Raw genomic sequence first — 141820 nt, 5'->3', positions numbered from 1 at the left:
GCTGGGCTGAGCCAGGCAGAGAGAGCTCCACACTTCTGCTCATCCCTCTCTTAAAAGGAAAGTGGGTTAGGCCGGAAGTACACGCCAGTCATTTGGCAATTCCAGACATGTCCTGGAGGCATCCCCACTCACCTCCCTGGAGTTCTGCCAAGAACCTCAATGGGCACTTCTGTCTCCTCAGAGGGATGCCTGACACATGCTCATTAAGGACATTCATGTGTTTGGAGTCACGGGCTTCACCCAGGGGGACAGCAAGGTCCCTAAAGCAGAGCTCTGGCTACGGACTCCAGCATACAGAGGTCCCATGGGGATCAGGTCTCCAAAAGCCAGATTGGGTGGCCTGGGGTATCTTCAAGGTTGATGACAGTAGTGAGATCCATAAGCACTTCCTGGGGCCTCTGATGTGCGAAGCAGCGTGGGGGCATGCCTGCATCACTGCCTTTTCTTCCCACTTTGTAGCCAAGAAGGGTTGGAGAGGTGATGTATCTTGTCCACAGCCTCCCACCAAGAGGGATCTGGGATTCGAACCCAGATCTGGGGATTCTCAATTAGTGCCTCTGCCTGTGGCCTCAGGGACCTACTGAAGGGAATTTGGAACTCTTTCCCAGAGGCCTCATGGGTCATATCCTAACGGGGAGGTGCTGAGACTCGTTGCCCAGAGCAAGGGAAGGAGGTCTGGCCTATGGCCAGCCCCTGATCAGGCCCAGGAGCCCCAGAGCTGTTCTCTGTCAGGCCAGCAGGCCAGTGTGACAGGAAGAACCCCCATTGTCAGCCTGCTCGCTAAAAGAGGCACAGATAGGCAAGGCGTATGTAAGATGACCTAGGCGCCTGTGGGTTCTTTGTCCTTTTGAGGGGCTGAGGCTTCTCATCACAGACCCTACCCTCTGGGAACTCAGGACCCATGCAGGGTAGCCAATAATCACTTCCTGGCCATCCTCCATGTACCATGGGAGTAGAGCAGGATCCAGGTTATAGGGGCCAAAGTGGAAGGTCAGGGAGGGCTTCCTGCAGCTTCTGGGAAACTAGTGAGCTGAGGAGACACCTGACACAGTGAGGGACATGGGCCCCCGAGCAGACTGTGTTTCCTTAGGCCTTTGCAAATGTGCGGGATGTGTCCACCCTGCCCAGCAACGCCTCTGCCAAAGTCTGGGTTGAGCCAGCCCTCTGCTGCCCCCTAGCTCAGTGGCCTGACCTGGTGAAGGGGGAAACTGAGGCCCAGAAGGGCAGCACTAGCCTGAGGTCACACAGCTGACTGCTGAAAGTGTTTCTAGGGATGAGGGGTGGTGCCAGCAGCCTGGCTTGACAGGACCTCCCTGTCCCCCTCCCCGAATCAGACTCTGGACCTTCCACCCACACGCACCGAGGGCAGTTGGCTCTTTCCACCAACATGACCTCCACCGTCCACCCTTGCGACCTCCATGGTCGGCCACTGCCTCCCAAAAATAGGTCAGCGCGCACCGCAACAGCCAGAAGAACAATGGCCCTTTCTTCGTTCCTCCACGGAGCTGAGTAAGCCCCATCAGGCCAAACATCTTAATGTGATAAAAGCCACCCGGTGTGGGCTGAGGGAAGAGGGGCGGGAGGAGACTGAAGGGGGGCTTCCTGGTGGGGGACTCACATCCTCACCCACCTGTGCTGGCGCTGTGGCCCTGCGAGGACCCACTGGGTGGGTGGGAATGTGGAGACCCTGGAACCTGCATTTCCCCAGCCCACTGTCAGCAGACATCTGACCAGGCGCATGGTAGTCTCTCCCTGCCCAGCCCATGCTCCCCACTTCCTGCCCCTCCGCCTCTTTCTCCAGAGCAGGCTTCCCCAAGGTCTGGGCTCGTCCACTACTGTGTCCTGAGGCCAGCAAAGCTGATCCTGCTGGGCCTGAACACAAGGGCTGAGAAGGGAGGCCTGAACCCACCACCACTGGGAGCGCTGGGCAGGCACCCCTGCCATATCCCTCACAGCTCTGTGGTCCCTTCGCCATGCCTCGTGGAATCATTCAGATGCTGGAGGCCCCACCCCTGCCCCCAGCGTCCTCCTCCTTGCCCTCTACTGCCCACCCAAGCCCACAGCCCCTGTGGATCCTTGCAGAGCCCCACCCAGCCCATGTGGTGCCCAGAGCAGCCAGTGGACTTCAGTGGGTTTTCTGCCACCTTCCAGCACAAACCCGGGGGAAGGTGCTAGAGGTTGTCCAGGCCCACAGGGAGAAGCCCGCAAAGACCTCAGAGGCACCAACTGACACACGTGTTCCGTTGAGCCATGTGGGGAGAAGTCTTGCACTGTAGGCTGAGGCCATGTGTCCAAACAAAATGATCCCCTGGCCCATCCCCCAGGGCCAGCATTGGAGTCTCCCGCTACTGAGCACAGACTAGTGATGTGTCCCTTTTCAGACCCCAGCTTTAGAGGACAAGATGCCAGGTGTAGCTTCCCAAGGGCTATGCCCATGAGGCCCTACTGTGCTGAACTGTATAGAGCGCTGGGGTCCCCATGGGCTGGGTTGCTCGGGTCCCTGGATGTCCCCAGCCTGAATGCACCCAGCAACTTCCAAGGCCACCCAGCCCCCGCTGGCTTCCAACCTCACTGGCTTTTGGCAAATCCCACTCCACCAGGTCCTGAGAACAGAGGCCCTGCTGCTGGATAGAGCGAACTCAAAGACCCTTTAGAAAGCTGACCCAGGCCCCAGGCCCCCCGGGTAGATACGGGAGGCGGCTCCTCTCCCCCTGGAAGCTGGCTGAGGGCACAGCTTACCTCTGGGGGCTGGGGGACAGGAATTCTTTCGTCCTTATCTGGATGTATTTAGGGCTCCTGGGATGTGACTGGAAAACCAAGTGGGGCACCGTGGCCGTCCAGACTGGAAATCTGTGTCGGCCGGGGGCGGGGTGGGGGGTAGCACCGTGGACAAGGAATGCATGCAGATTGGTGGCCACAGCTGTGTCCTTGGCCAGACCCGCCTGTGGGCCTGGCAGGTGGAACAGGCAGGCTCTGCCCTGATGGGTGTGCACTGTCCCACAGGACCTGGCAGGTGGGGGTGATCCTGTTGAGGGGCTGAGCCCCAGCTCCTAGCAGGGTTGCTTTTTTATTCTTGTGGCCTGCGCATTCTGGGATTATTTCCTCTTGGGCAGGCCCTTGTGCAAATCACCAGTGATGTGACCTAATTTATTTGCACAGATGGTGAGACCCAGGTCACCCAGAACGTTGCCCTTTTTGCCCTAACTGCCAGGGAGCTCACAGCTCAGTGGGTATTCAGAGCCTTGTTCATCCTGAGAACCTGCTCTGCAGACCACACCTTGGCCCTCTGAGCATTTTGATTGAGTGTTCCCAGACACCATGAATCAACAGAGCACCCCCTGACACCTACCACACTCCGCAAGACTCAGAGTCATCCCCAAGGACAGGGCAGGCTTCTGTGACCAAGGCAGATTCCACTGGCCTCTGAGCCTCAGAGGCTGGCCACTCCCCTCCTCTTCCAGGAGAGTCGAATAGAGAAAGCTGCCCCACTTCACAGATGAGAAAATCAGTCTTTCAGGCCAAGGTATTGGTGCCACTTTGGACATCAGGCCTTTCACTCATCCATTAGTTTACTCAACAGCTGTGTATTGAGCACTTACTACATACCGGGAGTTGGAGGTGAACCCAAGCAGGTACAGCTGCAGAGAGTACACAGAACCACGCCAAAAATGCTAGGTACATCTGGATACAGCTGTAAGTGAGCAGAGGGCTTCCTAGATTCCTTGCCGAATCCTCACGATAGCCTCTTGTATAGACGGATCTTGAAAGGTGACCTGAGCGCCAGCTGGGCTTTCCCCTGGGATTAGAGCAGCGACTCCTCTTTGCAACCAGTAGGCTGTCTCAAGGGAGAGGCGGTCTGTGTCCAGACCCCAGGCTGGCCGGGTCTCTGCCAGCCTGCCCTTGCCCACCCGATTCCTTCAGCGATGGCTGCTGACCAACCCCCGGTCCTGAAAGTGCACCAGTTCTTCCCCCTCACCCCGCCGGCCCTTGCCCAGGACCTGACACATTTTAACAGTGCCGGGAAACAAGGTCTCTTCAGAGTCTTTGTCCGCAGTCTGGGCCTTAGGTCAGGGATGAGCCCAGGGAGCAGGTTTCCCTTTAAGGAAAGGGGAGAGAGAAGATAAAGTACGGGACAAGGTCTGGGGAAGGACAGGACTGTGACATGGGAGGAGGACCCCAAACCGGCATGGTCAAGGAGGGCTTCGTGGAGGTGGTGCCACTCCCCGAGCTACTCCATGAGTTTGGACTTTGGCCAATGGGAAAGTAGCAGGACAGTGTCATGGTCAAGGTCTTGCTTTAGGAGGCCAGCTCTAGCCAGCAGGTTGGAGGCTGACAAGTCTGGAGGCTTCGGCCAGGGCCAAGGGGCTGAGCCTGGGCCCTGTGGGGATGCACAGGAAGGCTGCCAGTCTGCCACCGCTCGGGTGATGGAGCTTCCTTGCCTGTGCTTCCCCACCTGGTGGGAGTAAATGGGGTGGGGGTGGGGGGTGCAGAAGAACTCAGAACAGGACTCATCCCTGAATTGCAAGGACAAGGCCAGGGCCTGGAGAAGGGGGGATAACGAGCCCAGAGTGGGGATTGCAAGGTCTGAGGTGCCCAGTGGCATCCATTTGCTTCCAGGCTCACCTTCCCCCTCCTCCTTCTCCAGGGAGCAGCCCAGGCTCCCTTCCTCACTGTAGCATCTGGAAGCCTGAGGAGAAGGCTGGGCTAAGGGGACCCCAGACCTGATGCCTCCCCATCTCTCCCGACCCCAGGGAACATCATCGGTTCGGGCATTTTCATCTCCCCCAAGGGGGTCCTGGAGCACTCGGGCTCTGTGGGTCTGGCCCTCTTCGTCTGGGTCCTGGGTGGAGGCGTCACTGCCCTGGGTTCCCTCTGTTACGCGGAGCTGGGAGTCGCCATCCCCAAGTCTGGCGGGGACTATGCCTATGTCACCGAGATCTTCGGGGGCCTGGCTGGGTGAGTCTGGGGCACCCGTGGGGTCAGTGGGGGAGGGCATGACAATCCGGAATGGATGGCCAGTGGGGCCCTGGACTTTGGTTTCCTCTTTTTCTCATATCTCAGGGAGATCATGGGGTGGATGGAGGGAAGGAGGTGGGGGTGTTGGGGAGCCTTCCAAGGCCACGGTGGGCAGGACACTCCGGCTGGCCCCCTGACCTCTCTGTGCTTCCTTTCAAATATTTCCTTAAGCCTAATCTGCACCTGGGTGAGGCTAGCAATAAGGCAAGGACAGCCTAGATTTTAGTAAACCCGTATGTGTGTGGTGGGGGACAGGGGGCATGATAACTCCTATCAATGCCCTGCAAGAGCTCTCCTTTGAAGAGCTCCCCAGCATTCCTTTATGCACCAGTAAGCATTAGCTGAGCACCTACTATGTGAGAAAAGATCCATTCCTGCCCTCAAGTTATTCACAGTGCAGAAGGGAAAGAGCCCCTCTACACTTGATGAGGACCTAGATCCTTGCTTTGAGGGTGTGCTTGGGGGGCCCAGCAGCTAAGGGAATGGGTGTCACCACCTCAGAAGGTTTCCAGGGAAAACACATTTGCACCAAGGCTTGGAGGGTGTGCTTGACTATCTGGTGTGGCCGGAGGCAGGTCAGATCCATGGTAGGTGTAGGGGCTTGGAGGCGCTGGGGGAGCCTGGGGGCGGGGTGGGGGGTCAAAGCTATTGTAGTTGTCCAGCTGAACCATACCGAGGGCCTGAATAAAGACATAGGAATATCCCAGAACCTTGTGGGAGCTTAAATGCGGAAGACGCGGTGGCCAGTGTGGCATGAAGGAGAGGTGGGTACAGCAGAGGTGACACCCGCTTTCCCACTGGTGGGCTCCATTGACAGCAGTTCCCAGGAGGGGGAGGTTGGGGGTAGGCTGCCACGCTGGTGGGGTCTGCGGCATATCCGGGGAGATGATGTAGTCAGGCCTTGCGGGGCAGTTGTCCGGATCCCAGAGGAAAAGTCTAGGCTAAAGTGTGCAAAATTTGGTCCTGAGGGATGTGGTCCAGAGCCTTTAATGGGGTAGTGGCAGACGGGGCCCTGGCAGGGCGTGCACACCCCTGTGGGTGTGCCCATGAGTTCTCTGCTCTGGGGAGAGGGTTCTTGGAGGCAACTGGGACCTGAGAAAGAAGAAGGTGGGCGGGAGAGGAGGACCCAAGACCCTGCCCCAGGGGCACCTAGCTTCTAGGGTTGCAGACGCCACAGAGTAAAGGTGAGGACCAAGACGAATCTACAGAGCATGGTGGTCCAGAGGTCAGTGGTGTCCCTGGATGAGGCAGTCCCCACCCTCAAGGTCCAGGAGCATCCCCAGAGACAGGCCCTCCCCTGAGTGCAGGCAGGACCCCCCCGGAATAGGTTGGGCCTCATAGCCTGAGCAGAGTCCCTGCTCCCATGTGGGCACCCTGCGGTGCTGAGATTCGGGCAGAAGGGACATAAATCGTTCCCAACCCCCAGCCACAGCTCCTCAGAAGGTCCGGTCCCTCAGGGGTCACAGCTCAGAGCCAGCTACCTGCAGCCATAGGCTCTGCTGAGAGCTCCAGCTGGAGCCGTAACTAAAGGTTCCAGAACAGCTCCGGCTCAGGAAAACAGCCTGTGACCAGAGGCTAGATGGCCATTAGAAAGGTGGTTGGTTCCCAAGTCCTTCTGGACACCTGCCCAAGGGCAGCCCATAGCTGTTTGACTGTGCTGAATGCTGTCTCTGTTGAAGCGGTCCATTAATAGAGTGGAGACCCCAGTGGGGCCAGCCCTGCCTTCCTGGACCGAAGCCGGCATTGAGTGCCCATGCCAGCCTTGGGTGCCACGGCCCAGGGTGCAGCCCTGCTCCCACACCTGCACCTGCTCGGCCAAGGTGGCGGGGAGGCGGGGTGGTGCGGGATGCCTGTGCCAGGCAGGCCCTCACTCATTCCAGCTTCCTGCTGCTCTGGAGTGCGGTCCTCATCATGTACCCAACCAGCCTGGCTGTCATCTCCATGACCTTCTCTAACTACGTGCTGCAGCCCGTGTTCCCCAACTGCATCCCCCCAGCTGCTGCCTCCCGCGCACTCTCTATGGCCTGCCTGAGTGAGCGCCCACCTTGGGGCCGCACTATGCCCCCTGCCCCTGTGTGGGAGGACTGCGGGGGCGTGTGGGGGGGTGTGCCTCCAGCCTCCAGCCCCCTGTGAGCTCAGCCTCAGGGGGTGGGCTTCTGGCACCCCAGCTGCTACAGGGGATGCCGCCCTCCTACAGCCTGGGCTGGACTCGGCTGAGGCCCACCCACCCACTCTCCTTTCCTCTCAGTGCTCCTGACATGGGTGAACAGCTCCAGCGTGCGCTGGGCCACACGCATCCAGGACATCTTCACCGGTGGGAAGCTGCTGGCCCTGTCCCTCATCATTGGCGTGGGCTTCGTCCAGATCTTCCAAGGTAGGGCCTGGGTGGGGCCGTGCACCAGGGTGGGGAGAGGACACTGACCCTTGACCTGTGGACCCCCCAGGACACTTTGAGGAGCTGACACCCAGCAATGCCTTTGACTTCTGGATGACACCCTCCGTGGGTCACCTGGCCCTGGCCTTCCTCCAGGGCTCCTTTGCCTTCAGTGGCTGGAACTTCCTCAACTACGTCACTGAGGAGCTGGTTGACCCTCGAAAGTGAGTAGGACACCCAGCCGGGCCCTGGGAAGGGGAGGGGTGCGGCGATGGGAGAGGCAGCCTCTCTGCACGGACCTGCTGCCACCTGTGGCTCAGTCTGGTCACCTGCCTGACCATGCTGCTGCCCCACGGGGATGGCTCTGGAAAGACAGCCGGGACACTGTTCCAGCCTGGCCCTGCTCTGCATGGCTGTGGGTGAGTCACGGCCCCTTGCCGGGCCTCAGAAACACTGAGTATCACTGTCCCACTGAAAATGGATCCAGCTATTTGCATTTGGCCAAAACTTACACATGTGCACATAACACGGTCCCTACTGATAAAGCCCATGGCTCATCCGATACTCACCCAGGGTTGCAACAGAGAGGAGTTTGCGCTGGGGCGGGGGCTGGGGCTGATAGGGAGTCCCAGGAGACCCCTGGTCTAGGGACTGGGCCCCGGGGGGATTTGGGGATCTTCAAGGCTGATTTTGCCTGTATTCACTTTTCTCTTTATGTCCTGACATTAGACCTGCCCCTCAAGGTTTGATGTGTCCCCTCCCCCATGTGCCCTTCCTCCCACCAGCCCGTGGCCCAGCTGGGGCTGGGGGGTGGCAGGGAGACAGCAGTGCTGCCCCTTATCTGTCCCAAGTCCCCCAGCAGACCCAGGAGATGGAGACTCAAAGCTCCTCCCTCGCTGGGGTCCCTGGGCCCCATCTTCCAGCCCCCACCCCAGGGCTGATGCTGACACACTTCTCCACTGCCCCCAGGAACCTACCTCGTGCCATTGTCATCTCCATCCCGCTGGTGACCTTTGTGTACACCTTCACCAATGTTGCCTACTTCACCGCCATGTCCCCCCAGGAGCTGCTGGCCTCGAACGCAGTGGCCGTGGTGAGTGGGGTCCCACTGGTACCCGGCTCCTGCCCGTCCCGCCATGCCTCACGCACCACCTCTTTTCTGTGTCCACTCAGACCTTCGGGGAGAAGCTGCTGGGCTACTTTTCTTGGGTCATGCCCGTCTCCGTGGCACTTTCTACTTTTGGAGGGATCAATGGCTACCTGTTCACCTCCTCCAGGTGACTGGACTGGGTGGGGAGGGGTCAAGGTGAGGCAAGGCAGGTTCCCCTGGTGTGTGTGATCAGTACTGGGGGCCAGAGGAAGTCAAATCCTGCCAGGTGGGTCCCACCCGAAGCTGGGACAGTGAACCCCCCAGTAACAGATGTGATCCCAACTCAGCTACAGCAAGCAAAAGGGAGGCGGGCTAGACAGGGAAGAACTGGCCAGTGGGGCTGCTGGGACCCAGAGCAGGGGTCAGAGGTGACAGCTCAAGAGGGACCTCAGGTGTGGAGCTGAGGTCTAGGATCTGGTTGGTAGGGGGCCCAAGGCTGGGCTCATGGCCCCCACCAATCTCTGTCCCAGACTGTGCTTCTCTGGGGCCCGAGAGGGGCACCTGCCCAGCCTGCTGGCCATGATCCATGTCAGACACTGCACACCCATCCCTGCCCTCCTTGTCTGTGTAAGTTGTGGGACCAAGGCTGGCGGGGAGGGGAGCCGGGGCCACCCAGCAGTGTGGTAATGGCAGGGATTCCCACTGGCCCTGGGGGGCAGCCCACGGAGGGAGTGGGGAGGGCCGGGGCTCACCAACCTCCTGGCCTGAGCCGGCAGGCCCAGGACAGCCCACAGGGCTGATGGAGGCAGGTGGGAGGCCACCCTCAGCCCGGTCCTCTCCCAGTGCGGGGCCACAGCGGTCATCATGCTTGTGGGAGACACGTACACGCTCATCAACTACGTGTCCTTCATCAACTACCTCTGCTACGGTGTCACCATCCTGGGCCTTCTCGTTTTGCGCTGGAGGCGGCCAGCGCTCCACAGGCCCATCAAGGTGAGGCCTGGGGGAGGATGGGCTGGCTGGCGCTGTCAGAGCTGCCCCTTCACTCATTGGGCATGGGGGTGTGGGGTGGGGGTCAGGGTGGGAGTGATGACAGCATTAGGTATTCCGGCTTTGGCCACATGCTGCACCCTGCTCAAGGCTTTAAGTATGCTGATGTATTCAGCCTTCATCACAGCCCCACAAGGTGGGTGCTTTGAATATTCCCAGTTTACAGACAGGAAAATGAGGCTAAGACACAGAATTCCATGAGCACACACAAAGACAGAAGAGCCTTAATCAAGCTAAATGCAAATATTCTGTTTGCATATAAATCCTGGAGCTGGAGAAGTGCTCAGTGCCTAAAAAACATGAAACACTGAGAGAGAGAGAGAGAGAGAGAGAGAGAGAGAGAGAGAGAGAGAGACCTTCAGCCAAATGCAAGCAGCCAGCAACACCAGCAACACATAGTTACTGCATGGAACTCAGAGCCACCGAAACTTTGACAAACCCTCAACCATTTGGCAAAACGGCCATCCCATGAGTTTGTTTCTAGCATGTTTGGCTGCTGCCAGAGCAGGGGACCCTCAAGCCTCAGCTCCCAGGAAAGGGCGGCACCTCGGGATCCCCCTCCCCCCACCCCTACCGGGGTGGTGGGGCAGGAGGGCCCAGGGAAGGTCCTGCGCCTCCGTTGGCAGTCCCGTCGCTCTCCCCCAGGTGAACCTCCTGGTCCCCATCGCATACTTGGTTTTCTGGGCATTCCTGCTGGTCTTCAGCTTCATCTCGGAGCCCATGGTGTGTGGAGTCGGCGTCATCATCATCCTCACGGGGGTGCCTGTTTTCTTCCTGGGAGTGTTCTGGAGAAGCAAACCAAAGTGTGTGCACAGACTCACAGGTGAGCCAGGCAGCCTCCCCAAGGTGGCGGGGCCGGGAAACGTGACCTGTTAGGGACTCGCCCTGGAGCAGGACCTCCCAGCAGTTGCGGTGACAACAGGGGGTCCAATCGCCACCCGACATCTCCCCAAGATGTGGCCCCAGGGTCCAGGATCCACCCAAAGGGAGCGGCTCCCTGAGGACCCCTGCCCCACAGGCTCGGATCCCAAGGTCTATCTGTTTGTTTGTCTCTCTGTCCTCAGAATCCATGACACGCTGGGGCCAGGAGCTGTGCTTTGTGGTCTACCCCCAGGGAGCCCCTGAGGAAGAGGAAAATGGCCCGTGCCAGCCCTCCCCACTGCCCACCAGGGACAAGCCCTTGAAAACGCAATGAGACATTTGCGGAGCCTGAAGCAGCTGTTTCTGTTTACATGTTGTTTATTGAGGAGGTGTTTTTGCAAAATAAGTTGGGTTTTTTTTGTTTTTTTGTTTTGTCCTGAAAAAAAAGAGAGAGAGAGAGAAAGAGATCTGACTCCTTTGAGTCCTGTGCTGAGAGAGCCCTGGAGGTATTGGCTGGGCTCTCTGTCAGTGCTGCCCTGCTCACTTTCCTGGAAATGTCTATGAATAAAACAGGGTTGGTGGGCGGTGTGCTTGTCTTAGGCGAGTCCCTGGTGGGCATGACCCGGTGGGGCTTGTGTGGTGCTGGCTGAGGAAGGTGCCCCAGCAGGCTCTGGAGGGGGCCTATGGCTCTGCCACTTGAACCAGGCACTTCCTTTCTCCCTTGTGGGGTCCAGAGCCAGCCTTGACCCAAAGGGACACCGGGGTTGGGAAACACCTTGTGCGCCCCTCCCCGGGACCCGCAACGCCAGCTCTAGGCTCAACCACCGAGGTCGGTCCGGGTGTTTCTGCTGGAACTGCCTTTCCCTCAGCCCCATAAATCTCTGTGGAGTGACTGCCAGGACTTCAGAGCCCATGGCCTCACCCTGATTTACAGGGGAAACTGAGAGCCTGCGGCAGGATGGGATGGATTTAGCCACTGTCAGTTGGTGCTCGGCCACTGTCACCTGAGAAAGCATCCAGCAGCACCTCCCAGGGGCCTCAAGGCCTGCAAGAGACCATGGATTTCCTCTACCCTGTGCCCACATTCCCAGCCCTGCCCTCATGCCCAGGAGATTAACCCCTCAGCCAGAGGGCAAAGGGCATCTGCCTGGCCGGGCCTGTACTGACACCACAGGCATGAGGCTGGGGCCAGCAGCCTCCTAGCCTGCTCCTCTAGGGATGGCTGGGAGGATGGGGAGGGCTGAGCACTGACAGAGGGCCCCGCCATGGACTAGGTCTGTGGCACCCATAACCCTGCTCAGTCCAGCACAGCTCTGGCACCCTAGAGGGTGAATGAAGCAAGAAGCCACAGAGAACACTCCAGAGAGCCCTGCCCTAACTCTCCTGCTTCTTCAGAAATGGATTCCCAGAATGGAGAAAGAGGTAGAGTGAGACCCCAGGGTGCCTGCAGAGGGGCTCCTCACTCCACCCCGCTCCTCACTCAAACCCCCACAGCCCTGGCCCGCTGTGTCCACCAGGGCTGGGGGTGCCGATGCAGCAGGCTAGCTGGGCCTCTGGGTGGCTTCTCTGCAACAAAGAAGGACGCGGAGGCAGGGTAGAAACGACTGTGTATTCCCTGGTTACAAAGCGGGGCTGTGGCGGTCACCAGCATGTCCAGCAGGTCAGCAGACCAGCAGGGCCTCATCGTCACTGGCCTCCAACGTTGGGGAGCAGGGTGGTGGGGGACTCCTGCAGACACCCAATGGCTCTGGTGGGTGGGGGCCCAGGGTGCTACTGGCAGTGGGAGCCAGGGGGTGAGGGTCCTGGGCTGAGCAGGGCTCCCGAGGCGCTTCGGCAGGGGCCAGACTGTCCACCAAAGAGTCCCTGCAGGCCTTTCTGTCCTTGTCCCCCAGCCTGCACTCTGGGTCCCGCAGGCCGGAGGGGGGAGGCACAGCAGATCCCGCCTCTGATGCATGGCCTGGGACACTGGGGGGCCCATCCCCAGCCCCTACAGGGCTGCCTGTGTCCGTGAGGGGTGCTGGGGGATCTGGGGTGGTCCCCGGTGCAGGCTGGAGGAGCCCGTCCCCCAGCACCGTCTGTGAGGTGCGCGCAGCGGTCAGCAGTGGGATCTGTCCCCGCGGTGCCCGCGGCCGGTGAAAGAGCCGGTTCCAGAGGCGGCCGAGGCGGCGGCGGGAGGGCCCTCGGCGGGAGGCGTGCCTGCGCATCTGTCTCCGCATGGCTGTGCGAAGGTTCTGTAGCACCGAGGCCTGGAGGGTGGGGCGGTGGCTGAGAGGGCAGAGGTCAGCACGACCCCAAGAGACCAACTCGTTCTCCCCAACGTGGCCGTGGTGGCCCCCCACATCACCCTGCCCCAGCCTCACCTTCCGCCTCCCTCGACCCCTGGGCCATGCACTGTCCGACCTGGCCCCTAAGTCTCCCGGTCTGGGCGTTCTCTGAGGTCCAAGCAGGAGCCCCGCCCGGGGCGGGATCTCACCCTCTGGCGCTCACCTGGGACGCACTGTAGACGGGAAAGTCCTCCACGGGCGGAATGAGGCCCTGCGCGATGAGCTGCCCATAGGACGGGGGTGCCTCCCGCCGCACAAACTCAGCCTCCAGGCGCGTCATCTGGGTCTCGAAGGCCCTGAAAATCGCGGGCAGGAGGGCAGCATGGCGGGGCTGGCCAGGACCACACTCTCCCTCCGACATACACCGGGCCCCCAGCCCTCCACTCTGACCTCCCAGGACGCACAGGAGAAGTCCACCAGCCGGAGGCCTGAGACTGGGGACGCAGCCCTCGCGGCGGAGCGCGGCGCAGGGAGCCCCGCCCCTTCCCACTGCGGCGGCGCGGCCCCGCCCACCTGTACTCCTGCGTGCGCAGCGAGTAGAGCTTGAAGGCGCAGCCCAGGGCGATGACCAGCAGCAGGCCGCACACCAGGCTGCCGATGAGGGCGGCGGTGATGACCTTCCGCGGCACCGCCGCCAGACAGCCGTGCTCGTCGCTGCCGTCCTGGCAGTCCTCCTGGCCGTCACAGCGCCACGTCTCGAAGATGCACAGGTTGGTGCCGCAGTGGAAGGTGCCGGGCTGGCAGGAGAAGCAGTTCTTCTCGTCGGCGCCGTCGGGGCAGCTCTTCTGGTTGTTGCAGCGGTCGGCGGGCGCGTAGCACAGGCCGCTGCCGCCCTCGCAGGGGTACTGGTCGGGCGGGCAGGCGGGGCAGCCCTGCTCGTCGCGGCCGCTGGCACAGTGCCACCAGCCGTCGCAGCGCTGCGGCTCCGAGAAGCAGCCCTGCTCGCCCGCGTCCCCCGCGGCCCCCTCGCTGCTGCTCCCACATGGCTGCTCCCACGGGAGGCAGTAGCCCTTCACCTGATAGGTGGCGTTGAAGCCGTGGCCGGCGCTGCGGGCGCGGGCGTGGTAGGCCACTGTGAGGCGGCCCTGGGCGGCCTCCAGGCTCACGGGCCGGTGGTTGCTGCGGTAGGACAGCGTCTGCAGCAGGCGGTCCCCGCGCTCGCCCAGGCCCTCGTACACCTGCACGTAGTCGTCGTAGCCCAGCCGCAGCTCCAGCTGCAGCAGCACGCGCCGCGGGTCCTGCGTGTCCACCAGCCACGTGCAGTGAAGGTCCGAGGGCCCACGGGCTGCGCCAAACAGGTCCGGGGAGGCGAAGGAGCCGTAGAAGCTGCCCAGCCGCCGGCCACACGCCAGGTCGGGGCAGCCGGCCTCGTCGGAGCCGTCCCCGCAGTCCTGGGTGCCATCGCAGCGCCTCTCGGCGGGCAGGCAGCGCGTGGAGCGCGCCCCGCTGCAGGGGAAGGTGCCCCCCGGGCACAGGCTGCCGGGTGGCTCAGAGGCAGGCGCCGAGCAGTTGCCCTCGTCAGAGCCGTCGCCACACTCGTCCACAGTGTTGCATTGCCACGGCCCGGGCAGGCACTTGCCGTTATCACAGCGGAACTCGTCTGCCTGGCAGGACGCCTGGCCCAGCTTCCCTGTGGGGTGAAGAGCATGGGGGAAGGGGGCAGTCAGGGGAGAGCAGAGCCTCCCTCCAGCGTGGGACCGGGCGCCAGGAGCAGGTAGGGTGGTTCCCCTGTCCCGGGGTGGCAGGGCCTCTCCATGGCCACCCGAGGTGCAGAGACCCCTCAAATGCCAGAGTGGGCTCATCCCTGACTTGACCGAAGGGTGAAGGGTGAGCCACTCACTCTAACCAAGTCTATGAAGTGGGGTCAGGGAGCTCGAGGGGCTGACCAGTCCCAGTCCCCCGACTGACTGGGCTGCTGGGGAAGACCCTGCAGGGAGCGGGCCAAGAGAGGGTACTGCCTGGGCCCTTGGAGCCCTTGGGCTCTGTGGTGCCCTGCCCCACCGTGCCGCCAGCATCACCTCGGATGTACGAGAGACGGAAGCCCTGGGCTTGGCCGGAGCTGGAGGCGTCAGAGTGGAAGAAGATCCAGACGTGGTCCCGGGCAGAGATGAAGGCAGGCGGGATGGCAGAGCCACAGAGCCGGAAGGCCTCCTGGCGGGGCGGGGCTGCTGGGCCCAGCATGAGCCAGTCCAGGGAGCACTGGTGGGACTCCTCCACGTCAAAGTTGCGGAAGCTGCCGGGGCAGAGAGGAAGGAGGACCATGGGTGTGGGCGGGCAGGCAGGGAGCCCACACACGTGAGCTTACGGCAAGGGTGGCCAGCCACACTGGTCCCTCTACTCCTTCATGCTGGGCCTCTTAGTGGGACCCCAGCCACCATCCAGGGGCCTGAGGGCAGCTGCATGAAGAATCAGAACAACCGTGGACATCCCCATTGAGGCTCTGGGAGGGCCTCACCTTTCTGCCCTCCATCAGCACACACAGTGCCCACCCCAAAGCCAAAGTGGAGGGGGAGTCAGTTCCTTCCCCTGACACTGTCTCTTCAAGGGCAAGACCCAAGAGTCCAGATCCCTCCCACACTGGGTCTGCTGGGACAGACCTAGCACAAACTCACAGGCTTATCCAGTGAGGGGGCACACGCACACAGGGCTGGCCTAGCCTACATCTGGGTGACAGCTTGTCTCCTGGGGAGAAACGCTGGAGCTGGCCTCCCACCCAGGCTATAGGGCAAGCAGGCCACAGGGCCAGGGAGTACCCTAGAAGTGGCCAGTAAGGGTGGAGTCTTTGAAGAAAGAGTGCCTGAGAGCCACGGCCCTGCGGCCACAGGGAAACTGGCAGGACCACCAGGAGAGACCCCCATCGTGCGCATCACATCCCTGTGCTTTGGAGCTAGGGAGTACCCGGGCCTGCTGGGCTTTGGCATGCAGGAGAGTGACACCCCAGCCAGACACCCCATGGCCACCCCAGGCCAGGGGTTTCAGCCTCGGTTCCACTGTCTAGCCACCTCATCCCAGCACCCTCTGCACATCCCTGCAGCTACAGCACCGGGCTCCTGCCTGGCTCCCTCTCCTGCCGAGACTGCCCCCAGACCCCGGGGGAAAAACCCTGCTCTAGGCTCCATGCCAGCCTGGCCTCAAGCCACCTGCAGGACACTTCTGCCACCTCAGGGACAGCTGGACCACGCCAACCAGTCCCCAGGGCTTCTCTCCCTGGCCGGGCGGAGGTGATTGACAGCCCCCACTCCTCATGAGAGAGGCTCTCGCAGAAGTCCAGCAGGAGAGGCAGCCAGCTGCAGGGACCCACAGAGCCCGGGGCACGCTCACATGCTCACACGTGCCCACACACATGAACTTACACACATATCTGCTCACAGCTGCCCTCTGTACCTGTTCATACATGTGCTCACTCACATGCACGCACTCACACATGCTCTCATACATGCCCTCTACACCTGTTCATACATGCACTCACATGCATGTACCGTCACACACCCACACACTCTTTCACATACTCACTCAGCCTATGTAAGGCCCACGGAGTCTCCCTCTGATGCCCTAGGTCCCCTTACCTGATGGTGATCATATCCCCACGGTCACCCTGGATGTACCAGCTGCAGTTGGTGCCCGGCGGGTAGTTGAGGGGCCAGGCTGGGCTGTAGATGACACCGCGCCGTTCCGTGTGCTGTTCCAGCTTTCCGCTGCAGGCAGCTGTCGGGAGAAGAGGCTGAGAAGTGCTGGCCTCCCGTTTGGGTGGGAGGTGAGGTGGGAGGCCCACTTGATCCCCCCCATGGCTTGAGCACAGGCCTGCCCCAGGGTGGGATCAAGTCAGATGAGGGTAGCCATGGCCAGGGCAAGGCCAACCTCAAGACTTCATTGGAATTCCGTGTGGAGGGCCAAGGACGCACAAGGACTCGGGGCAGCCTCAGCTCCCAACCCTGCCCCGTGCACCAGAGTGTAGGTCTCATTCCCCACTCCCAGCAGGGCCGCGAATGAACCCACCGGCAGTCCCCTTGGCACCTCCAGGGTGCAGCCTGCGTGGACAGTCCTGCTGTGGTTCCCTGCCTGCCCTCCCTGGTGTAGGTATAAATACAGGCCTCAGCCCTGGGAAGGGAGGGGCTTTGCTCACCCAGCACATATTTACTGAGTAGCTACTAAGTGCCCGGCACAAGTACTAGGTGTGCTGAGTAAGACAGTCAAAAGCCCTGCCCCATGGAGGCTGCCGGGAGAGCAGACATGCTGATCTCTGGGTGGAGTAAAGATCATAACACAGGCCTGCAGGGAGGCCAGTGTCCAGATGTGGCTGGAAACACAGGCTGAGTCCGCTCACACCTTGTGTGGCACTGGGGTTTCATCCTAAGCATAAGTGGGAAGCCACTGGAGGTAGATGTCATAACCAGACAAGGAGACAGGCTCAGAGAGGATAAGTGACCTTCCCGTGGCCACACAGCAGTAGGTGGCAGAGTCAGACTCGACCCTGGTCCTCTGGTAGGATCGGCCTCTCACTGCCATCCGCGAACCCACGCACCAGGGACAAGTGCGGGTTATCATTCCAGCCAGAATGGTGAAGCAGTGTCACCACGCCCAGCCCTGCCAGCCTCACTTCACCCTCTTCATTATCCATGCCTCTGCTTCCAGCTGAGCCCGCCTAGCCTGAAGACTGCAGAGCTGACCCCGGTGTCAGGCAAGGTCCCTGCACTTGGCCACACCCACCCCTCCCAGCCCCTGCAGCCCTCCACCACACCACCTCATCTGATCCTCACAAAAACCTGTGGCAAAGGCAGGGCCCATTATACAGATGGAGAAACTGAGGTCAGTAACACCACCTCCTCACTCTCCCACTGCCTGGCGCCTTCCACTGTCGCCCTAGAAACCAGGGTCTCTCTGCTGGCTCTTAACAAGACTCTTTGGGACCCCAAACTGCACGGCTGCAGAAAGGAGAGTGGAAGTCTCCAGCCGCCTCCCGTGCTCATAGGACTGTGACCTGGAGGTCCAGGTCATCTGATACTCTGACTAACAGGGAAGTGGAAACCCCCACAGACAGCTCACAAAAGCCTCAAAGGACTAGAAGAGAAACACCACACTTAACCCTAAAACACAGCTGGGCACCCTTGGGCTGCCGTCAGAGCCCCAATAGTCCCTGGTCACCAAGGCACCAGCCAGGCCTCTCTGCTTGGCACTCACCTGTGGCCCGGAAGGCCAGCCTTCCTGACCCTCAGATTTCTTACCTATTAAGCAGGAGCATTATTGCACCTGCTTAATAGGTAGATTAATAGGTAGAGCACCCAGGAGGGGAAGGACAAGGGCCCCTTCCCTCTGACAGATGAGCTCCCCCCCCCCCCGAGACCCTGGGTGCTGACCAGGGGGCCTGGGAGGTGTGAGGCTATGAAACCAGAAGAAGCTTCTCCTCCTGGATGGTGCTGGACAAGAGATTCACAGGCAGGGAGAGCCTAGTATGGCTGGCTCAAATCTCTAAAGCCATGATTAACGAGAAGTCAGGAGACTCCGTCAGCCAGGGTGGGAACCACCCTTTGTTGCCTTGACCCTCAGCCCCTGGGACAGGGCCTGGAGCAAAGCAGGGCCTAGTCTGTACCTACCCTGGCCAGGAGGCCTTCCTCAGCGACAAAACACTCAGGCCAGGGTCCTCACCCACAGTGGTTGCAGAAAGCCAGGCCCGTGCATCTTCTACAGGCATCACCTGCCTCAGCCAGAATCTTCCTCTAGACCTACGTCTATCCTCCTTTCCAGAGGCAGGCAGCCTGTCTCTGGAACCACCAGGCAAGTCAGGAGCAGATGACTAGACAGCAGCCAGCCCAGCCGTACCTCTCAACAAAGCCCCTGACAGCATGTCCCCCACACAGCCTTACCCCTGAGCACTCCCCAAGGCTGCCCAGAAATTCCCACCTAGGCGGCAGCGAAAGCACTCAGTTTGCTCTTCTCCAAAGTGGGGGCACAGAGCTCATGTCCTCTGCAGCCATCAGCCTGGCCCACTCACAGTGACCGTGGAGCAAGAGAGAGGGAGCTGCGAGCTCTGGTCAGGGCCTCCTGACTGGACGCTGCTTGGCCATGAGCCTGGAGGCTGCCACCAGCTCAGACAACCAACTCCAGGCCTCTGCATGACGGCAGCCTCACTCCCACCCCAACAAGCCACCCTGGGACCCGGGCACAGGTGGGGGAAAGGCCTCACAAATCCAGTTCCAGGGCCCACATTGCCAGGCACTCCATTCCACCCTAGGCCTCACCTTGTCCATCAGTAAAATGGAGCCCATGGGTGCTGCTTGTCTCAGAGGTAGTCGGGAAATTCTAGGAAAGTGGCAGCCTCTAGGCAGATATTCATGTGATGGGGTGAGTGGGGGTACGCCCTGCGTGGGTGAGGATCCCACAGAGTGTGTGATGATGGGTAGGTAGTGACAGGTGCTAGGAGGACCGTACGTTTGCAGGATAGAGGGTGTGCGGTGTCGGGGCAGAGAAGCCTGTCTGAGCTTTAAATGGAGGTGACCCGTGTTCACTCCGGCAGAAGACCGCTCAGCCCTCAGGACTGGGTGGCCCTGCTCAGGGGGGCAAGGGATGAATGAGCACTTCCAGACCAGCGAGCGTCCTTCTTTCCCGGTCCAAAGAGTCGTGAAATGCTCTTGAGGAAGCATGAGCAAGGCCCGATAGAGCACAATTTGCGGATCTGGTTTCCAGAGGCAATCAATACTCCAGACAACCTGCCTGCTCTAACTGCACAGCAGAGAGCTGGGGGCCCCACCCCGGTGCTCGGGGAAGCTGCCAGGGGAGTGGAAGGCAGCCCGGACACGCTGTCCAGGTCAGGAAGCTGGCGCCACGGCAGCCACACGGCCTAGCCCAGAGTCCGGGGTGCGGGAGGTGACGACCTGCGGCAGGACAGGGTCTGAGAGGCCAACACCCGTGAGGTTTCCAGGCAGTCCAGCTGGGCCCTCAGGGGTGTCTGGGTGGTCACCTCAGGCAGCCAGAAGCTGCTCTCCAATGCTCTTAGCAATGCTAGCGGGACAGAGCTAGACTCCAGGAGAGCTAGGGCCCCAGACTGCCACCTGTGGCCACCTAGGCCACCACGCAGTCAGGCTCCCAGGGCGCCACGCATAGGCGCCCTGATGCGAACCGCAGCCCCTGAAACTGGGGAATGAGGGCCTGCTGAGAACAATGTGGACCCTGGCTAAAAACAACCAAATGTGCAGACCTGGATGGCTGTCTTTGTCTCCCTGGCACTACGAGGGAACCTTGTCCCTATAGCAACACTGTTCTAAACCTGGGGCACGGGCATGTGGCAGATGTGTTTGAGGTCACATGCCCACCCACCATAGTAGCAGAAGGCCTCACCTGGGGCTCACAATCTGTAAGACCCGGCCCCCCTCCCCCCCTCCCTCCCACTCTCTACCGTGGTCATAGACCCCTGACCCCAGCAGGGCCAGTCAGCCTCCTCTGGAAAATTGGGATGGGGAGACTGGGCAGTTAGCGGTGAGGGCCAGGACACCAGGCAGCACTGGGGCTGGCTCGGTGCTGAGTAAGGCAGGGCCCCGGGCCAGCTGTGTCAGCAGAGGAGGCCAGACAGCAGGGAGCAGGAGATGATGTGCAGGGGGAACCAGGAGGGAGCCTGAGGAGCCACATCTGAGAGTTGGGCCTCTGAAAGCAGCCTCTGTGGGCCCTGGGCCTCCCCATCCCAGTGACCCTGGCCAGCAGAGATCCCTCTCCCTGAGCCAGCCTCAGTGGCTTTCTGCTACGAGGCACTGAGCAGAACAAGAAGTCCCAGGTGCCTCCAAACCACTATGCAGCCCTGCAGACAGCAAATGAGTCACCGACCCCCCACGTTGGAGACCATACATTCTCCCCTGCTCCCTAAGGCCCTCCTCAGATGCCCCCTGGTGGCCCCAGGGCCCTGAGGGCCTGGGCTTCCCCGCAGCAGCCCCCTCAGCAAAGAGCAAACACCCTGATGGCCTCAGTCTCCCCTCCTGCTCCTGACAGTCTTTGCTGGCCCTGGCATTGGGCCAGAGCACAAAGATGGCCTGTGGATGGCTGGACCCACTCGGACAGGAGGAGGCAGGGAGGAGCAGTTCTGACCGTGTGTCTTAGGTTCGGTAGGTCTACTTGGCAACCACCGATCCCAGGGCCAAAACATCAGCCAAAGTGTTCATCTCTCTCCTGCACACCAGCTGGCCTGAAGCTGGTCTTGCCCAGACAGACCAGCTGAACCCAGGCTGAGCCACCTACTTTTCTAACTCACAACCAAGTCAGTATTTTCCCTGCTCTGGGTGATCCTGGCACCAGGCACCCGGCAACTGGACCCCACCCCTGTAGCCTCAAGCCTGCCAGAGTCATTCAAACTAGCCCATTCTGAGCTGTTTCCCCTTCCCTGCCTTGACTTCCCCCCTCTCAAGACACATAGGTAACAAATTTGTCAATGGCATTGGCCTCTCTGTGCCATCACCCATTCATACCTTTATAAATTCAATCCCAGGTATAATTTTAAAACAGGCAAGCATCTCATGGTGCCTTGTGGCCTCAGGGAACCCCACAGTCTACAGGAAGCACAATCTGTCGATTCTACTGGACCTGTGACAGTTTGCTAGTGGCATTAAGCCACCATGTGTCATTGCCATGCTGAGCACCTTGCCTCATTTGCCCATTGACCCTAATAAGCAGGCTCTGAGGTAGATCCTGTTATCGCATCCATTTTAAAAAGAGAAACTGAGACTCAAGGAGGTGTAAGCTTGCCCAGGGCCAAACGGCTCCTTTGTGATGCAGAAAAAATGCCCAAGGACTGAAGCTGAAAGAGGCCAGCTGACCTCAGGGGTGGACAGGCCCTGAAGGCCTGTCCTCAGAGGTCACTAAACCAGAAGGACAGGGAGGAAGGGAAGAAAGAGGGAAGCATCTTACTCACCTAAGGCAGGGACTGCGCTGCTGAGCCGCCCAGTGAGGACGATGTTCACTGTGGGAAATACAGGGAGGAGTCAGTAGGGGGCAGTGGCTCTTGGGGACCCAGACACCTGCACTGAGCCAACAGCAGCCCTTGATGGGCACAGGACAACATGGCCAAACCCCCGGCTGGTTCTCTTCATCTCACAGGGCAAGGCCCAGAGTGCTGCTGCCACAGAGACTTCCACTCCCACCCGGTCCTGCCAGATGGGCAGAGGGGAGGACCACAGAGGGTCTCAGGACCCACCCCCCACTCCCACAGCCAAAGAGAGTGGGGTGCAAGGTTGGCTGCACTCTGGCTGCTCCCCAGGCCTGGGAATTCTAACTCCTGTAGGATGGGGTGTATATCTGTCTCCCCTGTCCAGCTTGGGAATTCATGCCTGGACCACCCTGGTTCAGCCTGGATAAGGGCTCTGCCTGCAAGGGGGCCCCTACCACTTGGAAGGGCTTCCTCACTCTGAGGAGCCTTGCCAGCCACGGGGTCTACCAGCAGTCAGGGCAGGAAGAAGCAGTTCTGATTACCACATTTTATAGGGATGCACAGTTAGCAGGATTCACGGTCCACTCCCTGTGCCATGCTGACCTTGAGAAGAGAGGCAAAGAAATCTGCCACCTACCCCCTCAAGTATCCACCTGCATGGTCTTTGTCCTTTGCTTTCACCTACTGCTTTCCTGCAAGGGGGTTATAGGACCAAGAGGGGAATATGGGCAAACTCAGCTTCCCGGGGTTCAGGATGCCCCCTTCCCCCAACATCAAGGATGCCAAGGGAGGCAGAGAGCATCTCTGCCCAGGTCAGTCCCCAACTGGTGAGGAAGCAGGGGCAGATAGATGCCCCCTCTGAAAACACCCAGGCTCTGCTAGGCAGAGCCCATGCCACATCTGGGCAGGGAGGGCCCCCTGAGGGAAGCCCAGCACCCAGCAGCTCAGAGTCCAGAGAGCACATGGTACTAACAGACTGGGGAGTGGGCGCTTTGGAGGGGTGGGGTCCCAGCCCTTAGCCATTCACACAGCTGAGGCAAGGGGCCTTCCAGAAGACTCAGAGCTCCCTGATTACTGAAGGGCAGAGGAGGGTGCAGCTGAACGCTGACAGGTTTCTTTTTTACTATGTCATTTCAGTAGCTTCAGCAAACCTACAGGGCTTACAGAATCTTCACTAGTGACACCATAGGGTGTCCCCTGATGACCCCAAGCTCAGATAATGGCCTCCCTCCTCCTCATGGTAAATAAAGGAGCCATGTGGGTTGAGGATTTAACTCCTTTCTTTCCCTCTCCCCCACACAGGGCGGTGGAAAGGTGGACAGAAAAACTCCCGGACAGGGCAGGAGTCCCTCCCTGCCCCCCTCAGGTGCCAGGCCTGGACAGGTCCCCGGGTCCTCCCCAGACACACCACTCGGGGCTGAACAGGCCTGCCCCGCTGGGTCTAAGAGACACAAAGGGAAGACAGGAGTCACTCTCCCAGCTGCCTCCCGCCGGCATCCTCAACGCGGCTCCCGCTAGCACCCGCCCCCGCCCCAAGTCCCGGCAGGAAACAGTTCCTTCTTCTGGGGAGTACCGGCCGCAGACCCGCCCGCCTCGCCTTTGTCCGCAGCTCCGGAGGCCCCAGCCCCGGCAGGCCGGGCGGAAAGCCGCTGCCTGCCAACCCCGGCCGCCCGCACCACCCGGGCGCCCCGCGCCCCGGGATCCGCGCTCTGTTCCAAGCCGGGCGGGAGCCGGGGTTCGGCTGCCAGAGTCGCCCCCCACCCAGGCCTGACACCCCAGCAGGCCGGGGATCCAGGGGGCCGTCTGCTCGCGCAGGGCGCGTCCGGGAAGCCCCGGCCAGAGCCCGGGGGAGCGGCGCGGGCCGGGGTCGCCCAGGGCGCGGCGCGGAGCTGCAAGGCGGGGGCGCGGACCCACCCGGCCTGCGCGGCCCACTCACCCAGGCAGACGACGGCGAGCTGTGCCCGGGCGCCCGGCGCCCCCTCCGGCCCCGCGGTCGCCCGCTTCTCCATGCCGGGGCCGGCCGCCCGCGGGCGCCGCCTCCTGCCCCCCCGGCTGCGGCTGCGGCTCCGGCTCCGGCTCGGGCTCGGGCTCCCGCGGCGGCTGCCGGCCGGGTGCGGGCGGCGGCTCCGGCTCCGGCAGCGTCTTTGTGAGGCGGCGGTGCAGGCCCGCAGCGCGCGCGGGGCCACATCGGCCGCGGCGTCACGGGCCCCGCGGGGGCTCAGCGGCGGCCGCCAGGGAGGACCCCCGCCCGCCGCTGCCCCCGCGCCCCCGGCGCCGCGCCGCCGCCGGCCTGTGCCCGGGGGCCCCCGGCGCGCCCATGCCCCGCGGCGCGCAGCCCACCCGGCCCCGGCGCCCCCGGCCCACGCGGCCGGGTGCCGTCGCTGGTGCGTCCGTGGGTCTGTGGGTCCTCGCGGCCGGCCCCTCGCCCGCTCCGAGCCCGGAGGCCGCGCCGCGCCAGCCACGTGACGCGCCCGCCGAGCCGCAGTGGCGCTGGCCGGGCGGGGGAGGCGGCGGGGCGGGCCGGGGGCGCGCGCCCCGCCTCGGTGCTGGACAGCTCCGCGCGGCCGCCCCGGCCAGTCGGCGCCCCCCGCCCTCGAGCCAGGGCCCCGTCGGCTCTGGCCTGGCCCGCTCTTGGGGCCCACGAACTGGTCCCTCCCGGAGCCCGCGGGGCCGCTTGCAGGGGAGGGGAGGGCACCTGAGGGCAGGACCGCGCGAGGTGGCGCAGGGCTAAGGCCCGTCTGCCCGGTGAGGTATCCCTGTTCCTGCCCCTCTGACCTGCCACCTCGTTTGCTATAGCCCACCTGGCCCTGGCATGTCCCTACAATGAATCCTTCCGTGCAGAGCAAGGCGTGGGAAGAGATACTGGGGAACATCTAGCAAGCAGGCCTCTGGAAAACCACCCCTTCCTTCCGGGGACCCCGAGACCACCTAATCAGCCGGTCAAGGCCCTGGGGAATGGAAAGGAGGCTTGCTTCTCAGGCTTGGGGCTGGGAGTGGTGTCAACCAACGGGCTGGTCCCGAAGAGGCAGAACCCCGGGAGAGAAAGGGAGAAGAGTGGAGGAGGCCATTTACGGTCAGGCAGGGTCAGCCACCCTTTCTTGAGACTAATGTGAAATCGGAGGTCCTGACATGGAGGTTTGGTATGGGGCTCCATGCCTGCCCTGAGCTGAGGTTCAGGACCCCTCTTCAATTACCACCACTCCTCCTGATATTCTCCTTTTTTTGGAGAGAAGGTAAAGAGAAACTGATACCGTATTAGTGAAAGTTGGAGACCCACTTTCACTGTGCAGGCCAACTGTGTGTGTGTGTGTGTGTGTGTGTGTGTGTGTGTGTGTGTGTGTGTGTGTGTGTGTTTCTAATTCCTTTGGTGATTTTTCCAAAGCAGACTTCTTGAGAGACAGAGTAAACGATTTAAGAATCAAATAACAAGATAAATGACTCATTTATGGTAAAGAGCACTAGCCTACCATAATTTGGTTTCACGATTTCCCCAGACTGCTGACTTCTCATGTAATGGGCATTTATGCATGGCAAAAATATTCAACAGAATTGGAGAACTGACAAGAAGGGTCCAAAGTTTTGTTTCCACTTGAGGATTGCTTTCTAGATGCATGTTTTCCAAGCCGTGAAAAGAATCCAGGGTTGAGACCAAGGCCATGGGGAGTCCCATTGGAGCCTGAGGCAAAAGGAAAAATGTGAGTCCTTGTATACATTTATCAAAATCTATACATGTATCAAAATATGCTCCCATATTTTAAACTGAGTGGAAAGGTTACTAAAAGCTCTACAATCACAAAACATGACTATATAGCAAGTCCCAAGTTGCCCAAATCTGTCCACACCCCATTATCAACCCTCATAAAGCCACATAGCAGGGGACAGCACAGCTACCTGGGAACTTTGGGCTGGTTGGAAACGGCTTCCATTGCACAAGAGTGCAGGATCACAAAAAACCACCACCTCTCTGCATTTAAACTGTTGATGTTTTGTTCATCATAGATTTTTTTGCATTAAAAAAAATTTTTTTTATTTTAAAGAGAGAGTGGGGGGGGGGGGGAGAAAGGGGCAGAGGGAGAGAGAGAATCCCAAGTAGGCTCCACCCTCAGCACAGAGCCCAACCCGGCGTTTGATCCCATGACCCTGGGGTCATGACCTGAGCCCGAATCAAGAGTCAGTTGTTCAGCCGACTGAGCCACCCAGGCGCCCCTGCGTTTATTTTTTTTTTTGAAAAAAAAAAAACTTTTAAAGACATGGTTTATCTTGATTAATGAATTTTTTGGCACAAAGCTACTCCTTACCCATGTTGAGATCTTAGCCACCTGACACCCCATTTCCAGTTTAGTGCCCTCCAGAGGCTGCACCCGGGGCAGAGGCCTCGCTAGGGTTCCCCAATGTAGCCCTGGCCCAGTCCTCTCCGGGAACCCATCTAAGCACTTCTGAAATGGCTCCTGGCAATCCAGTCTCTGTTGCAGGACTCAACACCCTGGCTCAAAGATCCTGTAACTTGTTGACAGATATCCTGCATCAGCCCCAGCATCAGTTAGTTGTTACCAGGGGCTTTCTGTCTATCACAACCCCAAATCTTCCAACTAATCGAGAATTTAGTGTTGGAAAGATGGTGATGGCAGCAATAGACCCCCCCCCGAGAACTTGCACCCCGGCTGGGGCACATGAGGGAGGCCCCGGATGGAGGGGCGCAGGGGGGGGCTCAGGGTCCTCCTGGTGGGAAGCTGGCCTTCCTAGTCAGGAGGAAGCAAGGCTGCTGTCACTCACGTGTGTTTCATGAGATGTGGACTGTGGGCCACTGAGGCCTTCAGCCATCTGCTCCCGGAGTGAGGAGGGGGAAGCGGCACGGAGTTGTCTCAGATAAACCCCTGCCCAGAACAAAGGGGTCACCGCCGATGCTCATTCACCAGCCACATGCCCCAGGGCCTCTGCGGGACGAGGAGGCAGCCACCGCTGCCGGAGAGTCCCATGTCGTCCTCCATCACTTACCAGCAGATGCAAATTCAAGCCCGCTCTTATCCAACTGGTTGCCAAGTCGGATGGTCATTGTCTTTCTTGACTTCAGACAGTTAGAATTTACTTGGGGATCAAAGGCCAAATGTGACTTTGGCGAGTAAAACTAAAACAGTCTTATGACCACCTAGTCCAGTCTTCCTGCAGGTGCCTTCCAGAAGGGAAAACGCTTCTTTGTCCAAACTGCACTCTCAACCAGACACTTCTCACTCTACAGTCAGCACCTTCCCCTTGGGCCCTGCTCAGCTCATGGTCACATCATTTATGGAGTCAATGATCCCTACCCCAGTCCCTCCACACAAATCCATCAATGGGTCTGGATAGCTAGTCCCTACCTCGTGTCTCACGTCTGCCACTTCTCTCCATCACCACGGCTCCTTCCTGGTCCCAGCCACCATCTCCTCTCTCTAAGATCTCTGCAGAAGCCTCCTACGTGGTCCCCTGACTCCCAATCAACAGCTCGCGTTTTTATCATGCAAAGTGGATCATGCCCCCTGCAGAAAACGCTCCAGCACAGGCCTCAGACTTTTTAACCTGAGCTTCGTGATCCTGTGAATCAGCCTCTCCAAGCACCCCTACCTCCACCCGACTTGTCCTGGCCTGGGAGTATGTCCACTTTGCCCCAGAGCTAGTTCCTACTCTTCCTTCAACCTGCCAGGAGGACAGCCAAGACGCAGCGCCAGAGAGCATTTGGAGAGAGGTTCTCGCCCTGTGCGCAGCCCCTCCACCATGTGGACCTGCCGACTGGCCGCCAGGCTTCCGGTCTCCCCTGGAGAAAAGCACTCAAGCTCCCCAGGCCAGCTCCTCACTCAGGTGATAAGATGGTTGTGTCTACATTTGAGTCAGTCTCTTCTTGAACAGAAACTGTCCTTGGGCAATTTCTAAGACCCCTTCTGGGACCCCAGAGGAGCCTCACAGGACAGTGTCTCCTAAATGGCTATTTTGCTCCCATACACATTAAAATTCAAGTTGCTCAAATGACATTTGATTTTATTTTTTTAAGTTTATTTTGAGAGAGAGAGAATGGGGGAGGAGCAGAGAGAGAGAGAGAGTATCCCAAAGAGGCTGCACGCTCAGAGCAGAGCCCAACACGGGATTCGATCCCACGACCGTGAGACCATGACCTGAGCCTAAATCAAGAGTCAGACGCTCAGGGGTGCCTGGGTGGCGCAGTCAGTTAAGCGTCCGACTTCAGCCAGGTCACGATCTCGCGGTCCGTGGGTTCGAGCCCCGCGTCAGGCTCTGGGCTGATGGCTCAGAGCCTGGAGCCTGTTTCCGATTCTGTGTCTCCCTCTCTCTCTGCCCCTCCCCCGTTCATGCTCTGTCTCTCTCTGTCCCAAAAATAAATAAACGTTGAAAAAAAAATAAAAAAAAAAAGAGACGCTCAACCAAATGAGCCACCCGAGCACCTCTCAAATGACATTTTAAGATAGCCATTTACAATCTACAGTGTCATGTAGAAAGTAGCATGAAACCTGTGTCTGAGGGACTTCCGAATAGCAGCTAACGTACAACTTTTGGAATAGGGTGACGGGAGGACAAGAAAGGAGGTAAGAGGGAAAAAATAGCTTTAGAGAAAGAGAGTTATGGTTTATCTGATTTTGAAATACTAAAAATATCAAAAACCACAATGAGATACCACTTTGCATCCATTAGGATGGCTATTATGAGGAAGAAAGAAAGAAGGAAAGAGAGAGAGAAAGCCAGGAAGGAAGGGAGAGAGAGAGAGAAAAGGAATGAAGGGAGGAACGAAGGAAGGAAGGAGGGAGGGAAGGAAGGAAGGAAGGAAGGAAGGAAGGAAGGAAGGAAGGAAGATAACTAGACATTAGAACCCATGCGCGCTGCTCATGGGAATGTAAGGACCCAGCAATTCCGCGCTTGAGTCTACACCCGGAAGAACTGAAAGCAGGAGTTCCAGGAGATACTCGCGCGCTCATGTTTACAGCAGCGTTATGCGCAGTGACCCAAGGGTGGAGGCAACGCAAGCGTCGGTTGACAGAGGACCGGAGACGCAAAACCTGGTGTATCCTCACAATGGAATATCAGTCAGCCTTAAAAAGGAAGGACAGGGGCGCCTGGGTGGCTCAGTCGGTTAAGCGTCCGACTTCAGCTCAGGTCACGATCTCGCGGTCCGTGAGTTCGAGCCCCGCGTCGGGCTCTGTGCTGACGGCTCAGAGCCTGGATCCCGTTTCGGATTCTGTGTCTCCCTCTCTCTCTGCCCCTCCCCCGTTCATGCTCTGTCTCTCTCTGTCTCAAAAATAAATAAACGTTTAAAAAAAAATTAAAAAAAAAAAAAAAAAAAAAAAAAAAAAGGAAGGACATTCGCACACGTGCCACAGCAGGGATGAACCGTGAGGACATTGTGTTAAGCGAAGTAACCAGTCGTAAAAGGACAGACACAGCATGATCCCACTTACAGGAGGTGCCTAGAATAGTCAGATTCATAGAGACAGGAGGTCGAATGGTGGCTGCCAGGGACTGGGTGGGGGGGAGTGGGGGGGAATATGGGGGGGTTACTGTTTAACGGGTACGAGAATTTCCTTTTCAGGCGATGGGTAGTCATGAAGGCTGCACAACAGTGCGACTGTCCTGAATGCCACTGAAACCACACGCTGCAAGTGGTTCCAATGGTGAGTTTTGTGGGGCGCCTGGGTGGCTCGGTTGGTTAAGCGTCCAACTGTGGCTCAGGTTATGATCTCACGGTTCGTGAGTTCGAGCACCTTATCGGGCTGTCAGCGCAGAGCCCGCTTCAGATCCTCTGTCCCCTTCCTCCCCCACTCATGCTCTTGCAAAAATAAAGGAACATTAAAAAAAAACTGTGTTTAATGGTAAATGTTGTGTTATGCATATTCTACCAGAGTGAAAAAAAAATACTAAAGATAAACTGGCAAAATTCAGGGTTGTGACATTTCCACCTAAACTCGGGGGAGGGGCAGGGGTGAGGCAGCCAGTCTGGGTTGCTGCTTTGGACCTGGAGTGGCTTCCTGGTGACGCTGCCCCTCCTGGAGCCATGGTCAGCCAGGGGCTGCTGGGGCAGGAGCTGAGTGCCTGCTCCTGAGATGCCTGGGCACCCCCAGCCCTCGCCCGCTGACCCGGCCCCACCACATCTACAGGCACACCCGTGGTGACGGGCTTGGTGCGGCCACGCACATCCAGCCACAGACACTCTCCGAGTCCTTGCTGATTCTTACAACTTTAATAGACCAGCGGCAGTAAAATCATTTCGCCTTCAGTACTGAGCAGTAATTTTTAAATTAAAGGTCTGGAACAGTGATGGTAAGTATGTCGTAAAAGCACCACTCCAAAAAAAAAAAAAAAAAAAAAGACTTTTATTGCAATAAAAATGTTAGCACCAGGTCACCCCTTGGTTTACATGACCCTCTCCACAGTAATTTTGAATGATGAGCGCTGCTCCAATTTTCAATCAAAAAGCTCCCCTCGGCCTTGCTGAAGCACTCAGAATTGCCCTGAAACAATAATCATTTGTGTATTGATTTGGAGGAGAATCAATCCAATTCAGTCCACCTCACTAAATTATTAATGGCGCAAAGCACCGCAGAGCCCCGAGGTGGGTTAACAGATAAGGTTTGTTCTTTAACCTTGTTGCTGCCCCAGGGATAAGAGTGACAGGCTGGAAGAGTGTGAGACCAGAAGCACACGCGCAGACCCCGGGAAAGCCAAGGCTGGACGGATGAGGAAAGCCATTGGGACAAGCCCTCCCACCCGCAGGAGTGGGTCAAAGTGGGTTAGAGGGGAAGGGAGTCCAAGCTCGCTTCCAACATACGTGGACAGCAGCCCACTGAGGGGCTCCAGGTGGCTCCTAGTGAGGTCACTTGTCTCTGTTAGAGCTCCTAGGACCCCCCACACACAGGGGACACTAGGACAGGGGACACTAGGACACCCCCCCCCAGGGGACACAGGACGACCAGTGCAGTTCTATGAGCAGCAAACCTTTATTATGGACTTAATGGCCACATTTAAATCAGCTCATTTTATTCTATTTCAATATTTCTACTTCAAAAAGAAATTTTGTAAATCCAGATTCTAGCTGTAAATGGATCATCATAAATACAAGCAACATTGTATATTTTGTTGCCTCTCTCTCTCTCTTTTCTTTTTTTTTTAAGTTTTATTTACTTATTTTGAGAGAGAGAGAGAGAGAGAGAGAGAGACTCAAGGAGGGGAGGGGCAGAGAGAGAGGGGGAGAATCCCAAGCAGGCTCCTCGCTCACTGAGCCCAACACGAGGCTCGATCCCACGACCGGTGAGATCATGACCTGAACTGAGATCAAGAGACAGATGCTTAACGGACTGCACCACCCAGGCACCCCTCTGTTTTTTCTGTCTGTCTTTCTGTCGGTCCATTTGTCTGCGTGTGTGTGCTAATCTCTACCAGGGAGATTTAGGAAGTAGTCCAGAGGATTCAAGGCACACTAGCATCAGAACTGAGACTTTCAGATGCCTGGGTGGCTCAGGTGGTTAATCATCCGACCTCGGCTCAGGTCACAATCTCATGCTTCGTGGGTTTGAGCCCCGCGTCAGGCTCCGTACTGACAACTCAGAGGCTGGAGCCTGCTTTCGATTCTACTGTCTCCCTCTCTCTCTGTCCCTCCCCGGCTCACGGTCTGTCTCTCTCTGAAAAACAATAAATACATGTTTTTAAAAAACTTGAGAATTTCTTTTTTGGGGATTCTCTCTCTCTCTCTCTCTCTCTCTGCCCCTCCCCCGCTCTCTCTGTCTCTCTCAAAATAAATAAGTAAACTTAAAAAAAAAGAAAAAAACCCTGAGGCTTTCTCTTCAATCAAATGAGAAAAACTGGAGGAGAATAATGAGAAAGAGAAAATAGTGCCCTTGTATTGTGGTTTAGTGGCGTTTACTGCAAAATGTAATAGTCCTGACCCAGATCATTCTGGTCCCAGCGAAAGTCACCCAAACCATCCCACAAGCAGGAAAAGTGGCATGGTTAGGCACAGAGACTCTGGAACTGACCCGTAGAGGATTCAATCTGGCTTCCCAACTCACTCCCCGTGTAAGAAGCTTCTTCATTTTTATGAGCCTTGGCTTCCTTACCTATAAATAGGGGCACGACAGTACCTACGTCACGAGGTCACAGTAAGAACCAAAAATGTTAAAACCTGCAAGTCACTTACAACAGTGCCTGACACAAAGAGAAACACTAGCCATTATCTGAATGCCCCCGCTCTGGGAAAACTCCTATTCAATCCTCAGAACCCAAGCCAGCCTTAACTCTGCCCTCCCAGAGGGAGACAAGAGCCCCCCACCACCACCACCTAACAGCTTCTTCTGTACTTTTTTTTTTAAGTTTATTTATTTATTTTGAGAGAGAGAGAGAGAGAGAGAGAGAGAGAGTGCCAGCAGGGGAGGAACAGAGAGAGAGAGGGAGAGAGAGAGACTCCCAAACAGGCTCTGCACTGTCAGGGTGGAGCCTCATGCAGGGCTCAAACTCACGAACTGTGAGACCATGACCTCAGCATGAGTCAGATGCTTAACCGACTGAGCCACTGAGGCGCCTCTCCTTCTGTACTTTGAACAGGCTTCTGGGGCTGCACACGTCATCCTCTTGTAATTTACAGGCTAATTTTCATGGCTGTCCATGACCTTGAGCTGTCAGCTCCTTCCTAGAGGTGCCCTCTACGTGCCCGCCATCCGAGGCAGCTCTGCTCACACCTAGTGGGAGATGGTCAGCAGGTGTTGACCTACTTGAGTTGAAGCAAACAAGAGCATGGCATCCGGAAATCTTGTTCTTTCATCCCGTCTCCCGTGGGAAAGGAGTCTCCCCAACATCCCCTAGGATCAGGTATCACCACCAGGGAACCCCGCCCCATCCCATTCTCCCTCCCTGACCCAGCCTGAGTTCTGCGCACATTCTTCCTCTTCTTCCTTTTTATGCTTTTGTGACGTACTATGTGCCCATGACCAATGCATCATATCGCTTTGTGTGTTTGAAACTTTTACATAAGTGGCGACATACAGCTTGTATCCTCTGACAACTGGCTTTTTTTTTTTCCCCCGCCCAGCACTATGTCGTCAAGATTTATCCACACTGATATGTGCAGATCTAGTCTATTCATCCAGGGGCTACGAAAATGCGTGGCTCGCAATCTCACTTCCCACACGCTGTTCCCAGCATGCAGCTGAGCACAGCAGGGGTACTAAAGCCAGTCCACTGCTGTGAGATGTGGGACCCCTCCCCTGGCAGGGGGTCATGTCCACATCAGGCCTGAAGGCTCTCCCACCTTTCCTGGGCTCCCTCCTCTTTATTGTTCAGGAAATCTCTTATAGATCTAACCCCATTTTAGTGTCTGCTTCTCAACGAACCCAAATACCCAATTCCTTTTAACTTTTTCATTATTATTCTACTCTACACAGGTTGCCACCACTTTTGTATGCTTTATTACATCCTGAGGACATTCACACTGTTTTAGTGTTTTGCTATTGCCAGTAATTCTGGCTCATGGGATGGCTTCTGAGTCATGGGGACACATGACTGGGCTTTTCCCCTTAGCGTGACATCAGGGGATTTGTGGTCTACAGTGGCCCCACTGATCCCAGACTCCCGGAAATCGTGCTCTTGTGGACCCTCCTCGCCTTGAGCATGTGCTGTGCCTAGAGATTCTCTTCTATGAATAGCAAAAGTGATAGATGTCACTTTCAAGATTAGGTTATGAAAAATCATGGCCGCCATCTTGGGTTGCCCTCTCCTGTCATCTCTCACCCAGGCACTTGCTCACTCTGAGGGAAGCCATGCTGTGAGCTGTTCTGTGGACAGGTCCACATGGCAAGGACGAGGGAGGTCTCCAGCCAAAGTCATCAAGAACTGAATCCCACCGGCAGCCAGTGCATGAGCTGAGAAGAAAATCCTCCCCCCGTGGAGCCTTCAGATGAAACTGCAGCCCCTTGACTGCAACCTTGTGAGAGATTTTGAGTCAGAGACACCTGGCCCAGCAGATTCTTGACCCACAGAAGCTATGAAACTTAAAAATATATCGGCTTTTAAGCCACTAAGCTTTGTAGTAATTTGTCTTGCAGCAGTATTGTAACTAATACCATATCTGAATGTATCCATAAACATCTGTCCAATCTCCCCACCCCAACTCCAGAGCTAGCAATCGGTCCTGAGCTCTTGCCGATGATGAGGCATGGACACCATCTTTTATAATTACAAGCTCATTTCATCCTCACTCAGCCTCAGAGATTTCTGGGGACAGCACCATCACCAGGCTGGACACACCCGTCAGACCTTGACTCCACGGTGCCCCTCCCTCCCCCACTTCCTCCCTCCCTTCCTCCTTTCCTCCCTCCCTCAATTCCTTACTTCCTTCCTCTTTCCTTCTTTCCTCCCTTCCTTCTTCCCTTCTTTCCTTCCTTCCTTCTCTTTCTTTCTTGCTCTTATTCTCCTAATATATTTGAATCCTCATCATGCACCAGACAATATTTTAGGCAAGTCCTCTCTTCCACAGTAATGGAGGAAGAAGACCAGAACCCTGCTTGAGGACTGCTATGGGATGAATTGCATCCTCCCAAAATTTGTACATTGAAGCCCTAACTCCCAGTACCTCAGGATGTGACTATATTTGGAGATGGGGTCTTCAAAGAGGTAATTAGATTAGACTGAGACCATTGGGATGGGCTCTAATCCAATCTGACTTGCGTCCTTATACAAAGAGGAAATTTGGACAAAGAAGTGTGAGCACATAGAGAAAGTGAAGACACGTGAAGACACAGTGAGAAGATGGCCATCCACAGGAGAGGCCTCAGGAGAAGCCAAGCCTGCTGACATCTTGACCTTGGACTTGCAGCCTCCAGACCTGTAAGAGAATACATTTCCATGTTTCCAAACACGCAGGTAAGTGAGCACAACACCCTCAGGTGAAGGTAAGTGTACCAAAGAAAATAAAACTGAGGATCAGGATGGGGGGGATCTCAAGTGGCCTGGCAGAGAGATGCACCATGGGGACCACAGCCTGCAGAGGTGGCCTTCAAGCTGAGAGGTGAATAACAAGGAGCTAGTTGGGCAAAGGTTTGGAGACAGAGTGCTGCAGGCAGAGGGAAGAGCTTGTGGAGAAGTCCTGGGCTCTGGAACGTAATTGCTGAGTGGACAGGTTCACTGGCTAGGTGGTTCTCCCTTCCTGGTCCCATGCCTCAGTTTCCTTTTGAGGATGCTCTGCCCCTTGCCATTTTGAGAAGTCCAGAGGCCTACTGATCGACACAGTCTCTCCTGCCCCCTGAAAGCATTGACATACATGCAACCAAGGTCAGCTAGGAGCTGTCTGTCTCTCAGGCACCGGTTCTGGAGCAGAGAGAGCAGAGGTGTGAGGTGGGGACAGAAAGTGGGGGCGGGGGAGAATGACAAAGAGTTTGGCGCTGGTCCTTGGGACCGCCCCTTGGATCTGCCAGTGCCCAGCTGGCACCAGCTGCTGTGACTTATGTGAACTGACCCCCAAATGTCCTCCTCTCCCTCCCCAACAAATTCCCTTGGTGGCTACAACAGGTGCTGGTGCCCATGTGGGTAAAAGCAGGCTGTAGGGGCTGAGACCGAAGTTCCACTGGACCATGTGTCTGGACCTATGGCCAAGTCTGTCCCCTCAGCCCCTCTTGTGTGCAAGTTTAGGGAGGGGGTGGAGGTGGTAAGGCGGGGGGGGGGGGGGCAAGAATGAGTTATTTGCTTTTTAGGGAAATTGTGGCAAACAGAAAGAGGGAAGGTGTGGGAGCAGGTTCCAAGTCCACATGACCACATTTACAAAAAATATAAACAAAAATAGAGGTATTTTTTTATCCAGAGCTCGCTGGTCGTCCAGGATGGGCTCACAGAATATCTGCTTATTGTAAAGAAAACAAAAACTAATCACACAGAAAATAACAATGGTATTCTGGCAGATATCCTTTCAGCTACTTAAAAAATCTGGGGGGGGGGGGGCGGCACCTGGGTGGGTCCATCGGTTAAGACTCTTGATTTCGCCTTGGGTCATGATCTCACGGTTCATGAGATCCAGCCCTGCATTGGGCTCAAGCCTGATTAGGCTTCTCTCTCTCCCTCTGTCTCTACCCTTCCCCCCCCACTTGAATGCTCGAGCACACGCACGCTCTCGCACGCTCTCTCTCTCTCAGATAAATAAATAAACATTTTTTTTAAATGTTTTGTTGTGGGAAAATGTATGTAATGTAAAATTTACCCCTTTAACCATTTTCACGTGTACCGTTCAGTGGCAGGAAGTCCATTCACGCTGCAGTACAGCCATCCCCACTATGCCTCTCCGGTGCTTTTTTCATCTTCCCAAACTGAAACCCTGTACCCGTCAAACAAAAACGCTCATTCCCTCCACCCCCAGCCCCCGGCAGCCACCATTCTACCTTCTGTCTCTATGAATTTGGCTATAGCGATGCTAAGTGGAATTATGCAGTATTTGTCCTTCTGTGCCTGGCCAGACTACTTTCTGGTTTTGTTTTTTTTAATGTTTATTTATTTTTGAGAGAGAGAACACAAATGGGAGAGAGGCAGAGAGAGAGAGAGAGAGAGAGAGACACACAGAATCCAAAGCAGGCTCCAGGCTCTGAGCGGTCAGCACAGAGCCCGACGCGGGGCTCGAACCCGCGAACTGTGAGATCATGACCCGAGCCGAAGTCGGGCACTCAACCGACTGAGCCACCCAGGCGCCCCTACTTTTCCACGCAGATTTCATTACGCAAGTGGAATCACAAGTGAGCACAGTTTTGTAATGGTTTCTGCTTGGCAATACATCAGTGACATGTGTCCACATTCGCACACAGAGCTCAGCACCTTCGTTGGTGCCTGCTGTTCACTCTGCAGAGAGCTGTGCATGTCATTTGCCTAACGCGTCCCCGCTGGTGGACATTAGGTTGTTTCTAGTCTCTTTCCTAAGCCATCTTCAGTAAATGACTTCAGTCTTCATCCCCACAAAGCGGGGGGTGGGTCTTTAAAACGAACGCCCACAGGTACAGTCTCCAAGCCAAAGGGAGCGGTTTACAAAATGATGCACATTGTCAGATTGTACCTAGAAGGTAGGATATAAAAATGCTCATCTTCTCAGCAACTCTGGGAGTTATCATCAGCCTTTATGTAATATTTTCTAATGTGGCTGGAGGACAAAAAAAATCTCACTGCTTCAATTTGCTTCTATTCGATTGAACATCTTTTCATATGTTTTCTGGCCATTTGCCTTTCTTCCTTGGTGAATTGCCTGTTTCTACTTTTTACAACTTTTTCAAGGAAAAAAAAATATTCGGAAATAAAGAGGTATGTGTGCTACCCTCAGGAACAAGACCAAATAAAATTGTGCCTCCTTAAGCCTCTCAGAAGGGCACCTTTGTCAACAGAATGAATGTGTTTTGAAATTCCTCCTTTAGCAGGTTTCCAGGGTATTTTATTTGTTCAATATGTGAATCATTAGCATCACAGCGGCTGAAATAATCAGCGCCAAGAAGCTTAAAGGTTTCCTTCCAGCTCCTAAATCTCAGATAACAAAGAAAAAAAGCAAGTTATCTGGCCCCGGAAATACAAATTTACATTTCCTCAGGTAGCTGAGGCCAAGTGCAACTTAACATCAAGCCTGGCACCTGGTGAGCTGTGTGCAGAGAGGAAGTCACTGAAATCCTTGAGGTGTGCTTTCTTCCACTGGAGTCCCTGTACCGTCAACAAAAGAAGTCGCACAAAAAACAGGGGAGTCCTTTTCTTCCGCCACAGAATGAGCATCAGAAATGTCCCTCCCAAAAGTTCATGCCAATATCCATTTAGATAACATTCTGTCGCTTAGAAAACCAAGAGGTGATTTTCTTTACATTTTTCTTTGTTGTTTTTTTTTTAATTTTTATAAATAGGAGAAAAATAAGCCCAGTTTTCCTAGTTTTGTGAGCAAGAGCCAAAGTCTCATGGGATTCGATCGAAAGTGTGGCCACAGGGAGCCAAGTGGGAAGGAGTCAGGTTTTGAAGGCAGGGAGGACACGGGCACACCCAGAACCACGGTGAACTCAGAGTGCTCCCTCCAGTCTGGTTGCGACAACAGTGACAATGACAGCCAGCAATAATAATAACTGCTCAAGAGAACTGTAACACCTTCACGGCAACACGTGCATTTCCTGCTCCTGGGTCGACAAAAGTCCCAAATCATTATCCCCATTGTCACTGTCACTCTTTGATATATCTCAGCCCCAAATTCAGATGAACTCAAGGCACGTCTTCGTGTCCTTCCTGACAACATCCTTTTCCTGGACATCATTTGAGCACCCTCTCCAAGCAAGACCCCTATGTAGTCGGCCAGAAAGGATTTTCTTCACTTTATGGAGAGGAAAAGTAAGGAGCGACGTGGTGTTGCTTGGCCACAGTGCTCTACCACTTAGATCAAAGGGGGAAAGTGACAGGTGACATGTGACAGGTGAAAGTGACAGGAGAGAGAAAAACTCTCTCTCCAGAAGAAAACACGAAGGGTCTAAGGAAAGATATTTGAGCATTAGAATACTTTTAATTGCAAGTAACAGAAACCCAACTCAACTTGTCCTACGGGACTCTGGCCTGGGGTGCGCCTCAAAGCTCAACACAGCAAGGCCAGAGCCATGTGGGAGCAAACTGTGTGGTTTCGGTCTCTCATCCCAGCCCCTCTCCCCCAGCGTCTTCCCCAGCATCTTCGGTTCCCTGAAACCACGTGGCAGAAAACGTGGTACCCCAGGGCCACCAACACCATCACCCACAGCACCTGGGTCTGCGCATTACAGGACAGCCACTCGAGTTCTTAATTCTATGGGAGGGCTCTGACTGGCCCAGCCTGACCTGGCTAGCTGCTTTCCTATGTAGGCCAATCTGGATCGGGTGTTCATCTGTGGTCAAAGGCTAGGGTTGTCTGACCTTGAAGCCCTGGGAACTCGCAACAAGCAGAAGCCATTCCTAGATATTCCAGTAGTGGGTCTTACAACTTGCCATGCACTTTTTTTTTTTTTTTTTTGAGAGGGAAAGAGAGCACATGACAGAGAGAGGGGCAGAGGGAGAAAGAGAGAGAATCTTAAGCAGGTTCCACACTCCGCACAGACCCCGAGGCGGGGCTCAATCCCACAACCCAGGATCATGACCTGAGCCCAAATCAAGAATTGGATGCTTAACCAACTGAGCCACCCAGGCAATCTTTGCCATGAACTTCTGAATTGAAAGTTTCTTTATTTTCTCTCCCTCTGCCCTCTCCTCCTCTCATGCTCTCTCTAAATGATAATAATAATAATAAGCAAAAAAAGGGAGAGGGTGACTGGGTGGCTCAGTTGGTTGAGTGTCTGACTCTTGATTTTGGTTCAGGTCATGATCCCAGGGTCGTTGAATTGAACCCTGAGTCAGGCTTCTCACTGAGTGTAGAGCCTGCTTAAGATTCTCCCTCTGTCTCTCTCTCTCTCTCTCTCTCTCTGTCTCTCTCCTTTTGCCTCCTCTCCCCCACTCATGTGCACTCTCTCTCAAAAAAAAAAAAGAAAAGAAAACTAAAATTAAAAAAAAAAGAACAAGAAAGTTCCTGGCATGCACACCAGATTTCAATTCACCTAGGTAAATACCAAAGAGTGGGATTGCTGGATTGCATGGTAAATATATGTCTAACCTTATAAGGAGCTACCAAAGCTCACTGAAAGAAATAGATAAAGCTATTTCAGTGCTATATATATTAAAGAAACTGAATTTTTAATGAAAACTTTCCAACAAAGAAAGCTTTACACCCAGATGGTTTTGGTGGTGAACTCCACTAAACAATTAAAGAAGAAATCATATCAATCCTACACAACCCTTTCAGGAAAATAAAACAGGAGGCAAACTCCCCAGCTCACTATATGAGACCAGATTTACCCTGATACCGAAACCAGAGAAAGACTTTACAAGGCTACAGACCAATACGCCATACACAGATGCAAAATCCTCAACCAAACAGTAGCAAATTTAATCCAGCAATATATGAAAAGGATAGTATATCACAACTAAATGGAGTTTATCTCAGGAATGCAAGGCAGTTTCAACACAGGAAAATCAGTGTCATTTGTCAAAAAACCATAGATCCAGGGACGCCTGGGTGGCTCAATTGGTTAAGTATCCGACTCGAACTCAGTTCATGATCTCGCAGTTCGTGGGTTGGAGCCCCACATCGGGCTCTGTGCCGACAGCTCAGAGCCTGGAGCCTGCTTCAGATTCTGTGTCTCCCTCTCTCTGCCCCTCCCTGGCTCATGCTCTTTCTCTGTCTCTCAGAAATAAATAAACATTTTTTAAAAATCCATAGATCTGTATACCACAAAGAGTCAATTTTACTGTGAAAATTTTTAGAAGTCATGCAGAACATCAGAGGCATCCAATATGGAATGCACACAGTGACAAATGAATCTGTCTACAGACGGATGGCTTAAGCACACTCAACCTGGTGAGGAAGGAAGGAGCTAAGACACTGTTTTGATAGATTCTGTAAGAATAAAGAAAAAAAGAACTACATAGAAACTGTGTTCTGGTTGGTAAATTTGTTTCTCCATCAGATACCGGTTACGAATTCCAAAGGTATGTTACACATACAGTAGAGTTGAGCAAATAAGTAGATATTTGGAGACAATATTGGAGATTATGAAAGTCGTTTTATTTACTCAGAAAGAGGTTACAAAAGAAGCAAGGGGGGGCGGTGCCAGAAGGGAACACCATGGTGCTGGATTGGAGTCAGAAATATCAGCATGGGGGCGCCTGGGTGGCTCAGTCGATTAAGCGATCAAATCTTGATTTTGGCTCAGGTCGTAATTTCACAGTCATGAGAACGAGCCCCGCATTGGGCTCCGCACTTGGCATGGAACCTATTTGCGATTACATCTCTCTCCTCTCCCTCTGCCCCTCCCATGATTGCTCTCCTGCTCTCTCTCTTTCTCTCTAAAATAAAATTAAAAAAAAAAATCAGTATGAACTCATTTGTTAAAGTAGAGATATGTGTATATGCATGTGTAGAAAACATACACAGAAATCCTTACCTCTGTCTGCTGAGACAGCCTAGAAGCAGCAACACTCCAATATCAATAAGGACACCCAGCAGCCAGATCTTGATTTCTTTTTTTTTCCATTTATTTATTTATTTATTAAAATGTTTTTTAACATACATCCAAATTAGTTAGCATATAGTGCAGCAGTGATTTCAGGAGTAGATTCCTTAGTGCCCCTCACCCATTTAGCCCATCCCCCCTCCCCCAACCCCTCCAGCAACCCTCAGTTTGTTGTCCATATTTATGAGTCTCTTCTGTTTTGTCCCCCTCCCTGTTTTTATATTATTTTTGTTTCCCTTTCCTTCTGTTCATCTGTTTTGTCTCTTAGAGTCCTCATATGAGTGAAGTCATATGATGTTTGTCTTTCTCTGACTGACTAATTTCACTTAGCATAATACCCTCCATTTCCATCCACGTAGTTGCAAATGGCAAGATTTCCTTCTTTTTGATTGCTGACTAATACTCCATTGTATATATATACCACATCTTCTTTATCCATTCATCCATCGATGGACATTTGGGCTCTTTCCATACTTGAGCTATTGTCGATAGTGCTGCTATAAACATGGGGGTGCACGTGTCCCTTCGAAACAGCACACCTGTATCCCATGGATAAATGCCTAGTAGTGCAATTGCTGGGTCGTAGGGTAGTTTTATTTTTAGTTTTTTAAGGAGCCTCCATACCGTTTTGCAGAGTGGCTGCACGAGCTTGCATTCCCACCAACAATGCAAATGAGATCCTCTTTCTCTGCATCCTCGCCAACATCTGTTGTTGCCTGAGTTGTTAATGTTAGCCATTCTGACAGGTGTAAGGTGGTAGCCAGATCTTGATTTCTAAATGCTGTTCTTTCATATAAGGAACCAGGAATTTTGGAAGGAGAGGTTGATTCTAGGGGGACAGAGAATACACAAATGAGCTGGCAAACCCAGAAAATAATAGTGTTTTAAAAAAACCCAAATAAATACAGAGAACAAACTGAGGGTTGATGGGGGGGTGGCTGGGGTGATGGGGACTGAAGAGATGAGCACTGGGTGTTGTATGTAAGCAATGAATCATGGGAATCTACTCCCAAAACCAAGAGCACACTGTATACACTGTATGTTAGCCAACTTGACAATAAATTATATTGAAAAATAAATAAATAAATAAATAAATAAACCTGTGTGACATGCTTCCCCCAATCATAATATCAGCCTAATTATGAGAAAACATCAGACAAGTATAAACTGAGGGACATTCCACAAAATACCTGACCAGTACTCTTGAAAAGTGTGAAAATCCTGAAACACAAAGTCATGAAGACTGGGGAACAAGGAGACGCAAAGACTACATGCAATATGGGGTCCTGGATTGGATGCCAGAACCAAAAGTGCACATTAGTGAAAAACTAGGGAAATCCAAATAAAGTCTGTAGGTTAGTTACTAGTATTGCACCAATATTAATGTCATTTTGATAAACATACTGTGAATTAGGTACTATGTTAGTAGCAGGGGCACTGAGTAAAGAGAACACGGGAGCTCTCTGCACTATTTTTGCAACTCTTCTGTAAGTCTATTTCAAGATAAAAAGTTTCTTTGAAACCACAGATAGAAACTAGTACACAGTTATTAGAATGGCTAAAATAAAAACATTGGCAATACCAAATGCCGGTAAAGTTGCAGGGCTGCTCGAATTCTCAAAATTGCTGATGTGGTGTTATGGAAAACAGTGTGCAGTTTCTCATAAAGGTAAACCTACACTTACCCTGTGATTCAGCCACCCCACTTGTAGGTATTTACCCTGGAGACATGAAAACTCATGTACACGCATACCTGTATTGGAATTTTTATAGCATTTCACTCATAATGGCTGACAAATAACCCAAATCTCCTTCAACAAGATAAACTGTGGGGGCGCCTGGGTGGCTCAGTCGGTTAAGCATCCGACTTCGGCTCAGGTCATGATCTCGTGGATTGTGGGTTCGAGCCTCGCATCAGGCTCTGTGCTGACAGCTCAGAGCCGGGAGCCTGCTTCAGATTCTGTGTCTCCCTCTCTCTCTCAGTCCCTCCCCCACTCATGCTCTGTTTCACTCTCTCTCAAAAACAAATAAACATTTAAAATGAAATTTAAAATAAAAAATTTTAAATGAATAAATGTTTAAAAAAATCAAGATAAAAAAAAAGATAAACTGTGGTATACCCCAAAAATGGAATACTACCCAGCAGAAAACAAGAAACAAACTACTGATACATGAGACAACATGGATGAATCTGAACATGGGTGAAAGAAACCAGACTCAAAAGGGTACATACCACATGAGTCCGTTTATATGACACTCTCTGACAGACAAAACCCCTGGAATGGAGAGTGGGCCAATGGTTTCCAGAGTCTGGGATTCGTGGAGGGGTTAACCACTAAGGGGTTAACTGCAAGGTATTTTGGGGGGTGATGAAACTGTTCTTTGTCATGATTGTGGAGGTGGCTGCCTGACTTCATGCATTTGTCAAAACTCATAACTATACACCCCCAAAAGTAAATGTTACTATATGTAAACTATTTCTAATTAAATTTTAAAATGTGTCCAGTAAATACAAAGCCAAAGCCCTCTTGACACCTCATCCCAGGCTCCTCCCTACCTTTCCAGAAGTAACTACTGAAATGAATTTAGTATCTACGCCTCTGACTCTAAAAAAAAAAAACATTTTTTTACATACTTATACGTGTGCCCATAGAAAATAACACCATTTGTGGGTTTTTAAGCATAATAAACATTCACATATCACACTGCATGTATCTTTCTTCCTCTAGCAGTCAAGGGGATTTCCAAGGCTCCCTTGGGATTTTCAAAGGTCCTTTTCAAAGGTCTCTCAAGTCATTCAGGAGTAGATGCTGATGTGTCACCAGGACTATGAGAGGACAATGAGGGCTCTGCCTGCCCTCTCCCCCTCCTAGAAAGGCATCGCTAGTTATCTCTGGGCGCTCACTGCCCTGGGCTCAGCTCGGTGGGTAAAAATGAGCTGACCAGCTCCTCCCTGCCACATCTCAGCGAACTGCCCGTGACCCAGGCCTGACCCAATTACTGCACATCATATATGCTTTCCCCTGGTCTCAGAGATCACATCCAGAAAAGACCTGAGGCCCAGCTCTGCTGACAACACTCAGTCCAAGACTTGGGAGCAGCAGGAAACTCTCCACTTTGAGCTGGTGGGGAAACAGGATGTCATTCTGGAGCCACCAGCAGCCAAGTGCCCCCTGACGTGGAGGCAACCCCAAAGGAAGCAGAGCCAAGGGCTGGAGAAGGAGCTAATAGCATTGCTGGGGACCCCAGAGCCACCCCAGCCAGAAGCCAGTGCGCGCCCTTGGACTTCCTAGCGTCAGGAGCAAGTGACAGTCTCTTTTCCTTCAGTTGAAGGAATCCCGAGGAGCGCGCATCTCCATGCACAACCGCAGAGCCTGAGACCAGGCGTTTGTCACAGGTCACCTCCCGTCCCACAGGGCTTCGGTCCTGCAAGCTGCCACAGAGGCTGTCCCCATGCCCTCCACGTGCCTGACACTCTCCCCTTCGACTGGACCCGCCTCCAGAAGGCGCTGATAGAAATGCCAGGCAACACAACTCAGCAGCACAACTCAGCCAGTAGCACACGCTTTGTTTACACCTACCTCTACGCCAAGCACTGGTTCCTGCATTTGCATTTGCGTTTGTATGTTCTGTTCCCTCATGTTGGATGTTTAGCATTTTGGTGGTGGAAGTCGTTTTTGGTTTTTTAATTTTTTTTTAACATGTATTTATTTTTGAGCGGCAGAGAGAGACAGAGCATGAGCAGGGGAGGGGCAGAGGGAGAGAGGGAGACCCAGAATCCGAAGCGGGCTCCAGGCTCCGAGCTGTCAGCACAGAGCCCGACGCCGCCGGGCTCGAACCCACAAACTGCAAGATCGTGACCTGAGCTGAAGTTGGATGCTTTTTTTTTTTTTTTATTTTTAACGTTTATTTATTTTTGAGACAGAGAGAGAGCATGAACGGGGGAGGGTCAGAGAGAGAGGGAGACACAGAATCTGAAACAGGCTCCAGGCTCTGAGCTGTCAGCACAGAGCCCGACTCGGGGCTCGAACTCACGGACCGTGAGATCATGACCTGAGCCGAAGTAGGACGCCCAACCAACTGAGCCACGCAGGCGCCCCTGAAGTTGGATGCTTAACTGGCTGAGCCACCCAAGCGCCCCATGGTGGTGGAAGGTAGTTTTAAAGAATTATAGTGTTGTTTTAAAATTGTTATAAAAATTATAGATTGAAAGATACACCAATAAAAGTAGATGTGCCATATTGTTGGGGTTGGTTGCAAATACAAAATCCAGCGTTATCTCAAAATTACTGGGAGTCATCGTACATGTTTATGTAGCTAATAGGTTACCACTGGCTAGCTACAAATTTGTTGGTTTTAGAATATAAGGGAAAAGGACTATAATAAGCATAATGGCCGGTCTCTTTGTTAGCTTCCAAGCTCATTTTGAAATGCTGTTGATCTAGAATCAACTCTTAGCTCAGTAATGAGGTTTTATAAACACGGTCTCGAAACATTTATTTGATGAAATGGGTTCCTACAACTCTATTTCTATATGTTATCCCGATTCAAACAAAATCCTTTCACTATGGTACGTTGAAAAGAGCTTTGGGATTCACTGAAAGAGGGAAATCGGGGGTATGTATGCACCCCACCAGCAATCTGGTCAAGCCTGGCCATCTCCAGGCATGATTCTCACGGGTGTGGATTCACAGCCATCCCACATGCCCACTCCCACCCTCAAGGCCACCCTAGCTGTGTGTCCTTGGGGCTGACCCACGCAAGCTCTGCCGAGACTTTCTCTCCCTGGAGCAGAAACCAGCCTCCAGAAGCCTCCTTAAAGCCAGGTTCACAAGCTCCTTTATGCAACGCCATCCGCGATACACGCTAGGTAATAGGTCACACACAGAGTAAACTGAGCTGGTGGCCAACTTTATTGGCCGCTTTATTTTTTTTAATAACTGATTACAACAGCCTTCTAAGGAGCCACCCTGCATTCAAAGGGAAGTGAGACTATCTCAGGAGCACAGACCACTGAGGAACCAAAACATGGAAGGCTGGAAACCAGTCCACGCTAATTCCCACACTTGCCCTTTGCTCCCCATGTTTACAGCCTCAGAGCACGTGGTACATCGTCCTATCCCTAATAGACACGCTCACTCCATGTTTGCTGAATTTAAATTAAATTTTGATGCGTTTTTTATATTAAGTATAATCTAATTGATTGTAAGAAATAAAACGTGGTGTGAAATGTACCGTTTGTACAAATACATTCAATGTTAGGGTTTGATCTATAAAAATAACTACATGACTGAGGTTTGATCTATAAAAATAACTACATGACTGGGGTGGGGTAAGGAAAATCAATGACTGATTTTGTCTCTGCCCGCCCCCCACCAACCCTTCTTCGCCAACACCTCCGCCCCACCCCACCTCCGCCCCACCCCACCTCCGCCAAGATCCCACTTCCCACCCCTCCCCCGACCCTGCTCTGGAGACTCTACTGTGGACCCCTCCCTGGCCTCAGGGCGGCGCTCTTCTCCAAGGCTGAGGCCACTCTCCAGACGTTGTACGTGAAGCCCTTCCCAGGAAGCTGCTAACAGGGTGTGCACATCCATGCCCTCCTTGCCCTAATGCACCTGTGTCTGGAACCCCCTAGGCTGGAATGGCACCAAACGTAGAAATAGGAGGTAATGGGGGCAGCCCTGTTGTGAAGGCACAGACAACAGGCGAGAGGAGTTGAATCCGCATGGAGCTGGGCGGTGAGGATGGGGGGCTGGGCAGGAGAGGGGGACAGACCGGGATGAAGATCCTGATTGCTATCAGTGTGACTTTGATTGTTTTAATATTTTCATTGAGATTAATTTTCATAGAGTGAACTGCATAAATCTCAAGTGTACAATTAAATGAGTTTCGATAAATACGTACCCACACCCCTACCAAGATGAAGATTGTTTCCATCACCCCAATAAAAAGGGTTAGTTTTATGTGTCAACTTGACTGGGCCACTGGGGTGCCCCAGTAGTTGATCAAATCTTACTCTGGGTGTGTCGGTGGGGGTGTTTCTGGAGGAAATTAACATTTGAATTGGCAGACCAAGGGGAGCATACTGCCCTCCCTAATGGTCAAAGACCTAAACAGAACAGTAAGCCCCCAAGTAGCACTCACTCTAAGTGATGTAAGGGTGAACATAACACACGTAGTCCTTAGGACGACCGAACTGAGACAGGGAAACCGAAGGGACCCCATGAAAGAAAAAGCTGGGTTTTTTCCTGTGCTTCTTTTCCTGCTTCTTTCAAGGACCCACATCCCCACCTTACACGTGCCTTTATGTATGTCCTCCTTGTAAAAGTCAAGGAGTTAATGATTTCTTTGGAGTCCCCCAGCACAACAGATATCAAAGGAGTGACCGGGCCAGGTCATCATGAATGTTCTCCAAGACCACTGATTTCAAACCCCTTGACGCTAAGATCCCTGGCTGTCACAGATTTTGAGTCTGGAGTTCTCTCTTGTCCAGCAAGAGAGTGGACACAGAATTGAATACGAGAGGGGCTAATGTCCGGAAGGAGACAAGAGCCCTGAGTGAGGGTCCTTTCTCCATATTTATTAGGATCAGAAGGCTTACATATGTGATGGACGTGCAGAAAGAGACAATAAAACAGTGATTTCCAAGGTATGCAGTGTTAGGGGGTTGGGTCAAGACAAATTAAAGTCCTGGCACCGAGCAGATGGCCGTTTACTGCAGGCACCAGGCACCGTGTCTGTTTATCTTAACTTTTCTAGGGGCTAAGACAGATAGAGCATGCTACCTCAGGGTTAACCAGGTATTTTTCTCGCTGATTAGCTGTGGGCGCTTTCACCCTGTATCGGCTTTTTTGCTCTATGCTTTGTTTTACTTAATGATAAATCCTGGGTGCTTTCACCCTGCTGTGGTGGCTTTCCGCCTCTACCTGTTCGCAGATGCTTTCATCCTGTGGAAGCGGCTTTCTGCTCTATGCTTTGTTCTACGCTGGGCGCTTTCACCCTGTGGTGGCTTTCCTCCCTAAGCCTTGTTAACCCATTGGTGCGAGCTCCGAGAATTCTTTAACTTATTCCCCACACCTGGCTGTAGGGCATATGTGACTCATGGAGGACACTTGAGCACTCACCCTTGTTCGACCAGTTTCTGGGTGCCTGAGAGGACACATACACCAGACCACTGTCCTCGGTAAAAACTCCTGACCCCCAAGCAAAGACGTAGCTCATGTTCCCTTTCCTTTCTGAGTCTCCCAGATGCTCAGTCTGTTTCTGCTCGCTCTATATCTTCAATAAACTCTGCTCTCACTGCTTGCTTGCCTTTGACTTTCATCCTGCACAAAGCCAAGGACCCTGTTGGCTGGTCCTGCGGGACCCCTCCTGGGCCTTAGGACCCAGCCAGCCTGCATCAAAATGAGGTATTTATGATTATTATCCCCATTTTACATGTGCAGAAACTGAGTCACAGAGGGGTTGAGAAACGTGCCCAGTGTTGATCGCTGACAACAAATAAACACAGCCAGTATGTGGCAAAGCAGCCTTGCTTCAGATTCTGTGTTCTTACCCAGTACACTGCCCTGCTTCTCATATATTTCAGTCTATATATTTCTTATTTGAATTTTCATCCTAGGGATTTACTGGTATGATTAAACTTTTCTTAAATCATAATTATGTGATCGAGTCAAGATGATGCACTCAACGTTATCAAAAGAGTCACCAATCAATGAAAGTGGAGCTGTCACCACGATTCAGAGAAACCGTCCCATTGAGGGGAATCCATGCAATCCCCACACCCCCCAATACTCTCACTTATCCTGCCTCTGTTAAAACCCTTCAAGGCCCCCAAAGCTTTTGCATTAAAACAGTGGTTCTAAATCTTTTTGATCTCGAGATCTCTTTGCACTCTTAAAAATTATTGAGGATCCCCAAGAAGCTTTTGTTTATCTGGAATATATGTGTAAACACTTGAGATATTAGAATTAAAACTGGGACACCTGGGTGGCTTCGTCAGCTAAGCGTCTGACTCTTGATATCATCTCAGTTCATGATCTCATGGTTTGTGAAATTGAGCCCCGTGTCAGGCTCTGTGCTGACAGTGTGGAGCTTGCTTGGGATTCTCTCTCCCCCCCTCTCTGCCCCTCCCCTGCTTGTGCTTGTGTTCTCTCTCTCTCTCTCAAAATAAATACATAAACTTAAAAAAAAACCCATAAGTTTAAGAAACTAAGATAATACACAAACATTTCATTTATTTAATTGATTTTAAAACAATAATAAATCTATTCCGTGTTAACATAAATAACATTTTTATGAAACCATTTACAAAAGAAAACTAAATTTAGCCAGAAGGATGGCCCTGTTTTACAGCTTTGCAAATCTCATTTATGTCGAGTTTAATAGAAGGCAGCCGGATTGTCATATCTACTCTTGCATTCAGTCTGTTGCGATGTTATTTTGATTGAAGTAGAACAAGGGAATCTGTCCTCAAACAGATAAGTAGTTGGAAAAGGGAAGAGCATTTGAGTGGACTTTTCCAAAACTTGGTGGATATTCTTCTTTCCTAATACACCAAAACTGAATAAATGGTGGTGTGGAATCTGAAACCACACTGATGAACATGTCCTAGTCTGTTGCATTAAAATATCCTGGTATACTTTGCTCTTTATAGATCATCCATTGGTCCTTTGGAAGATATCAGTTCACCAAATTATGCATATTTTCCAAAACGTTGACATGTTTTGTCACACAATGTCGAAAAAATATATTTGTTAATACAACCACCAATCTCATCAGAAAGTTTTTTTAAATATTGGAAAATTGCCAAGCTCGTGGTGGTAGATACTTTTTCCAGAATTACAGTTTTCACTCAGGAATTCACGTTTCATCCTTGGCAAGAAATACTGTCGAGTTGTTTTCCTTGAGGTGACAAGCTCATTTTGTTCGTTTTCAAGAAAATACCTGTTAGATACTCTGAATGAGCACAGTGTGCCTGTCAGTTATCTCCTCAAACAAAAAGTCTTTTGCGAAAAACACGGCCAAGTCCACTAACCCCTCAATCACAAGTACTGTTCTCCGAACGACCTCAAGACTTCCCGTTCCCCCACACAAAAGATTAAAAAGCTGCGTGCTCAAGTGTCTAGATTTAATAAAATTCGTAATGTTTACTGCTTCATAAAGACATTCTTAAGTGAAACTGGTTTTGTCTGTTTCCTGCCAAAGTGGTGGTAAGGAATAAATACAGTGACAACGAGGGGCCTTGATTCCTGCTAAGGCGCCAGCAATTTTCACTCACCACCGCTTTCGCACATCAGTGCAAATGTCAACACAGTACGAAAACAACGTAACGTCTGAGTGTCGTCGTGAAAACCCATTTGACCACCTGAAAGAGTCTTAGGGATGCTGAGGGGTCCGTGAACTACATTTTGAGAGTACTGCTGCCTTACATTATTTGAAAAGATGGACTAGTTGTCCAAAAACCTCAGATTTACATAATCCAATCAGCACGATCTGATCAATTTTAAAAAGTCACTGTCCACCAATGCCTGTGTTCCAAGCCCCATTAGGTGCTGGGGGCACAGAGGTAGGCATATGTGGCTCCCCATGCCTTGGGGCTTAATTTTATTTGAGAAGACAGACAATAGACAGATAAAACAACTTCAGACTATTTCAAGGCCCTGAAGGCTGGCCTGGGGGAGGCAAGGGTTCCTTCCTATACAGAGAATGGCTGAGGAGGGGCCTCCCAAAGAAGTGATACACTTAAGGAAGGCCAGAAAATAAGGAAGGGCCCAGAAAACAGCATTTCAAGCACAGGACAAAGAAATTGCAAAGATCCTGTGGCAGAAATAGCATGGCATTTTTAAGGAACAGGAGGGGTGGGCTTAACCTGGGCCTGTTTCTCCTTTCTGGCTTTGCTTATTGCCTAAGGGTGCTCACCCAATCTAGTGGTTTCAACGTCATCTGCTGTGTGCATGGCCGATGGCCACAAATGCTCTTCTCCCGCTGACCCTCCCTAAAACCCAGACTTACGCCCCCAACCAACATCTCCCCTTGGCCACGAATAAGCAAATGCTCAAAACTGACCCGCTATAGAGACGGGCAGTAAAGATGCGCAAGAGAAACAGCAACATCCCAGCAAAGACTCAAGTCCTGTTACCAATAAAGTCGTCGCTGATTGGATTGGTGACAAGGTGCCTATGAGACCCACAAAGCTTCAACGCACCTGTATAGGTTTTCCTTTGCAGTGCCAACTGCAAAGGTTGCGAAGGGCAAAAAAATGATCCCCCCAAAACAAGAGAAGAAACAAGACAGTAATTACCCAAATGCATGGGAGAGGTAGAGAGAGATGCTGCTTCTGGAGTAGATGAATTTGACTCTTAGGAACACAGGCTGATGCCCTACCTGCCATCTCTGCAGCTCTTTGGGACTGTCCTGTTGCGTCGGACGTCAATTTTGTTGAGTTTGACAAGAGTGTTCCTGGGTGACTGTTCCAAATCCCCATGCTTCGCGGCACCCCCAGGGACTCCGGTGCAATTGCTTTGGGTCAGGCCCTCCAGCTGCGTATTTGTGCAGCAGCCAGAGCTGCGGGCCTCAGGGGTCAGCCTCCCACCTGGCGCCCGGAAGATACAGCCTCTGACTCATCCTTCCCGCAGCCCCGGGGGCACACTGACCGGGTTCAGCGTGGACCTCGCCAGACGCTCCTGTGAGATGTGAGGCACCGATCGCAAGGCTGGAGGGGGTGACCCGTCAAAAGCCGGGGTGGGGCGCTCGGAGGAAGAATGGGCAGAGGGGGCCCAGCTCGCCCTGCCCAGCTCAGCAAGGGGAAAGCTAGCTCGCGGGAGCCACGGAGGTCCCAGGGAAGGACACCGCCGCAGCACCGAGCCCGCAAAACCGGCTTCTCAGGTTCACCTTCATACATCTAAAGCGAGGGGCGCTGGGTAGGGCAGCAGAGCAAAAATGCGCACAGGTAAAAAGAGAGCCGGGACGCTCGGTTGAGGCACCGCTGGGATTCGAACCCAGGATCTCCTGTTTACTAGACAGGCGCTTTAACCAACTAAGCCACGGCGCCGCCCGCACGAATACCGCGAGAATCTGTTCCCCATCACCATTTAAGCCCTCTGCGGTGCGCATGCGCACAAGTTTCGTCCGCAAGAGGCGCATGCGTGGTGTATAGTCCTGCCCACACCAGCGGCTGAGGCGAGGGGGTTGGACACGGAAGCCGGAAAAGTGGGAAGCGAGTGTTGCCCCAGGCCCGGGAGCGCTGGTCTTCCCGGTTGCTGTGGTGTCTGCGCCGCGGCGTGGAGCCAGATGGCCCTGTCTATGGGGGGGGGGGAGGGGGGGGTACCCGCGCAAGGTTGGGCTTTCTGCCCTCCAGACCTGGCGGAGGAAGCCCCCCGCCGCTGTCCCGCGAGGCCCAGGCCCCCGGCGTCCGGTCTGGGCGCACAGCTCGCCGTGGCCCCGCTCACCGCGCTGGAGCCCTGGGCCCGGGAGCCTGCGGCGCGCCCCGGACGCACTGGGGGTGGGCGGCCCTGCCCGCTCCGGGGGCGGCATCTGCCCGCCTGCCGCGACCAGACCTTCGGTGGGGCCGCCTCTCCCGCGGGAGGGCACCGCGGGCGCCTGAGCCGCCGGCCCTGAGGGATCCGGAGCTTCGAGGAACCCAGGCCGCTGGCCTCGGAGCACCGACACCGCATGTGCTGCCAGAGCTGGCAGGGTGCTCGCCTGCAGCTTCTTGGGTCTCCTCGCCCGGACAGCGCAGCCACCTCTTCCCAACACTTTTCAGAGGGCCTTCGAGCCAATCCATTCATTCACCCACCCGTGGGAGAGCCTCATCCGCAGAAATGTTAGACTCCGCAAGTGCATATGCTCAAGAAGATTTACTCCAGTATTATCTGTAATAGCAAAAATCGAGAAACAAAGCTATGTGCCCATCGGTGCGACACTGTTGGTACCTGCAGCCGAGCCGTCCTCCAACGCAGAAGGGGAAGCACTCCTTTGTGCGTGCCGTGTGCGGCAGGAGGGAGACCACTTAGCAAAAGGAATTCTCTTTGAAAGAGAGCGTGAAGTGGAGCTTTGACATGTTCATACATCATTCACGTGGATAAGTGGATACATACTGAATAGCCAGCCCCAGGGTGACCAGAGTCACCAGGGTTATGACTGAGGAGGGCAGCGCCCAAGCACGGAACCTGCCCAAATAGTGACGACCAGGTTACGGTGCTCATGGGCAGAATCATTGGATGCCAGTCAAATACGCTAAGTAAATCAGACCTACAATTAAGTTTTTTAAACAAAGCAAGGGCAGTGCTAACGACTGACAGGAATCGTGCGAGCCATAGCAAATGGGAAAGGGAGCCCTTCCTGTTTGTCCATCAAACCTTCTGAAGGAATTGATTTATGTAGTACGGTATGCTGTGGGAGCAGGAGGAGGGCTCTACATCTGCCTGGGCATTCTGGAAAAGTCTGGGGCAGAGAGGATGACCCACCCTGTGATGGAAATGCCCTCCGCCCACCTGCCTAACCAGACCTTCCTCTGCTCTGGGTGGATGGCCGTCTAGGAGCATTAACCAGGGACGACCCAGAGTGCCTTGCCACACAACAGTCTCCTCCCCGGAGGGGTCTCCACACATCTTCCTGTCGTTTGACAGAGCCGTCCACAGGAGCTGCAGTTGCTAGCCTGGCTGCCTTACAGGGCAACACCAGAGTCCAGAATGTGTTCCAAAAATGACACCAGGGACACCAGGTCATAAAGCTTAGAAGGAGCAAAAATGCCTCTAGAATTCACACACATGCTTGTTTTCTAAAGGAATCTAGATTTATTCGTCATGAAAACTAAAAAAGTGTATGATCTCCACTACCAAGAGTGCTGTGGAGCTGAGGCCATGCCCCTGCCCCTGTCTGATACGCCTACCCGGCCAGGAAGGGGCCATAGAGAAAGGTCCCTGCAGAACCCCAAAACCCATATGACAGGTGCTCAAGTCAGTCAACAGGCCCAATGGCCATCAGTCATCTGTGGCCGGGCTGCACTCCCTTGCCAGTGAGCTTCCCCTCCGGATGATGATGAGGCCTCTGCTGACAAGTCTTTTGCATCCATCCGGCAGAACACACATTTGGTGACGGTTTCAGAAAAGATGTCACTTTCGTAGATGGAGAAAGGCCTGTCACACACTTCACACTGGCATGGAGCATTTAAAAAGAGCAAAAGGAAGAAGTGCTGGTCAGAGGGGACCAAGGCATCCAGTTAGAATTCTCCCACCAGACCCAGCCACCTGTGGCTGGGCCAAGGCAAGAGCTCCCTCTCCTCTCTGCAGTCTCTGCAGACCCCACAAGGGTGCAAATTGCAGGCCACTGAGAGAGAATGAACACAGGCTTCTCCCTCTCTCCCCCCCCACGGAAGCTGTGCAGGCACCGACCGCCTGGCTCATCCCTGGCTAGGGGAATCCTGGGGACAGGAGCCACAAGCCGCTCGACGGTGGAGAGGACAGGGGGTGCGTGTCTAACCCCGTCCTGTGCCCTTTGCAGAGCACAACTGTGGGGCAGAGGAGCTATCCTAACGCCCTGACACCCTGGGGACCTAACTTACAAAACCATGAGAAACAAGTAGGCAAGATTTCCAAACAAAGCAGCCATTTCTCCGGGTGAAGGTACTAAGCATCCTCCTCCATGTCTGAGCCAGTTTCCGGCCAAGGCACAGAGAGCAGTGGCATGGTGGCACAGCTCACCCGCCGTATCTCCTGCCCGCAAACAAGTGAGCACCACCATGGGGCAGGTTCTCAGACCACGGGCAGGGGTCTCTCAGGGGTACCCACCACAGCACCAGCCTCCTGCAAGATGGCACCCCACCCGGGGCAGGCCCTCTGGGAAATCTGACTCCTGAGGTTTCTTATATTGATTTAGAGCAAGGTAAATGCAGAAGGCTCATCTTTGGAACAGCTTCAAGTATGTCTCTTTCTTTTCTCTGTTTTGCAAGAAAGAAATTTGATCCTTTACCTACCTTAGTCTACAGCATACTTTCCCATGGCCCCACCCCAAAAACGACAGGGCTCAGAGGAGGCAGTTCCTGGAGCCCTGTCCCTGGTGGCAGGTGAAGGACATGGAAAAGTACTGCTCTGCAGTTAGTCAGCTTCTAGGGCCTAAGGGCCAACATGGCCACACGGGCCATGATGACCAGCTGGCCACAAAGACCAGGTCCATGTTGGTCCCCTCCCCCCACCTCCTTGCCCCGTAGTGCTGTTCCCAAATTAGCCATTTCCAGAAGCGGTGGCTCCCAGCTGGGCCTTCTAAGAGGAGACACGCCTAGGTGGCTCCAGGATTCTGAGGGAAGGAGGACTCCGGGCACGCAGCATAGACTCCCCAAGCCTCTCAAAGTGGCAACCAAGTGTCTATACTGCAAGGCCCCCACAGGGACTGGCCTCCAGTCCCCAGGGATAGACTCTGTGGCCGGTCCTGGCTGCACCTGGTGAAGCAGGTGTGTCCCCCCTACCATCACGATCCTGCCCCAGAGAAAAACAGGCACCTGGGCCTCTATCACAGGAGGGCACTGGGGGGGCCTGGCCAACGGGTCTGCCGCTGACGTGTAGGAGGCCGACGCCATGTCCTGCTGTGTGCCCAGCCATTTGTCCTCTGACTCATTCCCCTCCTCAAACGCCCGGGGCTCATTCCTGCCTTGCAGTCTCCACACTGGCTCTTCCGCTGCTGGGACGTTCTTCCCCTACACATCCGCACGGCTCACTCCCTCACCACCTTCAGGTCTTTGAACAAATGTCACCTCCTCAGTGACGTGTCTCCTGACCACCCCGTGAAGCAGCCAGCACCTCTCATTCCCTTTCCTGACACTACTCCTCTCCAACTTACTTACCGCCATGAGACCTACTGCAGTATTTTTCTTGCTTCTTTATTCATTGTCTCCTCTTTTAGAACATAACTTCCCTCAGGGCAAGAATCTCCATCTGTTTGCTCATGGTTTTATCCCCAGTTGCCCAATTAATGTTTATTCGAAGAACAAATTGATTTGTGGAGGAGACTAACGAACACCTTCATTACCCAATACCAACCTGTTTCACCTTTGAGCCCAGGGCCTTTTTGTACTTTATGACCAAAGGAATTTGGTCAATTTCTTCAATATTCCATAGTCTCATGGTCCTATCCTAAAACAAGTCAAACAGCAAAGCAGCAGTCACAAGATGGGCTCCTTCAGCTGGGAGGCCCCAGGAAGGCGCATCACATCCAGGTGAAGAATCCCACCCTGCAGAGAAGCAGAAGTAGGGTGACCGACTGTCCTGGTTTCTCTGGGACCATCCCACCTCTATGACCACAAGTCCCCAATCCCAGCAAACCCATTCCAGGGGGCAAAAAGTCTCACTTTTCAGCAATGGATGTGGAAGTTTGAGGGAAAAGGACAAAACCCATACTGTGGTCCCCAAAATAGGAGCTGAAAGCAAAACTATTTTTAATGCCAAATGGATACACATCCATAGGTAATCCATCTTCCATAGTTGCTGTCAGTTTTCCATGACGTGCAGTTCACGTTAAGTTCCCAGTAATGGATCATCCATTACCGTGATTCACTCCATGCAACGTGATTTAAGTATCCAACTTAACTGCATGCATCGTAATTGTGTTAACAGTCTGGCTTTGATTTTACCTACGCAACTGTCGTGCTCTGTTTCAAGATATTGCTAGTAAAAATTTTTCACATTGTGAGTATTACGATCAGGTTTTCTAAGAGTTCAGATCATGAGAATGAGAATAATTACAAGGCCAGTGCCAACGTGACGCAGACCTCGCCAGAAGAGGAGGCTAAACGACTCTGTTTAATGATGGCTGGACAGACACATAAAACTAGATTGGGGGCAGAGGCGAGGTGGTAAATACCCAGAACAAAGCACACTGCAGGATGTGAGGGAAAGACTTTGCTATTGGGTATGGGGAAGCAAATGCAGAAGTACATGTGGACACAAAGTCTCCAAAGCCTGGGATGAGGTGGGCAGGTTCTAAATCACCAGTTTTTTCATATCCCAAAAAAGACACCAATGGGAAAGAAAATGAAATGTCAGGCAACCAGATTGGAAAAGAAGTAAAACTATCTCCATTTGAAGGTTACATAACCTTGTACATAGAAAACCTTCAAGAATCGACCAAAAAACTATTAGAACTAATAAATAAGTTCAGTAGGGCTGCCGAATACAAAATCAATATGCAAAAACCTATTGTATTTTTATATACTTGCAATGAGCACTCTGAAAATGCAACTAAATAAGCAATTCCATTTAGAATCGGATCAAAAAGAAGGAAATGTTTACTAATAATTTTAACAAAGCGAGTGCAAAACTTATAGACCAGAAACTAAAAAATACTGTTGAAAGAAACTAAAGAAGGTGTAAATAAATAGAAAAATATCTCAGGTTCAATGGGTCAGAAAAAGGTAGTGTGGCACAGGCATAAAGATAGACACAGAGGTCAATAGAATCAAGAAACTAAGTATAAAACCTCACATTTATGATCAATGGCCTTTTGGCTAGGGTGCCAAGAGCTAAAACGATGAAACTCTTAGAAGAAAACATAGGGGTAAATATTAGTGACAGAAGATAAGACAATGGTTTCTTAGATCTGATACCAAAAGCAGAGGCAACAAAATAAAAAAAAAAAAACTGGACTTGATCAAAATTAAAAATTTGTGCTTTGACAAACACACATCAAAAACGTGAAGACCTACAAATGGCCAATAGGCACATGAAAAGACGCTCAACATCATTAGCTCTCAGGGAAATGCAAGTTGAAACTACAAGATACCACTTCACAACCATTAGGATGACCACAATCTAAAAAAGATAACAAAAAAACCCTGCCCACTGGGGAGGCTGTGGACAAATTGGAACCGTCCTGCACTATTGGTGGGAAAATAAGAGGATTCAGCACTTTGGAAAGCGGTCTGGCAGTTCCTGAAGTGAAAGCGATCAAACATACAGAGTTACCATTGTGACCCAGCAGCTCCACTCTGGGGTATAGGCCCAAAAGGATCAAACACGAGTGTCCCAACAAAAACTTGATCACGGACACTCATAGCAGTATTATTTACAATAGCCAAAAGGCAAAAAGAACCATTCCCATCAACTGATGAAATAAAATGTGATATATCCATATAATGGAATATGATTCAACAGTAAAAAGAAATTAAGTACGTACTTCTATATGTTACGACATGGATAAATCTTGAAAACATCATGCTAAGTGAAACAAACCAGTCGCAAAAGGCCATGTATTGTACGATTATATTTAAATGAAAGGTCCATAATAGCAACATTAGAAACAATAATAGAATAAATAAACAGTAAAACAAAAGTAGATTAGTGGTCCGAGCTAACACAATGAGACCATAAAAGGAAATAAAAGGTATACAGATTGGGAAAGAAGAAATAAAACTGTGTTTGTTGGGGCGCCTGGGTGGCTCAGTTGGTTAGGCATCTGACTTCGGCTCAGGTCATGATCTCACGGTCCGTGGGTTCGAAACCCATGTCGGGCTCTGTGCTGACAGCTCGGAGCCTGGAGCTCGCTTCGGAGTCTGTGTTTCCCTCTCTCTCTCTGACCCTTCCCAGCTCTGTCTCTCTCAAAAAAAAAAAAAAAAAAAAACCAACTGTGTTTGTTCACAGATGACATAATGGTGTATATAGAAAACCCAAAAGCAATCAACAAAAGAATTCTTGGAATTAATAAGTGATCAAAACAGAGTTGCAGGATACAATGTTAATATACAAAAGTCAACCGCTTTCCTATATACCAGCAATGAACAGCTGGAACCTTGAATTAAAAGCACACTACCATTATTAGCCACGCCCCCCCACCAAATGAAATACTTATGTCTATTTCTAACAAAATATGTGTAAGATCTATGTGAGAAAAACTATGAAACCCTTCATGAGTATGAAAATTCAATATTGCCAAGATGTCAGCTCTTCCCAATTTGATGCATATATTCAACGCAATCCCAATAAAAATCCCAGCAAGTTATTTTGTGGATATTGACACACTGATTGCCAAAGTTTTTATGAAGAAGCAAAAGATCCTCTTGGATTGTATTGTAGCCAATACAATAACAAAGAGAGGGACAAAATGGGAGGACAGACACTACCCAACTTCAAGTCTTACTGTAAAGCCACAGTTATCAAGACACCGCGGTATTGGTGAGAGAATAGACAGACCATTGGAACCGAATGGAGACTGCAGAAATAGACCCACGTAAATGTAATCAACTGCTTAACAAAAAAGGAGAGGCAACACAATGGAAAAAATGATAGTCTTTTCAACAAATTTGCTAGAACAACTGAATATCCACGTGCAAAAAAAAAAAAAAATCTAGGCACAGACCTAACATTCTACTCAAAATGGATCACAGGCATAAATGCAAATTGCTAAAACTCCTAGAGAATAACATAGGAAAAAAATCTAGATGACCTTGGGTTTAGCGATGACTTTTAGATATAGCACCAAAGACATATCCATGAAAGAAATAATTGATAAGTTAAACTTCATTAAAATTACATTCTTCTGCTCTGCAAAAGACACTGTCAAGAGAATATAAAGAGAAGCTATAGACTGAGAGATAATATTTGCAAAAGATATATCTGATAAAGGACTATTATTAAAAATCTACAAAGAACTCTTAAAACTTAACAATAAGAAAACAAAGAACCCAATTAAAAATGGACCAGAAAGGGGAACCTGGGGTGGCTGAGTCAGTTAAGCGTCCAACTTCAGCTCAGGTCATGAACTTGCAGTTTGTGAGTTCGACCTGTACATCAGGTTCTGTGCTGACAGCTCAGAGCCCGGAGCCTGCTTCGGATTCTGTGTCTCCCTCTCTCTCGGCCCCTCCCCCACTCACACTCTATCTCTCAGAAATAAATAAACATTAAAATAAATAAATAATAAAAAAATTTTTTTAAAGACACCAGTATTCCTTGGAAAATAGTTGGTGAATTAATTTGGGGACACTGTTCAAATGAATATCCATTATCATATCACTCCTTTGATTGTTTTTATGAAACTGAGTGTGGTCAGCAGACTAATGCCCCAGATCCTAAGCCCCAGAACCTATGAATGTGTTAGGTTATATACCAAAGAGGAATTAAGGTTGCAGATGGAATTAAGTGTGCTAATCAGCTGATCTTACAATAAACAGGGAGATTGTTGTGGGTTTCTCCAGGCGGGGTGGACATAGTCACAAAGGTCCTTAAAAGTGTACAAAACAGTGAGAGGGATATGTGACTACGGAAGAAAGGAACAGAGAGATACAACCTTGTTGGCTTTCAAGATGGAAGAAGATGAACAAGCCAAGGAATGCTGGTGGCTTCTAGAAGCTGGAAAGGGTAAGGAAATGGATTGTTCCCTAGAGCCTCCAGAAAGGAAAACAGCCCTGTGAACACCTTGGTTTTCGCCCAGAGAGACCTTGTCATACGTCTGTCTCACAGAACTGTAAGGTATTAAATTTTTGTGTGTAAGGGGTAAAGTGTATAGTGATTTATTATAGCAGCAATCAAAGACCAACACACTGAGTGATGTTACATGTCCTGATTCAGCGGTCGCAACTAAATGTCCTGTAGGAGATCAAAAGGGGAAAGCGTGGTCACGTCTGTGTTGGCCCCCTGCTGTGCGGAACTGTCACATTCCAACAACATCATAGTTTCTACAGTATATCAAGCGATTTGTCAAATTCTGGAAACCTAGCTCTTAAATACTTTGATTCAAAAGTTGGAGTTTCAAATCACCTTCTTGATTTCTGTGAAGATTTTAATGAAAATCCAAAAAACAGGGGCACCTGGGTGGCTCAGTCAGTTAAGTGTCCAACTTCAGCTCAGGTCATGATCTTGCAGTTTGTGAGTTTGAGCCCCACGTTGGGCTCTGTGCTGACAGCTCAGAGCCTGGAGCCTGCTTCGGATTCTGTGTCTCCCTCTCTCTCTACCCTACCCCACTCACACTCTGTCTCTCTCTCTCAACAATAAATAAACATTAAAAAAAAATTTTTTTTAAGAAATAAACATTGAAAAAAGTTAAGTCTTACATTTATGTATTTTAAGCATACACAATATAGCCTACAAAATTGAGGGACACCGGGTGGCCCAGTTCATTAAACATCCAACTTCAGCTCAGGTCATGATCTCACCACAGTTCATGAGTTCGAGCCCTGCGTCAGGCTCTGCGCTGACAGCTCAGAGCCTGGAGCCTGCTTCAGGTTCTGTGTCTCCCTCTCGTTCTGTCCCTCCCCCGCTTGTGCTCTGTCTGTCTCCCTCTCTCAAAAATAAACAAACATTAAACAGAAATTTAAATATGCATTGAAGACTTCTTTTAAAGTCTAAACTGTTGCATGATAAGACAGAAAGAAACAGCATAAAATATTTTTATATTTTTCTTCAACAGATTTGTTTAATTAGTCCCGCTATTAATTACTACTAATTGCTGCTGTTAAGTAGTCCAATGATTATTGTTTCAATAATAGCATTTATGTAACAGAGAAGGAAAAACACAGAATGAGACATAATTTCAAATAAGCATTCACTTTTCATACTTTGATTTGCACTTTTACTTTTCTCCAGCTTTACTGAGATATAGTTGCCATAATCATTTCTCATATTTTCAGGTTAAAATAGTAACACGTAGGCACAGGTCTGGCAGTATCTGGGCTGGCTGGCTCTCTAACAAGGGAGCCTACTCACGGTTTGCAGAGTCTTGCCCACGGTCCCATAGACCTAGAAACCCCCAGACTAGAGAATGACATGGCTCTAATAAAAATCGGTGGGGGGCAAGTTGGGACGCCCACTTCTCCTGTACTCACACCTGAAGGACAGCCCTTGGGACACCCTGGGCTAGCTCTTGTGTGCCATTGGCATGGGAACTCCAGGACATAGTGATGCAGAAAGGGAAGACCCACCCGGGACCTCAGGGTGGTCTCTGGGGCTCACCAACACAACGAGCTGACACTTTCCCCTCCTAGGCCCCCTGCTGGCTCCGTCACTCACGGGTCTGGGCAGGCCCTTCCTCCAACAAAGCTCAGAGGTGAGTGGTTGCAGACACGGAAATACCTGGCGACTCCCCACAGGAGGACAAGAGGACCTGCTTTCCCTGTTCCCAGCAGCTCCCTGGATGAGGGTGGCCTGGCTAGGTGCGGCCCTCACAGAGAGCCGGCCCAGGAATTTTGCTGGGCAATAACATTTCTGTTAACACAAATTCTGACAAGTGTGAGAGAAATTTTAAGTTACTCAAAGGCTGCCCATTTTTACCTTTGAAGAAGACAGGACCCGTTTCTTGTCATTGCTAATGGCAACATCTGTCACCCAGTCACTATGGCCCTGAAGAAAAAAAAAAATAGAATTTTAACAAGGAACTGGAGGAAAAACCTTGGGAAACACAACAAAAACAGAAAACACAAAGTTGGGACCCCAGAGATGCGTACATTTAAGAGCAACTAACTGTGTTTCCCTGATGTCACCAATGACATTTAAGGTGGAACAGAAACTGTAAAGGTTGACGATGCATGCGTACATTACAGCACTGTGTGCGTTGTTCAAATAGTACTCTGGAGTTTAGCAGGATAGAAAGAAAACGACTATGTTCCCCGCTGGTCCCAGAGCACCTCTTGCAGGTTTTTGTTGGCATTCTTTGTTCCAGGAAATACCATTCCTATTGGAGGTCCTGTTGGTGAGGGGGCTTTTGCTTCAAGTGAGGTTTGCTTCAAACCTATCCACTGTGGCTCAGGCAATTAGGGGGTTATTTTCCTCAGGTAAAATGGAGCTCAGAGGAGATAAGTTCCATGGCCAGCTCAGACCCCGAATGATGTCAGGGCTCTGCATCAACATCTTTATCATTCTTTGGCCTTCCTCGTACAGAAAGAGTGGAAGGGGAGGCAATATGGTATATGATGTATATGGTATATGGCAGGAGGAAAGAAAGCAAGAGAGAAATTAAATTCCTGTGCAGAACAAAAGGACAGGAGCTTAAGGGTGGGACAAATAGAGAAGAAGAAGAGAGCAACCGGAAAGGGGACAAAGGGACTTTTGAACACAGGGATGTTCAACATTTGGTTCTAAGGTGTTTATTTGCTGTGATGTAAACTCCCTTTGCCTCCCCCAAAACCCTTGGAGAAGAGGACTGAAGACAGACCAGCTCTGGGAGCCTGAATGTTGTGATGATCCAGGGGACACATTTGAGCCACAGGGAACAGAGGGACCAAAAATCATGGATGCAAGCATTCACAGCCAAACCATGAGACCACAAGACCAGGGAGGATGTAGATATCTTGGGGTAGGAGGCACTGGGCACAGAGGCACTGCTGTAGCCAATCCTGGAACTACCTGACTCTGGATTCTTGCCATGTGGGACAATCCAGCCCCTTACTATAGAGCCACTTTGAGTTGAGTCTCCTCTAACTTATAGGCAGAAGCACTCAGCCGATGCCACCATTTTGGAGTCCATTACTCTTTGTGTATCTTCGTTATGGGACTCATCTTTCTGTAGAGTAATGTCCGTGGTCCTTAGACACTTTCCCACCTCTGAGTTTCTGCATTTGCTCTCACATTTGCCTAGAATGCCCTTCCCCAAGATCCTCATCCACCTAGTCTTTCTTTGTCATCAAGTTCTCAGCTCATATGCCACCTTCTCCAAGAAGCCCTCCCACTGTAGATTACTCCTTGGGGTCTATTTCTATCACATCACCCTGTTGTGGTTTCTCTCTTTCACTCATCACTGTCAGTGATTTGTTTGTTGGTTTCTGGTCTGTTCTCCACAGAGGTGTCACCTCCAGTTGGGACAGCTTGGTCTGTCTCACCCACGGCTGTATTCCCAGCACCCAGCACCCGGCATGATCCTCTGTCTGATGCTGACATTGGTACCTTCAAGGAGAGCTTCCGGTAGCCTTCTCCTACATCCCAGATAGCCACAGTCCTGTCGAGCCCTCCAGACACGAGAAAAGAGGCTACAACAAAAAGTGACAACGTTTCAGGGGGTGGGTGGGGTCATCTTCCCCTGCCATCTACTTCTTCCTTCAGGAGGCCAAAATGGGAGGAAGCATTTGTGAAGTGCCACCATGGTTCACTCCAAGGACGCTCAAACCCCTTATTGGTGTGGCTCAATGTCTCCCAACCAGTTAACAGTCAATTCTCATTATTCATGGCAATTATATTCTGTAGTCATCACAAACACTGAATTAGTTAACAGTGAACAATTTCTCCCAGGGAATATGCAGGGTTAGGTCCCTGTGAGCCTCTGGTCACAACATTTCATTAACTGATCAATATATAACCTTGTTTTATGTCTGTTTCTGTTTGAACACACTTTATTTGATGCATATTGTTTATTCATTAAGGTTAAGTTCACGGCCATCAGTGCTACAGCTCATGCCTGAACCAAGCTTCTCTGATACATGTGTTTTCCTTGTAAGGCACATTACTGCCTTCTTGCATTAGGAACACCAGACAGCAAGCACATCAGTATTGCGCTTGGGGGCTTTTTAAACAGCAAAGTCACACCAAAAAAAAAAAAAAAAAAAAAAAAAAACGCTACAAAATGCAAAATACCTGGGCACTAAATGGACTACTTTACAATAAGAGAGCTGAACTAAGAAGGCAGAGGGTCACCTTGTTCAACCCCAGCTGCGAATGTGTGCATAGGCTAACTCACACTTGTCACTGTTCTGTGCATGTCCATAGTCCACATGGCATCGCAGAAGTGCCACAAGTATTGATTTTAGAGTTACAAAGAAATTTTACCCAATATGCTAATTCACAAACACGGAATGTGTGAATAGCGATGATGTAAGTCTGAAACCCCGAAACAAGGACGGAAGCTGGCAGGACACCTCTTAATGGGGTCTGACTCACACAGACACTGCTTGTGAAGAGGAAGAGTTGTTCAAAGGCACTCTAGCATCTCTCAAGCCAGGCCCTGATTGCTTCTGTACTGGCAGGGTGCCCCTGAAACACAGAATGAGCGCCACTCCCAAGAACGGAGGGGTCAAACATTTGGCTCCTGTGTGTCGAGTGGTCATTTCCCTCACTGAGGCTAGTGGCCTAAGGCTGCTTCCTGTCCTCACCCCTGTTTGCATCTATGCCCCTTCATTTGGCAACAACTCCCCAAATTCCCATGGGGAACACCCCTCACATACTCTTAGTCCCTCTGGTCAGGGGGTACTGACTTGAACCTGTAGCTCAAGGGGGTGGGGGTGGGCAAGTTACTCACACCTAGTCAATCAGAGCTTCTCAGCCCCTGCTGAAATGATTGGTTCAGAGATGAGTGTGTGTCCCAAGCTGAGCCAATGAGAGACTTTCCTGGGACTTGTGCTGGTACCATCTAAAAGAAGGATCTCTCTCTGGGGCACCTGGATGGCTCAGTCAGGTAAGCCTCCAGCTCTTGGTTTCAGCTTAGGTCTCGATCTCACGGGTTTGTGGGATCATGCCCTGCATCAGGCTCTGTGCTGACAGTGTGGAGCTTGCTTGAGATTTCAGTCTCTTCTCTCTCTCTGCCCCTCCCCAAACTCGTTCTCTCTCTCTCTCTCTCTCTCTCTCTCTCTCTCTCTCTCAATAAAGAAATAAACTTTAAAGAAGAAGAGGAGGAGAGGGAGAAGGAGGAAGAAGAAGAGGAGGAAGAATAAGGAGGAGAAGGGTCTCTCTTTCTCCAGGGTTGGCTCCCTGACAGCCTTGTCTGAGTGTCTGGACCCAGCCATGCCTATTCTTGGACTCTTGGGGGTTAATAAATATCTTTGGCAGCTAAGCCACATTAAGCTGAGTCTCTGTTACTTGCAAACTTGTATCTATGAATGTGCCTCTTGGTTTTTTTGTTCCCAGTGAAGATAAAACCACTTTCACCATTGGCATCATGGGAAATTGCCTCTCTATACTAAGGAAAGTCCATGTGCACGGAACAGGAGGACATCTGCCCTAGCGCTCTGACAGGTGTGAAATCCTTCTATGTGTTAATTACTCACTGTCTCTGGCAAAGTGGCAGGAGCTCACAGAACCTTCATGGCCCTGCATCAGAGTCACACAGGCTCCGCAGTTTCGAAACTCCCCTGTATGGACATTCCAGATTTTTAAGGTTTTATCCCAAGAGCTTGTACACAGGAAATGGCCACTGAAGGTGAAACAGCAGTTAGAGATTGCACTGGAATGTGCCCTGAAACACAGATGGAAGCGTGCACACATCAGCACTACACGCCTGGAGGATCTGAGGACGCACCTGAGGGGAGGGGCATTGGAGCTGCTCCCCGGTGACCTAACGGACCTCATTCCTTTGATCACTGCCTACCGTGGCCCAGATCTTAATTGTTCTAGGTCACGCTATTCCAGGACTTCTCAATCATGGCGATACTGACATTTTGTGCTGGGTAGTTCTCTGTGACAGGGGGTTGTCCTGCACATTGTAGGATACCTAGCACCATCCCTGGACTCTACCCACTAGATGCCCTGCACCCAACCTGTGACAACTAAAAATGTCTCCAGACGTCGGCAAATTGTCCACCGGGGGAGAAAATTGCGCCTGGTTGAGAACCACTGCACCACTTAGAGCTACCTGAGACTTGAGGAGAAGAGCATCTGAAAATCTGTTAGTGGCGGTTAATAGAAGAACAGCCCTTCAGGTTTGAGTCACACTTATCAGGTGGGTGTCTCCAGCCCACCCTCCACTTCCTTTTCTCCAAGACACGGAGGCTTGGCTCCTCTCCCTGGTCCTCCTCCCCCACCCCTCTCCTACTACTTCCTCCTTCCCTTCCCAACTACTCTATCTTTTTTCTCTCCCTCTCTCCTCATTTGTCTTCAGTATCATTAGAGCATATTTTAACATTGTGCGTTTAATTAATAAAGTTTTGAGTTATCCATTCTCAATTTTTATATGTCCTTTTTAAAAAGGGGGGGATCTGTCAGACTTTTGCTGTTTTTGTTGTCTTTGTGATCTTTTGTGTTGTATTTTCCCCATGAATCTCACTTTCTGTTACAAACAGTTTATGTAAACATAAACAAGCATCTCTGAGTAGCCTGGATTATAAAATCCAGGAAAGCTTGGACAAAACTGTTTTCTAGAGCTCAGGTCAGAGTTTTGGACTGTATTTCAGTTCTTTGTAATGCACAGACTGAGTAAGATCAAAGGAGAAGAAATATCAACTCCTTAGAGGTGTCCAGGGTAAAACGTTCCAAATCCCTGTGGCTGTCAGGCTAAGAATCATCCCAGCATATACTGGAGATGGATTAAAAAGCTTTCCCCACAATCCAGACACTGTTGTTGGGATTTAAACCAAAGCTATCTCTATTTTCCAGGATGGGGCTCTCATTTCCAATAAATTCCACTTCTCATAAAAGATCGTTGCACTTTGGGGCCCCTGGATGGCTCAGTCATTGAGCTCACTCGTCGAGCGTCCGACTTCAGCTCAGGTCATGAACTTAGGGTTCGTGAGTTCAAGCCCCGCATCGGGCTCTGTACTGACAGCTCGGAGCCTGGAGCCTGCTTCGGATTCTGTGTCTCCCTCCCCCTCTGTTCCTCCCCTGCTCGCACTCTGTCTCTCTGTCTCTCAAAAATAAATAAAGATTGGCTCAGAGCCTGGAGCCTGTTTCCGATTCTGTGTCTCCCTCTCTCTCTGCCCCTCGCCTGTTCATGCTCTGTCTCTCTCTGTCCCAAAAATAAATAAATGTTAAAAAAAAAAAATTTTTAAAAAAAGGGGCGCCTGGGTGGCGCAGTCGGTTAAGCGTCCGACTTCAACCAGGTCACGATCTCACGGTCCGTGAGTTCGAGCCCCGCGTCGGGCTCTGGGCTGATGGCTCAGAGCCTGGAGCCTGTTTCCGATTCTGTGTCTCCCTCTCTCTCTGCCCCTCGCCTGTTCATGCTCTGTCTCTCTCTGTCCCAAAAATAAATAAATGTTAAAAAAAAAAAATTTTTTTTTTAAATAAATAAAGATTAAAAAATTTAAAAAAAGAAAAGATCATTGCACTTAGTACAAAAGTTTGGGGAAAGTGCTTGTATCGCACTTGTTTCTGGACAAGATGGAATCAATGCACTTCTTCCTATTCCTTCTGCTAAGTACACCTAAAAATCTGGGCATTTGTAAAGCAAATGGAAGACTAGGAAAGATGGAGACAAGTAGGCAGACCAGCATGACATCTTGGGACCCAAGAATGACATATATATCCTATATATGAATGACATATTCATATATCCTGGACTGAATACTGGAAAAGCTTGTAACCCAAAAAACAATGGGGACCATTAAAAGGACCTCGAGAAAAGTCTGTTCTCCATAGCCAAAGGGATAGCCTAGCTAGACAGAAAACTTTTAGGCACTACCCACCTTCCTCTAGCCAAACATTCAGGATTTTATGATCCAGACTACCCAGAGATGCACGTTTATGTTTATGCATCTCATCCCCACCCCTCTCAGCAAGGGCCCAAAAGGACCTTGACTGCAACACTTTCCAGACTGTACTGAGGTGGCCTGCTAGAACAAGATTCTAAGACTGAGAGTTTCCTAATATAATTAATACACAACAAAAGGTTGTGTACACAAAATGTACACAACACAACAGAAATCACTCATCATACTAAGAGCCAGAAAAATCTCCCTGTGAATGAGAAGATTAATCAACAGATTCTCAACACTGAGATGACACAGATATTACAATTATCTGACAAGTATTTTTAAGCAGCCACCATAACAATGCTGTGATGGACAATTATGATCATGCTCAAAACAAATGAAAAGATGGAAAGCCTCAGCAAAGAAATAGAAGATGTGACAAAGAACCAAATGAAAATTTTAGAACTGAAAAATACGATAACCAAAATTAAATCAGTGAAAAAAACAGAGAAAAGAATAAGTGAATATGAAAACAGACAATATAAATTAACCAGTTCAAAAAATAATTGACAGAAAAAAAAAAAAAAAACAGCCTGAGGGACCTGTGGGACTATAACAAAAGATCTAAAATTTGTGTCCTTGGAGTCCCAGAGGGAAAGGAGAAAACAGTAGCGCTGAAAAAGTAATCACAGAGACTATGTCTGGGGGTACTTGGGTGGCTCAGTCAGTTAAGTATCCAACTCTTGATTTTGGCTCAGGTCATGATTTCAAGGTTCGTAGGTTCAAACCCTGTATTGGGCTCTGTGCTGACAGTGTGGAGCCTGCTTAGGACTCTCTCTCTCTCTCTCTGTCTCTTCCCCTCCCTTGTGCTCTTTCTCTCAAACATACATACATACATACATACATACATACATATATACATACATAAAAGTAAATAAATAAGTAAATAAATAAAAACATTTTAAAAAAGAGATTATGTCTGAAATTTTACCAATTTGGCAAAAGACATAAATCTTCAGATTCAAAAAGCTAAGTGAAACTCAAGTGGGATGAACCCAAAAAAATCTACACCCTGACACATCATAATTAAACTTCTTTTCTTTTTTTAATTTTTTTTTCAACGTTTATTTATTTTTAAGACAGAGAGAGACAGCATGAATGGGGGAGGGGCAGAGAGAGAGGGAGACACAGAATCGGAAGCAGGCTCCAGGCTCTGAGCCATCAGCCCAGAGCCTGACGCGGGGCTCGAACTCCCGGACCGCGAGATCGTGACCTGGCTGAAGTCGGACACTTAACCGACTGCGCCACCCAGGCGCCCCAAACTTCTAGCGCAAACCTTGATCTAGGGGTCCTGAGTTCAAGCCCCACACTGGGAGTAGGGATTACTTTAAAAATATTGAATTAAAAGGGCATCTGGGTGTCTCAGTCAGTTAAGTGTCCAACTCTTGATTTCAGTTCAAGTCATGATTTCACCTTGCAGAGCCTTCTTGAAATATTCTCTCTCTCTCTCTCTTCCCCTTCTCCCTTTCAAAATAATAAACTTTAAAAATTAAACTAAATAAACACATCATTAAACTTCTGAAAACTTAAGACAAAGAAAAAAATCTTGAAAGCAGCAAGAGAGAAATGGCATCTTATCTATAGGAGAAAAACAATTTGAATGGCAGTGGATTCTTCATCAGAAACCATGAAGATCAGAAGAAAGTGACATGACAGATTTCAAATAAATGGAAAAAAAATGTCAACCCTGATTTTTATATCCAGCAAAAATATCCTTTAAGAATGAAAGGGGAATCAAGACATTTTCAGATTAAGGAGAACTAAGATAATTTGTTGCCCTCAGAAGTATTCTAAAAGAATACCTGAAAGGAATTTTTTTTAAACAGAAAGGAAATGGGGAAAGAAGGAAACTTGGACCATCAGAAAGGAGGACAGAACATGGTAGGCAAAAGTATGGGTAAATACAATAGACTGTTCTCTCTGGAGTTTTCTTAATTATGGTCGACATTTGAAGCCAAAAAAATATCACTTATTTATACTTACGCCCTGTAAGTTTCCAAATAGGTTGAGACTGAATTTTTAAAATCCTTTAGCAAGACCAGCTAAGATAATTTGCAGGACCCAGTGCATGATTAAAATGCAAGGTCCCAGTTCCTCCAAAAGCTATAGATAGTATTAGCATATGATCCAGAAAGTCCACTCCTAGGTATATGGCCAAAAGAACTGAAAGCAGGGACTTGAACAGATATCCATCTGCTAATGTTCATGACAGCACTATTCACAATAGCCAAAAGATAGAAGCAACTCAAGTGACCCTCAACAGAGGAACAGATAAACAAAATGTGGTACATACAAATAATGAAATATTGTTCTGTCGTGAAAAAGGAATGAAGTTCTAATACACGCTACATGGGTGAATTTTACAAACAGGATGCTACATGAAAGAAGCCAGACACAAAAGGTCAAGTAATGTATGATTGCATTTGTATGGAACATCCAGTACAGACAGATTCACAGAGCAGAAAGTAGAATACAGGTTGCCAGGGGCTGGGGTTGGAGGGAGTGGGGAATTATGGTTTAACGGACACGGGGTTCCTGTTTGGGTAATGAAAGGTAATGAAAGACAGTGGGGATGATTGCACAATATTGTAAATGTAATGAATGTCAGTGATTAACTTTAAATGGTTAAAATGAAAATTTTACTTTATGTGTAGTTTACCACAACTTAAAAGATAACAATGTGATAGCCTCCAAACCACTGTTCACTTGAAATGGGTGAATTCTCTGCTGTGTGAATTATATCTCAGTAAAGCTGTCAAGAGAGAAAGACAGGCAGGAAGGAAGGAAAGGGAAAAGTGATGGCTTCTGGGGAAACTGAATGGTTACAAGACAGGTAGAAGACATTTTTCACTATATATCCTTTTGTTCCTTTTAAATTTTGTACTGTGTTGCATATTTTACATCTTCAAAAAGTAAATTACATATTTTTGAAATAAAAACATGCAAGGTCCCTTGTTCAAAAACTAAGAATTTAAGGACGTTGACAGCAGAGCATTAAATCAAGTGTGGGGCCCTGTGTGGGGCCCTGTGTGACTTTAGAGGCTGCAGCCCTGTCACTTGTCACCAAGAATCTTTGCCTTTATATTTTCTTGCTAAAAACTATTTCCAAAAAAAAAAAAAAATCACACATTTGGGTTGATCAAAAATACCAATAGGGTGCCTAGGTGGCTCAGTCAAATTAAGCTTCCAACTTCGGCTCAGATCATGATCTCACGGTTTGTGAGTTTGAGCCCCATGTCAGGCTCTGTGCTGACAGCTTGGAGCCTGGAGCCTGCTTCGGATTCTGTCTCCCTCTCTCCCTCTCTCTCTCCCCCCCCCCTCTCTCTCTCTGCCCCTCCCCTGATCACACTCTGTCTCTCACTCTCAAAATGAATAAATATTTTTTTAATTAAAAAAAAATTTTTTAATACCAATAGAGGGGTGCCTGGGTGGTTCAACAGGTTAAGCATCTGACTCTTGGTTTAGTTCAAATCCTGATCTCACAGTTCGCAGGTTCGAGCCCCGCATCAGGCTCTGGGGTAATAGTATGGAGCCTGCTTGGGACTCTCTCTCTCCCTCTCTCTCTCTGCTCCTTCCCTGCTCTCTCTGTCTCTCTCTCTGTCTCTCTCTCGCTTGCTCTCTCTCTCCCTTTCTCTTCAAATAAATAAATAAACCTAAAAAAATACCAATAAACATTTTGCTTGTTTCCTTTTCCACCTCCATGGGGAAAACAGAACGGAGTGGACTATGACACTTGCCCATAGCTGGAGCTGGCGGCCACCTCTGCTGTCTGCACCCCACCCCCCACTGGGCTAAGGAGGCATTCCACAGCGCCCCCACCCAGGTTTCCATGAGAGTCACTCTCAGTAACAGCACGTGTTGAGCACCCATTGTGTGGCCTGAGCTAAGGACCTACCTCACTCAGATGTTACCTCTGCTCGGTTTGCAGGTGAGGAAACTAAGGTCCAAGGTCACACAGGATATGAACCTGCACACTCTTTTTTTTTAATTTTTTAATGTTTTTATTCATTTTGGAGAGACAGAGAGAGACAGCACTAGCACGGGAGGGGCAGAGAGAGACAAGAATCTGAAGCAGGCTCCAGGCTCTGAGCTGTCAGCACAAAGCCCAACGTGGGGCTTGAACCCATGAACCATGAGATCATGACCTGAGCCAAAGCTGGACGCTTAACCGACTGAGCCATCCAGACATCCCTGAACCTGCACACTCTTGACCCCTGGCCAGACGCCCATGGGACAGCCTGGCCCAGTCCAGCAAGGCTCCTGACTGAGCAGAGCAGACAGGGTGACAGGGCACATACACATTCTGGGATCCTGACTCCAGGGCCTGTTGGAGAGGACTGGCCCCCCCGCCTGGTGGTGGCCACCTGACAGGTAACCCTTGCAGTCCTGGATTATCAGATCTTCCCATTTCACAGGAGACACTGGAAATTCACATTTAGGAGGGAGGTGGGGAGGCTCTGCACAATGTTTTCCAGCGTTGGCTCACATGGAAACAAACGCACCTGAGGCCTGTCCCTGCCCAGAAGCCACAGCTAGTGGTGTCCCCCCGCCCACCTCCCTCCTTCACTTTCTCCATCTCCAGCCTCCTCCGAGCACCTGTGACCAAGCTGGGGATGCCCCATGTGGATGCCAGCTCACAGCTGAAGGTGTGCGGGCCAAATCCAGGAGGGTCTGAACGGGGACTCCAGCCCACCTCTCTGCTGCAGGATGGGGCCCCCCCTCACTTGGTGATGGTGAGCAGCGTGGCTTGGGATGTAATATCCCAGATCTTGATGCTTTTGTCCAATGAGACGGAAGCCACCTTCTGGCTGTCGGGGTCAAAGCAGCATGCCGTGAGAGACCGGCTGTGATGATCTGAGGCACAGGGAAAGCGACTCATCACCTGACATTCCACATTCCAGGCCACGAGCTCCACATGGCCCAGAAGCTCACACTACTCCCCCAGACTGAGACAGTACTACAGAAACATGAATCCCAGTTTCACAAGGGACTCCTCACTTGCACAGACATTTCCCAGGCGCCTACTGTGTGCCAGGCTAAGAAGAAGAAGCACGAACAGAGCTCCCGGTCTGATGGAGAGACGCCCTGTGCAAGCTACAACCCACAGGTGTCAGGGGCCACGAGTGGTCATGGTTCCTGGCCAACAGATGGCTGGCCCAGCCCTGACAGGTCGAGGAGGGGCGCTAAAAGTTAGCAGGGGAAACAGAATAGGAAGAGGGCTCCCAGCAGAAGGAACACGTGCACAGGCCTGGAGGTTGGACAGAGCGTGGAAAAGTGTGGGGTGCAACTAGAACCTGGAGGGGGAGGACGGGTAGAGGATGAGGGGACACAGGAGAGGGGAGGGGCAAGCCATGGGGCCGTGCACACGCCACAGATCTGTGCTGATAAACATAAACACAAGGTGCACATGGGAAGTAGGACTGGGATGTGCACACACACATGCCCACACACACTCACAGAGGTCGGGAAGGCCACCCAGTAACATGTTGTTCATAATAGACACCCCCACGGAGGAGACAGGACACACAGAGCAGCCTTGTGCTTTTTACTTTACATAGTTACCAAATGTTTTACAACGATTGCATATTTTTTAATGTTTTATTTTGAGATAACCGTCAACTTGCATGCCCTTGTGAGGAATAACACTGAGAGAGCCTATGTGCCTGTCACCCAGTTTCCCCCAATAGAAACACCTTGTGTAACTATCACACGGTATCACAGCCAGAAAATTGACATCTGATGATTATTATCTTTATTAATATATATGTATTTTTTTAAGTTTATTTTGAGAGAGAGAGCACAAGGGAGAGGGGGAGAGAGAGAGAGAGAGAGAGAGAGAACCCCAAGCAGGCTCCGTGCTGTCAGCCCCATGCCAGTCTCAGGGCTTGATCCCACAAAGTGTGAGATCACGACCTGAGCCGAAATCAATCGACTGAGCCTTCCAGGTGCCTCTTTCATCTTTATATTTTAAAAATACATATAAAAATACTATAAAGGCTGAGCCTCCGCTCAGTAAAAGATTGGGCTTTAAACGTCTGCATGACATTGGAACAGAACACTTTTTCATTTATTACAAACGGGGTTAATCATAAAAGCCTTAACCGATGATGGTTTTAGCTACTGGTGTTCTACCAATGAGTGTCTATCTGTAATGATGCCGCTCATTACAGCTTCACCAAATAAGGCAATCAAAAGTCACTGTCAGGGGCACCTGGGTGGCGCAGTCGGTTAAGCGTCCGACTTCAGCCAGGTCACGATCTCGCGGTCCGTGAGTTCGAGCCCCGCGTCGGGCTCTGGGCTGATGGCTCGGAGCCTAGAGCCTGTTTCCGATTCTGTGTCTCCCTCTCTCTCTGCCCCTCCCCCGTTCATGCTCTGTCTCTCTCTGTCCCAAAAATAAATAAAAAAACGTTGAAAAAAAAATTAAAAAAAAAAAAAAGTCACTGTCAGTTAAGTGACAAGCAGCTGTTACCATCGCAGACAGAACAGAGCAGGGAGCCCATGCAAACTCACTTTTGATGTGTGACACAGTGGTGGCGTTTTCCGCATCTGTTATACAGATTCCGCGATCCACGTCCAAGGCTGAGACCACGTATTTGCCATCAGGAGAAAGCTTACAGGAGGCTATGAAGGTTTCATGGTTGATCTTCCACTGAATAGGGCAACAATCAAAAGGTTGTTCTCTCTCTAGCCCAGCTGTCCAGTAGAACTTTCTGTGATGACAGAAATGTTCCATCTAGGCACTATCCAATATACTAGCCTCTGGCCACATGTGGCCGTTGAGTACTTGCAATGGGCTAGTGCCGGTAAGGAACTGAATTTTTAAGTTCGTGTAGTTTTACCTAATTAAATTAATAAATGCAATTCATTAAGCTGTCTCCAGGACAGATGGACAAGGACAGGTAGAGCGGCTAGTGGAACTGGCAGCAAGGTTCTAGTAATGACCAACTTCACTCCTGTTCAGTTTGGTAAACAAGTGTTTATTAAGTATCTGCCATGTGCCCAGCACTGTGGACAAGACACTGCAGCCCAGTCCCTTGGGCATCTCACAATCCCTTGGGACAGGCTGGCACCAAACCCCAAGAAGGGGACACTGAGCTGCTCCACATTCTAGGAAAGGAGGATCTCTCTGTAGGTTATAAATTATGGTATTGCCATTGTGACAGCTTTAAAATATGCCCGCAAATCCTTTGACAGTCCTCCCTCCAAAAGGTGCAGCCTAATTCCCTACCCCTTGTGTATGGGCTGGACTTGGTGACTCATTTCTAATGAATAGAATATTGCAGAAGTGACAGCATGTGACTAGGTCATAAAAGAAACCATAGCTTCCTCCTTGCTCTCTCTTGGATCACTTACTCTGAGGGAGTAAACTCAAGCAGCCCTATGGAGACACCCAAGTGGAGAGCAATTGAGGGCTCCTGCCAAAAGCCATGTGGGTGCACCATCTTGGAAGATGAGCCCCAGTTGAGCCTTCAGATGACCTTAACCCCAGATGACATCTTAACTGTGACTTCATAAGAAACTTGAACCGGGGTCCCTGGGTGGCTCAGTTGGTTAAGCGTCTGACTCTTGGTTTTGGCTCAGGTCACGATCTCATGGTTCATGAGTTGGAGCCCCACATTGGGCTCTGTGCTGACAGCATGGAGCCTGCCTGGGATTCTCTCTCTCCCTCCCTCTCTGCCCCTCCTCTGCTCTCTCTGTCTCTCAAAATAAATAAACTTAAAAGAATTTTTTTTTAAATAAGAAACTTGAACCAGAACCACCCAGCTAAGTGGCTCCTAGATTCCTGACTGTCAGAAACCACGAGATAATAAGTGTTTGTTGTTTCAAGCTGTTAAGTTTTGGCCTAATTTGTCAAGCGGTGGTGGATAACTAATTCAGCTCTGTAGTTGGCAAGTGGCATGGATCATTGTGCAATAAAAATAAATAAAAGTACTGTAAAGAAGTTTAAAGAAGAAAAAGAAAAGCATCTCAAATAGAAAAACTGGCTAGAGACAAGAGCAAGAAATTTACAAGAGAAGAAATAAACATTTGGAAAAATGCTCAAAGTCAGGAGTAATCAATGTTCGTCTCATTTTTCATCTACCCAAACTGGCTAAAAAAAATTTTTTTTAAATCATGATATCTGGCATGAAGAGGGTGAGCTCTCTTCCAGTGCCTTGGATATGAGTTGGCACAGATGTCTAGATGACAATTTTTAAAACGCCATGTTTCTATATCAAATTAGCAGTCAAATCCAGCTCTATTTCCTTAAAAATATTGGATCCTAGGTATCAAAAGTTATATGCAAAGCTTCCTCATTGTAGCATTGTTCATGATAGGGAAACGTGAAAACAGCCCCAGTGTCCCATAACGGGATGGTGAAACACAGTCTGACTTATCCATACCACGGAATCCATGCATCCATTACGAAGGATGACATTGGTATATACGTACTTACCCATTTGTTTTTAAGTGGTGAAAAAAAAAAAAAAGTCAAGATCCAGAAGTATGCACAGGATCATGCCATGTTGTTAACAGAACATACTTGCCTGTGTTCATATGGAAATGTACGCAGACACAGGAAAGGAGATACCAAGTTATTAACTATCACCTCTGGGGTTTTTACAGTGAAATAAACTGATCTTTGCACTAAGAAGAAAAGAGGAGCAAAGGGGAGCATTCAGGAGCTCCCTGGGGAGCCCCTTGGGCAGGGCCAGGGCTACCTGGGCACCAGACAGAGAGGGAGTCTCAGGCTGGTTTGGATGGATGGATGGATGGATGGATGGATGGATGGATGGTGGCCCCTCCAAGACGGGGAGAGGACCCTCCCCTGGACACTCGTGCTTTGACCACGTGGCCTTTGTCCCATGGCCTCAGCTCTGCTTCCCGCCCCATCAAATCCCAACACCCCACAGAGGAGGGTCTCTTTCCCTGTGCAGTTCCCTCAGCCTTGAATTCGATGGTCCTTTCTCCCCGACCGCGAGTGACCCTTGCTTCTTTTGGGTATCCAAACTCTTCCCATCCTTCCAGCAAAAGCCCTAAGAAGCTTTCCTTCCCCGACACCCACCCGCCATCATCTGGTGTCCCTGAGACAACCCTCCTTTTCTGAAAGACTGCTTTCCCTTCCCACCCCAGACCCAGCCCAAGGCCCCCAAAGCCCAGTCAAGACCCCGTGCTGCCACGCTGGGCGGGGCACACTCACCAGCAGCTTGCCTGTCTCAAGGTCCCAAGCCCTCACTGCTTTGTCATAGGACGCTGCAATAATTCTGCCAAGAAAATGACCCAGACAGTTATGGCTGCAGGTTCTATGGGGAAAAAAAAAAAAACCTGGAAATTTCTTCATAGAAAATTTCTATAACTTAGGACCAAGGTTGCAAGTAATACCTGGATCTTTCTCGAGATGCTCCCGGCCCCCTCCATGAGCCTCACGGAAAACAGACAGACCCTAATACCGAGGCATTACCGCATGCCCTTCCTGAATCCCTCAGCCACCCAGATGTGTTCTTTCATATTTAGGGCATTAAAGGGACCGTGTCTTCTCTTCTGGGAATGACTGTCTTCTTCTGAGGGGATACCTACGGCTCACACGGACCCACTGTTTCCTTCTCTGCTCACGTCTTGTTACAGGAAAACACTTTGGCAGCTCACTTTGTTCTGAAATGTTCTCTTTTACACCTAGTAAAAATAACATAGCTGTACCTTTGTACATAATAATATACATGTATCTTTCTTCCGTTGCGTGCTTCCGTGGTAATCTGTGTCCCCCATATCACGTAATGTTCCAATACTAGTTTTTACTAGTTTTGTAACTGCTGGATAAAAATAAATCTAGGGGCGGCCTGGGCGGCTCAGTTGGCTCAGTGTCTGACTTCGGCTCAGGTCATGATCTCACAGCTCGTGAGGTCAGGCCCCGTATCGGGCTCTCTGCTACCTGCATGGAGCCTGCTTTGGTTCCTGCCTCCCTCCCACTCTGCCCCTCCCGAGCTGTGATTTCTCTCTGTCTCAAAAATAAATAAAAACATCAAAAAAAAATTTTTAAGTAAATCTATTTTAAAGCAAACCCCTTGTTTTAAAGGCCCATTTCACCTGCTCATGAGGGGCTTAAGCAAATGTCTCCCAGAGGCTCTTGTGTGCACGCGGCTGCCTCCGAGCTGGGGCGTGTCTGCCTCCATTTCCCCTGTGAGATGCTGCCTGGGCCTCAATGGCCAGTGACCCCTCGCAGCGTCCACAGCCCATGGGTGTAACTATGGGAAGAGAATGCAGACTGGCTTTGTCTTAGCCACAATACTTGTTGTCTTTTTAGCGCTTTGAATTTGCAAAGAGTTGTCACATCCCCTTGACTCTTACAGCGAAACATGGAAACCACGGGGACATATATGGGAGAACGGGAATGTATCTGCCCATAAAACAGAAAGTTGTCCCTGGCCTGCCTCCTCACTCCTCCTGACCCGTGTAAGACGAGGGAAAGGTCACCTTTTGCTGTCAGCCGTCACGCTGCACTCTAAAACAGGAGCATTGGGCCTGTGCTCAAAATCCCGAATGACTGAGCCATCCACAGCATCCTCAAATCAACAGGAGAGAGGGAGAGAGAGGTCACTGAGCCGTTGGTGCAAGTCATGAACTGAGCTCAAGGGCAGCCCCGAGCTCGTCTAAACGGCAAAGTATGAGAACCTGTGGTCTTATGTCCCTCACCTTGCTCAAGAGGGCAAAAGGACTTCCCAGCCTCTTCCCCAGAGCAGCAAGGACACCCTGCCACCCACAGTATCCCTGGGAAACTCCCCCTCAACTGCACAGGCACCAGACGGCAACGGGCCACTCTGGGGACAGAGCTGCAGACAATTTTCTCCAACGCTACTGGCCGAAGAGGCTTTGCAGAATCCGCAAGACCTTTCAAGAACTTTTTAGAAGTTCACACCCTTTGACCCGGCAATTCTTCTAGTCAGAACTGTGGTCACAAGGACTTAAGCATGAAAGGGTTCGCCACGTGGGTGAGAGGGGAGGCTAAACACCCGGGGTACCGGTCACCGTCACCTCGGGGGAGCGGCTAAGACCAATCCCAGCATGCCAGCAGTGGGGCGCCAGCAACTGTTAGCATGTCGACGGTTAGTAACTAGAGAATAGGGGCGTCTGGGTGGCTCAGTTGGCTGAACGTCCAACTTCAGCTCAGGTCATGATCTCGTGGCTCGTGAGTTCGAGCCCTCTCTAATGTCAGTGTAGAGCCTGTTTCAGATCCTCTGTCCCCCTCTCTTTGCCCTCCCCCACTGTGCTCTCTCTCTCTCTCCCTCAAAAATAAAGATTAAAAAAAAATAACTACAGGGGCACCTGGGTGGCTCAGTCAGTTAAGCATCCGACTTCAGCTCAGGTCATGATCTTGCTGCTCGTGGGTTCGAGCCCTGCATCCGACTCTGTGCTGACAACTCAGAGCCTGGAGCCTGCTTTGGATTCTGTGTCACCCTCTCTCTCTGCCCCTCCCCCGCTCATGCTCTGTCTCTCTCTCTCTCTCTCTCTCTCTCTCAAAAATAAATAAACATTTAAAATTTTTTTAAAAAATAACTAGAGAATATGATGAGAACAAAGCCAGGTAAAAACTAGATAACATGAGGGGAATAAAACAGGGTGCCGAAGTGAAAAGTGCCCATTATGGCAGAGATGAAATATTTTCAGTAAGAAATGTGCCAACATGGGAATGCAAGCCGTTGCAGCCACTCTGGAAAACAGTATGGAGGCTCCTCAAAAAACTAAAAATAGAACTACCCTACAACCCAGCAATTGCGCTACTAGGCATTTATCCAAGGGATACAGGTGTGCTGTTTCGAAGGGACACATGCACCCCCATGTTTATAGCAGCACTATCGACAATAGCCAAAGTATGGAAAGAGCCCAAATGTCCATTGATGGATGAAAGGATAAAGATGTGGTATATATATACGATGGAGTATTACTCGGCAATCAAAATGAATGTAATCTTGCCATTTGCAACTATGTGGATGGAACTAGAGGGTATTATGCTAAGTGAAGTTAGTCAGAGAAAGACAAAAAGCATATGAGGACTTTAAGAGACAAAATAGATGAACATAAGGGAAAGGAAACAAAAATAATATAAAAACAGAGAGGGGGACAAAACATAAGAGACTCTTAAATATGGAGAACAAACAGAAGGTTACTGGAGGGATTGTGGGAGGGGGGATGGGCTAAATGGGTAAGGGGCATTAAGGAATCTACTGCTGAAATCATTGTTGCACTATATGCTAACTAATTTGGAAGTAAATTTTAAATTTTTTTTTCAACGTTTATTTATTTTTGGGACAGAGAGAGACAGAGCATGAACAGGCGAGGGGCAGAGAGAGAGGGAGACACAGATTCGGAAACAGGCTCCAGGCTCTGAGCCATCAGCCCAGAGCCCGACGCGGGGCTCGAACTCACGGACTGCGAGATCGTGACCTGGCTGAAGTCGGACGCTTAACCGACTGCGCCACCCAGGCGCCCCTTGGATGTAAATTTTAAAAACTAAAAAATAAAATTAAAAAAAAAAGAAAGATGCCAACAGCTTTTCGGGATAAGCAGGGGTGGAAAGTCCCCTTGAAAAACAGGTTACTGGTAAGATAATGAATTCCTAGAAAGGTCTTGAGTTGCTAGGTGAAAATATGATGCATGGTTCAGGAGCTTCAGGCCAACCAGGGCAGGCCTGTGACAATACTTCCTGATATGCAGAAACCACTTTGCATGAAGAGCCCAAGTCATGCTGGGGCAGGGGAGGTGGGGGGCAAAGGACCCTGTGTCAGGGGTCCCCAAGACCACCCCCAGGTTCAGTGATCCTCCAGGATTCACAGGGCTCCACAAATAGTCATATCCATGCTAAGATTACAGCAAAGGACACAAAGCAAAATCAGCAAAGGGACAGGGGCATGGGGTGAAGTCCAGAGAGAACCAGACACAAGCTTCCAAGAGTCTCTCCCAGTGGATCACACAGGACATGCTTAATTCCTCCAGCAACCAGTTGTAACAGCACGTGTGATGTGTTGTCTATCGGGGAGGTGTGCCTGAGTCTTGGGGCCCAGGGCTTTGGGGGGATTCTCTGGCATACACCAAATCCAGACTCCAGAAGCAAAGCAAGTGCTCAGCATAAACCACATGGCTTGCACCAACAGGGGTTTATGGGTACAGTGAGCCCTCTTTGACACTTGGGGGAAGTTTCACGATTGTAGGATACCATTTACCAGTCCAGCTCCCAGATGCCGGCCAAGCCAGCCTCACCAGCAGTCTCAGACCTGCTATGTGAACTCTTTTCTGCACAGACCCAGACCCTCAACCCCTGTTCCAAACAGTGGGCTTGTGTTTGGGTAACCCAGCAGGCCCTAATCAGAGGCGGGAAGAGACACCAGGAATCCAAAGAGGAACACGCCAGGACAGGACACACCCAGGCTGCAGCCCCCCTGGCAGGTGCATTGCTCTGGCACAAACACAGAACTAAGCAAATGATCACAGTGGGGCTTGGGACTGCAGTTTGCGCAGCGCCCCCGGTCAGCTAAGGGCAGCACCGGAAGGAACCAGTGTCCATGGGGTCCATGTGCAACTTCAGCATTCAGTAGTGACACCTTATGGCCAAGAGGAGGAACGACTACAGGCCGATAACCCTCTTGGAAAATGTGCACCTCTTAGAAAATGTGAAGGGAATCCTTTGGCAAGAGATCTATAGCAAACAAGCCAGATTTTGTTAGTGAATTCCAAAGACGGTGGGAAAGTCTCTGTTTTGTACTGAATGTTTCTTGAAATGAATGGGCCATTGGTCAGGGCCATGGGAAGGAAATAATTGAAAGCTCCCTCTTCACCTAGCATTTGGAAGCAGGAACCCCTCTGTGGACTCAGATAATTCAAGGCAGGGATACTGGTCAGACTTCAAATGGATGGGAAAGAACGGGCACCAAGAAATGGTTGTAAAAATAAGGCAAATGTGATAATATCCGTAGCCCAAGTTTATTGTGGTTATGTAAATAGCATTTCTTTATGGTCTCAATTTCATAAACATGCATATCTGTGTGTGAACAAGAAAGAAAAATAGACATATACTCCTCCAACATTTTCACAGCGATTAACTCCAGAGTCGTGAAATGATGGCTCTCGCTTCTTCTTTGTACCGTGAAAAAAACACCAAAGCTGTTATCTCTTAATGACTAGAAAGAGGTGTGCCCATACACTAGAGGGATGTCGCGTGCAGGATAGAGAGTGATTTCATCCCCACTGCTTCTTACAGGTGTGGACTTTCCAAATTATTCACAATGGTCCACAGTGAGGGTGAAGGGAGCTTTCAAAAGATTAAATCAGATGTTTGGGTTCCGGGCGGAGCTGAGAGGAGGGATGGGAGATGGGAGGTGACGGGAATGGGAAGAGAAAGGAGAAGCAAGGGGACATTTTGGCCAAGATACTGCGACGGGAGAAGGCAGTGTGCGGGGCAATGGCTGAGTCATCTACCCCAGGGAGGGTTCGAGAATGTCAGCTGTGCAGGGGCAGGGACAGCCACAGGAGGAGGCAGCCAAAGGGCAAAGATGGGGAAAAGAGAACCAGGAGGAGGAAAGAGGGCTTCTTGGAGGAGGTGCCAAATGGCGCAGCCAAGACAGACAACTGGCGACTGAGGGGGAAGAAAGGAGGGAGGGCAGTGACCTGGAGAAAGTGGCAGAAACCGGCAAGGCCGTGAGCGAGGCTGGTATCAGGACACTTGGACAGGTCGAAGTGACCGCATCCTAGATACAGCAGCATGGACTAGGCAGCCAGGCCGCTGTGGGGAACCACAGACATCTCAGTGGGTGGTCTTTAATCTTGGGGCAAGAGAAACAGGCATATTTCCTCTTTCAGAGACAAGAGATTTTTGGCCCAAATAGACAGAAACTCCTGTGACTCCCTCCACTGGTGCCGAAGGCAAGAAGAAAGTGGCAAAGATGTGCAGCTGGCCAAGCAGGAGGCACACCTGGAAAGCTGCCCTCTTGCTCCCCTGGGTGATGACAACGAGCAAAGCCCCCTCGCCATCTCACCTCAGATGGTTGAGAAGCGGTTTGAGGCTCTCAGAGGAACCAGTTTTCCCAGAAAGAGATTTGGGGCTGGGAGAGTGGATTTTCTAAGGGCCAGAGTAGAAGTGAGGAGTGGATGTCTGCTGGGACCAGGAATTGGCCGGGCAGGCCCCAGGGTAGCCCCTGCATGCAGCTGGACCTGGAAAGTTTCAAGGAAGCCCCGGAGGTCATGTAACCACCCAGGGTCACAGAGCTGAACCACGTGGACAATCCCCAAACCCTCCTGCTTAATCTGCCTGGCCTTGGTGCCCACTGATGACACAGAAGGTGACTTCTGTGGTCATCTGGAGGGTGAGGGGCTATCTTCCACCTGATTACCCAGGCCAGAACCCAGGAACCAGCCCAGACTTACTTCTGTCCCCTCCCACCCCTGAAGCCAGAGGAGACGGCAAAACTCAGAACGGACTGTCCTCCCCCATGGGCCAAGCCCCAGCCACACAATCATCTGTGGCCTGGCTCCAATGGCCATTGTCCTCTCCCATTCCTGCTCCCTCATCAAACCCCCGTGATGGGCCAGCATTCCCCCAGACAGCCCTCCCAGGGTCACTGGCTATGCGCAGAGGCTTTGGAAGAGTTCTCAGTGCCATGTCTCCGCAACCTCACGTGACCATCACGCCCCTGCTTCCTGAACCTTGGGGCACTGATCCGTGCTCCAGCCTGCCCCTTCCAACCACCGCTCATGGACAGGTCCCAGGCCTGGCCACTTTTCTGTCCTCTGCGACCACCTAAGCCTGGCCATACCATCTCTATGGATGAAAGTGAATTTTCCAAATGAGAAGGAGACCCAAAGAGATGTCACAGCTCAGAGATCTCAGGCGCGCCCTAGGCACCACTGGGGCCATCCCACAATAGGTGGGGAGTTCCAGCGCAGTGGTCCCTGCCCCCTGCTCCTCCTGCTTCCAAATCAACAGGCTGACTACAATAAACTCATCTCTCTCCACTGGCTTGACACTAGGGCAGAACCCTCACTTTGCTTCTTTTTCTTGCATTTTGCGCAGAAAGTTCTTTCCAAATCTTTGGGATCCTTGAGTGTCTGGGAACTCAGTATTGGCGATCTCTCCACAAGATATGGGAAAGCTTATGGGATATTTTCATCCCACCTAATGCCGGGCCACCTACCCACAGCTTCACAGTGCAGTCATAGGAGCCACTGAGGAGCTTTGTGTCATCCACACAGAAGTTACAGGAACTCACAATGTGACTGTGTCCCTTCATAATTTTAAATGGGATCTGAAAAAAGGATAGATTGAATGAGTTCAGCAAGTTACAAAATACAAGATCAACATCAAAGAGTCAATTGTTTTTCTATACACTCACAGTGAACAATCTGGGGGGAAAAAACCCTAAGAAAAGAAATTCTTTTTTAAAAAAATTATGTTCAAGGGGCGCCTGGGTGGCGCAGTCGGTTAAGCGTCCGACTTCAGCCAGGTCACGATCTCGCGGTCCGTGAGTTCGAGCCCCGCGTCGGGCTCTGGGCTGATGGCTCGGAGCCTGGAGCCTGTTTCCGATTCTGTGTCTCCCTCTCTCTCTGCCTCTCCCCCGTTCATGCTCTGTCTCTCTCTGTCCCAAAAAAAAAAAAAAAAAAAAAAAAGGTTGAAAAAAAAATTATGTTCAAGTTAGTTAACATACAGTGTAGTCTTGGCTTCAGAAGTAGAACCCTATGATTCATCTCTTACATATAATACCCAGTGTTCACCTCAAAAAGTGCCCTCCTTAATTCCCATCACCCATTTAACCCACCCCACTCCAGGAATCCTGTTTGTTCTCTGTATTTACAAGTCTCTTATGGTTTGCCTCCATCTCTGTTTTTTCTTCCCTTCCCCTATGTTCATCTGTTGAGTTTCTCAAATTCCACATGAGTGAAACCATAGCATAGCTGTGTTTCTCTGACTGACCTATTTCGCTTAGCATAACACCCTCCAGTTCCATCCACATTGTTGCAAATGACAAGATTTCATTCTTTCTCATCACCGAGTAGTATTCCATTGTATATATGTACCACATCTTCTTTATCCATTCATCATTCAGTGGACATTTGGGCTCTTTCCATAATTTGGCTATTGTTGATAGCACTGCTATAAACATTGGGGTACATGTGCCCCTTCAAATAAGCATTTTTATATTCTTTGGATAAGTTCCTAGTAGTGTAATTGCTAGGTCATAGGGTAGTTCTATTTTTAATTTTTTGAGGAACCTCCATACTGTAGAAAAAAATCCATTTATAAAGGCATCAAAACAGGAATAAATTTAACAAAAAAGTATAAAACTTATACTTTGAAAATCACAAAGCATTATTGAAAAAAGTCCTAGCAGACCCAAATACATGGAAAAGCATCCCATATTCATGGATTAGCTATTAGCTTACTATTGTTATAAAACTTATACTTTGAAAATCACAAAGAATTGTTGAAAGAAATCAGAGCAGACCCAAATACATGAAAAATCATTCTACACTCATGGATTAGCTGTTAGCTGTCTATTGTTAAGATGAAAATACCTTCCAAAATGATCTACAGATTCAGCACTATGCTGTCAAAATTCCAGCTGAACTTTTTTTTCCAAAATTCATAAGCTGATCCTCAAACTTACATGGAAACTCAAGCAAAGCAAAACAGCCTAAATAATCTTGTAAAAGAACAAAGCTTGAGTACTCACAATTCCCACTTTAAAAACTCAGTACCTACAAAAAGTGACCGTTATCAAGACACTGTAGAACTGACATAACAACAGACATATAGGTCGATAGACCTGAACTGAGAACCCAGAAATAATCCCTCATATTTTAGGTCAATTGCTTCCTCAACAAGAGTGCTAAATAATTAAAAATGGAAAGATTAGTCTTTTCAACAGATCATGCAGACACAAATAAGATCCACCTGCAAAAGAACAAAGTTGGACCATTGCCTCACGCCATATATAAAAATGAACTCAAAATAGATCAGAGTTCTAAATGTGAGAACTAAAGCCACAGGCTCTTAGAAAAAAACATAGTTGCACATCTTCCGAACTTGCATTAGGCAGTGGTTCTTTAGCTACAATACCACAAGCACAGGCAGCAGCAACAATGACAAGGTAAAGTGGACATTATCAAAATTGAAAATTCTTGTGCTTCAAAGGACACCATCAGGAAGGCGAAAAAACCAATCCACGCGATGGAAATCATACAAATCATATATCAGATAAGGGACTTATCTGATACATAATACATAAAGAACCCTTAAAACTCAACAATAAAAACACAAACAACCCAATTTAAAAATAGGCAGAAGATCTGAATAGGCATTTCTCCAAAGAAGATATGTCAATGAGCTCCAGTACATGGGAATGTGCTCAAAAATCAGGTAATAACAAGTGTTGGCAAGAATGTGGAGAACTCTGAACTCTCACACATGGCTGGTGGGGATGTATAATGGTGCACTCCTTTGGAATATAGTTCAGTAACTCTTTAAAAAGTTAAAACATATGCATTGGGGCACCCAACAGGCTCAGTTGGCTAGGCGTCTGACTCTTGATTTCGGCTCAGGTCATGATCTCATGGTCCATGAGTTCGAGCCCTGCCTCAGGTTCTGTGCTGACAGCTCAGAGGCTGGAGCCTGCTTCCAATTCTGTGTCTCCCTCTCTCTCTGCCCCTCCCCCGTTCATGCTCTGTCTCTCTCTGTCCCAAAAATAAATAAAAAACGTTGAAAAAAAATTAAAAAAAAAAACTGAGAACAAACTGAGGGTGGATGGCGGGTGGGAGGGAGGGGAGGGGGGGAGGGGGGAGGGGGAGGGGAGGGGGGAGGGGAGGGTGGGTGAGGGGTATTGAGGAAGGCACCTGTTGGGATGAGTACTGGGTGTTGTATGTAAACCAACTTGATAATAAATTTCATATTAAAAAAAAGAAAGAAACCTACTTCAGATATAAAGACAAATACAGATTAAAAGTAAATGGATGGAGGAAAATAGACCACACTAAATCAAAAGAAAGCAAAAGTAACTACATTACTTTCAGACAGAGCAGACTTCACAGTGAGGAAAAGTTATGTTATCAGGGATAAAAAGAGGCATTGCATAATAAAGGGGTCAATCCTCCAAGAAGATACAGTAATCCTTAACATGTATGTGCCTAACACCAGAGCATCAAACTATGTGAGGCAAAAGCTATAAAATTGCAAAGAGAAACCGAGGAGTCCACTATCATACTTGGAGACTTCAACACTGACTCAGAAAGGAACAGATCCAGCGATCCAGCAGGCAGAAAACGAACAAGGACATAATGGAACGCAACGCAACCACCAGTCAACTGGATATAATGGAGATCTACAGATGACTTCATCCAACAACAGCAGGATAGACATTCCTCTCAGCTTCATAAGAAACATTTACCAATGTAGACCACATTCTAGGCCATAAAACACACTTTAACAAATTAAAAAAAAAAAACAGAAATCACACAATGTCTACTCTCAGAACACAATGGAATTAAATTGGTAATAAATAACAAAAAGATGATTGAAAATACCAAAATACATGGAGACTAAACAACACACTTCTAAATAACACATGGGCCAAAGAAGAAACCTCAAGAGAGGTTTTTAAATATTTTAAGCCAAACAAAATTAAAACATGACTTATCAAAATTTGTGGGATGCAGTGAAAGAAGAACTTAGAGGGATATTTATAACGTTGAATGCACATATTAAAAAAGAAGAAAGACCTAGAATCAATCATCTAAACCTGCACCTTAGGAAAATAGAAAAAGAAGAGCAAATTAAATCCAAAGTAAGCAGAAGAAAAGAAACAATAAGAATTAGAGCATAAATCAATGAAATCAAAAGCAGCAAACTGATAAAAATCAATGAACCCAAAAACTGTTCTTTAAAAAAGATAAGCCTCTAGCCAGGCTGACTAAGAAAAAGAAAAGAGATAACACAATACGAATATCAGAAATGAAAGCTAGATCCTATGCATGTTAAAAAGATAATCAAGGAATACTATGGAAAACTATTTCTACAAATTTAATCACCGGAAATGAAATGGACTAAATTCAAGTTTGAAATGAAATGGACTAATTCCTTAAAAGACACGATTTACCAAAAGTCACACAAGAAAAAAATAGACAGTTTGAATAGCTTTTTATCTAATAAAGAAATTGAAATAGTGACTAATTACCTTCCAAAACAGAAAGTTGCAGGCCCAGATGGGTTCACTGGTGAATTCTACCAAACCTTTAAGGAAAAATTATACCAATTCTCTATAATCTCTTTCAGAGGATAGAAGCAGAAGGAATACCTCCTAACTCATTCTGTGAGGCTAGTATTACCCTAATACCACAACCAGGTAATGACATTATAAGAAAATTAATGACCAATATCTCTCATGGACATAGATGCAAAAATCCTCAACAAATATTAGCAAATGAAATCCAACAGTGTATAGAAAGAATTATGCATCTTAACCAAGTGGGATTCATCCCAGGTACGCAAGACTACTTCAATATTCAAAAATCAATTAATGTAACTCATCACATCAATAAGATAAAAAAGAAAAATCACATGATTATATCAATAGGTGCAGAAAAAGTATTTGCCAAAACCCAATAGCCATTTATGATTTAAAAAACTCTCAGCAAATTAGAAATAGAGGGGAACTTCTCAACTTGCCAAACACTATCTACAAAAACTTATAGTCGGGGCACCTGAGTGGCTCAGTCAGTTGAGCTTCTGACTTTGACTCAGGTCATGATCTCACAGTTCATGAGTTCAATCCCCACATCAGGCTCACTGCTGTCAGCACAGAGCCCGCTTCAGATCCTCTGTCTCCCCTCTCTCTCTACCCTCCCCTGCACATGCTTTCTCTCTCAAAAAATAAATGAAACAAAACAAAAAAACATACAGCTAACATCATACTTAATGGTAAGAAACTCAGTGTATCCACTAAGATCAGGTATGAGGCAAAGACTCCTCTCAACACTTCTTTTCAACATTGTACCGGAAGTTCTAGCTCATGCGATAAGTCAAGAAAAGGAAATAAGAGGTATAAGATTGGGAAGGAAGAAACAAAACTGTCTTAATGCACAAATGACATTATCGCTTATGTAGAAAATCCAAAGGAATCAACAAAAACTCCTAGAATTAATAGCAGCTTTAGCAGATCATTCAATCACTTTTTGCCATAACAGAAATGAACAAGTGGAATTTTAAATTAAATACATGGTATTATTTACATCAGCACCCCCAAAATTAAATAGTTAGGTATATATCTAACAAAATATGTACAAGAGCTCTATGAGGAAAACTACAAAACTCTGATGAGCAAAATCAAAGAACTAAATAAATGGAGATATATTCCATGTTCATGGATAGGAAGAATCAATAGTGTCAAGAGGTCAGTTCTTCCCAACTTGGTCTATGGATTCAATGCAGTCCCAATCAAAATCCCAGCAAGTTATTTTGTGGATACAGACAAAATGATTATACAGTTTATATGGAGAGGCAAAAGATTTGGGAAAACAAAGGTTAGAGTACTGACACTACCCAGCTTCAAGACTTACATCTAAAGATACGATAATCAAACAGTGTAGTATTGGTGAAAGAACAGAGAAATAGATCGAAGCCTAGAGAGCCCAGAAATAGATCCACATAAATAAAACCAACTGCTTTTTGATAAAGGAGCAAATTTAATACAATGGAGAAATGACAGGATTTCCACAAACGGTGTTGGAAAAACTGGATATCCACATGCAAAAAATAAAAATAAAATAAATCTAAACATCCACCTTACATCCTTCACAAAAACTTAAAATGTATCACAGACCTAAATGTAAAATGCAAATTTATAAACCTCTTAGAGAATAACATAGGAGAAGATCTAGGGGGTCTTGAGTATGGCAATGACTCTTTAGGAACAATGCCAAAGGTACAATCCATGAAAGTAATAATTGATGAGCTGGACTTCATAAAAATTTGAAACTTCTGCTCTATGAAAGACAGTGTCAAGAGAACGAGAAGACAAACCGAAGAGTGGGAGAAAACATTTGCAAAAGACACGTCCAATAAAGGAATATCATCCAAAATTGTCAAAGCTTAATAAGAAAATAAAGAACCCAATTAAAAAATGAGCCAAAAACTTTAACAGACACCTCACTAAAAAAGATATACACACAGGTGGCAAATAAGCATGTGAAAAGATGTTCCACATCATATGTGATCAGGGGGTTGCAAATTAAAACAACAATAAGTTACCACTGCACACATAATGGCCAAAATCTGTAACACTGACAATACCAAATGTTGGCAAAGATGTGGAGAAACAGGATCTCTCATTCATTGCTGGTGGGAATGCAAAATGGTACAGCCACTTTTGAAGACAGTTTGACAGTGTCTTCTAAAACTAAACATACTCTTAACATACAATCCAGCAATCATACTCCTTGGTATTTATCCAAAGAAGTTTAAAAACTCATGTCCACACAAAAACCTGCTTTATCAACAGCTTTATCCATGACTGCCAAAACTTGGAAGTAACCTTGAAAAACCTAAAGATGTCCTTTGATAGGTGAATGGACAAATAAACTATGGTACATCCAAATAATGGAGTATTATTTCAGCGCTAAAAAAGAAACAAGCTACCAAGCCATGAAAAGACATGCAAGCCGTGGAAAAAAAAAAAAAAAAAGAAAGAAAAGAAAATCAGGAAACTTAAGTTCACATTACTAAGTGAAAGAAGCCAGTCTGAAAAGACTGTCTGCATCCACATATATGACATTCTGGAAAAGTGCTTGCCAGGGGTGGGGAGGTTTGGAGGGATAACAGGCAGAGCACAGAGGATTTGTAAGGCAGTGTGACTACTCTGTACGTACACAATGTACATAATGACTACATATGTCATTATACATTTTTCCAAACCCATACAGCGTGCAACTCCCAGAGTGAACTGTAATGTAAACTGTGGACTTTGGGTATCATTGAGGATCATTAATGGTTTTAAATATTTCATTTAGTGGGGCATGTTGATAATGAGAAGGGATATACAAGAAATCTTTGTATCTTCTCAGTTTTGCTTTGAACCTAAAACTGCTCTAAAGAATAAAGTGTGTGATATATATAACATGTATTTATTATATTCATATAGATTTACTTGTATTTATTTTTTATTTTAGAGAGAGAGAGTGAGTGGGGGAGAGGGGCAGAGGAAGAGAGAGAGAGAGAGAGAGAGAGAGAATCCCAAGCAGGCTCCACACTCAGCTCGGAGTTAGATGCCTGGCTGGATCCCACAACCCTGGGATCATGACCTGAGCCTAAATCAAGAGTCAGACTCTCAATGGACTGAGCCACCCAGACTCCCCTGTGTATGCGCTTTTAAATAAATGAGTACTGACACCTGCTGCACATGGATGAACCTCAAAAACATTATACTAAGGGGAAAAAGCCAGTCACAAAAGACCACATGTTGTTTGCTTCCCTTTCTATGAAAGGTCTAGAACAAGCAATTTTATAGTGACAGAGATTAAATTGGTAATTGCCTAGAGTTGAGAGGCTGGCTTCAGGTGAAATGGGGATTGACTGCTCATGAGTATGGGGCTTCAGTCAATGAGAGGTTCTACAGTGATTGTGGCTCTGGTTACAGAACTCTGCGAATACCCTAAAACCCCACACTTTGTATAGGTTACTTGTAAGATATGTGAATTACACCTCAATAAAGCAATGCTTTTAAAAAGGAGGGGGGATAGAAGGAGCAAGCCTGAAAAGGTCCACTGCCGCCACCACCACCCGCCTCCATGGCGCCGTATTACCCGGGGCCGGGGTGCATGTCCGGGATGTGGGGGTGTCGAACTGTGGTAGTGTGAAGGGACGCGAGGGAATGCGGGACACGGAAATCAGGGGTTTGGGGCTCTGCAGCCAGGCAGTGCGGAGATGCAGGGACTCTGTATGGGGTACCTCGCTAGCGAGGCGGGTTCAGCAGGAGGTGCAGGGGTTAGGGGAGGCGTGGCTACAGGGGTTGCAGAGAGCGCGGCGGTGTGAGGATGCAGGGAAGGAGGCATTTTTCGCCTCCAGGAAGCGCAGAGAGGTGGGACAGGGACTCGGCAGCCAGGGGTCGAGGCGTGCGGGCGCGGACACCCGCTTGGCCACCAGGGGGCGTAGGCAAGCCGGGCGGGCGGCGGGTCCTGGCGTCCGGCAGCCGTTGGGAACCAGCCGTGTCCCGGGGACGCGACCCCTCCTGTCGTCGTTGCGCGGGTCCCTGGCCCCGGGGCGGCCACCCCCAGCTCCCTACTCTGCAGTTGCCTCCGTCTCCAAACTCCCCGTCCTCTCATGGCAAAAACAGAGCTTTCATTATGGGCAAACAGACCAGCAATTGAGAGCGGCTGGCATCCCTCTAAACCCCAACGTCCTTTCCGGGGACCTTGGTTCCGCGTTTCTTCTGGGCATAGTACTTTCGGGGTTCATTAGGGATAGAGACCTCGAGGCGCTGCGGAGACGTTCCAAACACACAGGTACATATCCGGAGGCACGAACAAAATTGGCACATAGAGGACGGTCCAATTTTTGTAAAAACAACAACAAAAAGTCAGTTCTTTATGTGTGTAGCTTTCCTTCACTTGATCAACAGGTATGTTGTAGCCTCGTCGGGCCTTATCTAGGCGCTGTGGGGCCGGCGGGAACCGAGGGCGGAGAGCGAGCATCCGTGGGCACCGCAGGGACTGAACAGGCTCCTGCGCCCGCGCGCCACGGAAAGGGGGGCGGCCGTCCAACAGCCGGTACGCGGGGCAGCTCCCGGCCAGAGGCACTGCGCTTGCACCCTGGACGGCGGGGAGAGCCTCCCAGGAAGAAGGGACCCGAGGCCGTCCCTGCCTGGAGGTTCACAGGTCACAGGCGAGCAGGAGAATAGGGAGACGAGCCAGATGCGAAAAGGCCTGGAAGGTCATGGTCAGATCTCTGGACTTCATCTTAAATGCGCCAGGAAGCCACTGGTGGGGGTGTTGAGCCGATTCTTTTTTAAAATACCGAGAGCCATTCGTGTGTTGAGTGTGCATTAAATAAAAACCAAGAATGAAGCACTATCTATTGAGAATGTGCTTTAGCAAATCATCTCAGAGATTTCGATGAAATCATCTGGAACGTTATTAACTTAACATTAAGTTTTGCATTGTGCACTTTCCTTTTAAGGGGTCATTTGGTAACATTTTCATTGAGCTACACCACCACGTTAATCTCACTGTATAATCACCTCCAGATTGTATTGTTTTGAGTCATTACTCTCCACTGTTTATTCTAAACCGATCTTTCCCTTACCGGAGTTTTTCTTTTTCTTTTTTTCCCCGTTTGCTGGAGTGCTCCCCCGAGTAAGTTTGTCCTCAAAAAGAAGCATCATTCTGAGTCTTTGCAGGTCTAAAGAAAATATCTTTCTGTTGCCTTTATTGGGAATCAGCAGTTTGGTCAGGTAGAGAATTCTTAGGTCAGAAACATCCTCTGGGAAAACTTGGAATTTCTCAGCTTCTGTCATCTTAATGGGTCATAAAAACCTTAGGCCCAAAAAATCATAAGCCGTCTGAATGTGCATCCACAGGAGACTGGTCAAAGTCCTCAGGAAATGGCTAGCCAGTGGGATACTTCCATAAAAAAGAGCAAGGAAGATGTTTCTTTACTGATATGGAAAGATCTCTAAAATACCTTAAGTAAAAAAATTGAAATTAGGTGCATAAGGGGTCTAAGGTATGCTTCCATTTATGTTAGAAGAAGAAGAAGAAGAAGAGGAAGAAGATATACATATATGTGCTGGGAAATGCATAAAATAAAATATCTCTGTAAGGTTACAGAAGAAGCTAGAAACATTTCTTGCCTCAGTACAGAGATATGGGTTAATGGGGGCAAGGCTCCTAGGGAGACTTGTTTAAAAACAAATTATATCTATTGAATTGGAGTCTTGGGGATGTTCTACTGAGAAAAAATATAATGTCTGTGCTCTCCTTTAATTTCACTTAAAAAGCAGAACAAGTATCATGACTAAAAGCGTTGGCACTTTTAGTGCCATCAGCAATCCCCGTTGTGGGCTCCGCTCCCAGGTGTTCTGAGGGCGGGCCAGGAAGCCTAGCACCTCAACCTGATCCCAGGCTGTTCCGTCTGTGGTCTGTGGGCGCCACAGCCTCGCTCCTACCCTCCCCAGGCAGGCGAATTTTGCCTCCCATCTCGCATTGAACTGGACCATTTCTTTCCATGGGAACAATTCAGTCTTCCTCAACCCAGGGAGAGTCTCTTCACTGTTTTCCTTCGGTATTTCTCCTCCCCCTGCTCCCTCTCCCTCTCCAACACCTCCTGTATGTATATTGGCTCTTCTGGATCTCTCCGGCATGCATGACCTTTTCTCTCACAGTTCTAGTTCCTTTATATTTGTTCTTTGAGTCTCAGAGTATCCCAGGAGCTTGTTTTCTAATTTTGTTTCAGTGCTCTGCTCTGATTTTAAACCCTCCGTGGGGGGTTTCGGTGTGGAAATCCTTTTCTCATCCCCAAGAATTCTGTTGACAGGCCACCAGCCTTTGTTTCAATGCGGTGTCTCTCCAGCTATCGCTGAGAAGACAAAGTAGTGTTGGTAGGTTTTTATTTTTTTATTCTTCTAAGTTTTCTGTTGCTGCTGGAGCTAACTCTGTTTCATGGGCGTGGAGGGCTCCTTCACCGACCCTGGGGTATGCACTTGTCACCATGGGGACATTTGGGAGGCTCAGCCAGAAACCACACTCTGGGTTGGGTCAGGATCCCCTGCTTTGGAACATTGTCCTTCTCCCCCAGGGCAGCCTTGTTTTCCCAGGGACAGCAGCCCAAGGGCTTCACTCAGGGGCCCCCGGCAATGCCAAGTTGGTCCCCACAGGTCCCTTACCCGGCTCACTGCGCCCTCCCCACGTGTGGGGGTCAAGCCTGTGCTCCTCGCCCCCGCCCCCGGTGGTCTGACCTTGGAGAGGGACTCCTGGTCGCCCCAGAACTTCTCCTCAGGCATCGAGTGCTTCTCGGATGGCAGTGAGCGCTTGCCCACCTCCAGGGGGTCCAAGCGGGACAGCAGCTGGGCCTGGCGTGCTTCCACAATCGACAGATGGAAGCGGCCATAGCCCCTGACCAGGGCCGCACGGGGCAGCTTCTGGGGCGGATGCTCAATGTCGCCGGAGGGGACCAAAGGCGGCTGTACTTCACACTGCTGTGACACTGTCTTCTTGCCCTTGTCCGGGGCTTCCGGGGAGCCGGGGGCGCAGGGTGGCTCCGAGGCCATCTCAGAGCCCCACCCGCTGGTTTGCCGACACCCAGCACCCCGGCCAGGCCACGAATGAACGGTGGCGCCACGCGCCTGCGCCCAGTGCCCGCTTCCTGGGAACGCCACGCCCTCCCCCTCGCGCTGCGATCTCGTTGCTTCCCCTCCACGCGGAACACGCTTACTCCCAGAAAAACGGGGTTCCGGCCCTGGGCACAAGAGGTATGAGGCCAAGCATGTGAAACGAGCAGCCCCACCCCCAGGGCTTTCCTTTGGTTCTCCCTGGCTCCCTGTCCCAGGACGATTTCTGTGTGCCCTCGGCCTGCGCAGGGGCTCGTGGCGGACCCACCTCACGTGAACAAGAGAGACGTGATCACTAGATCTAGAATGGGCCATGCATGAATTAAGATGCAGCTGTTGGAGGCGGGGACGCATATGAGAGTACGAAGGAGAGATGTGTCCCAATGTCAATGACAATAGGAGAGAACGAATGTCACCTCCAGTCGGGTAGCAGCCCCACAGATAGAAAAAGACTGGGTGGATATTCCACAACATTAAGGGTTGTCATCTCTGGGTGGCTGAAGTGGTCTTCTTCCTTCTTGCTATTTTTAAACTTGTTCAGTTGTTCTGATCTTTCTATGAGGTCACTTTGAATGCCAGCACTTTTCTCAAAAGTCTGGTTAGTGCAGATGAGGCAGCCTGGGAGGGGGGCCCCAGGGCTGCAGAGCAAGGACCTGATGCCTGTGTGACCCGGGCTGTGGGCGCACACTCCCCAGCTCTTGGTATGGGAGACTATGTGGGACACTTGGGGGATGTCCACCTGGAGAGGCTGAGGCCACCTGCCAGGACCCTGATGCTGGGCCCCCTGCTGGACTCCCAGCCACCACTCTCAACTAGGAGAGGCAAGAGCCACGTGGGGACCACCTCCCTCTCACATGAGTCCTTATGTAAGGCCAAATGTCTTTATCTGGACTCGGCTTTCCCCATTAACAAAACTAGAGAAAACCCTTCACTTTTCATTTCTTTTTTAAAGTTTCAGGAAATAAAAAAAAAAATCAAAAAGAAAATAGAAAAATTCCATTTTAATTAAACTGTACAGTCTGAATTATTTCCTCTGACACTAACTGAGGTTAAAAATAGAAATCAATTTCTGCAACCTTCCAAGGCAGCCTTTGAAATGTCAAGGTTTTAAAAATTATTTTACAGCATGAATTTACATATAAATACAATCTGTACAATGTATTAACTTAGCAATCAACGAGCTTCCATCATGGAGGAGATCTGGTACTGGGACAGACCAGGGCAGAATTCAATTACTGCCGCCTTAGTGGAAGACTTTTCAGCCTAGAAAAGGAAATAAAAGAGAGAGGACAATTAGATAAGAACCGAAAGCCAGATAGCTCCTTGGGGGCCGAGCACACCAGACCTCCCCAACTCACAGTGGTACATCTGGACTCATAGAATACAGAGGACGACCACAGACCGTGAAACCATCATTTATTTTTATTTTTTTTAATTTGAGAAAGAGAGCACAAGCAGGAGAGAGGGAGGGAGAGAGCGAGCGAGCGAGAGAGGGAGAATCTTAAGCAGGTTCCACACTCAGCTCGGAACCCGATGCAGGGCTCGATCCCATGACCCTGGGATCATAACCTGAGCTGAAATCAAGAATCAGATGCTCAACCGACTGAACCACCCAGGCGGCCCTAGAAGCATCAGTTTAATCTGCATTCTTAAAAATGCTTCTCTGTCACCCCCAAATACACAGGGAGACTCAGTCTCCACATCTCATATTAGGACCTGTTTATAAAAGCAAGTTCTAATCCTACTCAACCTAGCTCCTGTAGGACCTTTGGGAAGGAGCTGAAAAAAAACACCATGTTTGCTCTAGGGCCAAGGGCTCCTGAGCTGGCAGTCTTAAATCTCAGCTTCATGCACACAAGGGTGTTCATTGACTAGAGCTGGGTCACACTGGCTCTAGATCCTTGCTCAACAGCCCCAAAGTGAAAAACCACATGTCCGCAACAACAGAAGAGATGAACGCTCTGGTGTGGTCACATAAAGGGATACTCCCTGGCAATGAGGACGAACGAGCTGCTGCAGCTGATAACATGGAGGACTCTCACAAACCAATTCAAGAGTCATACATGGTTCCTTTAAGTAAAGTCCAAGCAGTAGAGTAACCAACGGTGACAGAAGAGGGGCTACCTCTGGGAATGCGGGTAGGCATGCCAAGTGGGAGGAGACACGAGCAGCTGTGGGGTGCTGGCATATCGCTTGATCAGGCGGTGAGAATGCATGGAGCTGGAAGGTGATGGTCTGTGCACATATATGTATGTGTGTGCACTAAGGTGTTTGCTTAGCTGTATGATTCTACGTCTGTGAAATTCTAGAATGGGCAAGACAATCTGATAGAGACAGGAAGGAGAGGGGTGTCTCACGGGAAAGGGGTGGAGGCGGCAGACCACGGTTCCACCCAGAACCAAGTGGCACTGTCACAGCAGAAAATCATCAGGGCCCTTACCAAGAGTAACACTCCATGCCAGGTGCTGGGGATGCAAATGAGACCCCTGTGGTCATGAGCCTCCCACTGTCCTTTGCAGAAGACAGGGGTGAGGCACAAAGGGTGGAGGGCCCTCGGGGCTCCAAGGTTAGAACCCAGGAGGCTCGGTGGGGAGGAGCGGGGGGACTAAACCTTTAACAACCACAAGAGTGAAGATTTAAGTGCACTCCACACCTCTGACCCTCCCTTCCTTGGAGAGAGGTGCTCTCAGGTGTGGGAAGAACCCCTCCAGCCCTCTTCCTGTGCATGGATGTACATAAATGTACACACAGGGAAATCCAAAGGCCAGAGGACATTTTAACATTTACAGCACTGCCTGGATATACCGTTCTGCAGCTTTTGATCTCCTGATGGTAAGTTTTAGATGCCAATCAGCACACAGCTCTCTGCCCACGTTTTCTGATTGCTGCACAGTGTCCCACAGCAAGCCCTGCTCCCGCCCTCCCACCACGCCCTCCAGATGGGCACTGAGGGGTGTCCCCGCAGGAATGACTCATCAGACGGCCCCAAATCCTCAAGATTTGGCCCCAAATCGTCAAGGCCTAACCTCCCTGGGCCTGGCCGTCCCACCTGGGAGATGAGGGGACCCACGTGTCTGCCTCGCTGGAGTGCATGATGAAATGAGCAATGCCCGTGGTGTGGGCACCTTACCATCACGCCGGCATGCAGGAGGAGAGGGAAATGTAAGTTGGCACAGCCACTTCAGGAGGCTCGGGATTAAACTGAAATGCTTATCTCTGTACTTTTGAATCATGAGAATGTGCTGTCCGTTCTGAAGAAGTAAATGGAAACGAACAAGGGGGTGGCACTTGTATTTCCAGACAGCAAGATACACCTACAAGGCCACAGTGGTTAATGCAGGTGGGTAGAACAACATCAAATGGCTAAGAAACCGGAGTAGAGAACGGAGGAGGAGGCCCTCGGAGGCATGGGGACTAAGAACAGGACCAAGCTACTCTTCCTTTAATGAGCTGGTTCAGCAGGTAGGGCTGACATGGCCAGGGCTCACCTGTGCCTCCCCTTTCATCCCGGGCCCGCAGATGGACGTCCCCTTCCTGGCTCCGTGGGGGCCAGGCTGTGCAGCAGTGAAGACTGTGACATCCAGATAGGACCGCAACAACCCCCAGCGCCACCCTCCACCCGTCCCCTCCTAGGAGGGGCATGAACCGAAGTGGAACACACTGGGGTCCTGAGTACCTTTCTTGGTTTTCTTTCTTTCTTTTTTCTTTCTTTTTCGATATCCATATTGATCATTTCTGACGTTTGCCTCTCAGCAAATACACAGAGTTTCCAACAAGCCTTGGAAGGTTTCTGAAAACCAGTGCCCCCCACTGCCTACCTTCTCAGCAGTTCCTGGGGTGACAGGTCTACAGTCCCTTCTTCACCACTCGGGCTGTCGCTGCTGTCTGTGCTCTCAGAACTACTGCTCTTCTCTGGTTTTTTATTCTTTTGCTTGCCTTTGTGTTTGTGCTTCCGGTGTTTCTTCTTCTGAAAAAGAAAAGGGCGGTGGGGGAGGGGGGACAACTGGGCGTTTCCCTCCCTGACTGGGCACAATGACAGGCTAAGGAGGCATTTGGTTGCCGGAGTCATTCAAAAACAAAGACAAAACATCTCATTTGGAGCGAGCTTCAGTCTACGATGGGACAGACCAGACCACACAGCTGCGCGCACACACTCTGAACTGACCCTCTGGCAACAGACACGGCAGAACCGGGCAGATGTGGTCAGGATGCCATCTTGACACTTAGCCCCCATCTGTCTCCTCCAAGGTTGATGAGGGAGACAAAGGCAAGAGAAACGTAGCTGCAATGAAATCTCCCTACAGCTTGCAGCCCACTGATACACACCACCAATAGAAACGTGCAGAGTGTGACCTTCCTCGAGGAACTCGTGGCTGCCTTAGTGCCTTCACGTTGATGTTCGATTAAAGACTAAAAGTCACCTTATCTTAACAGCAGCTAGCCCCTCAAGGTCCTGAAAGCCTTGCTTCCAAATTCCTTAGAAACTTACTTAAAAGTATACAATCAGTCACTCTCACAACCCCGGTGCAGCTTTCTGCCTTGGGTCCTGTCCCCGTGCTTTAATAAAATCACCTTTTTGCACCAAAAGCGTTTCAAGAATTCTTTCTCAGCCGTTTGCTCATGAACCGCGCTTCACCATGTCATCAAGGTGACCCCTGCCACCTCGCATGAACCTGACCGGGGCCACATTGTTAGGCACATGTGATAAACTACGTATCAGGATGGTACAATGAGAAGAAGCACAATGAAGAAAACAGTAGAAGGTCAGAGAACAGCAGATCCGCTGGTAAGAAACGAATGAATTTGGTTTTCAAACCTGGCAGCACCAGTTTTTCCCTGTCGGATGTTCATCATCTTCCCTGCTCAGGAATCCTTTCTTTCTGGTAGCCAATCACGGAGCTGTTTGTTCTCAATTCCACCACTGTCCTGACCACTCTGGGGCCCAACACTAACATCAACTGAATTAAAAGCCTGTGCCATCGCTGAAAACACACGGATGGTGGGACAGGGGTGTCAAAGTGAAAGCACACGCTACTCTTCCAAAGTTCCTTGACCTCCAACAGCAAGCTTTGAACCCAACTCTCTATCCATAATGATGACAGAGCAGTTGAGGAAAAATGTTCAAAAGAATATCTTCATTTGATATTGAACGAGTAACCAATTAACACTACTTTATTAAGATTCAACCATTACTCCCAAGTATTTAAATGTCCTTTCCCCCAACTTTTTCATGTTCACAAATAAAATGTTTCTAAAGTAGAACTGAATAGTTAAAATATTCTGCCTGAAAGAAAAACAAAATTCCTGCAAACTGAAGGCGTACATGAGTGTCCACATTCCTGCCAAGGTATGGAGAGGCCTGTGTGCCCCCACCTCGGCCACCAGATATTCTCCCTGCCTGGCTTCCCCTGTCACCCCTGGGGGCTTGTCTGCATGACAGAAGCAGGGACATCAGAGCCTGCATCCTGTCCAAGACACCCGGAAGTTACTTACCTTCTCTTTCCTCCGTCTGTGCTCTTTCTTGGTCTTACGTTTTTCTTTGTTTTTTTTATGTTTCTCTTTCTGAGGTGCCTCGAGTTTCTGACGAACATCTGAAACACAAACGTAACATGTGAACTATTGGGGAAAATAAAGCCCAAATTGTTGAACAAGGAACGTGACGTAGGTGGAATGTTTAGCATTAAGGTGGGACTCCTGCCCTGCCTCGCTGACAAACGGGTTACCTGTCACCTGGTAGCTCTATATTTAGAAACTGCCAGAAGCCTCAATGCAAGACTTGTGTGAGCCAACCCGTATCTTGCCACAGCCTTATCTGCCAGATGCGTCAGATGGAGATAGAGTCGGGAGAGAAAAAGCACAAGCCTGTTTTAATTTAACATCCTCAGGCAGCTCAGGAGACAGACCAGAGTCTGAACCTCAGCTTGGCTGCCAGCTTCTCCCTGACCTTCCGCACGTTGCTCAGCCTCTCCAAGCCTCAGTTTCCCCATCCGTGAATAGTGACAGGAAGAATCCTTGCTCTCTCGGGGACACAGAGGATTGGACAGAACCGTGCACATGAATCCCGTAGCCCAGAATCTGGCACATAAACGTCAGCTCCCCTCACATCATCCTCCCTTTACTAAAGCACATTACATATGCGTTTTATCTTCTAAGTTGAAAAAAACCCTAGAAAATTAGCATGAAAACAACATAATGTACATAATCATTAAAAAGGACCAAGCAAGTAGCATACACTTAAATTCTCCACCTCCAAACTCTGACAACAATGTTTTCATAGGTCATCAACCTCCAGGTCACCAAACCAACAAAAATCAATTTTTTCCACCTAAAGAAAAGTTTGAAGGGAATTCAGAAGAATGGATATTTTCCAAATCTAGGTAACAGGTGCCTGTAACTCTCTGGTCCTATTGTTTGGTCAGATATTTTAAAATCTGACTCCTCCAAACTTTTGTTTTTTAAGTGCTTGTTTTTGAAAAACCATTCCCCCTCAAAAACCCACAGACAAAATTAAGTAATTAACTATTACAAGGATATCAAGGACGGTCTGGGAAATGGGAATAAATAACTTTGCTCTTAAATTCCAATACACTTACTTTAAGCTGGAGATCTGAACTAAAGCAAATAATAAATACATTCATTTCAATTTTTCAAAACATCACACTTTTTATCACCTCTTTGAAGGCTGGCTTAATTAATCAAACGAATATTTATACGTGGGTGCTATAGGAAACTATGAAGCAGATAACAGAATTATGTCATTTATATACCTGGGCCAGTTTATCAGATGTTTGTTAACCTGGCCTTCAAGGAGATGATAATCCAGTCTAAACATTTTAACAAAACTGTCCATTTAAGACACTGAATGGAAGTTGTTGACCGATACTGGGGACGGAGGATGGACTGTGTTTACTTCTGAAAGAATTACTTTTGCTTTATTTGCTACATCAGCCAACACAGTAAAAGTCTCAGACTACCCTTCTCCCTACAATTCCTCACCCATCTCTGCGTCCTAGATTTTTACTTTTTTATTTCTGTAAGTGACACCATTTGAGATACTCGGGACTCTATTATATATAACGGAAAGTTGAAGGAAAAAAAAGTTTAAAGGTCTCAGGCTGTAAAGCAACAATTCTCATTTAGGCACTAGGTGGAAGTAATGAGATGCAAAATGTAGCTAAGAACAAAAAAACCAGAAACAAACATATGTACAGTTGATCTCAAACAACACAAGTTTGAGCCGTGCAGTTCCACCATGGTGGGTTTTTTTTTTTTTTTAAGTAAATCCAGTACAGTAAGGTAAACATGTTTTCTCTTATGATTTTCTTAATAACAGTTGCTTTTCTCTAGCTTACTTTACTGTAAGAACACAAGATATAATACATATAACATATATAATAAATGTTAATCAACTGTTCATGTCATCCGTAAGGCTTCCGGGCCACATTTGGGTATTAACAGTTAAGTTTTGGGGGGAGTCCAAAGCTATATGCAGATTTTCAACTGTGCATGGTGTTGGCGCCCCTAAACCCCGCCTTGCTCACAGGTCAACTGTAGGTATTTGGTCAGCCTCGTGTTGGCCTAGGTGGGCGGAAGTAATAACACGGTTAGAGCTGTCACAGCTCAGGGGAGACGCTGGTGCCGATGCAAACGGGTGAACCAAGGAGCTCTCAACTCACTGGGGCAGAAGACGGGAGGCAGCCGTGGGCCGAACGCTTCTCTTTCATCTATCTGCATCTTTTGTATCGGAAAGGAAGGTGCGGGCTCCTGGGCTACCGGCTCGCTAGCTGAAAAACACCAGGGTATTAATTTTGTCTATTTATGTTAGTATTAATTAATATTTTACCAATATTAACCTGTTTGAATCTTTAATTAAGACCTGTTGCCACCAGATAATGTAAGCTTTTCTTTACCACTTTGCTGAGGATACAGCAGGCAAACCTGACCTCCAACCTCGGGGACATTTGAGCTGGGAATTCAGTCGCACGAGGCACCTGCAAGCAAGTGCGCCAGTGGCGACAACAGAGGGGCATATACAGCACACGCTCCAGGTCACCTCACTGAGACCTCAAGGGTTGCAAGATGTCCTCGAGGAAAGATATCCTCAGAGAAGAATAAAAACTTACAAACAGGGATCTAAGACAGTCCCAACTCAGAAAGCTTAATTTCATTCAAAATAAATGATCAAAGAGGGGGAAAACTGAATATAAACACACTACCATGTTCACATTGGTAATGCCATTTTTTAAACAGATGACTATGTTTTCATACAGAGGAAAGAAAAATGCAAAAAACCTGGAAAAGCATGCATCAAAGTATTGACAATGTTTATCTCGGGGAAGCGGGATTCCAAGGATCCTGGGCTTTCCACAGTTCTATATTTGTAAACTTTTACAGTTCAAGTATATATCGCTTTGTAATAACAAACAAGCTGGTTACTTTTTTCCACAGAAATAGGAAACAGCCATTTGCAAACTGCCTAAGAATAAGCGATGTTTTAGATCTCTATGTAACTTCTTGGTTCAAGGCCCTCAAAACTTATACCCAAGTCTACCACACACTGTCGGGGCTAGAAACCCCTCTCCCCGCCCCCCCCCCCCCCAAAAGGCTGAGATGGAAAATTCTGTCCACCCACCCAAGCATCTGAAAAACCTCCCACCCTGACAAGCGCCCAATGACTTCCTTTCCCGTCCAAACTCCCGGCTGGCGGAAGAGCCCTGTATACTTCAGGACCAAAAGTTGCCAATAATCCTAGCACCTCATCATCAACCAATTAAAAAAAAAAACAAAACACGCTATTTTTTAAACAAAAATTCTACTATTTTTTAATTCTTCTCAACTAAGATAAGTGGGAAAATCGGTATTATCAAGCATAACTATCATAAAAATGCACCAGAAATTTACATCCAAATCCACAACTGAAAATATACAAGATTAAAACATCGCTGCCCGCTAATTCTCCTGGTTTAAAACTGCACACTAAACAAAAAAGCAGCTTCTCTAGACACGTCCTCATTTTCTTCTTTAGATCCCCAAATCTAAAGTAGCGACATACCACGTGCCACGGATGATGTTTCCGCTGAGTCAGTTTCTTGGGAGCTTTTGAAGTCAGCTTCCCCGGTACCTGCCTGATCATCCTCACTGTCGCCTTGCTCATCCTCAGAGGATGAGGACTTCTCATCGGAGGAGCTGGCAAAGATGGCCTTAAATAAGTCCATGGATGGGCGGCTCCCTTCTCCTTCAGTCTGTGGATCCACACCTTTGCTTACACTCTGTATTAACAATGAAATGAGTCAGGAATGAAGAAGCAGAGGTGAGGGGAGTCAGACGTTCTAGAAACACACACACACACACACACACACACACACACACACTCTCTTATGTTTATGCTCAGGTACATGGGTCTCCATACTACACACGGTCTAACTAAACAATGGCCACTCACATGGCATTTATTCTTGTGATGTTTCTGATTCAACAACTGCAGAGCGAGCTGACTGGTAGAAGTAGCTGAAGGTTCTCATGGAGACAGGTCATTAATCAGAATTGCAAAGGACTCACAAAAATGCAGTTGAAACCAGCACAGTGCTTCTGTCCTGTTTTCAAGAGTCTATCAGCCTTCAGAGGTCCAAAATTAGAGGTTAATGAAGGCAGGGGCCTGAACCTAATTAGGTCAATTGTCTGCTAAAACAAACCTTCACCATTCTCCCTCAAATTTAAACAAGACCTAAGGTGGGAATGCAAACTGGTGTAGCTGCTCTGGAAAACAGTGTGGAGGTTCCTCAAAAAATTAAAAATAGACCTACCCTATGACCCAGCAAGAGCACTGCTAGGAATTTACCCAAGGGATACAGGAGTGCTGATGCATAGGGGCACTTGTACCCCAATGTTTACAGCAGCACTCTCAACAATAGCCAAATAATGGAAAGAGACTAAATGTCCATCAACTGATGAATGGATAAAGATGTGGTTTATTTATACAATGGAATACTACTTGGCAATGAGAAAGAATGAAATCTGGCCTTTTGTAGCAATGTGGATGGAACTGGAGAGTGTTATGCTAAGTGAAATAAGTCAGGCAGAGAAAGACAGATACCACATGTTTTCACTCCTATGTGGATCCTGAGAAACTTAACAGAAGACCATGGGGGAGGGGAAGAAAAAAAATGGTTAGAGAGGGAGGGAGCCAAAACATAAGAGACACCTAAAAACTGAGAACTGAGGGTGGATGGGGGGTGGGAGGGAGGGGTGGGTGGGTGATGGGTACTGAGGCACCTGTTGGGATGAGCACTGGGTGTTGTATGGAAACCAATTTGACAACAAATTTCATTAAAAAAAAAAAATACTGGGGCGCCTGGGTGGCGCAGTCGGTTAAGCGTCTGACTTCAGCCAGGTCACGATCTCGCGGTCCGGGAGTTCGAGCCCCGCGTCGGGCTCTGGGCTGATGGCTCAGAGCCTGGAGCCTGTTTCCAATTCTGTGTCTCCCTCTCTCTCTGCCCCTCCCCCATTCATGCTCTGTCTCTCTCTGTCCCAAAAATAAATAAACGTTGAAAAAAAAAATTAAAAAAAAAAAATACTGAGAACAAACTGAGGGTTGATGGGGGGTGGGGGAGAGAGAAAAGGGGGTGATGGGCACTGAGGAGGGCACCTCTTGGGATGAGTACTGGGTGTTGTATGGAAACCAATTTGACAATAAATTATATATATTAAAAAATAAATAAACAAACAAACAAGACCTAAGGTCTTATAACATAATGTCCAAAATGTCAATATGTTCAGGATGCAATCCAAAATTACTTGGTATACAACCAATCAGGAAAACCTCAACTGGCAAAAGACAATTGATAGACGCTAACCCCAAAATGATAAAAATGTTGGAATTATGTGGCAGACTTTAAAGCAGCTATTATAAGCATGCTCCAAGAATACGGCCAAACAGACAGAAAGATGAAAAGGTCTCAGCAAATAAAGAAAAGATATAAAGGAGAACCAAATGAGGATTTTAGAAATGAAAAATACAATAACCAAAATAAGAAATTCACTAGATGGGCTCATAATAACAGCAGAACAGACATGACAGAAGAAAGAGTCAATGAACTTGATGACAGATCAATAGAAATGATCTGATTTAAACAGAGAGAGAGAAAAAGACCAAAAAGAGGCCTGTGGGCCAATATCAAAAAGTCTAACATTTATGTCATCAGAGTTACAGGAGGGGAGTGAGAGTGTGGAGCAGAGAAAATAATGGCTGAAAACGTCCCAGATCTGGTGAAAAACAAGATTCAGGAAGCTCAGCAAAACCCCAAACAAAAGACTCTTGAGGAAACCCACACTCAGATACATCATAACCAAACAGCAAAAACCAAGGACAAAGTACAAATCTTGAGCAGCCAGAGGAAAAATCACATCATTCTAAGGAGGGGAACACGTCGAATAACTAAATTTCTCATCGGCAAGCAGGAAGGCCAGAGGGAAGTGGTACAACATTCGTAAACGGTTAAAAGGAAAGTCCTGTTGACCCAGAATTCTGTATCTGGCAAAAACACCCTTTAGGAATGCAGACAAAACACACATTCTCAGGGGCGCCTGGGTGGCTCGGTTGGTTAAGCGTCCGACTTCAGCTCAGGTCACGATCTCACGGTCCGTGAGTTCGAGCCCCGCGTCGGGCTCTGTGCTGACTGCTCAGAGCCTGGAGCCTGTTTCAGATTCTGTGTCTCCCTCTCTCTCTGCCCCTCCCCTGTTCATGCTCTGTCTCTCTCTGTCTCAAAAATAACTAAACGTTAAAAAAAATTTAAAAAAAACCACACACATTCTCAGATGAAGGAAAATTAAGAGAACTGCCCTCTCGAGTTGGAACTTCTCTAAAAGAACTGCTAAGTAAGGGGAGTCCCTCAGACAGGGAATGATAGGAGGGAGAGCTGGCACTTCAGGAAGGAAGAAAGAGCAACAGCAATGGTAAATATCCAAGTAAATAAAACGGACTGTCATCTCACCAGTTCTTTAAACATGTCCAACAAGTGGAAGCAAAAATTAAAACACTGTCTCATGAGGTTTTCAGCACATGTGCACATAATACATAAGGCAACATCATAAAGCTGGAGAGTGAAGGGACCTACAGAGTGGTAGAGATTCTATATTCCACTTGACGTGGTAAAATATCAATTCCAATTAAATTGTGAGAAAGTAAGCATGTATATGATAGAGCAATCATTAACAAAATAGTTAATGGGGCACCTGGGTGGCTCAGTCGGTTAAGTGTCCAACTTTGGCCAGGTCATGATCTCACAGTTTGTGAGTTCAAGTCCGGCATTGGGTTCTGGGCTGACGGTGAGGAGCCTACATGGACTTCTCTCTCTCTCTGTCCCTCCCCACACACACTCTCTAAATAAACAAACTTAAAAAAAAATGGGGGGCGCCTGGGTGGGTCAGGCGGTTGAATCTCTGACTCTTTACTTCGGCTCAGGACATGATCCCAGGGTCGTGGGGTCCCAGGGTCGTGGGGAGCCCTTGTTGGGCTCTCTGCTGAGTGTGGAACCTGCTTAAGATTCTCTCTCTCTCTCTCTCTCTGCCCTTCTTCCTGCTCGCGCTCTCTCTCTAAAATAAAAAAATAATAAAACACTAATAAAATTATGAAATAAAAAGATAATATGATACTGATGAATCTCAAAGGTATGAGTCTCAAAAAGTTATATACGTATATTGTCTGATTCCATTTACGTAATATTTTGAAAAGAACAAAACTATAGATACAGAGAAGAGATCAATGGTTGATGGGGGTTTTGCAGGGAGGGGAGGGTATGACTAGAAAGGGACAGCATGAGGGAGTTTTTTGGGGTGACGGTACCATTTTGCATCCTGATTGTGGTGTGGTTCCACAAATCTGTATCTGTATAAAAACTCACCGAACTGCACATTTTAATGCATGTTCCTTTAAAAGATAATTTTAAATGAGGCTATCAGAAATAAAACCAACTTTTTGATAATTTCAGAGAAAGAAAAAAAAAAAAGGCAACACAAAACACTCAAATTCTCTAAAGATCTGCAGTGCTATTTCCTAGCTTATAGATTAATGTTCTAAGAAAGTAAGTTCCTTTACAGTTTCTGTAAAGTAAGTTTTTATTAAGCGAGATGTCCATACTTGACTGATTTCTTTTTTAAAAAAAAAGAAGTAAAACTAACTTTTTATTAAATTCAACTTTCAACTATTAGACCAGCAATTTTTTACAAAGCCAATGGATATTTTGTTTATACTCCCCACAAAAGAAAACACAGTGAATTTTATTTCAATGGCTGATGCTAAGTGAAAGCCATCCCTGGCAAAGAAGTTTATACCTTTCCTCATATGATCAAAGACATGATTGAAACTACTGTAATGTAGAGCAGGTGCTGGCAACTACAGCCTCTGGGCCAAATCCAACCCACTGTCTGCCTTGTAAATAAAGTTTTATTGGAACACAGATGAACCCAATTTTTTTCCATATTGCCTGTGATTTCTTTCCCATTTGACAGCAGAGTTGAGTGGCTGCAATAGAGACTATATGGCCCACAAAGACTAAAATATTTACTATCTGGCCCTTCTCAGAAAGCTGGCAGACACCTCCTATCAAGTGATGACAAAGCACCATCACAGAGAAAGGCAAACGCCCCAGTCAGCCTGGCAAAGAGAACCTGGAAGCCACAGATACCTTATCGGAGAGTGACTCCGTCACATGTTCTTCCTCTTTGATGACTAAAGGGCTGGACTCTTGTGTAGGTGGGCCAACTTTTGATCTAGCCAAACTTAAAAATTCACTAATGGAATCTTCTTTCTTTTCTTGTTTAGATGTATCCCATCGCGATGGTTTTCGTGATTCTGAAAGGTGGGAGGACATAGACGTAATATCAGAATGTGGCAAGTAAAAGGTAAGCTCTCCATTCCAGCTCTTTCATTCATTCAAGAACACCAGCAGACCTACTGTGGGCCAGGCATGGTGCAACGTGTCGGGAACATGGCAGGTGCTGAGGCAGAGCCCCAACCCCAAACAGTATACGTCTGGACTCTTACAACACGCGCTAATGTGTTCATATGAGCGATTCCCTTAATGGAGGGAGAGCTCACACCGTGTGTACCCCGAAGACTTTCCAACAGGATCGGGGTTGAAACCATGGTCAGCCATGGGCCCGAGGAAGCCCCACTCACTGTCAGGACCTTGGTGTTGTGGCCCTTTTTCACTCGCTGCTTGAGATGCAGGTGAGGAAGCAGTCTCTGGGAGTGTCAGAAAGTTGAAGACTGAGTATTTGTCACGTTTCACTCTTGGTAAGCCAACCAAAGTTGAACTGCGGGGTGAAAAGAAAACACATATATGTAATTTCAAATAACAACTGTGAGGATAACATCTAGTTCGTGTGAAGTTTTCCGTCTTGTGTTTTTCACCACTAGCTCTTCTCTTTGCTAAGAGGTCCCTGAAGGTGATTGCGCTTCTCCAAGCAGTTTAAGAATTTGGATTGGCTGATGTTAGGGCCCACGAGGTTTCCCTTATTATAGTAAGAGCTAGAATTTAACTTTGAAAATGTATTCCCATGAAGGAAAAGCTCCACTGCTAAAAATATACCTAAATTTTCTGACAAAACCTCAGATTCAATTTAAGTGTCGAACTTTTATAAAGAATTAGTGTAAGTAATATTCTAAATGTAAACTATATGTGATTATTAAAAAGGTGGCAAATCAGACCAGCATTAAGTTTTTGTAACTTGACATATCTGAATTTCACATCTTTGGTAGAGAATAAAGTCTTCTTTCTGGATGTTTGCTTATTATTATTATTATTATTTTTTTTTTTTAGTAACAAATTAATAGAAGTTAAATCTGCAAAATTTGCAACTCCAAGCATTTACAAGTAAATTCATCTAGAAAAAGGGAATTTATATGAATAGGTTAGGGGGAGAGTTAACTTTAATATGGGGGAAGGAGTACCGATGTGAGGACAGGTTTATCCAACTTACTCTGGATAAGGGTCAGGGACATTAAACCTCTTACACAGCAGCTTGTCAGGATGCCACTCAAATGTGTCTCGGGTAAGCTTCCCAAACATCTTCATCCTCACAGCCGACTGCTTGTCATTGACATCATTCTGGGAAAAGACATTTATTCTGTTTCATCAAGCGGTCACACCACCGCCCTGAGTGTTCTTTCACTGAAAAGCTTTCAAGCAACCTTCCAAAATTTCCAAACAGTGCTTATGCTGCGCCACTGTGCTAAAGGCATAAATCATTCTTATTCTATAATGCCACATATATTCTGATCATTCCACTGAGGGATCTAAAATATTTGTTTGAATTTTACAGTTCATCAGGTAGGGATGTGATGGTGACAGACCTCTTGGTCTCGAGGGACTTCCACTTGATCTGAATCGTCCTCCTCCTTGGCATGTGTGAACCTGGAGGACAAGGTCGAATGGGAAGACACATACAGCAGGGCTGCCCGAGCAAACTCATCCCGCTCGCGGACTCGCTCCCATTCTGTCATACTGGGGTCCAGACAACGTTCCAGGGCATCTATGGTACAAGGAATGAGAACCTGCTTCACTCTTAGGAAAAACGTAGGGCTTAGAGAAGAACACCCGGTGGGTCCCACTGTGTCTCTGTAGATTTTACCAGAGAGGCCACAAATCTGTACCCTGGTTTGTAAGAGCATGGCGGGGAGTACCTGTCAGGTTATATCGCTCTCCCCCTCAACATGATGCTTTTATTGAATTCTGTCTACCACACAGAACAGAGAAAAACATTTGGGGACTCATGCTCAGTTAAATCTTCGAAGCCAGGGGCGCCTTGGTGGCTCAGTCGGTCAAACATCTGACTTTGACTCAGGTCACGATCTCAAGTTTCATGAGTTTCAGTCCCGCATCAGGTGAGCTCAGGCTCCACTCCGGGTGAACATGAGCCCCGCTTTGGGTGAACCCAGCTATATGCTCTCTCTCTGCCTCCCCGCCCTCTCTGCCCCTCGCTCATTTGCGCCCTCTCTCTTTCTCTCTCAAAACAAAACAAAACAAAGCGAAACAAAACAAAACAAATCTTTGAAGCCAGGAACTTGCTACCACTCCGGGACAGTGATAAGTTCATCCTAACTATATTCCTAAGTCTTGGCAGAAAAACACTCCTTTTTCTAACTTTTGGGTTTTTTTAATTTAATAAATAAACACTGGGGGTGGGTTCTTAGGTCTGCTTTCGAAAACCGACTCCTCCGATTTGCTGACGACGCTCACGAGAACTGCTATGAATAACCGTAATCCCTCTCCTCAGTCTGGCTGTATTTACTCCGTAGATCACAGAGTGATTTTTCCCCCCTTGTAATGGTTCAACAGCCAACTAGCTTTTTAAATCAATTTTTAGGCCATGATTTAGGGCTGGATGATTAGGATTTTAAGACAAAGTGGGAGATGACCTTGTTCTCTTGGTGTGAAATGCAACACTTACAGAAGGCAGGCATCTGCACACAGTAAATGGTCTGTAGTTTAGCAGTAGCCACTGCCAAGCCATGTTCTCTACGTCAACAGCTATCTTTGGGACTTGAGATATGGAGAAACACAAGCTGCTTGCTCCTACTTTCTGAGGTCAAGAGCCAGGCACTAAAATCTTTGCACTGTTTGCAGCAGGACAAAGCAAAACACCGGCAGAGTGGGGTACTTCAACTTTCAATCTGGGACAAGGGCCAGAACGGCAAGACTGCTTCCGCTGGCTGAGAGGTGGGAGACCCAGGCCCAGCACCCACCTTTCTGACCCCGTTTCATATGTACTAAAAACTCTTCGTATCGTTTTTGCTTTTCTGGATCTTTTGCGAAAGGTTTGAAGTTGCTGGCTCTCGTGGCAGCTGTCCCACCACTCAATGCCATGTGCCACGAGCAGGTCCCCACGTCCGGAGAGGAAGGCTGGGGTCTGCTGCTTGAGGCCTTCTGGGCCAGACTCCTGGCCTTGAGTTGAGCTGCTTTAAGGTCAGTTGCCTGCTTCATTTCTTTGATTCTCTCTTTATCTTTTTGGGACAGAAACTCTAACACTGAAGTAGATGAACCTAAAAAAAAAAAAACAGTAATATGGAAGAAATGAAAAGTACCGTAAGACAACCATAGTGACATTTCTGTGGTACATACATGCGCAATATCACAAATGTACGTAATTAGAGTGTCTTAGTTTTTCATCTGTACTCGTATTATCCCTGGGAACTAGACAGTGAAAATAACATGACTCCTATTTTACAGTTGGCAAAAATGGAGGTCAGTACTTGGATGTTTATCAGGTGAGTGAGTGGTCCTAGAACAAGGAAGCTGACATTCCAGGCTCCGGACCTCCAGCCTGAGGCAGCCGCCACCTCCACAGTCCCACTGGGCACAAGCCCCGGTTCAGAGCCAGCTGCCCCTGCAGCATTCACTCCTGTCATAGCACCCACTGAGCACTGTCTTGGGCCGGGAGGACACCGGAGACAAAGTCCCGCTCCCCTACATGGGGGCATGGGAATTAGAGAAACCCAAAGTCAACAACACCAGAGGATGGCTACGAGAGGAAGACCACGAAGGAAACAGGCTGACATGACTGAGGGGGACCTAGAGGTGAGGGCTGGGAGGGGGAGCAGGGAATCACTAGCATATGTGACGGGGCAGGGGAAGCCCGGAAGGTGCCTCCAAAGAGATAATATTTGTGGTGAGTTAAGTAAAAGAAGCCGAAGTAGAAGGGAAGAGCAGAGGCAGAGGAGATGGTGAACATCAAGGCCCCGATGTAGTATATCGCAGTGGGCGGGGTCAGAGGGCGGGAGGCAGGATCACAAGGCTAGACCTCAGGGGGTTAAGGGAGAGCGGATATGGCTTGAAAAGAAGGCAAGACTGGATCCCGTAGCCTGGTGGGGAGTCTGCATTTGTCTTCAATGTGAGAAGTACTGGACTGTTTAAAGAAGGGCAGTGATATCATTCGGTTCGTCCGGCTGCTGTTGAGGGGAAGGGACTGCAGACGGGAAGGCGGGAAAAGGAGGCTGATAATGAGGCTCTGCAACAGTCCGGGCGAAAGAGGGCGGGCGCTCACTCCAGGCTGGAAGCAGCCGAAAGGCAGAGACATGATGGCGTCCCCAGTGTGTTGGGGACAGCGCTGAAAGGGCCTGCTGATGGACGTGGGTGGGCAGGAATCAGGATTCCTACGTTCTGGTCTAAGCAGCGGATCACTGGTGGCATCATTCACTGACAAGGAGAAGACCAGAGGAAGAGCGGGCCTGGAAAAGGAAGTGGGGAACCGAGACTTCCGCTCTGGTCTATTGTATTTGAGGTATCTATTGGGCTCCCGAATGGCAAGTCCCAGTTCACCTCTCACAGTGGGTCTTTCTGTGCCAGCCTAGAGGGGATTCTCCACACTTGTCCACACTTTCAGATGCACTCGTCCCTTTTAGGCTTTCGGGAAAGAGCTACAGTCCCCTTTCCCCTGAGGAAAAAAAAATCACACATTCTCAGGCTGTGCAGGGACAGCGAGGGCACCGGCGTCCCTGATCTGCACCACATTCCTGGACAATTATTACAAGTCTGAAAACCACTGAGTTCAAGACAAGAGCTGCGATTTCAATGGCACAACCCAAACTTGTGTTAGAAAACAAGTCTTAAGAAATAAAGGATACGTACACTGCTATGTGTGCTGCTCACAAGGAACAATTTTGTTCTCAGAGGGTGGGAATACTCAGTCATGTACCAAGTGTCACTGAGAAAACAACTTTCCGTTTTGATTTTGATAACCCCAATTACTATCAATGTAATGTTCTTAATCTCTGTGGCGCATACCTTGAATGGGAGTTTCTCCCAGCAACTCCGCCCGCTTGGAGGCATTCAGCTGGTGCCTACTGTGTGTCCCTGGGTCAGGCATTGGCTTCCCAGCTGACTCTGACAATACCTGGACTAAGTGGGTGTTCTCTGAGGTTGCAGCTACCACAGGTCTGAAATAATGCACCGGTCGATAGTCTCTCGGCAATTCAGGCGGTGGGTAGGTCTTAAAAAAAAAAAACAAAAACAAAAAAAAACCCACAAAACTCAGAAAAGACAGGCTGTAAGATGACCATGTTTGACTTACCCAAGAGAACCCATAACCCATGAGTGTTGTGAACCCTGCCCTTGCCAGGCCAACATCCAGCAGGAGGGTCGCACTGGGAACAGCCTCTCCAGATGTCTAGCCAACATCCATTCTGGATCTGGAGGGTCACCGGGACTCTACTGTTCCAATGGCCACATATCCTGAATGTTACCCCTGCCCACTTCTGCAGACAGTTGCCAATATGCATGCGTTATGTGACAAGAAAGATGACAGTAGGTAACACAACGTATCGGCCCACATGCAGAACTGGCCTACTATAAATTAGAAAACTTAGAAAAGTATGATTCAAGGCTTAGAAAAGACATAATTACTTAAAATAAGTTATTTTTCCATTCAGAATTATTTTTCTGGTTACATTTCAGTTCCAAATTAGAGTTTCAGGACTTACTTTTTTGATCTGAGGTATTTTTAATTCAAAAGCTGACTGAATTGAAATTGAAATATATCTGAGAAATTCAGGCACAGATGATGATAGAACAGATACATTAAAAGAAAGTATACCGCACTTTTAAATTACTGCACAGAAAGGTCTCCCTTGCTCTGAGTCTAACAAGCATGTATTTATGGACAGTCTCATTTAAGCCATTTTCTAGATTCTTCCGCTACTTGAAACCCTGAGCTCCGTAACCAGTGAAGCACCGAATGCTCTCCGGCTGTGGCTCCGGGGCTCACAGAGGGTTTGACAACAGTGACGTCCGCATCCCACCCCACAAAGCTGGCGCCAGGCGGGGTCTCCCAAGCAGCCCAGGTGGCTGAACTACGCAGCCTAGGGAAGCACCCAGCACAGTGACAGCCTGCAGCAGAATGCTAGTGTCACTGCCAGGACATCTCACTGTTTATCGCCTTAGCCCAACCACCTCCTCTGAACATACGGACTTCCAGATCAGTAGTCGGCAAACACTCCTATGTGGCCGCGACACCCGAATCCAGAGGAGCGTGGCAGAAAGGGGAGGGGGTGCGCGGCCACAACTCTTATTAATATCCTCCACTGGATTCAAAGCATCCCACTCCCTCCGCTAAATCACGTTCTGTTTGGCCTCTGGATAAAGAGGCTGGGTTTTGAGCCCATATGTAGAATACTTGCCTGTGAAAGGCTAAGTGAACATAGCCCTTCTCTGAACTGTTCCCACGCGGAGCGCTATTCCAGCAAGCTGCACCTCAGGAACCCCCGACGTCTGCCTCCCCACATACAGCCCTCTGCCTCACTGCAGTGAATCTGTGCATCTGGCACCCCCACAGGAATAGGCTGTCCTTGGGGGCCAGGACTTAGTCCTGGAGGAAGTGAGTCCTCAAGCCCTGAGTCAAGCGAGTACTTCTCAGCCTTTTTTATGCTCTCATACATGTAAAAAACTAGCATCGTCCTTTGACGTTACTTGACATTTCTGGTAAAAGCATCAGTTTACCATGTGCCCAAAGCTGTTCTGAATATATTCTGCTCGCTGTTACAACATTTTCACGACTAAACAAATCAAAGCTGCTGTAACACCGAATGTGGTGTTTCAGGCGGCACTGCCCCTGCCTCCCCTCTTCTGAAGAACCACGGGCCAAGCCACAAAGGCACTTAACAGACATTTGCTGAATACAAAAAGAGAGCAAATTAAAGGATGGAACAATCTAAAAAAGGGATGCCAACAAGGCGAATGGCCAGGAGCCTCACCTGAGCTGCCAGCACCATCACCCAGTGATGCCTGCCTGTGGGGACGTGGCTCTGATGGGGGTCAGAGACAAATTACCACTTGGCCCAAGCTGCACAATGACCTCACGAAAAAACAGGACTATCTGGAAAGGCATGTGGAGCTCTCCATGGGACCTGACCTGCATGCACGCAGCCTCTCTTCCTTCTGTTGCCCAGACAAGGAGTTCGAGGAACCCTGTCCACACCGGCCAACACTCTTCCCTGCACTCAGGAGGAGGCAGCAATGGGGGCTTTTCTGACTTAAAATTTTCTACTTTTCCTTAAGTTACATTGCCCTTGGAATTATACCAATTCCGTTTTCCCACCAGTTTCTAATGTAATTCTTTTTTTAATGGAAATAACCATTTACTTAAAACTTGGATTTAAAAAGTTAGCAATTTAGGGGCACCTGGGTGGCTCAGTCGGTTGAGCATCAGACTGCAGCTCAGGTCACAATCTTGCGGTTTATGAGTTCGAGCTCCGCGTCAGGCTCTGTGCTGACAGCTCAGAGTCTGGAGCCTGCTTTGGATTCTGTGTCTCCCTCCCTCTCTGCCCCTCCCCGACTCACACTCTGTCTCTTTCCCTCAAAAATAAATAAACATTAAAAAAATTTTTTTAGGGGCGCCTGGGTGGCGCAGTCGGTTAAGCGTCCGACTTCAGCCAGGTCACGATCTCGCGGTCCGTGAGTTCGAGCCCCGCGTCGGGCTCTGGGCTGATGGCTCAGAGCCTGGAGCCTGTTTCCGATTCTGTGTCTCCCTCTCTCTCTGCCCCTCCCCCGTTCATGCTCTGTCTCTCTCTGTCCCAAAAATAAAATAAACGTTGAAAAAAAAAAAATTTATAAAAAAAAAAAAAATTTTTTTTAAAGATTAGCAATTTAGGGATACCTGGATGGCTCAGACAGTTAAGCATCCGACCTTGACTCAGGTCATGATTTCACAGTTCATGGGTTCAAGCCCCACATAGGGCTCTGTGCTGACAGCTGAGAACCTGGACCCTTGTTCAGATTCCTGTCTCCCTCTCTCTCTGCCCCTCCCTTGCTTGTGCTCTGTCTCTGTCTCTCTCTCTTTCTCAGAAATAAACATTAAAAAAAATTAAAAAGGGGTGTCTGGGTGGCTCCGTTGGTTAAGTGTCCAACGACTTCCACTCAGGTACATGATCTCGCGATTCGTGGGTTTATGCCCGGCATTGGGCTCTGTACTGACAGCTCAGAGCCTGGAGCCTGCTTCAGATTCTGTGTCTCCCTCTCTTTCTGCCCCTCTCCCACTCAATACTCTGTCTCTCTCTCAAAAAATAAATGTTAAAAAATCTTTAAAAAAAAGATTAGTTGGGGCGCCTGGGTGGCGCAGCCGGTTAAGCGTCCGACTTCAGCCAGGTCACGATCTCACGGTCCGTGAGTTCGAGCCCCGCGTCAGGCTCTGGGCTGATGGCTCAGAGCCTGGAGCCTGTTTCCGATTCTGTGTCTCCCTCTCTCTCTGCCCCTCCCCCGTTCATGCTCTGTCTCTCTCTGTCCCAAAAATAAATAAACGTTGAAAAAAAAAATTTTTTTAAAAAAAAAGATTAGCAGTTAGATATTTTGGATACAATGTGATTACTGACATTTCTAATGCAGAACATGTTTTCCTGGACAATCACTAATAATTATGCTGTTGCTTTCTGAAAACAGAATTCACTTACTTTTCAGTTGTTAACATAATAATTCAGGTCACCTAGCAGCGAATATTTTAAGTACTAAAGCATAAAATAAATAAATAAACAAAATTTTTTTCCTTACTTTTTTAGACGATAAGGGTTTAGAAGCCAAGGAAAATCCATCCAAAATTTTGCCAATGTATCGAAGATCTTTCTCTGATTCTGCAAAATGATGTCATCGATTAATTCCGGAAGCAGAGAAGATTAGAATGGGACAAAAGACGTCAGTTGTTTTTTTTTTTTATCTCCAAGAACGTAAATACCACAAGTCATACATGGTATCTTGCAGAGATAGCAGTAAAGGGGAGGGAAGAATGGCACGTAAAGCCGTCACACCTCTGTTGACTCAGCCACCGGCAGCCGGGCCCGCGGCACCCTCTGTTGATTAGGCTGCCCCAGATGTGAGGCCACGGCTCTCCAAGACAAGTACCTCAATATTGCTTTTAGATAAAAAGCCTAGCTTAGGAGGACCTAAGGTGAGGTGTACCAAAGAGTATACTCTATGGAGTAAAAGATCTCAAGAAAAAACATTAAGAGCATAAGTATGGATAAAAGCAAAATCCTGACGATAAGAGAGTCATTTCTAAAACCAGGTGAAGAACCAGGGGAAGACTACTCCCTAGTTTCCTTAGCAACTATCCAAATAAGGCACAGAAGACAATGCCAAACAGGCCAGCCTGCAATCTAATCTCAGTCCAAATTAAAAGGTACTTCTGTCTTTTTCTCAAACGAAATTCTAAGAAGAGATAAAGATCACTAAAGATCACTCAGAAAACAGAATGACCGATGCCCTCAGAATGGGAGCCAGGGATTGGTCACTGGTTGTGGAGACAACCTCACAGACAGGGGCTCTGTGATTCTCAGGGATTTCCTGAGCATAGTAGTTATGGCAAAAATCCGTATACACAAAATGCATTTTCTGTAGCCGAAAGCTCCTTGTGCATGACCACCATGAGCACTTACACAAGGGCTGTGTGGTCCTGAGATAGACATAGCCGCCCTGGGGCAGGTGGGACCTAAGTCTTCAGCCGCTTACAAGGCAGCACAGCCCTATAACTATCCTCCCCACCAAAATCATTCCTTGCACTTCAACTCATGTTGAACTTTTGTACCAGCTTCTGAAGTTCCTAAAATTCTATGGGATAATTTGAGATTAACTTTGACACTCTTAGCACCCCTATGTTTATAGCAGCATTATTCACAATAGCCAAATTATGGAAGCAGCCCAAGTGTCCACGGGTAGATGAGTGGATAAAGAAGATGTGCTACATACATACAAGGGAATATTACTCAACCATAACAAAGAATGAAATCTTGCCATTTGCAACAACACAGATGGAGCTAGTGAGTATTACGCTAAGTGAAATATGTCAGAGAAAGACAAATACCAGGATTTCACTCATATGTGGAATTTAAGAAACAAAACAAATGAGCAAAGGAGAAAGAGAGAGACAGACAGACAAATAAAGAAACAGATTCTTAATTACAGAGAAGAAACTGATTGTTACCAGAGGGGAGGTGGGTGAGGGATGGGTGAAATAGGTGATGAGGATTAAGGAGTGCACCTGTCATGATGAGCACTGGGTGATGAATGGAAGTGTTGAGTCACTGTATTGTACACCTGAAACTAATATTACACTGTCTGTTAACTACACTGGAATTAAAATTAAATTAAAATAAACAAAAAACATCTTTCACACTCTTGGCATTTTGTATTCATTTAAAGCCCAGCAATTTTACTTCTGTGAATTTATTCTGAAGAAATAAAACGCAACTGTGCATCAAGACAGAGCCATAGAATATTTATTATAGCTGTATGGATCATGGAAACAAATAAGAATAATTAAAAAATCAACCATGAAGACTGGCTAAATTTAGATTCACTCAGTGAAAAACCTTAAGGTCATAAGTATAGAAAGTTGTGTCTAGGGGTGGGAGAGATGAGGACGCCACGGCAGAGAGGGGATAAGGGGAGTCTGGGGGGATCGGGGAAAGTCAGCAGCTCAGGCTTGATGTGGAGAAGGGTAGGATTCAATTAGCACAAAGGTGTTGTATAAAGGAAAAGCCAAAGATCTGACCCAGGAGACAGATCTAAATATGTATTATAAATTAGCAATCATTATATAATTAATATATTCTGATAATGTTAGTCATATAGTATTGTGTCAATATATTGCCATAATCAATATAATCAATAATTAACATGTTAATGTAATCTGTAATATTAATATATTATAACACATTAACATACATCTTTTTAAGTTATAAAAATAATACATAGTCTTAGTAGAAGATTCTGAAAACCTAGGTAACCAAAAGGAAGAAGTGACGTCAACGAACATTTGGGCACACCCTCTTCCAGCATTTGTGTAAAACCCTAGATTCTTTTTTTGGCAATAATGACAGACGCCACTGACACTTAGAGTGCATGCTGTGTGCCAGGCAGGTCTCAAGCCCTTCACGTACGTTAAAATCTCCTTGGGTATGCCACAGTCATGCCCACTGTCCAGGCAAAGATGCCCGAGGCCACAGCTACTAAGTGGGGAGAGCCAGGGCTGGAATCCAGGCAGCCTGTCTCAGAATTTGTGTTCACAGTCGTTAAGCTAACCACCTCTAAAAACTGGTTTGTGCCTGCTTTTTTTCCTTCCAGAAATGCAAAATAGGCATCCTTTAGGGAAGTTATACTCGGATTGTTTAGATTTCAACATGTATGTTTCAGCTGTGTTGTACAGGAATTAGATCAAATTTCACCTAAAAATGTCTCTGTAGACTGTTTTATCTCAGCAATCACCTCCTTACTTCATTTAGGTGCTTGTTATTATTATAACCAGGGAAGAGTAGGTACCATTTATTCAGTCTTTGGGCAGGTACCATGCCAAACACCGAGTTATGCCACTTAATCCTCACAATGACCCTCAGGGCGGATCTGATCCTCACTTTACAAATGATGCCCAGAGAGGTTACTAGTCTTGCCCCATGTCCCACTGCTGGGCAGTAGACAGCTGTGATCCAAATCCAGTCAGATGACTCCAAATCACATGCTACTAACATCTGCTCCAAACTGTCTCCTCCCTACACTACACCTTTTCTGGAAAGAAAAACTGAAGTATTACTTAGAACCACAGGATCTAAAGGTGCCTGGGTGGCTCAGTTGTTAAGCATCTGACTTCAGCTCAGGTCATGATCTCACAGATCTCACAGTTCATGAGTTCGAGTCCCACGTCAGGTGAGCTCAAACCCCACTTCAAGTAAAACATGAGCCCTGGGTGAGCCCCACTTTTCTCTCTCTCTCTCTCTCTCTCTCTCTCTCTCTCTTTCTCTCTCTCTGTGCCTCACTCACTTGCACCCTCTCTCTCTCAACAAATAAAACAAAAAAGAACCACAGGATCTGAGTCACTACAGACCCTGACTTGAAATTTAAGTTGTGTTAAGACATGTCCATCTCCCTAGCCCAACAAGAGCCCTCCAGGAACCAGGGACTCAAGTGAGGAGACTGGCTGGGTGCCAGTACCAAGCTCCCTCTTGCTGAAGGTCCCGCACCGAAAGTCCCGCACCTGGCCTTCTGACCTGCTGGGTCTATGTTGGCCAGTTGCCCAGTTTCTTGGGCTTCCCTCTGACCCAGTGCCACCTCTGACCTGTAGCACGAGCACCTGTCCACATACTCGCTCCTTCCCTGATTCCAGACCTCTTCCTCCTCCCCACCTTGGCCTTGTCTTGACAGCTGGCTTTGGCTCCGACCCGGTCTACCTTCTGTCTTACCCCCCACACGGGGCCTCTCTTCTCTCCACTTTGTTTCTCACCCTCCATCTCTGGCCACCAACCCCCAACTCCACCGAGGCTGACACTGCAGTTATCAATTCTGCAATCCCTTCTTCCTGATACGCTGACATTTGGTCCTACCATTGGTTGAGGGTCTATGGAATTACCTTTCTGACTTTTATACTGCCTGGGTGCTGTCCAGCCGTAGAGTCCATCTCCAGGCTCCTCATCCTTCAAAATGGTGTCATATTTGGATAAAGTTTCTGTGGCATAGATGTCATCATCTTCCTCTTCCAGGGCACCAACACCAAAAGCCTTCAAAAACAAGGTTTCAAACAGCAATGACAGGTTTTAGAGCATGTCTCCACTGAAGAATAAAGCTACTTTAAGGATGTGGTTGAACAGACCACATTAGCATTGCAAGATCACCAAAAGAGAGGAGAAGCAGGAGACCAGATTAACACATACACTCAAGTCCTCTTGGAAACAGTGACCGGAAGTGAATGCTGTCCTCCAGTGCTGGGACTGTCCTCCAGGCCTAGCAGCAGCTACAGGTCTGGGGCCTAGCGAAGGAAGGCGTGGAGAACACACCCAGCATCAGTGCAGGAGGAGAACAGGGCCTCCAAAAGCAGAAAGGCAGAATATTCACCTTCCGGTCATTGTGGCCTGGGGCCAGCGCTGGTGACCAGGCTCTCAAGGCACCACTATTGAAATAGCTATTGTAAGAACCTCTAACCTTTGTGGACATGGCCTCCAACAAGGATTACTTTTTGTTTGAAAAAAATTTGGAGGGATGCCTGGGTGGCTATTGGTTGAGCATCAGACTCGTAATTTCAGCTCAGGTCATGATCTCGGGGTTTGTGGGATCAAGCCCAGCGTTGGGCTCGGTGCTGACAGCTCAGAGCCTGAAGCCTGCTTCAGATTCTGTGTGTGTGTCTCTCTCTGCCCCTCCCCTGCTCATGCTCTGTCTCTCTCTCTCTCTCTCTCTCAAAAATAAATAAACATAAAAAAAATGTTTTTTCAAAGAACATTAGGTCACAGGATCTCAGCAGTACCTATTAAAATCAGGAAGGTGTGCTTGAAGCGTGTTCAGAAAAGGCTGTAAAGAAAACATAACCACCTCAAAGTCTTCGCATAGTCAATGAATAATGACTGCTATAGATATAGTATAATATGGAAAGCGTTCTCATTTGTCAATGGTTCCATGTTCATGAAACAGAAACTTTTACCTGGCCTGAAATTCCCAATTTCCTTCCTTTATTCACCCCAATCTCTCCAAGGAGATTGCTGGCTCCCTCAGGTCCCCCACTGAAAAGATTAAAATGTTCTCCCGCAGTTCCAAACAATGCTTGGTGGGGATCCAGGCCCTTGTAAGCCAGTCCATGCACGTTATCTTTAGGTGTGAAATCCACAGGTGTGATGTCTTTGGGTGCAAAGGTCACATTTTCAGGCACATAGTCATCATCTTCATCCTATTTAACCACGAGGAAAAAGGAGAATGGAGGTGAGTCACTGACTGGTGCAAAGGAAGCCTATAAAATACTATTTTCCAATGACTACTTCCAAACAGACCAATGACCAAACTTTCATTTCCACTATTACAAATCGCTAAATTGAGTCCCTGATACTCAGGAATCTGAACAGACCTTGGACATGTATGGTGAGGGCATGTTGCTGAATACATTCTCTGACATGAAGACAGTTTCAGGGTAGGGGTATTTCACCGTAATGGGATCTGACTGATTTCTAAAATTCTTCTGACCCTAAAATTGCACGTTCATAAACTAACAGGTGTCACTATACCAAATTCAAGGTCAGCCTTTGCATATAGTACCTCGGATCCTTCAGAGCCTCCAGGGGGTAACGCACAGCCATAGATTTTTACTCCAGGATCTATAAAAGAGATGTCAAATACATTAGTCATGAGCAGCTAAAAATATGGAAATCTAACTTGCTGACATTCTTTAGAAGTCCATGACAGAACTTATGAAAGGTACTACGGCTTTAGGGTCAGAGACTGATCACTCAGGAATTGTTTTCCACCAGCCCCTGCCCCACCCACACTCTGTCAATAATGTGCTCAGTGACTAACCACTACTGTCCCCGGGCCACAGAGAACCCAAAGGAAATTATTACTGCCTCCAAGAGTTCGTACTCTGGCTGGGGAGACCAAGGGTAAGACATAAATAGAAAAGAATCCTATTAAACTGTGACACAGTTTTGATAAGAGTAGGAAACAGTTTCACATGATGCTAGCAGAAATATAAACTAGTACAATTCTAGTACAATGCTATTACGCATGACACACAAAAAGCCTTAAAATACAGGTGACCTTTTGGGAATGGAAATTGGTAGAGCCACTGTGGAAAACAATACAGAGGTTTCTCAAAAAATTAAAAATAGGGGTGCCTGGATGGCTCAGTCAGTTAAACGTCCAACCTCCGCTCAGGTCATGATCTCCCGATTCGTGAATTCAAGCCCCGCATTGGACTCCGTGCTGGCAATGCGAAGCCTGCTTGGGATCCTCGCTCTCCCCTCTCTCTCTCTGCCCCTCCTTCACCAGCGCTTTCTCTCTCTCTCAAAATAAATGAACTTAAAAAAATTTAAAAATAAAAATACCATATGATCTAAAAATTCTACTAGTCGGTATTTATCCAAAGGAAAAAACAAAAACACTAATTTGAAAGGATACACACACCCCTATTTTATTACAGCATTATTTACAATAGCCGAGATATAGAAGCAACCTCAGCATCCATCAATAGATGAGTGGATAAGAAAGATGGGGTATAGTTAAATATCCCATGGAATATTACACAGCCATAAGAAGGATGGGATCATGTCATTTGTGACATGGATGAACCTAGAGGATGTTGTGCTAAGTATTGGCTGAGAAAGACAAATTTCACTCATATGTGGAATCTAGAAAAAAAAAAATAAGTGAATAAACAAATAGCAGAATCAGACCTATAAATGCAGAGAACAAACTGATGGTTGCCAGATGGAAGGGGACTTAGAGATGGGCAAAATGGGTGAAGGGAAGTGGGCGATATAGGCTTCCAGTTCTGGAATGCATAAGTCACAGGGATAAAAGGCACAGCACAAGGAATACAGTCAATGGTACTGTAACAGCGCTGTATGGTGACAGATGGCCACTACTCTTGTGGTGAGCACAGCAGAACCTATGGACTTGTCCAATCACTGCGCTGCTCACCTGAAACTAATGTAACATTGTGTGTCAACTGTACTCAAATTTAAAAAAAAATACAGTTGACTCTTAAACAGCACAGGTTTGAACTGCAAAGGTCCATTTACACACAGACTTTTTATAGTAGAGCTAATGTGAATATATTTACCTTAGGATTTCCTCAATAATAATTTCTCTTCTCTAGCTTACTTTATTGTAAGAATACAGTATTTAATACCTATAACATATAAAATATGTGTTAATTGACTGTTTATGTTATCAGTGAGGCTCTTGGTCAACAGTAGGCTATTAAGCAGATAAGTTTTTAGGAAGTCAATAGTAATATGTGGAAATACAACACTGTATGTTATATAAGTATATATATAAAATTTGTACTTGAAAATAAACAAGTAAATGTTACACATGGATTTTCAACTGCATGCGGGGTTAGCATTGTTCAAGAGTCAACTGTAGGGGCGCCTGGGTGGCTCAGTCGGTTGAGTGTCCGACTTCGGCTCAGGTCATGATCTCGCGGTCCGTGAGTTCAAGCCCCGCGTCGGGCTCTGTGCTGACTGCTCAGAGCCTGGAGCCTGTTTCAGATTCTGTGTCTCCCTCTCTCTCTGACCCTCCCCCGTTCATGCTCTGTCTCTCTCTGTCTCAAAAATAAATAAACGTTAAAAAAAAATTAAAAAAAAAAAAAGAGTCAACTGTATCTGCATATTACTTTGCCCGGCAGCTTCATTTCCCGAAACGTGTAGCCATTAAAAAGTGTGCTACAGAATTGATGACAATCAATATACATACCAGGCTTTTGTCGGCGAGGTCTTCTCTTTACTCGAGGGCCAATTCCTTGTCCTTCCTTCCAGCCCATTTTTCTTAGCAATTCAAAACCAATAGATAATCTAGGATATCAAGGCATTGAACGTGAACTTCCTTTTATAATACTGGAGGATAGTAAGAAATCAGCAGTCTTTGAGTCCCTGTCCAGCTCACACACTTGTGCCTGAGCCCTGAAACACAGCCCACCCCCATGCACATCAGAACCACATGGACCTGCCGTTCTGGCCACAGCTCACTGGACGTGGGTGCACACCGAACCTGGGGAAGTCCATCCGTGTCCTCTCTGCTGGGCCTTTGGAATGGACACCTGGGGGATCTAAATGGTCCTTGTCAAGCCTGGGGCCTAAGAAACCATGAGTCTGAGGCTGCCACATCAGGCCACACACCCAGGAACAGAACAAGGAGATATGCAGAAAGAGAGGGAAGAATGAGGCAGACCGAAGAGAGCCCTTGAGGCTTCTGAGGGAGGGTGGGAGGGAAGGCACCCGAGTTCCTAACAGCTCACCAGCCTCCACCAGCCCCAGCAGCAGAGCTGGTCACTGGAGCTCTAGAATACGCCATGCAATAAAAGCGCAAGATCCTTTTGGCAAAACCCCCTTTTGCACTTAAGCTAGGCTTCTCCTACTTGCAACCAAACTATCTGTAATTAAGATCATTATGTATATGCAAAGCAGATGCCAAGATCACAAAAGTTAGAACAAAATTCTTCTCACTTTGCTGGTGTTATGAGGTCATCAAGCAGAGTAGCTCCAGGAATGGGGGCAGTAGCAGCTGCTAACTGCCTGGCCTTTTCTCGTATTCTATCTTTGGTTTTGGAAGCAAAATCATCCGTGGTGACAATTGCTTTAGGTGCTATCCCAAATTCACTAAGATCCTTTAAAAGAAAATTCAAACAGAATTACTTACATTATTTGGTAAGTGATTAACCATAATACATCACGTAGCTTTATTTCTTAAAAAAAAAAAAAAAAAAAAAAAAAAGTTAAAACCACACAACTGATGGGATGCCTGCCTTGCTCAGTCAGAAAAGCACGCAACTCTGATCTCGGGGTTGTGAGTTTGAGCCCCATGTTGGGTACAGAGATTACTTAAATAAATGAATACGTAAAAACTTTAAAAAACAAACAAAAAAACTACACAACCAAATTAGGCATCAGTGGAGCAGCTGACTTATGTGTGTGCGTGTGTGTGTTTGCATGTGTGTGTGGAGCAGCTGACTTTATATCTGCCTTTAGGATCCTCACAAAAGCTAAGGCCGGTAGCCAAGGACAGGGCATGATGACGGCCGCTCAGTGAGGCCACAAGAGGCACAGCCAAGCTAGGAAGATAAGAAGTAATTAAAATCCAATAATTACTTCTACGGAAAGTAACTGTTGCCTCAGACAATATTTCAAAGGTCAGAGTGCAGGGGGCAAATCTCAGAGTCACAGCAAGCATTCCTGAGCATGTACGTGCTACCTTAAGTGTTTCTGCATTTCCTGTTGGCTGCCTTTCCGATAGCCTATGCCCTCCCTCTTTCCTCACAGAGTCCTGAAGCTGTGCAGACACCGGCCCCCCTCGGTGCCACCATGCACTCCCGCAGTGGTGTCCTGGTGCGTATGCTGGGGCCCGGGGAGAGTTAGGCAATAGGGGTTCGTATCTTATCTAAGCCAGTCCTTTGATCCCACTTCCACTGCCAAGGATGGCTTTAAGAATGAGCACGTAAAACAATCTGCCCCAGCAGACGTGAGGTAAAATCCCCGGTAGGACTTATGGGAATGGTTTCCTTGCTCTCAAGAAAAGATACCAAAGAAAAGCCCTCCTTCCACTAGGTGATGTGATCCTGGATGCGCCATCTGGAGCTACTGTAGCCACCTTGGGACCACAAGGAGAGCTGATGTAAGGACAAGCTGACATGCAGAAGATGGCTGAGAAGAGAGGACGCGGGGCCTCGCTGACATCTAGGCTTCTTGTTCCATGAGTCATGTTTCCATATAGATTATGCTAATCAAATAGGAAGGGGACCTCCCCTTGCCTCTTACCTGCAACCTAAAGGATGTTAATATAGTGTTCTATTTCTTCTTTATCACAAATGAATCCATGACTAGGTTTTAAGGAAACAGAGGTTTAATTTTAAAGCAAAATGGAGCATGGGGTTCCTGGGTGACTCAGTTGGTTAAGCTTCCGACTCTTGCTGTTGGCTCAGGTCATGATCTCGAGGACGAGGAGTTCGAGCCCTGCATCAGGTTCTGCGCTGGCAATGCAGAGCCTGTTTGGGATTCTCTGCCTCCCCCTCTCTCTGTCCCTCCCTTGCTCATGCTGTATCTCTCTCTCAAAACAAATAAATAAACATTTTTTAAAAAAATATGGAGCACACCCCCCCCAGCTCCCATTTACCCCTAAGAAGTGCACAGTCATCGTTGTGTTAATGAGGTACCCAGGTGCCTGCACAGGGCTCCCTTTGACTCCTAACTGGTCTAGTCGCTCACCGTTCCTTAAACAGTAGTGTGCACAAAGTTACTGTCGGAGGCTGTGGACTCAGCTCCGTGGATACTGCGCTTTTGGGGCAACTGGGGCCTCTTCAAGGAAATTTGCCTATGAACGACTTTCCTCTCCACCCTTGACTTTAGAAACTGGCCCCAGCATAAGATGCTACTCCAGTGAACAAGAATGCATTGAGGTACAGAGCACTCTAGTCCAAACTCCTAAAAGATAATGCCTCGCAAACAAAGAAGCCTTCGTACACTGAACCCTCTGGGGAGACTAAGGCGCTGCACGCATCCCACTGGCTAACAGGCAATTCCGGTTCTGCACACCCACCTCTTCATCCATGAAGTCTTCGGGACCAAGAACAGATTTGTCTGCTCTGTTCTGTCGTGAAGACACGAAGGAAGAGGGTGTCCATCCTTGAAAGAAAAGCGTTTAGAATATTATAATAGATGGTATGTTGGTTTATTACTAAATAATTAAATAATGCAATTATGTACTTGAAACCCCCAGTACCTACAAACCCTTAGCTACTTCCTATCTCACTGCTCATGTAGAGATAATTATACAACATAACTTTATTAATGCTCACATCTCTTGGCAGAACTCAGTGGATAGGTTTCCTCCTAAGAATCTAGGACCAAGAGAAATCAAATTATACAGTAAAAGTGGAGATGGGGTGCGCAGGTGGCTCAGTTGGCTAAGCATCTGACTCTTGATTTCAGCTCAAATTATGATCTCATGATCGTGAAATCAAGCCCAGAGTTGGGCTCTGCGCTGGGCATGCAGCCTGCTTAAGATTCTCTCTCCCTCTCTCTCTGCCCCTCCCCCACTCCCTCATTCTCTCTCTAAAAAAAAACAGAGAGAGAGGGGCGCCTGGGTGGCTCAGTCGGTTAGGCATCCGACTTCGGCTCCAGTCATGTTCTCACGGTTCGTGGTTCGAGCCCTGCATCGGGCTCTGTGCTGACAGCTCAGAGCCTGGAGCTTGCTTCCGATTCTGTGTCTCCCTCTCTCTCTCTGCTCCTCCCCCGCTCACTCTCTGTCTCACTCTCTCTCTCTCAAAAATAAATAAACATTAAAAAAATTTTTTTTCAAATAAAAAAGAGAGAGAGAGAAGAAAGTGACATTCTTTTTCCAAGTAGATGTGAACCAAAAGATGCAAGGTCACCTTAAAAGGCAGGACCACTCTGAGACCAAGAGGACAGCAACAGACACCAACTTGTTAACATATGAAGACATAACATCAAGGGGCATGAGTCAGCTGTGGAAGGGTGGCTGGCACCAAGTCACAGAAGCAGCGCAGGCAAATTCAGGGTGCCCTGGCCCAAGGGCTCAACCTGGCCAGTCTAAGGACAGGTAATGTCCATACCACCCCCAATTCCATCAAACCCCTGGGTCCTATAACTACCACGCCGGTTCCCTGTCCATAGTCACCAAGCATGTACCATGCCTATACGGTGAGAATGGCCTGGAGGTCAAATGTATCTGTAACCCTCTGCGATACACTTTTGTAGTTTTCTCTGAGAGGGACACACCTCCTTCCTGATTTCCTACAAGAGTCCTGTGGACCTAAGGAGTATGGGGCAGATCTACTCTTGGTCAGTGGGTGGAGCAGGTTTCTGGGCAGGCCTGGGAGATACCCCCAGGTATCCGGGAGTGAGGATCAGCTCTCCTAGGCCACTGCCTTCCTCCACTTTGGATTTCTATAGTCTTTGCCCGATTTCTGTATAGTCCTTCTAATGGTAAAGAGACACTCCAGGGTATGAACGTATCACAGTCTTCCTGACAATCGTTTGAGCTGGTCTTATTACAGTACACGGCACAGCTATAATCGCAACAATCAGCAACGTATTAGTGTACTTCTTTCTTCACCAACCCTACTGCCACTTTTAACATTTTAATAAAGTGTGCTAATTTCATAGTGCCTTGGTTACCTTACTTTGCCTTTCTTAGTAACAAGGCTGAATATTAAATACAGCATTTCTATCTCCTCTGGAGTAAACTGTTCAGATACTTTGGTCATTTGCTCATGGAACTGCTCTTTACACATTCTGGATATTGAACTTTAAACCATCTTATTGACCTACCCCAACTATTTCTTACATGGCTTTTCTCATCTTTGTTTTACTATTGTTCCATACAAGTTATTGTGTATATATAAAAACGTGTCCCATTTTGTTCTCAACAATTGCTACATGAGTTACTCAGTTCTTCTTCCCTTCCTATCTGGCACATAAAAGTCATTCCAGTTTCTGTGTGAAAACATTTAAAAAACATACATGACTTTAAACAATGCAGAATCCATTATATTGCATAACATGAAATTTTTAACTGATTTTTCCTCAGGTTGAGAGCATAGACTGACAAGCATGCTGTGGTCCCCAGTGCCAGGAGAGAGCGGCTCTGACCCTCAGTGGCCTCACCTACAAAGCAACTATGACACCTGCCTTCCTCAGTCACTGAGACGCGGGAGACAATGGTTACCTGAGGGAATGTGTATGACAGCATTTTGTGTGTGGCAAGATGCGATGGTATAAAACGGAAGTCATTATCGTCACTTAACCATCTGGTGAGAATATATCTTTTTTTTTTTTTTTAAGTGAAAGAAAACTTTCACTCTCAGGTTGTAACCAATGAACAACATACCAGCGGACTCTGAAAACCTGCCAAATCTTGAAAGAACACAAAAGGCTACAGTGTGTGTATTAAAGTGTTTAAAGAAGTTTTTTTTAAAAAGGGAGAGGTGGAAGAGGAGGAGAATCTTATGATAGTTCAGTGATATGATGTGATATGATAGCTACACGTAGGAAAATCATACCTTCTTTCGAGCCAACAGTGTTGAAGTACCCAGCAGAAAAACCTCCGCTAAAGGCGCCATGAAACCGTTTATACCTTCCTTTTTCGTCTCTGACAGTCTGATCCTGAAGAGGAATTGGTTTTTTTGGTCTTTCACCTGAAAAAAGTATTTTGATGAGAGAGAAGCGGGTGGCGGGTTAGAAAAAAATTTAGGGAAAGTGTCATTTCTTAAACATGCTGAATTGTTTACTTCTTGTAATTTCAAGTGTAATAATTAAGTTTTTTTTTTATTCCTAGGCTTTACTAGCTTATATAGTTTGTAAAGTAATATACTGTATCAAGCTTCTTTATAGTTCTAAGGCAATTATAGATATTTCTTATTTCTGTTAGACACACGTTTTGGCACCAATGGCCTGATTCCCACTAAAGTCCATCACATAAACTGAATTACATGGGGTGGGGGCGGTTCCAATAGTTGGAGATAAACTCTACTGGCAATGCCAGAGGCAGGTCGCGGGGCTGGCACAGGGCATGAGAAGGTTCGCGACACAAGGAACACTTCTGTATCTCTTCTAGAACTTCACAGCATCCCAAGCCCAGAGTTTGTCCTTTGGTGTTGCCCATTCTCCCCAAATCCTAAATGTGTCCTTATTTCTGGGAATCTCCTGATTCCATAGTTAATTGTTCTTTGAAATTAATCATTTTCCTGCTCTGCTGAAAAGGGCTGGCTTGCAACATCACATAGTGGAAAGGAGCTTAATAAAGTCTAAAAATTCCTTAGGTTTACACTTTCAGGTGCTGTGTCACAAATTACTGGTTAATTTTATCCACTGTGATTCAGAATTCTGAATCTATTTAAAATAAAAAGTAACAGGGGTGCCTGGGTGGCGCAGTCGGTTAAGCGTCCGACTTCAGCCAGGTCACGATCTCGCGGTCCGTGGGTTCGAGCCCCGCGTCGGGCTCTGGGCTGATGGCTCAGAGCCTGGAGCCTGTTTCCGATTCTGTGTCTCCCTCTCTCTCTGCCCCTCCCCCGTTCATGCTGTGTCTCTCTCTGTCCCAAAAATAAATAAATGTTGAAAAAAAAAATTAAAAAAAATAAATAAAAAGTAACCATCAAGTTACTGTCAAACATTCAACACAGAAAGCAAGTTATATGGTAGTTAAGGGCACAGAGTTGAGGGTCACAACGCTTTCACCCCATCTTTACCAGGACCAGGACCTCAGTCATCTTGACTTCTCTATGCCTTGATTTCCTCATCTGTAAAATGAGGGTGACACGAATAGTAATATCTATTTCATAGAGTTGTTATGCAAAGTGAATAAGATAATGCCTATAAAGTGCTTAGCAAGAAGAGAGGTACACAGTAAGCACTTAAAATACTGGCTGCCATTATTATTATTATTATTATTATTATTATTATGTACAGTAGATAAGCCCATGTGTCCCTGTTATTTCAATAATTAAGCCAGTGACTACTTCTGGAAGATGGAACAAAAAGCAGAGGAACTTCTAGCTTCATAGTCCTACATTCTTACTAGTAGCTTGTGATGCCTTTACATCACTTCTGGAGTATAACCCATGGCAGGGCAGTCAAGAGTTGAGGTTTGGAAGATCAAGACATCCAGGTTCAAATCCCCCTACCCTTGCTACTTTGTGAACTTGGGCAAGTTACTTGATCTCTCCACACCTCAGCCTCCATGACTGTAAAGGTAGGGCAATAAACAGAACCTATCTGGTAGGCTGGTGCTGAGGATGACCCACCACAGGCAGAGAGGTGAGCACAGTGTTTGGTCAAGCGAAGCTTGGTTAGTTAATATTAGCTACAATTTCATTTCACTCTAAGGAACTGAATTACAACTCGGGTCCCATGATCCAAGATTTCCAGTATTTGGAAATGCGTCACACACAATCCACTACTACATGTGCACCTGGCACGATTCTTGGCTAAGGTGGGGTTTCTCAACTTCGGCACTATTGGCAGTTTGTACAGGATAGATCTGTGCCGTGGGACGGTCCTGTGCACTGTAGGATTTAGCAGCATCCAGCAGATGCCAGTAAGCATTGCTCTCCCACCCAGCACAGCCAACATCTGCTGAGGGGCAACATCATCCCCGATCGAGAACTACTGGGTTAAGGTGAGAGAGGGCACACCCTGCCAACGCAAGGCGCCATTCTTGCTCTGTTCCCAAGGTGCTCTTAATCTGGAAGGGGAGATAAGATCAGCAGACAGCTAAGTGGAACCTGTGGCGGCAGATAATGAGGGCCGACCAGCATGGCCAGCTGGGTCCCACAGGGCTCCTGAGGGGGAGGCGCCACCTGTAATCACATCAGGAGAAAACTCTGGAGAGGAGGTGGCGTTGTGGCCAGGCCCTCTTGTAATTAGTGCTACTAATAACAACGCAGCCCTTCTTTTCACACATATTATCTCATTCTTCATAACTGATAAGCATGCTCTGATTAAGTAACAACCCTAAAGTCCACGGCTCATAAACACAAAGCTGAAATCAGATTTCAACTCTGCCTCCAAGCCAGGGATACCAGCCATACTATCCCTCACCATGGAAGCAACCCTGTACTAGACCCTGGGTGTGGAAAACTAGACACAACTCTGTCCCTGTTTCCAGGGCACTCAGAGCCACGCAGAGGAGAGCTGAATATATAAGAACTCTTCTGACAATGTACAAGGACCACAACATCACAGTCACCCTCAGCATGAACACAATCTGATAGCTGCTGACAGAGACATAATTCCCAACAGAGGCATTACCTCAATCAATAAATCATAAGTCTGAAAAAGTAGTCTAGACTGACTAAAGGGAAGGGAAGGGGCAGAAGATGGAACTAGAAGGGCAGATAGTGCAAAGGCCCTGCACTCAGTGCTTCAGGGTCTGTGGTATGCCCTGTGGGTGATGGGAGCCACAGAGAGTCTTAAGTGGGAAAGTCATAGCATCAAGGAGGAAAATCGCCCTAAACTTAATCTGGGTACAGGATGAGCCAGAGATGATCCAGAACCAAGTAGAAGTATCTAATGAGGGTAAGTAAGTTCTGGTGCCCCCTTCCTTCCAGGCCAGAGGGCCTATGTGCCTGTGGGTCTGTGTGTGACAGTTTGGCCACTATCTCTTAACCAGGAAACTTTTCCATCAGGGCCAGCAACTTTAATTAAGTACTGGAGTCCTTCCTCTACCAATGTTTGTCTAACCTGTCACTAAAACTTCAAAGCAGGAAGTAAAAGTGATTATTGGTCTAGTATGCTATACTGTAAAATGTACTGAGTGCATTTAAACTTCAAAGTGCTTGGGAAACAATGACTCAATCTTCAAAAACTTCTAATAGTGAGAAGTTAAAGAGTGACTTTTAGGGGCGCCTGGGTGGCGCAGTCGGTTAAGCGTCCGACTTCAGCCAGGTCACGATCTCGCGGTCCGTGGGTTCGAGCCCCGCGTCGGGCTCTGGGCTGATGGCTCAGAGCCTGGAGCCTGTTTCCGATTCTGTGTCTCCCTCTCTCTCTGCCCCTCCCCCGTTCATGCTCTGTCTCTCTCTGTCCCAAAAATAAATAAACGTTGAAAAAAAAATTAAAAAAAAAAAAAAAAAAAAAAGAGTGACTTTTAGACCCGGGTGGGGGCGGGGGGAGATCTACAAACCAAATGTCCCTTCCTTTCATTTCAAAAGCATGGTTAGGCCATTGGGCTTCATTTCAGATTCTGTGCATCATCAAAGAGGAAGAACTGGAAAAATGTAGGTCAAATAGTTGATGCTTACAATATGTCACTCACAAGGAAACAAGTGTGAGATGAGAAATACAGAAATGCATAAACAGCTGCCCAACATGGCTGTAATAACCTCCACCCATGCAGGTCGAACCCCTGTCCTCTTTCTGCATAGCTAACCCGAACCAGTTTTAAAAGGAATCCCATCTGGCCCTCTCAGGTTCCCTGCTAGCTTGTGAAGGTTGTTTCCTGTCTATATCATATAATTTAGCACTTGCAAACCTCGTACTTTTGTGCTCAACTAGATCTGAACTCCTCCAATACAGGATCTCTGTCAACAAATTCTTTGAGATCATGGGATGATACGTCTGCCAATAAAGCTACCGTGACCTTAGGTTGTATTAAAAAACTACAGTCTAGAATGAAGGACACACTAATGGTAGCCCTGTTCTACCCACACTCTGGTCCCATACTTCGAGAAAGGCTCTGACAAATTGGGGTTTCAGGGACTTTAAACTGAACATATCAGAGAACTGAGGATGTTGAGTGAAGTATGGAGATGACTTAGAGGAAATTCAAGGGCTGTCTTAAGCACATAAGAAGCTTTCAGGAGACTAGTGTTCCTCTGTCTTTTGTAAGCAGAGGGTAAAAGTAGGGCCAGTGTCTGGCAAAAGTTTCTGATGATTAGAACTGCTGGTAGGGAGGGGTGCCTGGGTGGCTCAGTCAGTTGGGCGTCTAACTTCACCTCAGGTCATGATCTCGAGGTCCTTGAGTTCGAGCCCTGTGTCAGGCTCTGTGCTGACAGCTCAGAGCCTGGACCTGCTTTGGATTCTGTGTCCCTCCCCCCACCCCTCTTGGCCCCTTCCCCACTTGTACTCTGCATCGCTCTGTCTCTCAAAAATAAATGTTAAAAAAAATTTTTTTAAATAACTGCTGGTAGGGAAGGGTCTTCAGTAGAAATGCCCCAGAAGTACAACCAACCTGGCAGGATGCGGTCAGGGTGGCAAATAAGATCCCACCAACAGGGGCACCTGGGTAGCTCAGGTCATGATCTCCGGATTGCTGAGTTTGAGCCCCACATTGGGCTTGCTGCTGTCAGCCTGTTAGTGCAGAGCCTGCTTCAGATCCCCTGTCTCCCCTCTCTCTGCCCCTCCCCCGCTTGAACTCTCTCAAAAATACATATATTAAGAAAAAGAAAAAAAAAGATCCCACCAACAGGAGGTCTGCAAGTAACTCCTACCCACCATGCTCCCCATACTCCCTTTGTCCTTCCCACAGGGCTAGCACTGCCATCAGTCCTTCCTGGGTACTCAATACATTGCTGAACAAATCAAGTCATTAAGGAATCAGACCAGAAACAGGGGTAAGAACCTTGCCTCATCTTGCCCTCACCCCCACATCTCAGCAGCAAGTCCAGTCTGCTCTGCTTTCAATGTGTACCTCTACCCAGACCATTTCTTACCACCACCTCTGCTAACACCCCAGTCCAAGCCATCATCATCATCTCCAGACCTCTTTTTGCTAGTATTTCTCCTTCGCTCTTGGCCACACCACCCCCGCCAACCCGTCTATTCTCAAAATCGAGAGAATAATCTTAAAAATATACATCTCTCCCTTGTGTAAAACCCCACAATGACTGTCCTACACTCAGTATAAAATCCAAACACCCTTACATACCAAGTAAGATGCAGCCCCTGCCTCCCCCTCTGACATCCTCTTCTGCCAGTCTCCCATTGCTGCCGTCGTCGGCTCCACCCACAGCAGTCCTGCCTGACCCTCAATTTGTCAAACTGGCTCTGACTTCAGAGCTTTTGAGCTTGCTGTTCTCTCTGCCTGAAATGCTCTCCTACCCAGATCTTCGTATGGTTGGTTCCTCCCTCTGTTTCAAGTCTGAGCTCAAACGTCCTCTCCTAGGGAAGACATTGCCTGACCATCACCACCACCACCCCCCAGTTCTCCAACGAGCCTGTTTCGTCATCTTTCTGTTTCCCACCCCTCAGGGTCTCTCATGCGTCGCTCCAGAGCGTGGGCACTCCAAAAGCACCGAGCACGCTTCTTTCACCGCTGTTCCCGACACCAGTAGCGAGCTAGCCTTAACCCCGGGGCCACAGGAGGCCCGGCACGGGGTTGGGCGTTTTTGCCCCGGATCCTGGACCTGTTTGCCACAGACCCCGGAGACCAATCTGGCCCGCACCTTCTTCCAGCGGCTCCAGGCCCGTCCCATAGCTGACTAAGTCCTCTTCGCTGTCACTGTCCAGCGCCGCCATCCTGCTCCCTTCCGGGCCCCGCCCCCTCGCTACGGAAGCGTCAGAGGGCCAAAAGGCTTCCGCCCTTTCTCCTCCGCGAACCAAGGCGTTGCTGCAAGTGCAGGTGCCCGAAGGTGTTGGCCTGGCTAGCCTCTCGCCACTGGTCGGTGCTTGGGAGATCTCAAATCTGTCTAGTGAGAGCCAGACCCGGTAGGAGTTACCTCGGAGGCTCTGGCAGCCACCACATCCTAGCTCCACGACTAGCGGGTCAGGCGGAGGCGCCTGGGAGAAGCTGAGAGGCATCCATCTGTCCCGCCGCGGGGCTGGTGCTCCGTGACGTCTGCCCACCCCCACCTGTTGGTCCTTGTCCCCCTCTCCCCTTCAGCTCCCTCCCTTCCCACTCTCACTCTCACCCCCACCCCGCCACCTGTTGGGAAAGTGCCTGTGCTTCCAGCTACACACACTCACAAGCGTTTTGTATATATCACTCTTAGGTTTACATAGGTGGAGTCCCCTTCCAAACCTCTGGAAGGATTCACAGACACAGGAACCCCGATGTCCATGGTTAAGGCAGCTCGGGACAAGAAAGAAGAGAAGAGAAATAAGAAAAAAGAAAAGGAGGGCAGGGGAGAGGAGAGGAGAGGAGAGGAAAGAAGGGAAAGGAAAGGAAGGGAAAGGGAGGAGGGGAAGCGGGGGGGGGGGGGGGGGGGAGGGAAGGGGAAGAAAACTGAAAAGAGAAAGAACAGGAGAAAGGGGAAACAAAAAGCCAGCAGACCAGCAAAAGGCTCCTGTGAGGTAGGGTGGGGACTCTCAGGACATTCTCACTGAATCTAAAGAAAGAGCCATCTCTCAAGTGGGGTGCTGTTATCTCACCCCCAAACTCCTTTTTTGCGGAAGGAAAAGATGAAGCTCAGCTAGGAAGGGGTGAGGTTGAGATGAAAACCAGATCTGGAAGTCCAGGTTTTCAAAATGAGGATCAGAAGTTGGCATGAGTCAGAATCACTAGGATGTTGCTAAAATTCCCTTTACCCATCCCCCAGGGCTTCCAAATCAGAATCTCTGGGAGTGGGGCCGTGGCTTAAGCATTCTAAGCATCCTCTGATCTCAAGGCCTTGCATTCACTATTCCCTTGGCTTGGAATGTCCTTCTCCCAGATACCACATGACTCGTTCCCTCGCCTTCTTCAGTTACCTGCTCAAAGGTTACTTTCTCCATGAAGCCTTCTCTGCTTAAAAACACGTTCTAGTTTGCTATACTCTCTATCCCCCCTTACCCTACTTTACATTTTTCCACAATAATTATCACCTTTAACATATCACATAATTTTATATGCTTGCTTATTTTATCTATTATGTTTTTCTACACATTGAAACTATAAGCTCCACAAGGACATAGATTTGAGCCAGATTTTCTTATTCTCTTTACTGTATCCTCAGAGCTTACAACAGTACTTGGCATATAGTGAACACTGAATGAATCATTTGGGGGAATAAAAGGGATGAATAACTAGTTAAGTAAATCATGGTACGTGACTTTAAAAACAAGATTTTTTAAGCAAGTTTTAAAAATAGCCACAGAATTGTTTGACACTTCCCATTGACAATAAGAGTCTATGTCCCCCTCCCCTTGAATCTAGACTCTCTGACTGCTTGACCGAGAGATTACAAAGTGATAATATTACATTCCCCACACCCAAGCTTTAAAAAACTTGCAGATTCCGGGGATACTGACCCCGTAAATCCAACCTCCCTGCTGTGAGGAAGCCCAGGCCACAGGGAGAGGCTTTTCTGTAGATATATGACCTCGCCTGGCCCCAGTTAACAATCAGCATCAGTGGCCAGATATTTGAGTGGGGAAGATCCAAAATGACTCCAGTTCCAGCAACCATCTGAGCGGCTACATGTGAGACCCAGAGCAAGACCTCTTGGCTGAGGTTAGTCACCTCCAGGAACCATGAGAGATAGCAATAAAATGATTGTTCTTATTTTAAACCATTATATTTGTGGTAGTTTGTTAGCAGCAATAGGTGACTGGAACGATCTATATAACGGAATAGTATAAAGCATTAAAAAATGTTGGTGAGGAATGATCTCCAACATATGTTGTTAAATGAGCAAAACAGGGGGTGAGACAGAGCACATAGAGTGCTGCCAGTAATATTAAAAGAAAACATAAATAGCTGGATTTATTGTGGCTCTTATATGCACAGCCTGGACACATTCACATATAACATGTTTCTAGTAAACTCCCCTAAGAAACGAGTAACAATGGTGGCCACTGATCAAAGGAAATCAGGGTAGAAAGGGTAGAGGTAAACAATATTGTGCCATTTGAATTTTTGATTTTAGCAGCATCCCTGGGTTTTTTTTTTTTTTTTTCAAAACATTTTTATGTCAGTGGCTTGGTTTTGATTTTAAAGGTTTTTGTATGTATTAGTATGTACTAATGTACTAAAGGAAAGGCATCTTTTTGTATCTTGAAGCCCTGAAGGGCCCCAGGGTCATCATTTGCCCATCAACTGCCCTTGTGCATATAAATGTAGACATTGACAGCAAAGAAGATTGGGGGCTAATCCACACACCCAGACAAATCACGAAGGTCCATGATTTTATTTCTAAACTACCAACTTATTTTCTTACCGTTTATAATTTCCAACAAGACAAGGAAAACCCAATAAACTTATTATTGAGAGTTGTACTTAATTGGACTCCTGACAATCATTAGCATTTGGTAACAACCACTTTCTGATTCCTGATCACTGAGGTTCAGGGGAACAAGGGCCCTTCAAACTTCCTGCAGCTTCCCCAAAGAGTGGTTCTCAGCTGTCTCCTGGGTATTTTCAGGATGACTGGGTACTCCATCTGTGACCCTGGTCACTTACAACCTCATACTCCTGATTCTTTGCAGCAGGAACCTGGAGACCGCATGTGTTTTACGTAAGCTGTAGCAGCCTAATCACCACGGACTCTTCCTTTCTTACTTAGACATGCAAAAGGGCACAAATCTCAGCATCTTATCGGGAAACTGCAGATAGGAAGATGAGCTGAATCACCTGGGTATGGAGTAATTTCTTCCTCGTGGTGGTCACTCATGGCAGTAGGATGGTCACTCATGATGTACAAAGAAACCTGCTCTATGTGCTTTGGAATCAATGTCATTCATCTTCTCTCATTGTGTTTTCTTTTTGAAATATCACATTGGGGTGCTAAGTTGGTTAAGCCTCTGATTCTTGATTTCGGCTCAGGTCATGATCTTGAGGTTTGTGAGTTCAAGCCCAGCATTGGGCTCTGCACTGACAGCATGGAGCCTGCTTGGGATTCTGTATCCCCCTGTCTCTGCTCCTCCTCTGCTCCCTTTCTCTCTGCCTCTCTCTCTCTCTCGAAATAAATAAATAAACTTAAAAAAAAAAGAAATATCACATATATATGAAAAGTGCACAAATCGTAAGCACACAGTTCTATTTATTTTCACAAAGTAAACACATCCATATAACAATAAGCCGATCAAGAAATAGAAATTTTCCAGAATCCCAGAAGCAATAGTCCCAGAATGGACTGATTTTGTTTTATACTTTGCATAAAATGGAATTACAGTATTTTATGGCTTCTTTTGCTCAATGATATTTTGGGGGGCAAAATATGTTGCTCACAACGTATTTGTTGCTTGTAATAGTACTATGTTCATTTTCATTGTGTAAAGTTTTTCATTGTGTGAGTATGCCGCAATTATTCATTCTACTGTTGATGGGCATGTGGGTAGTTTCTAGTTAAGGACTATTTTGAAAAGTGCAGCTGTGAACATTCCTGTACATGATTTATGGTGAACACAACATATGCATGCATTTCTTTGAGTTATCTACCTACTGTTGGAATTGCTGGACCATAAGCTAGACCTATATCTGCTTTAGATAGATATATTTAGAAAATGCCAGTTTTCCAAAGCTATACTCCCACATTGTATGAGATACTGGTCGCTCCCCGTTATCATGAATATTTGCTTGTTTGTTTTGCCATTCTGTCACTTATTTGTTTTCATCTATAATCACATCTTCTCAGTATGCCAAAATATCTTTCCTTTTAAATCACAGGAACAGGATAGTGTAGCATTGGATGTGATATAACACCAGACAGTCTAATTTACCGAGCTGGGGACCTCTGAACCTCAGTCTCTTCCTCTGTAAAACGGGAATGGTAAAGTACTCACTTGATAGGCTCGTCGGAGGACCAACTGAGATCATGCACATGGAGTGCATTGTGCAGTGCCTGGCCTAGAGTAAGTGTGCAATAAACAACTGCTATGTGTAAGATCCTAATTTATAGCTGGGGAAACTGAAGTCATGAGGGGTTAAAGGATCTGGCCGAGGTGACTCAATAGGAGAGCCTGCCAAGACTGATGTGGCCTTTATAGTTGGTGCACCTCTACGGCACCGTATGGCTTCTAAGAATTTTTCTTTATTTTTATTTTTTTAATGTTAATTTATGTTTGAGAGTGAGAGACGGGGAGGGGAAAGGAGGGGCAGAGAGAGGAGGTTCAGAGGATCCAAGCCGGGTTCCATGCTGACAGCAGAGAGCCCAATGTAGGGCTTGAACCCACAGATCATGAGATCATGACCTGAGCTGAAGTCAGATGCTTAATGGCTTGAGTCACCCAGATGCACCTCTAAGATTTTTTAAATAAAAATTGCAAAATCTGGTCTATAAGTTACAATGAATTTTCATCATTTAAGGATTACCTTGTATTTTCTGCTTTTAATTGGGCAAATATCCTAGGATTCTCCTAGAGAAGATGCATGTCAGAGAGGCCAATGCACCTTTTGTCAACAAGCAGGTAGGTGTTAAGACGTAGGATTTGCATTTTACTTGGAGGAACTGGGTCCCTGGACAGTCAACCACTGGCCTCAGCCAGATGGTAAGACGAGGACTTGACAAAACGGTTGTTTGCAGTTCAGATTTTAATCTTTT

General features: G+C 48.5%; 4 protein-coding genes and 1 non-coding gene across 9 annotated transcripts in view; 1 reads left to right on the top strand and 4 right to left on the bottom strand.

Moving 5' to 3' along the window:
* SLC7A10 (solute carrier family 7 member 10) overlaps positions 1–10810 on the top strand; it is a 15913-nt gene extending 5103 nt beyond the window's left edge. Inside the window, exons 2-11 of one of the 2 annotated variants that reach the window (XM_086689594.1) lie at positions 4752–4956; positions 6897–7048; positions 7265–7390; positions 7461–7614; positions 8360–8483; positions 8564–8667; positions 9011–9107; positions 9324–9473; positions 10176–10353; positions 10595–10810. In XM_086689594.1, the coding sequence (XP_086545720.1) occupies positions 4752–4956; positions 6897–7048; positions 7265–7390; positions 7461–7614; positions 8360–8483; positions 8564–8667; positions 9011–9107; positions 9324–9473; positions 10176–10353; positions 10595–10725 (1421 nt within the window). In that variant the 3' untranslated portion in view covers positions 10726–10810. The remainder of the gene's footprint in view (positions 1–4751; positions 4957–6896; positions 7049–7264; positions 7391–7460; positions 7615–8359; positions 8484–8563; positions 8668–9010; positions 9108–9323; positions 9474–10175; positions 10354–10594) is intronic. The other variant, XM_086689595.1, reaches the window with a different exon arrangement.
* Positions 10811–11986: 1176 nt separating this feature from the next.
* On the bottom strand, positions 11987–24252 carry LRP3 (LDL receptor related protein 3). Of its 2 annotated transcripts, none has more exons than XM_086689593.1 (7): positions 23557–24252; positions 21606–21653; positions 16282–16420; positions 14734–14948; positions 13229–14345; positions 12879–13011; positions 11987–12656 (listed from the first exon to the last, which is right to left on the bottom strand). In XM_086689593.1, exons 1-7 carry the CDS (start codon positions 23627–23629, stop codon positions 12162–12164), a joined length of 2220 nt encoding a protein of 739 aa, XP_086545719.1. In that variant the 5' UTR covers positions 23630–24252; the 3' UTR covers positions 11987–12161. The 2 variants fall into 2 exon arrangements, with proteins under 2 accessions (XP_086545719.1, XP_086545718.1); XM_086689592.1 differs by having other exon boundaries at positions 11987–12637; positions 23557–24242.
* Positions 24253–51687: 27435 nt separating this feature from the next.
* Positions 51688–51761, bottom strand: TRNAT-AGU (transfer RNA threonine (anticodon AGU)). Its single transcript has one exon. It is a non-coding gene; the product is annotated as a tRNA-Thr (tRNA).
* A 1721-nt stretch (positions 51762–53482) lies between these two features.
* WDR88 (WD repeat domain 88) lies at positions 53483–95347 on the bottom strand. The gene is given in 12 exon segments (XM_025914723.2): positions 53483–53732; positions 53735–53864; positions 55744–55836; positions 61960–62028; positions 63568–63650; positions 65658–65845; positions 72797–72926; positions 74583–74721; positions 77254–77317; positions 78525–78613; positions 84233–84343; positions 95036–95347. Coding segments are annotated over 12 exon segments (1449 nt in total). The 3' UTR covers positions 53483–53691.
* Positions 95348–96393: 1046 nt separating this feature from the next.
* GPATCH1 (G-patch domain containing 1) lies at positions 96394–136920 on the bottom strand. 3 transcript variants are annotated; one of them, XM_086689591.1, is made up of 21 exons: positions 136808–136878; positions 135595–135713; positions 130931–131065; positions 128446–128531; positions 126360–126520; positions 125611–125708; positions 123454–123512; positions 122849–123091; positions 121787–121934; positions 117943–118022; positions 114190–114394; positions 112152–112448; positions 110760–110938; positions 110387–110514; positions 109584–109720; positions 109090–109256; positions 104460–104676; positions 103084–103191; positions 100901–100998; positions 99226–99374; positions 96394–96670 (listed from the first exon to the last, which is right to left on the bottom strand). In XM_086689591.1, the coding sequence occupies exons 4-21, from the start codon at positions 128455–128457 to the stop codon at positions 96640–96642; spliced, it is 2517 nt and encodes an 838-aa protein (XP_086545717.1). In that variant the 5' UTR covers positions 128458–128531; positions 130931–131065; positions 135595–135713; positions 136808–136878; the 3' UTR covers positions 96394–96639. The 3 variants fall into 3 exon arrangements, with proteins under 3 accessions (XP_086545717.1, XP_086545715.1, XP_086545716.1); XM_086689589.1 differs by lacking the exon at positions 135595–135713 and having other exon boundaries at positions 136808–136920; XM_086689590.1 differs by lacking the exon at positions 135595–135713 and having other exon boundaries at positions 109593–109720; positions 136808–136920.
* Positions 136921–141820: the final 4900 nt, after the last annotated feature.

Source organism: Puma concolor, chromosome E2 (genome assembly GCF_028749965.1).
Source record: "Puma concolor isolate L17-30 chromosome E2, mPumCon1.1.hap2, whole genome shotgun sequence".
NCBI classification, from domain to species: domain Eukaryota; kingdom Metazoa; phylum Chordata; class Mammalia; order Carnivora; family Felidae; genus Puma; species Puma concolor.
Note: the sequence above shows the minus strand (reverse complement) of the source record. Positions and strands in the feature narration are given on the sequence as shown.

Coding starts and splice junctions, on each gene's coding strand:
- LRP3 (XM_086689592.1), bottom strand. CDS start 23,629: ATGGAGAAGCGGGCGACCGCGGGGCCGGAGGGGGCGCCGGGCGCCCGG. Junction 16,421..21,605: donor CAGCGCAGTCCCTGCCTTAG/GTGAGTAAGATG, acceptor TTCTCCCGACAG/CTGCCTGCAGCGGAAAGCTG. Junction 14,346..14,733: donor CCGTCTCTCGTACATCCGAG/GTGATGCTGGCG, acceptor TTCACCCCACAG/GGAAGCTGGGCCAGGCGTCC.
- GPATCH1 (XM_086689589.1), bottom strand. CDS start 136,880: ATGGCGGCGCTGGACAGTGACAGCGAAGAGGACTTAGTCAGCTATGGG. Junction 118,023..121,786: donor GCAGTATAAAAGTCAGAAAG/GTAATTCCATAG, acceptor ATCATTTTGCAG/AATCAGAGAAAGATCTTCGA. Junction 112,449..114,189: donor GGGAGAAACTCCCATTCAAG/GTATGCGCCACA, acceptor TTTTTTTTTTAG/GTTCATCTACTTCAGTGTTA.